At 38.7% G+C, this 144,179-nt stretch overlaps 1 long non-coding RNA gene across 2 annotated transcripts; it reads right to left on the bottom strand.

The window, feature by feature from the left end:
- Positions 1–94,061: 94,061 nt before the first annotated feature.
- LOC139045496 (uncharacterized) lies at positions 94,062–135,818 on the bottom strand. Of its 2 annotated transcripts, XR_011503904.1 has the most exons (8): positions 135,664–135,818; positions 131,430–131,515; positions 130,060–130,292; positions 111,083–111,298; positions 108,093–108,219; positions 97,401–97,476; positions 95,630–95,746; positions 94,063–94,670 (listed from the first exon to the last, which is right to left on the bottom strand). It is a non-coding gene; the product is annotated as an uncharacterized lncRNA (long non-coding RNA). The 2 variants fall into 2 exon arrangements; XR_011503903.1 differs by lacking the exon at positions 135,664–135,818 and having other exon boundaries at positions 94,062–94,670; positions 131,430–131,680.
- Between the last annotated feature and the right edge of the window lie 8,361 nt (positions 135,819–144,179).

Here is a 144,179-nt window from a genome sequence, read left to right as displayed (position 1 = left end):
AGAATTTGGAGACCAGTCTAAGACACAGACAAATGAAGATCACTTTTTCAAAATTCTATGCCATTTAAACTGAAATGCTTTTCACCTGGGAAATTTTCAAAACTGGCATCACCAGTAACCCATAAAACAATAAAATAATAATCTAAATAAATATCATGGGAGGCAGAAAGCAGAGTAGTCAGGAGCATAAGCACAGAACTCATTTGCTATATCAAATACATCAATTTCTAATTTAATTACCTGGAGAAAACGGTCTAATTTTATGTATCCAAGTCTTCCTATCTTTGAAATAATCATAACATTTATAAGCTTTTTACGTATATTAAATTATTTAATCTCCACAATAAGCCTATGAGGTAAATGCTATTTTACAAATGGGGAGACTGAAACACAAAGAAGTTAAGTGTCTTGGCCATGGCTACAAAGGTGATGGTAGGGTCAGGATTCAGTCCAGGCAGTGAGACTCCAGAGGGTTTGCTGTGAATCATTACATTCTCTGTCTTTAAGCAATAATGATCGCATAACAATATTCATCTTTTAGGGTTACTCTGAGCATTAAATCAAATAAGGTAGGCATAATAAGGGCAGTACTGGTGTCTAAGAAAGTAGAAGTTATAGTTATCTTATAGTTATCTCATTGTAAGACATATAACTTTCCAAGGAACTCTCCAAACTATATTGGTTTCAAACTGTAGGGACCAATAACTGAATGATTTTATTTGTTAGTCCAGAAATAAAACCATGTGTTTATGGTCAACTGATTTTTGATAATGATGCCAAGATCATTCAATGGGAAAAGAATAGTCTTTTGAACAAATGGTGCTAGGACAACTGGATGGCCATGTGCAAAATAATGAAGTAGGACCTTCCCCTTCAGGTAATTTGCAAAATTAACTCAAAATGGATCAAAGACTTAAATGTAAGAGTTAAACTATAAAACTCTTAGAAAAAAGAAAACGTAGGGGTAAATCTTCATATCCTTAGTTTGGCGATGGTTTCCTAAATATGACACCAAAAGACCAAAAAATAAAAGAAAAAATAGAGACATTTGTACTTCATCAAAATTAAAAACTTCCATGCTTCAAAGGACACTATCCTATTCTATTCCACTGGATCATCTATTTCTCACTCTTTTAAATATTTTGGCATTTTAATAAAGCTTTATACTTGTTAATGCAGACGCCTCACCCTCTTAAATACTTGGGATTTTAATAAATCGGCATAACTGAAAAGGGAAGCACCACCTTTTTATTTTCTTCTTCAAAATTGTCTTTGATGGTCTTGGTCTTTTTTCTTTCCCAAGAAAATTTGAGAATCTCCTTTTCAAGTTCCATGAAAAATTTTGCTGGGATTTTTATTCTAATTGTTTTTAGTTCATAGATCAATTAATGGAGAATAGATATCTTGACAATAGAAAAATCACCCCTTTCATATATAATATATATTTCCAATCACTTAGGTCTTGTTTAGTGGTTTTGAAATAAAATTAGTTGAAAGGAAATTTTCTGAGGAACAAGATATTTGCATAGTCTTAAAGTACCTCCTCAAAAACTATTTATTGATTACAAGGGGGGAAATTAACTTTACAGTCAAAAAACCTGGCAGACACTATCTTACACAGTGGTCAAAGGTTAACTAACACTCCCAGTATTAGACGAATTTATATATATATGAATATATATTCACTTAGTTGTTTCTTTTTAATTCAACTGTTATCCTTCTCCTGGATTAAATTCATATAGTCTATTTTTAATCTATTAATAATTAGAATTTCCTTTAAATGTTCACAATGTACTTAACATAAAAATGCTTACTATCGCAAACTCTTTTTCAAGGTATAAAAGTAATTTAGAATGTTCTACAGTCAAACAACTTCCATATCTCAAAAGTTACTTTTGTCCTTTATTCTAGTGTCTACATGTCTCCAACCAATCCCTACCTTCATGTCCTCCTCCTGTTGCTTTGGTTTGTAGATTATTTGGTCTATCTATCATCTATCTATCTACTGACTTATATAGAAATTTGTTTTCTCCAGTAATTGAGGGTATTACTTTATTATATTCTCATTTCCAATGTTTTGGTTGAGAATCTGCTGTCAAAAGCAATCAATATTTTCTCTGAGGCTTGTTTTAAAATGTTTATTTTCTATTTATTAGGGATATGATACCCCCCACATACACTAGTACTAGCTTGTAAGCTACGTTCACATTTCCTGAACCCTTTTCAACTGTTTGGTCCGATACGTTAATTTCTGTAAAGATATGTTAGAATACTCCAGTATGGTTATATATTTATCTGTTTTTTCTTGTAATTGCAATTGTGTCAAGTTGCTTTGCATATTTTGATTTAAAAATATGTATTATAAATATAATATTGTATTATAAATTATATGTTATATAATATAGATATTAATTTTTCCCTCCTCGCCCTTCACTTTAGTCTTTTCCTTTTCTCATTGTTCTGAGTAGCACTGTGGGTGTTAAGACAGAGGTAGCACATTTCAGGGGCAGAGAAAAGTCAGAGGCAGAGAGGTCCAGATCAGACAAAGTTATAAGTGAATTGCTTAATATGAATCTTGCTAAGAAATTGAAAAAAAAAATCAGTATCTCTTGACTAGACCAGCTTGTCAAGTGACAATAGATGTATGAATTCATGACAAAGCAAGACAAAAGCCTTTCTCAGGAAAATTAGTGCACATGGATGGATCAGTAGGTATGCTGCAGCTTTTTTGTGGGGGAGAGGAATGAAGAGTAAGGGGAAAAAAGAAGCAAAAGCAGACTATGAATCTTCCTGCTACCACCCACTCCACACCAGAAGGAAGCACAGAATCAGGCTACCTGCCTCCTCACGGTCACATGTGGTAGCCATTTGACTCAGGAGGAAATATGTATGATTACCATGAATTTTGGCAAACAAATTCAGATGTTCCTCTGCCCTAGTGTTCAGCAAACTGTGACACCCAGCTGTTAACTGATAGCTCAGAATCTATGACAGAAATGTCCATAGCAAAGAGATGTCCACGTAGCTTAGCCAAAAGGAGTCAAATACTGTAGTTATTCAGAGCCCACGCTTTAGAATCAGGCATATCTGAGATGGAAGCCTGGCTGTGCGACTTACCAGCATGTACTTTTGAGCAAGTCACTAAATTTCTTTGAAACAAAATATTCTCATTCATAAAAGGTGTAATAACATGTATTTTCAATTGCTTTTGTGAAAATTGTTAATTTATATGGGATTCTTTCTACAATGCTTGGCACAAAGTAAGGAGTCAAGGAATAAAAAAAATAAATAAATATACTCCTGTTTAAAAATGAACAAACACTGGATTCTAGGTAAGGATCAAACACTAACATAGCTCAACTGCAGCAAGCATGAGATTTCCTGCAATAGAAGTTAGTAAATATCTTGATCTATTGACTTTCTTAATCTCAGCACCCTGTTTGCTTATTCTCTGTATCTGTAACTTCCTTTCCCTTCCAACTCAGTTTTTAGTGTCAGCAATAACAACTCAAGAAAATAACACTAACAGGCCTAGTGGAGGGCACTATCCAAAGTTGTTAACAATATATTATTTAAAATTTCCACTCCCTAACAAAAAATTATGAGACATGCAAAGACACCAGAATGTATGACCTATACACCAGAAAAAAAGCAGGCAACAGCAACTGTGTGAGAGAAACCAGATGTCAGATTAAACAGAAAATGACTTTGAAATAATCATTATAAATGTGTTCAAAGGAAACTATGATTAAAGAAGTAAAAAAAGTTCTGATGACACTGTCACAACAAATAGAGAATATCTAATAAAGATAGAATTTTTTAAAAAAATGTATATTTTCAGGTTAAAAAGAACAATAACTGAAATGAAAAACACACTAGATGCATGTCAAATAACAGAGAGAATAAAGAATGAAGAAAAATGCTCAGCTTCAGAGACGTGTAGAACACCATTACAGACACCAACATACGTATAATGGAAATTCTAGAAGGAATAGAAAGAGAGAAAGAGCAGAAGCAATTACTTGAAGAAATAATGGCTGAAAACTCCCAAAATTTGTTGAAAAACAATCATCTACACACTCAGGAAGCTCAATGAACTCCAAGTAAGTTAAATGCAAAGAGATGGACAAATGGACACATTGTACTAAAATGCTGAAAGCCAAGGACAAAGAAAATGTCTTTGAGATTAACAGCTGACTTCTCAGTAGAAATAATAGTGTCCAGATGGCAGAGGGATAACATATCAAAGGTGATCGAAGAAAAATGTCAACTATGAATTGTGTATCTATCAAAGATATCTTTCAGAAATGAAGAGGAAATACAGGCATTTCCAGAATTAAAAAAAAAAAACTGAGAGAATTTGATGACAGCAGACTTCCTACAGGATATACTAGAGCAAATTCATCAGGCTGAAAGATAGTAACCGCAGATGGCAATTCCAGCACACACACATACATGCACACACACATGAAGAAGGGGACATAGAGGTAATTACACGTCAACAAGAATAAAGTACTTAGGAATAAATTTAACAAAAGAAGTACAAAACTAATACTCTGAAAACTATAAAACATTTTTGAAAGAAATTAAAGATGAATGAAAACATTGAGTGGATAACATCCCATGTTCATGGATCAGAGGCTTATATTGCTAAGAAGGGTATACACCTCAAACTTAACTGCAGATTCAATGCGATCCCTATCAAAATGGCAGATGACTTCTTTATAGAAATTGACAAGCAGATTCTAAAATTCCTATAAAATTGCACACTACCCGTAATAGTCAATACAATCTTGTAGAGGAAGAACAAAATAGGAGGACTCACATTTACCTATTTCCAAACTTGGTACAAAGTTATGTTAATCAAAACAATGTGGTGATGACATATGTATAGACATATATAGTAATGCAATAGGACTGAGAGTCCAGAAATAAAACCATACAGCTATGGTCTTATTGATTTTCAACAAGGGTTTCAAAGCCACCCAATGGTGAAAGAATAGTATCTTCAACAAGTGGCTCTGGGACAACTGAGTAGCTCTAGGCAAAAGGAAAAAGCTGGACTCTTACAATATGTAAAAATTAACTCTAAATAGATCAACGACCTAATATAAGAGCTAAAATTAAAATAACTCTAGACCTTGGGGAAAAGAATTATTAAACAAATCTCAAAAAGTGTTCACTCTAAAAGAAAAGACTGATACATTTAAAATATATTTATACTATATGTATAGTATAATATATTATATACAATATAATATAATATAGAATAATATATAGTATAGTATACTTATACTATATTAAAATTAAGAAATTTGTTTTTATCCAAAATACCATAAAGAAAAATGACAGTTAAAACTTGGGAAAACATTTATGCAATCATATAATTTACTAAATAATTAGAGATTATATTTTTTAAAAAACAACTTACAAAAAATAATAAGAAAAGCAAAAACAACCCAATAGAAAAATTGACCAAATAACACAGATAGGAATCTCATGGAATAGCAAGTACATAGGACTAAGAAATCTATGCAGAAATGTTTAATACTGTAACTGATACAGTAAATTTGAATTAAGACCACAATATGCTACAATTGTATACTCATTTAACTGGCAAAAATTTTAAAGCAATAATAACAAGTATTATAATAACAAATAATAACAAAATTTCTCAGACCTTGCTGGTGGAGGGTAAATTCTAGCAAGAATTTTAGAAAATAGGTTGACATTATCTCCTAAAGCTGAAAATTCACATACCTTTTAATTCACTGATTCCACTCCCACTCTTGCACATATTCACCAAAACTTGTGTACCAGAATGTTCACAGAAGCTCTGTTCATAATCACAAAAGTGGAAAAAATCCATGTATCTATCAACACAGGGCAGATGAAGCAACTGCACTATATTCACATACAGAAATATTACACAGTGTGCAAATGTGTAAAACAGTGACATATAACAATATGAATATATCTTAACAATTAATATTGAGTGAGAAAAGTGAGTCCCAAAAGACATGCCTGTATGTGTCAGTGAGTGTGTGTGTGTGTGTATATATATATATAGAGAGAGAGAGAGAAAGAGAGAAAATACATAAAGCTGTGCTATAAAACTAAATAAAGAAGAAAGGAATGATGAGCACAAGATTAGGGTGATGAGTCCCCAGGTGGGAAGTATGTATAATTAAATGCAGTTTTTGTCAAAGTCCTAGGGTTCTTACAAAATGGCGCATTTCTGAGTTGCATCTTCAAAATACGTTGCACTTAATTGTGAAAAATAACTAAATGCAAAAGGGTTATTAATGGACAAATGATGAGATTGGGATTATAATTAATCCAATTCTGTGCATTTGAGATCCACTTTAAATTCATTTTCTTGTCCATTTTTAAAAAATATTGGGACACCCTTCTTTTTTCTCTTGTTTTCAGTGCCCAGGTTATGCAATAAATAAATGCTCAGTTGTGTCAAGCCATGCACTAGACTTGTTTTTGGGGTCTAGTGTTATAGGTGACTATCTAAATAGCCGTGAGGAACTAACACCTCAAAGACAACTTTTATTTTAGCTTCAAAGACTTTTCTTTCCAAATTCTTTTAATGTTTGCGATGGTATCTAATGGTACATAATAGACATAGCATACATGGAGCCAAAATACTTTCCTGCTGCCAATTTTCAGTCAATAATTTATTAATCAGCTATTCATTTTATATGGTCAAAAAAGTACAGTACATAGAGATCCTTTAGAAGTTGCCTTATTTGAAAACAACCAATACTAGAGAGGCAACCCAAAGGTATGTATTTGTCATTTGGGCAAGAACCTAAACAGGCAACAATTATACATGGCAATTCCTGACCTGCATAAACTAAGTGATCATATATACCCAGCCTTGCCTCCCATCTCTAGCACCTCAAAAAACACACTTCTCCAATAAATGATTTTTGAAACCTACCTCCTCCACAAAGTTTACACTAAGCGAAAGTTGTACAGAAATGTGGGCGTGTGTGTGTGCATATATATATACATACACATATATTTGTGTACTACTCCTATTCTTATTTTCAGCATATTTAGCATTTTTAGTATTCAGTAATCTAAATACGCTTTAGTTTCAAGAACTGTAAAATGAAATGAGAGGACAAGAGAAGGAGAATGGAACAAAAAGTGTTATACTTTTGCTTCCACCTGATTGCTTCCCGCTGGGTACGAGTTATAACTGTGCCTTTCCTGTGTGACTCTGTGTGTGGTTGCTTAATTGCCAGTAATTCAAATAAAAAATCTCTTCACCTCTGCTGACTCTTGCCAATGGAGATTAATTTTTCTCCAAGAGAAATATTGTTCTGAGTCAGTCATTTGTGGGCTTCTGAACAAAGAAGTGGGAAGGGAGGCCAAGGGCAGGAAAAAACAGGCATTCTAAAGAGCAGTCACATGATTGGACTTTGAGTTTCAAATGACTGAAAATATATTTAATGTCCAGCAGTCGAAAACTTATAGTAAAATTAACTGAGAAGTTCAGAACTGGCAAAGAGAAAATTTCGTAATGGAGAAGCAAATATAAGACAGTTTCTGTAGAGATGAGGGACATTTTCTCCCCACTTCAAGAAGAATCACAGCCACTATCTCATGTTTGAAAGTCCATCAAATGAGACAGGAGGGCTCTGAATTGAAGGTCTGGTAAATTATGTGATTATTTTCTCCTGGTGCTCCAAGGAAGAACAAGCATTAATTTTAGATCAATGTAAATTTACCAAGGGTCTCAGCAGGTAGAAATTTCCAAAATGCGGATATTGCTTGTGAGTGGAGCCTTGCTGGAATTCAGAGTTGAGGATCTCCATCCTTAGAGAGCATTAGATACCACAGCCACAGGGATGGCCTTCAAGGGGTACTATATGAGAGTGGTAAAGGCTGCCATGTTGGACGACATTGGCCCTCACTGATGGAAATGGTTCAGCAAAACCTGAGACCTGTAGGAAAAGTGGGTTATTGCAATATGACCCCATTTGTACCACAGACTGGTAACATACAGGTAATGTAAGTCACATAAACTCTTTCTGCAACTACCAAGACTGGGAAAGCCCCTTTTCTCACTATCTCTGAAGTTTCTTCTAAAGAAGGATGCTTAAAATCATAATAACAACAACAGCAAGAGAAACCACAGCAGCAGCATCCAGCACTTCTGGTTTATTGATCTGATTCAACAAAAGTTTCATAAACATTCACTAGACACACTTCATATTCATTACTGGGTCTGAGTCTCTCCATCTTTGATGACTTAAGTCCTTGGGTGTGGGAAGTAAAGGTCCAGTTCTTCTCCCATTCTCTCCCTGGTATATACTTCCTACTGCTATCTTGCCCCAGCTCACTTTTCAAACCACCTCAGTCTCACCTCCTCCACAAATATGCCCCCCAGCCACAAGGGTCCATCTTTTCTCTGAACAACTTAGTTCTTTCTTTTAACACACATTTGAAGGGATTAAAACATTCTATTTTTTACACTAGCTAATTAATCTTTGTCCACAAGGCATATTTGAAAACATCTCAATACCTGAAACCCATTTTCCTTAACATAACATCTAGCAAAGTCACATAACGGTGAATCAATGAATGCAGATTGACTCGATTGCTCAAAAAAAAGAAATCTTTGCCTTCCTTTATGCGTTCAAGTTCTATTAGCAATTGTAGTTTAACTTAATGGTGCAATCCACACAGGAAAATCCATACTTGAAGAATATTCACGATCTAATTAGAATGCCTCCTCACTACAACCAGTGGCATAAATGTCATATTTTTATATTTAATATCCCTATTTATTTTCTATGTGTGCACATACATAATTTTTTCTAATAAATTTGATATATCTCATGATGCAAAGTGTAACTATTTCTAATTAGTTTGATCAAAGATATCATAGTCAGTGCTGAGTAATGGAAATTATGCTAATAAAAATTCTATTGCTTCTGACAGGAGGAAAAATGATCATATGTTGATTCAGCCCTCCCAGCCTTCCAGAAAAATATTTACATGTGACGTATTTACAAGGGCACGTAAATGTATATATAGTCATAGTTTGCAATATTCCTAAAGGCCCTGCGGCAGAAGCAGCAGGACAGCAGGCTATTGCCGCTGACTCTTTTATTATCTGTGCAATTTTCTACTCTGGTCTATTGTGACTTTAACTTTTACACACTCTGTGAGGTTGGATGGGGCAAACAAAGAAATGGACTGACAATAAAGAGATCAAGTATTGCTCTCGTGTCATCCTTTCATTCCAGAGACTTTGATGTCAGAAGCTAATAGGATGTCCTTACTAAAATAATGATTCATATGAGTATTTATGGAGGAAAAGAAGTAAATTAATATTTATGAAGTATATAAAAAGTGTGGAGAGGTCAGTGAATGAGCTGAAGCCAAGTGTCTGGGAACAGATCTGGAAATGACTGATTTCTCCAGAGTACTGGCGGTCAGGAACCAAAAAACTTTAGAAGAGACCACAGCAGTTAAGGAGAAGAAATACAGAATAGTTATTAGAGAAGATGTCCCTTGGAGACCCATAATAGGAGACGGTCTAAAGAAACAGGTTCTAGGAGGAATTGAGGCTTCCACCAGCCTTGGAGGTTATCTTTGCAGCCGGAACTATGTGAGTTCAAATCTCCCCTCTTCTACTAGGTGTTGTATAATCTTAAACAAGTTTATAAGATGTGCTGAATCTGAGTTTCTTTATGTAGACAATGTATCAGCCGAAGTGCCAGGGACATGGTGGATGCTCTATAAATGAAAGATTCTACTTTTTTTTCTCATATTTATTCACTCCTTTGTTCATTCAATGAATAATTGTTGAGGACAAACTTAGGAGACGGGAATACAGGAGTCAACAATTCCAATGTCATCCCTTCTTATATGAAGCTTATAGTCTGATGAATAAGTTAGAAATTGATAATATAATAAGCAAGTAAATATTAAGTAAGTATTCTTATATGCTATATTAAAGGAACTAAAGGGTGCTATACAAGGGGCCTATGCCTGAGTTTATATGGAAAACTTCCTTGCGGAAATAACACTTAACGCAAGATAAGAAACATGAATAAGACCAAGCAAGGAAAAAACATTCCAAGACAGAAAGAAAAGTTTATGTGAAAGCTCTGGATCCTGTAGGACTCTAGTAGGTCTTAGGAACCAATCAAAAGTCAGGATGGAAATAGATTAGAGAGTGAAGGTGTGAGCAGAAGGAGATGAGGCAAAAATGGTAGGGAGATTATGAGTGTAAAAATTACATGACTTTTAATAATTACATGTAAAACTACTAGATTTTATCCTTAGTATAACTAAAGACTCCAAAAACAACTAAGTGAAAGAATGATATAATCATACTTTTATTTAAAAGCTGATGATTCTGGCTATTTTGTAGATATTGGCAAAAGTGCAAATGTGCATGTGGGGAAAATTTTCAGAACGCTTTTCTTATAATTGAGATGAGAATTGATGATAGCTTGAAATAAAATGGTAGTGGAGGAGGTAAAACATGAGCAGTTTGGATATATATTCAGGAGAGAAACTTGAGAGGATTTGCATTTGGTTCACTATTGGAGCTACCATGGGGAGGACATGGAGATAACAGCCATAGACAACTTTAAAAAAGTCTTTACTATGAAGGGAGCCAAGAAATGGATCACAGTTTTGAGGAAATGTTGGATTCAAGGATTCTTGTTGTTATTGATTTAGTTATTGTTTGTAAGGTGGAAGCGTTGATGTATCTCCCCAGGCTGATGGATACAGAAGCATACATTCAAGATGAAGAAGAGAAAAGGCCTAATTTCAAGAACATAGTCCTTGAAAAAGCCAGAAGGGATGGGATTCCAAACACAAGTGGAGGTTCAAGTTTATTCATTGGAACAGAAAGGGGACTAGACAGAAAGGGTGAAGATGAAGATCAGGTAGGGTATTTAGTTGCGTGAAGATGAGAAGACTCCTGAATTAGCTGAGAGTGGAGGGCAAAAGGAAGAGGTTTAAGCAGTTGAAAGAGTGAAGAGAAAATGCGAGTGCATAGTTTAAGGTGATAGATAAACAAACATCCTAGAGAAGTGAAATGATATCTCCAAGCAATGTTGAGCTACCATGTTAAATTTTTGTTGATGAATTTAAAGTGAGACCAGTCTCTATGGGTTTAACCAGAGTTGGAATTTTCCAGAAGGTTTTTTCAGGGATTAAGGGTTTTGCAATGAGATAGTAATTATGGCGAATCATGGAATCTAAACAAGGTAAAGTAGGTAGTGAAGACATGTGAGAAATAAGAGAAAAAATGTTTTAATTAGTAAAGACTATGGTTCTCAATGAGGTAAGTAGTTCAAGTGAGATATATGCAGTAATATGCTGTGAGAATAGGAGATAAGGATCAGATTTCAGACATTATATATTTCCTGGTGATGACATAGTCAAAAATGTGACTATGAGAATGAGATAGAGAAAATATTGAAATGAGAAGGTCATGCAATTGGAAGGCCAAGGTGTAAAGAAAATGCACATATGAAGAACAAATGAAACCTAAAAGGTTTTCACAGTGTCAGGAATAGAAGACATCAATTTCAGATAAATCTATAGAAAAGATATGGAATGGTCATTTAACTTGACCTAGAAAGAATGGTGCCCTGATACACTGCCCAAGGCTATTGATATACGTCTATACCACAGATACTTGAATTGATCAATCTATAAAAAACTGCAAGTTACTCATGGGCTCATTGCTTCTTAGAAACCATCCATCTTAATCTACTTCGTGTTCTGATGGAAAGATTGATTCACAAAGAAATAAAATGTTTCCCAGAACAACATGTTAAATTTATAGGAAAATTAGACCTAAAACTCAGCCTACCCTTCTTTCCATACCATCAAATTAGGGCAGTATTTCCCAAATAACCTCATAGTGTAAATGTCTGGAGTCTTCAAGCAGACTAAGAACTATTGCTTCTTTTTCTTACTCGAGTTCTGAATAAGTTGGTAAAAAGAACAGCGATGTGCAGATAGAAAGCAAAACTCACTTGATTACTTATAAACTCTAAATTCAGTATGATAGCAAAATGGATCAGTTAAATGAAATCCACAATAATGGATGATTACTGATGTAGTCATAAGCAGTGCTTGGGGGCCCTTCCCGGGTTGGAAGTATGATATAGAGGAGTAGACAATAGCTGCTTCCTAAGGCAGCTCATGCCCAAAAGTTGAGTATGCTCAGTGTATTTATCCCAGATTCACCGACCTGATAAATCACTCACCTGAAATGAAGTGGGTGATGGAGCAGAGACAAGCCAGGAGTGTTGAATAATTAACATCCTTTGACATGCAAGGTTCTTGGAAAGTAATGTCTCTCAAATAACAAAGAAACCATTATGAGCAATGGGGAAACACAAAGAGGCAACTCTACAAATTCATAAGTAAGATAAATAGTATTGGCATTTATACACAAATACCAGAATATGAATAATAAAGAGATGCTTTAAAGAGGTGGAAATAGCTTCCAGAATCATAACGCAGTCGAAGAGTACACCAGCATGAGGGTGATGAACTACAGGCTTTGGAAGCCTGGGAGGCGGGGGAAGAATCAGAGATGCCCAATGGTAGTGCCACATCGGTATTGTTTAGAAGACTGAATATGTTAGACAAAACTTTTAAGTATTCCAGTCATAATTTTGAGAATATCCTTTTGACAAGATGCATGCCACCTTTGATCTCGGGCATGGCCTAATTTATCCATCCCTTCAATTTTATGCTCATCATACACGATTGTGCATCTCATGCAGATCTGATTGTAAGGACAAATTGCGCAGGATTTGTTGGCTTGAGAATTCCAATCTTCAACGTTCTTTTATTTCCCATATGAAATTAATAAAGGAGCACTTTAGTTAAGCACATTCCTTTATGGGCTTGGTTAATGTAAGTCAACTCGTAACTTTCACTAAACTCTCAAAAATTATATTTCTGCCTAAAAACTAAAGCCCCAAGGTAGCCTTTCTGGCCATACTCAGATGCCACATGTTTCTATTTTGAATGTCATCATGAAATGAAATATTCATTTCTGCATGGTATTGTGTTGAAAGTACAGACCATCTGCTTGAAGCATGGAGCAACTGAATGCAGAGAGTGAATATTCAGGGGCTCTGAGATCCTGATCTTACTATTGCAGATTAAAAATAAAATTATTGATATATAATTGCCATATAACATTGATTTAGTTTTATGTGTACAAGGTAGTTATTTGCTATGTGTATATATTATGAAATGATTATCACAGTAAGCTAATTTAACATCACTATCGTAGTTTTAACTCCAACTCCCCACTTCTTAATGGGAAAAACCTACTTTGGAATCCCTTTTGCCCTTTCTCATACCCTCATTCTCTGAAAATCCTGCCTTGTCTCAAAATCTGTTCCATTCTTCCACTCCCAACACCAAAATATAGCATGCAAACTGAGTGAGGGAGGTATTTTCAGAGATTGTGAGAAGTTCTGTTAGTCTATTTTTACACCCCCCATAATGAGAGAAAACAGGAGTAAAATTATCTCGACAAAATTTCTCTGGCTGGTACTGATACAGAATAGTTGCATTTTTGGCTGGGTGTGATTTGTTTGCATTTCCACATGAACGAAGTTTAAATTGAAACAATGTGTTTATTTATGGATAAATATCAGTCATAAACAAGCTGCATTTAAGCTCTAAGGAAAGCATAAGACAAGACTATACCCATATTGCTTTGCTTGATGCTAAAATGTTTATGAACAGGTTAAACCTTCACTAGCTTCTGGTCATTCTACGTACTTTTGTCCCATCGGACACATCTAGGAATTTAAAGGAAGTTCTAAAATTATCAGAAGCTTTGACCTTCTGAAGTGGAAAACCAAAGCCCCGTACGTACTGTTGAAAAGTCCCACAAGATTAATGATCTGGGGAGGCATCCAAGATGCATGCATAGGTTGCAGAGCAGAGATGAGAGTAACATGAAAAGAATAAAGGTCCACAGGTGATCAGGGTCTGAGGAATCAGGACATGCCATTTACCCTTGCCATGTAATAGATTGTGTCCTCCAGAAACACATGGCTAGCTCAGATGCCATGTAGCCAAGTGGAAAGCAGTACTGAGGATTTATGGTTTAAGTAAATCACTTCCAGAAGCCATGTTTCCAAGCTATTAGTGTGGAACAAATAGTCTGAAAAATCTGAAGACAGAACACTTATTTCTGTAAGCAAGTGAGTGAGATGAATGACAGTGTAGCAACTTCACTCCTTAAAATCACTTTTATGCATCTGTTCTATTACACTGGATTAAAAATACTGTGCTCAACAGATTAACAATTAGATTAATAAACATGCCCAAGCAAAAAGCATCGCCCATCATATGTTTTGTTTTTCTTACCAGAGAAGACATTTATTTATCAGTAAAAGTTTGGTCAATTATAATTCAGAGCATAAAAAAACACCTTTGTTTTTCTCTAAATCAAATTAAATCTTAGAGTCACCATTAAAGTAAATGAAAAGTCTAAACTGGGTCATTGTCGGGGAACGGAATCTTTTATGGACTGTATCAGCCAGGAGAGGCTAGGTAACAACTCCAATTACTTAGAGAAACCTAAATTAAGAACTCCAAACTCTCAGTAGCTGAAAATAATAGTTTCATTTCTATCTCACACCACATGTTCAATGAAGTAGGCCAGAGAAATATGATCATTGGGGTCATTCTAGGACACAGGCTAACGGATGCTCAATCAGACTGTGCCATCACTATTTTAACACGTGCTTCCTTGATCACTGTCACTGTGTCAGCAGAAGGAAGAGCACTGGCCCAGCAAAGGTTCTAGTTTGAAAAATACACCCACCACTTCTACTCACCTTTTCTTGGCTAACCTCCTGGCAATGTCTATCTTTAAGTATGCGGGAATTGTAATTCTTCATGCACCCGGAAGTAAGAATGAGATATTGGGGCTGGCCCGGTGGTGTAGTGGTTAAGTTCATGTGCTCTGCTTTGGTGGCCTGGGTTTCCCAGGTTCAGATCCTGGATGTGGACCTACACACTGCTCATTAAGCCATGCCATCACCGCTCATCAAGCCATGCTGTGGCAGCAACCCACATACAAAACAGAGGAGGATTGACACAGATGTCAGCTCAGGGTCGATCTTCCTCACTGAAAAAAAAATCAAATATTAATGATTAACATTAGTGGGTACAAGTGTTGTGAGAGAAAAATACTTCACATTCCTTTGAGTACAGTGAAATAAAAAAATAAATTATTATTTTAGTAGATTATTCTACCACACTCCTAGCAGTGGAAAAGAATATGGATTTTGAGGTCCAATTAGACCCGTGCTCTAACGGTGGCTCTTACACTAGTTTCAAGCACACTACATTTTGAGCGCAAATTTTTTTTTTAAGTCTCTGAACTTTAATCTCCTCAGTTACAAAATTTTTAAAAAATGCAGTAAATATTTCAAACGTGTTTTGTGAGTTAACTGAAAACATGCAGTTAAATAATTGGCAGAATTATAATAAGTGGTTTACAGTTTTTATTTCCCACTAAAACTAAGACAGATCTTAGGAAATAATATTTTAGTACTGAAGATTTTGATCTCAGGTTATCAATCTGATTTTGTCTAAAATACAAAGCAATAAAAATTACTAAAACTTGGTTAACTTTATGTTAGTGTTAATGTTCTTACTTCCTTCTTCTTTTTTCTTTCTTATTCCCTTCTGGTAAAAGATTCCAAGTAAGCCTGGAATATTCCCTAGGATTTTTCTGTTCTGCCACTGCTAAACAGCTGATGAAAAAGGAAACAAAAATTTACGGACATACATATTTGTAATCACCTGTCATAATGATGTTTTATATTTGTATAACTTCTTAGCATATGATCTCATCTGATTTTCACAACATCTCTGAGCACCAACACAGCAACGAGAAAACTATAGATCACTTGAATGAAGTGGTGATTCCAAGATATAGATGATATGCATCAGATTCAGGACAAACTCAAGTTTTTCTAGACTTAAAATATAGAGGTTAGTTTTTCATTGTTTTTGTTTTGTTTATTTTCTGTTTGTTTTTAACCGTGAAAAATGCAGTGTTCAGCCCCAGTGGAAAGGAAAAAATATGTAATAAAATAAAAGCCTCACCATTTTTCCTTGAGAAACTCAACATCAATCTAGAGAGGGAAGATAAACACCTCTTAAAATTTTTTTAAAGAAGTATGAACTTACATGATCTGTGAGTAAATGCAGAAGAGCTGTAGGACTTGAAGGAGTCAGAAAGATCTGTGACATACATGTGTGGCAGAAAGTGATAAAATTAAGATAAGATATCCAGTCTTCACAGTACCATTCATCCAGAAATGTAACAACATTTAGACATCCAGGGCTTCCACTCTTTACTCTCAAGTCTACCATCTCTGGTGGGGAAGGGTCTGCTATGCCCAGGCACTGATTCCAGGAGGCCCCTTCTCCTCCACAGCCAGGCCAGGAAAAGATTAATCCCTGGGGAGCCTAGGGCTGGTGCAGGTACCACTCTCCCAGGTGAAAGGTTTGTGTGGTGGTGGTTGCTTTGTTTTTTAATAATACGATTGCACTTATCTAAAAAAAGAAAATTACAAAGTTGCTTATATACTCATAAAAATTTTCTGAAAATTACAAAAGAAACTGTTAACAGAGTTTACCTCTGGGGAATAGAACCAGGGGTGAGATGTAGACAAAGGAAGCAACGGATGAGTATATTCAATTACTTTTTGGTGGACACAACCTTAGTGAGGTGACATTCATTTTAGCTCTTTTACAGTAAGAGAAATTGATGAAATGAATGCACAATGGCCATGACCGTAGACACCACTTTATAGTTTGGATCTCATGTCCTAAAAGTCTCACAGAGAAAACCAGCTTTGCCTTAACTGCAGCCCTTTGTATATCCAAGCCCCGTTCCTCAGAGGAACGGAGGCAATTTTTTATTCTATTATGTTTCTTCTCTTATTTACTTCCAAATTTTATTTCCAAATTATACCATTACACTGTTATTTGATTTGTTAATTTTAAGCATTCTATTGACTTCTGGTTATGTTCATGAGGATTTAACTTACTCTACCTGCTTCCCCACCTCTGCCTACGTGGTTATGTCACCATTCAAGGTTAAATCACTTATCAGGGGTTATCTTATTATTAATAAGTATCATTTACGACTGAGCCAAAATGTGCTATGCTTACGTGGCCTTTCCTTTTTTTCCTGGAGTTATTTCTCATTTTTTATTTATCTAGTTTTATATGTACCTATCACTTTCCACAAATGTCCCAATATATCTGTCAAGCATATAGCAATAATTTTTCCAAGGCTCAAGCACATTGAATAATGTATCAGTATTTTTTTCCATCCTCTTCTCCCATACACCATGCCCAGGGGTATTCTTCTCCCGGCGCCCTGTCCCACACTAGTCTGGTTTGCTCTACATTAGTTTCGTTATTCTTTCGGCCTCTTGAGCAACGGTTGCCCAAAGACCACCCCTGCCACTCTTCTGTGTTGATCCACTGATATCTTCTTCTTCCCCTTTCTTGGTCTTGAATTATAGTCCTCTTGACTTGGTGTGAAAGTCTAAGTTAAAAATCATTTTTTCGGGACCGGCCCGGTGGTGCAGCCGGTTATGTGTGCAAGTTCAGCTTCGGCGGCCCAGGGTTCACTGGTTCAGATCCTGGGTGCAGACATAGCACTGCTTGGCACGCCATGCTGTGGTAGCTGTCCTACAAATGAAGTAGAGAAAGATGGTCATGGATGTTAGCTCAGGGCCAGTTTTCCTCAGCAAAAAGAAGAGGATTGGTAGCAGATGTTAGCTCAGGGCTAATCTTCCTCAAATAATAATAATAATAAAAAAATTAAAAAAAATTTTCTCAGAATTTGGAAAGCATTGTGCCATCTGTCCTCCATTCCCTCGGAATGCCTTTTATATATTTATATATAATTTAAGCTAGCACGTTGTTCATTTTTAAAACCTATGTATTATTTATGATTATTCCTGTTTTCTAGCGTCCTTTTTAAAAATAGATACAGTATCTTCTTTGATCTCTCTGAGGATGTGGATTGTAGGATATTTTAAGTTTCCCTTTTCCCTTCTTGTTTGTTTTTTCATGTATCTACCCTTCATGTTGGCGGATTTCTTAAAATGTCAGTCATCCTTGATTCTCCAATCATATTTAGAAGGCTGATAGGAGGTTGTGTGGGTATGGAAATCCCAATCATCTTTTGGGCTTCACTGTGGGAATATCAGTCAGGAAGCCAAATGTTGGTTGTGTTACGCACAATTGCCAGTTTCTACAGAGGAAGCCTCCAGTGTTCCGCCCGGAGAATTTTCACCTGTCCACCAGAAGCAGGAGAGCAGGATGGAAAATGTGGCTGGAGTTCTCAATACTCAGTATGCAGCTTTTGCTTGACGCCCCATTTTCATTCCCACGTCTCACCCTCAACTTCTCCTGTGCCTGATCGACTACAGACTGCAGCCTTCTGGGTTTGACGTCACAGAGTATACCACTGGTCCTCTCCTGAGAGAGAGGTAGTCATTTGACTGTGCTTGGGTAAACTTACACAACCCACCTGTTATTCCCACTTTAATCAGCATCACTTTCTCCGGTACTTGGAGCCTCCCATTTCTGATCCTAGAAGGCAGTTATGCATCTTGCTTTCCATTGCTATTCTGTGCCATTTGTTCCCTCTCTTTTCCTAATCCCCCATCATTTTCCATCTTCCAATACTGTGCTGATATATCCTGTTCGTCATCGTTCTTCCCTTCCATTCTTTTTAATCTTGTAAATTTATGGATTTTAGATTTGCCATCATTTTCTAAGTTTAGTCAGAAATCTAGATTAGTGAGTTAATCTTTTTTTCTAACCCAACACACTGGAGAACGTAATTCTATCACTCACAGTGGCACAGTTATGGAGAGATTTTCAAAATAGAATAGAGCCAAGGTCATATCAGAATCTCTGAGGGGTAGGGAGAGAACACGTGTAGTTGACCTTCTCTCCAGATTAGGTTTGCATACCATGGAGTCCAGCCCAAGGCTAAAAACCTATTGATAACTTTTAGGCCCCACCATAAGCAATAACAAAGCTTTACTTGGCAGGCCTCACAGGAGAAGGCCAGCCTCCCCATTCCAGACTTGGTGAACAGCCAGTGCATTACAGTCTTTAAGAGGAGAAGCGGTCAAGGACTCAGACTGCTTTATCTCAGGCTTTATGGGGTAGGGAGGAGGAGGAGAACTCGAAGATGCCTATCTCCACTCTGACACACTTCTCAGTACTTTTCCAGTCCTAGCTCTTCCCTTTGTCCTCCCAGCTCCAGAGACCATAAAACTATTGTTTGAGACTTCTTCAACAGTGAGACAAACTCTACATCTGTGCTGATCCACCAGCCCCTCAACTACTGTGCTGTTCCATGGGGGAAACTGGAACAGGGAGGAGTTAGCACTCTCTATGGTTTAGCTTCTTGCTTATAACATCACAGTAAGTGATTAAAGCCTTGACTGTTACTTTGGCTTGTTGCTTTAATTGGTTATTCCAACATCTGGCAGCTCAGCTCTCTCCAGCTCAGCTGAGCTCCTGACACATAGTCTTCCTTCCCCAGATTGTCCACATACCAGCACACATACCAACACAAAGCACAGAGCTTTGTGGCTTTGTGAAAATTATTTAACTTCCTTGAGCCTCAGATTTCTCCTCTTAAAGTAGGAATAATAATAGTATTCACGTCTTTCAGCTTTGGGAGGATTCAATGAGATGGCACAGGAATGTGTCTTGGGGGTGTTTGTCACATAGGAAATGCTGAGTCAACACTAATGATGAAATTGAAGATGATGCTAATGATGATTTAAATTGTTCGACACCAGGTCCCTTTAAAACCTACACATTTTTCTCCATAGAGGAGTTGGAGGCAAGTGTCTAATTCATTTTCTCTCACTAAAAAATTAAACACCAATGTTTAAATAATGATGAGCAGGGAGTTCCAGAAGAATAAGTAATTTGAGCCTTGGGTCCTCAATTGAAATTTTATTTGAATTCTGGTGAAAAGATGCACTGGCTCAGATTGTAAACCAAGTCCTCAACCTTGAAATTCATCTCAGGCCTCCGTTTCAGCCTCAGTGTTCTATTAATTTATATTTTATGAAATGTTTTCAAGCTCTCTTATTTACATTATGGATTTTTGTTAAGGCTTATGGTGTCCAAAAAGGTGGTCTTTATTTTCCTCCTTTTTGGCCAAAACCATATTTTATAATTCCAACCAAACATGGTCATGTCAAGAGGGTAGGATAGAAACATTTGAGAGAGAGATCCTGACAGCTGGAAATCATTCCCTCTCCTGGCTCTCCCTTGTCAGCCTTCTCAGAGCACGCTGGTCCAACTGCTAGTATTTTTTCAAAATGGATTTGTCCCAATACATTATCATGAATAGATGCAAATATTTCCATGATGCATCTGGGTGTGCAGGCATTGTAACCAACTAATTCAGTAAACAGAGAAGAGATGTATGCTCTTTACAACTCTGCAGAGAAACAAGGACATTTATAGAGATTAGATTATGTAGCAACCCTTCTTGATTTAGAAGCAGCAAGGTTTCTTGATATTCACTCATTCATCTATTCACCCATTTATACAATAGTCATTGTGTGTTTTCTACATGAAAGACAGCTCCCAGCTAGATAATTACCATGGAACATCTTTGGAAAGAGAAATGGCCAACTTACCTCCAGCTGAACCTTTGGGTGAATACTTTTATCTGCATTGATCATCATTTCTCTTCTACAATGTGATCCATAGCATACAAGAGCTTTTACTTTGTGTTTGTTCATTTCATTGAATTGATTCCTTCTTTGGGCAAACGCATAGTTATTTTGGCCATTGTGAAAACATAACCACAAACAAATAACTAGTTAAATTTATATGAGAATAGACAACTGTAAGTTATTTTTGTGATAATATAAGAAAATAATTTGCCAAATTCTCTTAGTACCTCATACTTGTGAAGGCTCCTTGTGGATATTTATTAAATTATTGAAGCACCCACAAAAAGGTAATTAGCATCATGTTGCCATTTACAGGAAGTGGTTTTGTGCTTTGATAGGTTCAGGGAAACAAGAAAATCATACAACAAATGAATAATAATATTAACCTAATTTGGGACTTTATTTCATGTTCCATAAGATGTGACCACTGAAGATGAAAATACATGTGCATTTTAGGATGCGTTAATAGGAATATTGGGTGCAATTATGTTGACTCATTTGGTGAAGAAAGACTAGAAGTATTCTCCTAGGAAACAATTCCAAGAACTATCAGTATAGATCTGGTGAAAATTAGCAGAATGGAAGGAAAGTACTTGAATATTTTTTAATAATTAAATAAATTATTTTATTCATGTGTGAAGTGTTTGAAGCATTTCTAGGCAAATCAGATGGGAAAGATTGAGCTACAAATAGGAGCTAAATTTCATTTTGTTCATTAATAAGAAAAATTGGAAAATAAAGTTAATTGTGGAAAGTGGACAGATATATATTAAAATTAGACTTTATAAGACATGAAAAATACCTGTATTTCTTCAAGATGCTTAGCTCCAATTACAAATAGTACAATTCAATTCTGCATTAAAGAAAAGTATGCTCAAAAATGACAACTGATGTGAGGAAGGATCCAAGATGGCGGTGTGAGTAGTCCTCTTAAAGTCTCTCCCCCTTCGAATCCACGACAAATTGGACATTCATCGCTTAACAAAGGATATCCATACAGCATCTCGGGATGCCTGAGAGACCCACGCGGCTATACATAGTAAGGCGGACGGACTTCCCTCGGGGAGGAGGTGGAGATAGGGGAAAATTCTCCGACCCCAACCAAACAGCCTAGTACCTGCAAGCGGCTTTCTTCCAGCGGATGCCCCCAGAGCATCAGCACACACCTAGGGCAGGAGTGCACACCAGAGGAGCGACGGTGGAAACAGGTGACCAGAGCCCTACCTAAGCCCCCTGCAATTACACCTAAACCCAGAGGGAAGCTTCAGAGTTGCACACCTGAGTCCACAGGGAGAGCCTCTGCCCACCATTGGCAGGGAGGCCCCGCCTGGCGTCCACAGTGCCCAGAGGGTCCCGGAGAGAATACCAAGCAGTGCGGCAGCCCTCCAGCTGCTGCTGCCCGTCCCACTGTCTGCTGGGTGGGGCATGGGATTGCCAGAGATCCCCTCGGAGAGGACTGGGGCTGGGTGGAGCTCCAGTGGCCAGCTCTGCGGCCCAGGGGTAAGCTCTGGAGTTCTGCCTGGGCATCAGACAAAAGACTCTGTCTGCCATTAGCGGAGAGGCTCCTCCCAGCATTCACAACGCCAGGAGGGTCCCGGAGAGAATCCCAAATGGCGCAGTGGCCTTCCAGCTGCTGCTGCCTGCCCCACTGACTGCCGGGCGGGGCTCGGGACTGCCGGAGATCTCCTGGGAGAGGACTGGGGCTGGGTGGTCCTCCAGTGACCGGCTCCATGAACTGGGGGGGATACTTCAGAGTTCCGCCCTGGTAGCAGGCAAAGTCCCTACCTGCCATTAGCAGGGGGGCCCCATCCCAGCATCCACAACACCAGGAGGGTCCCAGAGAGGAAAATACCAGGCAGGGCAGCAGACGGCCAGCTGCCACTGAAATCAAGGTCTCCAGCTATCCCCAAGACAGGGCAAAGGGCTCCCCGAGATCCTGGGGGAGAGGACTGGGGCTGGGTGGAGCTCCAGCGTCCTGGCTCCGTAGCCTAGGGGGAAAGCCTACAGTCTCACAGCAGCCTCAGCAAAAGCCTCTGCACACCACTAATAGAGAGCACCCATCTGGCAGCCACAAGTCTAGAAGACCTCGGGACAAAAGTAGCATAGCTAGGTCAGCTAACCACAGACTGCAGAAGATTCCAATAGCTCTGCTGTAACCCATAGTGGACAAGTGAGATTTTGTGGGTGCCGACAGTGACAGAGCTGCAAATATAAGTGATCCTGCCCCTGGCCGCTGGAAAATCCCATAACACCATGGCAGACCCCAAGGAGGGAGCATGTCTAGGTGGTCTGCAACAGTAGGCACTAGCAGCCTGAAGCCCCCCCGTGACGGCCCCCACAGCTGAAGAGGGAACCCACAGGACCACTGTGACTACGAGGAGGGGCCCAGGCCCAGTTAGCAACAGCTGATAGGGTTCCTGGTTGGTGCAGTATAAACAGCTGCTCCCCCATCACACCAGTAGAAACAAGTGGAAGGAGTAACTAAACTCTATCTCTATGCGGAGGCACAAATCTACAGCATCAAGCAATATGAAAAATATATTAAATCTCCAGAACAGAAGGAAAATAACAAATACACAGAAAACAATCCCAAAGAAAGTGAAATATGTAACCTAAATGACGATGACTTCAAAACAGCCATCATTAAAAAACTCAATGAGTTAAAAGAGAATTCAGATAGACAACTCAACGAGTTCAGGAGCTATGTCACAAAAGAGTTTGATACTATAATAAGAACCAAACAGAAATACTGGAAATGAAGAACACAATAGAGGAGATTAAGAAAAATCTAGACGCACTGAACAGTAGGGCCGATAATATGGAGGAAAGAATTACCAATTTGGAAGATAGGAATATAGAAATGCTGCAGGCAGAGGAGGAGAGAGAAATAAGACTAAAAAGAAATGAAGAAACTCTCTGAGAATTATCAGACGCAATTAGGAGATGCAACATAAGGATTATAGGTATACCTGAGGGAGAAGAGAGGGAGAAGGGGGCAGAAAGCCTATTCAAAGAAATAATGGCTGAGAACTTCCCAAACCTGGTGAGAGAGATGGAACTTCATGTGACAGAAGCCAATAGATCTCCAGACTTTGTCAATGCAAGAAGACCAACCCCACAGCATATAGTAGTGAAGCTAGCAAAAGTCAACGACAAGGAGAAAATACTAAGGGCAGCCAGGCAGAAGAAATTAACCTACAAAGGAACCCCCATCAGGCTATCAGCAGATTTCTCAGCAGAAACTATACAGGCTAGAAGAGAGTGGAATGATATATTCAAAAATCTGAAAGACAAAACCCTACAGCCAAGAATTCTCTACCCAGTGAAAATATCCTTCAAATATGATGGAGAAATAGAAACTTTCCCAGATAAACAAAAATTAAGGGAGTTCATTGCCACAAAACCTCCTCTTCAGGAAATGCTCAGGAAAACCCTCATTCCTGAAAAATCCAAAAAAGGAAAGGGGCTACAAAACCAAGAGCAAAGGAGATAAGTAGAAGGACAACAACAGAGAGTAGCAGCTCTCCATCAGACCAGATTAAACCATGGGACGAGAAACAAAGGAAATTGAAGAAAACTGGAAAACAAGACATAAAATGGCAGCGGTAGGCCCCCACATGTCAATAATCACTCTAAATGTAAATGGACTGAACTCCCCATCAAAAGACACAGAGTGGCAGGATGGATCAAAGAACAAGACCCAACAATATGCTGCCTCCAGGAAACACACCTCAGCCCCAAAGACAAACACAGACTCAGAGTGAAGGGATGGAGAACAATACTCCAAGCTAATAATGAACAAAAGAAAGCAGGTGTCGCTATACTAATATCAGACAAAGTAGACTTCAAAGCAAAACAGATAAAGAAAGACAAAGAGGGACAGAATATAATGATAAAAGGTACTCTCCACCAAGAAGACATAACACTTATAAATATATACGCACCCAACACAGGAGCACCAAAATATGTAAAGCAACTCTTAACAGAACTAAAAGAAGACATCAACAACAATACAATAATAGTAGGGGACCTCAACACACCATTAACACCAATGGACAGAACATCCAGACAGAAAATCAACAAGGAAATTATAGAATTAAATGAAAAATTAGAACAGATGGACTTAATAGATATATATAGAACACTTCATCCAAAAACAGCAGGTTACACATTCTTCTCAAGTGCGCGTGGAACATTCTCAAGGATAGACCATATTTTGGGAAACAAAGCAAGCATCAATAAATACAAGAGAGTTGAAATAATATCAAGCATCTTTTCTGATCATAATGCTATGAAACTAGAAATCAACTACAAGAACAAAGCAGAGAAAGGTGCAAAAATGTGGAGACTAAACAACACGCTTCTGAACAAACATGGATTATTGAAGAAATTAAAGAAGAAATCAAGCATTATCTGGAGACAAATGAAAATGAGAACACGACATACCAAATCATTTGGGATGCAGCAAAAGCAGTCCTAAGAGGGAAATTCATTGCAATACAGGCTCACCTCACTAAACAAGAAAAAGCTCACATAAGCAACCTCAAACGACACCTAACAGAATTAGAAAAAGAAGAACAAACAAAGCCCAGAGTCAGCAGAAGGAGGGAAATAATAAAAATAAGAGCAGAAATAAATGATATTGAAACAAAAAAGACAGTAGAAAGGATCAATGAAACAGAGTTGGTTCTTCGAAAAAATTAACAAAATCGACAAACCCTTAGCCAGACTCACCAAGAAAAGAAGAGAGAAATCTTCTCACATAAATAAAATTAGGAATGAGAGAGGAGAAATCACAACAGATACCAATGAAATACAAGGGATCATAAGAGAATACTATGAAAAACTATATGCCAACAAATTGAACAACCTAGAAGAAATGGACAAATTCCTAGACTCCTACAACCTCCCCAAACTGAATCAGGAAGAAATGGAGAATCTGAATAGGCCAATCATAAGTAAAGAAATAGAAACAGTAATCAAAAACCTCCCCAAAAATAAGAGTCCAGGACCAGACGGCTTCTCTGGAGAATTCTACCAAACATTCAAAGAAGATTTAATACCTATCCTCTCAAACTATTCCAGAAAATTGAGGAAGATGGAGTACTCCCTAACACATTCTATGAAGCCAACATCACTCTGATCCCCAAACCTGGCAAGGACAACACAAAGAAGGAGAACTACAGACCGATATCACTGATGAACATAGATGCAAAAATCCTCAACAAAATTCTGGCAAACCAAATACAGCAATACATCAAAAAGATTATACACCATGATCAAGTGGGATTTATACCAGGGACACAGGGATGGTTCAACATCCGCAAGTCAATCAACGTGATACACTACATTAACAAATTGAGAAACAAAAACCACATGATCATTTCAATAGATGCAGAGAAAGCATTTGACAAGATCCAACATCCACTTATGATACAAACCCTCAATATAATGAATATAGAAGGAAAGTACCTCAACATAATAAAGACCATATATGACAAACCCACTGCCAACATCATACTCAATGGACAAAAACTGAAAGCCATCCCTTTGAGGACAGGAACAAGACAAGGGTGCCCACTTTCACCACTCCTATTCAACATAGTACTGGAGGTGTTGGCCAGAGCAATTTGGCAGGAAAAAGAAATGAAAGGAATCCAAATAGGTAATGAAGAAGTAAAACTCTCGCTGTTTGCAGATGACATGATCTTATATATAGAAAACCCCAAAGAATCCACAGAAAAACTATTAGAAACAATCAACAACTACAGCAAAGTAGCAGGGTATAAAATCAACATACATAAATCAGTAGCATTTCTATACACTAACAATGAACTAACAGAAAAAGAACTCAAGAACTCAATCCCATTCACAATCGCAACGAAAAGAATAAAATACCTTGGGATAAATTTAACCAAGGAAGTGAAGGATTTATACAATGAAAACTACAAGACTTTCTTGAAATAAATTGACGACGACATAAAGAGATGGAAAGACATTCCATGCACATGGATTGGAAGAATAAACATAGTTAAAATGTCCATACTACCTAAAGCAATCTACAGATTCAACGCTATCCCAATCAGAATCCCAAGGACATTCTTTACAGAAATTGAACAAAGAATCCTAAAATTCATATGGGGCAACAAAAGACCACAAATTGCTAAAGCAATCCTGAGTAATAAAAACAAAGCCGGAGGAATCACAATCCCCGATTTCAAAACATACTACAAAGCTACAGTGATCAAAACAGCATGGTCCTGGTACAAAAACAGGTCCACAGATCAATGGAACAGAATTGAAAGCCCAGAGATAAAACCACACATCTATGGACAGCTAATCTTTGACAAAGGAGCGGAGGGCCTTCATTGGAGAAAAGAAAGTCTCCTCAACAAATGGTGCTGGGAAAACTGGACAGCCACATGTAAAACATTGAAAATTGACCATTCTTTTTCATCACACACCAAAATAAACTCAAAATGGATCAAAGACCTAAAGATTAGGCCTGAAACAATAAGTCTTCTAGAAGAAAATATAGGCAGTACACTCTTTGACATCAGTTTCAAAGAATCTTTTCGGACACTGTAACTCCTCAGTTGAGGGAAACAATGGAAGAATAAACAAATGGGATTTCATCAGACTAAAGAGCTTCTTCAAGGCAAGGGAAAACAGGATTGAAACAAAAAAAACAGCCCACTAATTGGGAAAAAATATTTACAAGCCACTTATCTGACAAAGGGTTAATCTCCATAATATACAAAGAACTCACACAGCTTAACAACAAAAAAACAAACAACCCGATCAAAAAATGGGCAGAGGACATGAACAGACATTTCTCCAAAGAAGATATAAGTATGGCCAATAGACACATGAAAAGATGTTCATCATTGCTAATCATCAGGGAAATGCAAATCAAAACTACACTAAGGTATCACCTTACACCCGTTAGATTGGCAAATCATCCAAAACCAAGAGTGACAAATGTTGGAGAGGTTGTGGAGAAAAAGGAACCCTCATACACTGTTGGTGGGAATGCAAACTAGTGCAGCCACTATGGAAAACAGTATGGAGATTTCTCAAAAAGTTAAAAATGGAAATACCTTATGACCCAGCCTTCCCACTACTGGGTATCTATCCTAAGAACCTGAAATCAGAAATCCAAAGAGTCCTTTGCACCCCTATGTTCATCGTAGCATTATTTGCAATAGCCAAGACGTGGAACCAACCTAAATGCCCAGAAAGTGATGATTGGATAAAGAAGATATGGTATATATACACAATGGAATACTACTCAGCCATAAAAAAGGACAAAATTGGTCCATTCGCAGCAACATGGATGGACCTCGAGGGTATTATGTTAAGCGAAATAAGCCAGACAGAGAAAGACGAACTCTATATGACTCCACTCATAGGTGGAAGATAACATATAGACAAGGAGAACTGATCGGTGGTTACCAGGGAAAAGGCGGGGGTGGGGGGAGGGCACAAAGGGGGAAGTGATGTACCCACAACAAGACTAACAATAATGTACAACTGAAATCTCACAAGGCTGTAATCTATCATAACATTAATAAAAAAAAAATGACAACTCATGTAAATGCCTTATGTTGGTGAATCAGCTGGGAACCACAAAAATAATCACAACTCTTTTTTCATTGAAAAGATTTTAGCAGATGTCCTTGGTTGAGATATTGAAACCCAAAATACCATTTGTAGCACCAGATAGATTTTGTGAGTGAAATGTCTTACCCTTTGGACTGAAGAATTCACATGCCTCTTTCTAAAGATGGGTGAATGATTTATTAATGGGTTAGGGTCACTCAACACTAATGACATACAGGCTATGCAGCCAAATTGTTTCCAGTGAATATCTGGAACCTCTCAGCTTGCTATTAACTTTAGGCATAAAGCAGATCTTATGCTCAAGTTTGTTATAAGACAATGTGGACATTCAGAGGTGTGTTATTTGTGACACAAAGCAGGAAATGGGAATATAATAGTGGAATAGATTAATAGAGAGAGACTTGTAAAATCTTAAACAAAGAAACAAATTAGGAAAAAATCACTCAACAATATTTATTAAGCTCCTAATCTGTATCAGAAACAGTGCTAGTGGATTAGCATGGTCAGTTTGTTCCCATCAGACTTGATCCATCATGTAATTTCCAACGGAATGGGAAACTTGAAAAAGGAATATATCCTTTGTGATAGCAGGTAGATTTAGATGGGAAACTATACTACTTTTCCAGGTTTTCTGATGATCTGCATGGTCACAGGACTGTTATCTTGCTCTGGCCATTAAATCAGCATTCTCAAACCCTGCCCAACTACCAAATAACAAATTACCACTTGCTTTACCCTGCAGTGTCAATGTACTCTGGAACAAATGCCTGCTATCCGCTAAACACTCTAAGCTCCTGACAATTTCCCCCAGTACAGCAGTAACATCTATCATCCAGGAACTGCTCTTCATCATTTTGTAAGGGCCTAGCATTGTGAGAACTGTCATAAGCTGCACACTGCCTCTAAGAAAGCCCATGATAAAAGTTGCTCTATCCACAAACAAACCAGTAAAATCCAGTCCAAACAAAGCAGTTCACCAAGCAAAACTCTTCCCAGATTATCTGTACCTTTCTTTCCCCCATTATACATTGTAACACAGTTTTTTCTTTTTTTTTTTCTGTAATGTCAGATTCATCCTGGATTTCTCCATAGTTATCAGCCTCTTAACACAAAACTCCAAATTCTATAGATTTTATCTCTTTAATATTTTCTCTCCTCTTATTTTCCACAGCAATTGCTTTCCTTTATAACATACTATTATTTCTGGAAAAATATGTGTCTGGTTGTACTAAGTCAAGCTTCACATAGCTCTTTCCTAAGGCCAAAGACTAAAGGAACTTGTGTGGAACCTAGTAGGTACTCAACAAATGAAAACTATTTTATTCTGACCTTTAAATTTGGGTAAATTTTATTCTGACCTTTAAATTTGGGTAAATTTTGTCACCCACAATTTTGTCTGTTTTCCTAATCATTGATTCACCCATCACCATCAGTTTCAGCTTTTCTTGGTTCCATGTGTCATATTTCAGCATTGAACAGTTAAATTAAGTGCCACCAAGATGAGACCAGAAGGAATCATATTTTCTGCCCAGGTGATGTTGAATGCAAAACCATTTCCAAATCATACTTCTTCAAAAGATAATGAAGAGAATATATAAGGTAAAACTTTTAAATGTTCAGTTCAGTAGCAATAATTATGAAAAGTTTTGGAATCTGTTAATCTATTGCTTAGTGTCTCAAATCTTCTTTTCTATTCTTCGAGCATGAGGGCAGAGATTCAGTTCCCTTCCTCTTTGCTTACTCCATAGCACCTGCCCAGGTGTTTTCACATCATGAGTGCCCAAAGAAAGCTTAGTGACTCAGTTATCAATAGATACGAAACTGTTGCTCCTGCTTCAGGGTTAGGCAATTCTCATATCTACATTCTTGAAGAAGAGAACATGAGCTAATGTCAATAAATCTATAAATAATTTGAAAAATGCATTGTCGTTGCTTGAGGAAATAGTCATCTTTACCAATTCCACATGTCCACACACATGTTTGTAGCTCCCCTGCTCATCTGAACATCATCTTTTATATTTACGTGTGGCTCCAGGCATGTAAACAGAATTGGTTCAGTCAGTGATCCCCTTCGCCCAATAACATGACTTCAAAAGCACATCCCTCTCCCTTCGTCTTCTGCAAATTCTGTGTCCTTCCAGAAGCCCTCTCCCCAAGAAGTAGCTGTCACTCCCCCCAATTCCTTTGTTTTCAGAATCACTTGAGGAACTCTACTATAACTATGGAAGGACTCATCTCCCTTGAACAGAGGAGTTCAATGAGATGTTTCTTGAAATGAACAAAGGTAATTTCAGCATCAAAGAGAAATAGTGACTAGACTCTGCACATAAGAAAAGTGGCAGGAAAGATGCTGAGAAATGAATCCTCATGGTGGGGGGAGGGAGAAAGCGAGAGGGACGAGGAGAGAAAGAATATTACAGACTGAAGTGGACAAGGAGTATGAGTGCTCACAATGAAACAGAAATGTCCAAGTGGCCACAGTGGCACTACATAGGGACCGGGGGCCAAAGGAAGTAAAGAGAATAGGAAAGCGATGAATTCATGAACTTTAATAACGTAAGCCATGCTACCCAGAACACAACTTTTCCCCTGGCAACCAGAAACTGATGTATGAAATTCTTAATGTTCAACATGAGTAGATGAAATTCCATAAGGGGACAAAATTCTCAATATAAAAAAAAGCAAAGGTCATGAGCAGGCAATTCATCTTCCAAGGGGGGAATGACCAACTAACACATGAAAATATATTTAAAAGGTACTAGAAATCAAAGACATAAAACTAAAATGATATACTATTCTTCATTCATGGCATTATTTGGAAAAAAGAGAATTTATTAAAATATTTTTCATTCATCTTTTATATCCAGTTGGAGGTTGTATTTAAAAATCAAAATCTACTCTCAGTGAAAGATAATTCCTTAATATTAAGGCTTTTAAGTGGATTTTCATCAATGGGTCTGAAAGTAATTCTAGATGACATAATTCACTTTTTGTAGGAATGTGCCTTTAAATGAGTTGTATAATATCGTCATGCTATCCCCAGCTTTCTGTCTCCTATCTTGGTCACACCTCCCTTGTCCTTCAGTTTGCCCTGTCTTTGGTGATATTGGAAACTGGATGCTGGATGACAATTTTAGTCTTTTTAGTCTAATTCTACCTCTATCACCTGCTTCCTATCTCTTCCCTAAGCAGGAGAACATCTAATCTGATATATCACAACCTAGGAACTCACTGTATGGTCAAGATAACTGTTCCTTAAAGGCACATTCTCTTTGGTTCTTTTCCTTTTAAAATAAATGTGCCAATAATGATAGACAAGGATTTTCTAGTGCTACCCTGCACCAGGCATGTTCTAAATGGTATACATGTAACAACTTGATTAATCAGCACAAAAACTTTATAGGGTGGTATTATTCTCATCCCGTTTTAGAGGTTAGGGGTACAAGTCTTAGAGAGGCTAAGTAACTTGGTCAGTGTCATCCCGTTCGTATGTGTCAGAGCCTGGTCTAGACCAGGCATGCTTGCTCAGAGACCCATATTCTTTAGTACTGGGCCTCGTGTTTCTCTTAGATAATCAAGGGTCAGAATAAGGAGGGCCTTTTAAAGAATTTACATATTTGGATCATTATTGTTCCACTTTATTCGAAGTCTCATCCTGGGATTAGGTTGCAAGATATATAGCATCCTTAATATAAGGTGGTAAAGAGAATTGAGAGTGCAATTTCAGCCTAGTGAATAGTTTGGCCTTAAAGTTAACTTAATGTTTGTTCTGGTCAGTTTCCAAGACAACCATTTCAGTCATTCTCAGGGGATTAAAAAGGAACAAAGGAAAGTATTGGGAAAGCAGTCTCGCAGAGATGGGTCAAGACAGCCATATCTTTGCTTGATTTTATGCTAAGCTCTTTATTGAGTCAAGAGAAAACAAAAACAGAGCATGGTCAGATGAGGAAAACTTCCAGCTCTCCTCCTATTCTAGAACCGAAGCTATTAATGCCCCGTCCCAACACTGGCCTCAACAGAGATGATAACTCGACTGGTTACATCCCAGGACATGCCTTTCATAAACAGAGTCCAGGCGACAGTCTTCAATTCATGTTTTGCCAAACAGCACTGCATTAGAGATCGTTAGATACTGGTCAATATATTTCTAATCAATGTATTCCCATTCTCTTTGTTCTTTTTTTTCCCTTTATGCACTTAGATTTCTCTGAACTTGATGAGAGGGGATGGGGTGATTGATAGAGCAGCATGCAGGCATTCTAAAGACCCTGACTACAGTTCCATCAAAACACCACCCTTGTTCTTATCAAGGGATTCAAGAAAAAATTATGCACCTTATTAAGAAATCTGTTTCTGACCATGTCCCCAACTAGCTGAATATTCCTAGGGTAGGTCCCATAGCTAATCCCCTGCCTTTCCCTGTTTCTTGACCCTTGGGCCTAATGAGTCAGCATACAGTGAACAAGCAAGTTGTAACTAGAGACAGAGGAGATGGGAAAGGCCAGCATTTTTGGAAGGCAGGGTATGCTCAGATGAGAACCTAGAAAGGGAGAAAGCCCACAAATTGAAGAAATTTGGGGGCAGAGGCATATCTTCATCATTTTCCTGAGGGCCGGTGCAGGATAAATCCTGTAACACTTGACCACTCCAAGAAAGTTCCATATTTTAAAATATGTAGCACATCTTAACTGGCTTATGACATCATGTCTGAAACACAGAAGTACATCTGGCCAGGCTGCAGCCCAAATCATCTGAGTGATGATGTCTTTATAGTTTCACATATTTTTCAAACAAGGCATTCAATTAGTGCTCATTATGATGGAAGAGATATCTTGGCAGCGTATCCTCCCTCCCTTTGCTGTCTCCAAGCAGTCACAGAGACTTCTGGAAATCTTCCCTCCGCAAAGTCACACAAGACATGTGTTAGTTACTGAGCCATTACAACCATGCTGGATAAATATAGGGGAAGAAAATATTCTGGTCCCAAAAAACACAAATTACAGATGGTCCTGTCACATGGCTGTGGCCAACTCATCCTTCAGGTCTCCGGAAGACAGAAAGAATAGTGGATAACTGGTCCATAACAGCCAAAAAGAGGCGATTTCCTCCCCTAGAATTTAACTTCCTGCTAGTACAGGGTTTTAGAACGAAGCAATCATAAAGATAGCTACTATATACATAGGATCTAGACAGTGCCAGGCAATGTGCTATATGCTTAACATATTATAGACGTGACAGTTGGTGAAGCTGGCCCCATGCTTTCTTGAGCACTTACTGGGAGGACAGAAAAGGAAACAAAATTGAACTTGTCACAGGGAAATCTGAGTTTGCCATGAGATGCTCCTGACTTTCAGGACAATTAAGTTAAAATGAATTTCAGCAAATAGGCTAAGGCTCTGCTGTGTAAGGTTGTTTTGTAGGAGGCAGTGGTTCCCAGTATCCCTGTAGAGCTTCCCCCACGGCAAATAGATCTTTCCACTGTCATCTCTCTTGGGAAGGTCAGTCCAGTGGCGGAAATGCAGATGGAGAAGGAAGTATTAGAAAGTGGAGGTGTTCCACCGGATCCCCTGATATCTTGGACGATTTTTGTGACACCTCTGCTCCTCCTTGTTTTTGCCTCATACCACCCCCATTTGTGACTCTTTTTGTATGGCTGCCCCTGACTACTGCAACTGGAAGTGCCTGCAAGGTTATGTGGCCCTGGAGGAGCCATTAGCCAACGACTAATTGATATCAGGGTATGATAGCCCAGATCCTTGCCTCGGGTTGATAGGAACTCTGGGGTGTAATTTACACTTCAGGGCTCCCTGTGGATCATCTGATTCTGGAATTTTACCTGTAATTGCATCCTCACTTGACTTCATCCCTTCCTTTTCCTTCACCGTCTTACAAATTTCTCCTGGGAGTAACTCTTTAGCAAATCACTGGCATGTGAATCCTCATCTCAAGGTCTTATTTTAAAGAACTTGGACTAAAATAAGTGATATGAAAGATGAGTGTCTCCCAGTTTTCTTCGAAATCATAGACTTAATTTTGCTCATATTCTGAGGTTTGGAATTATATGTAGTGCTTCTGAATGTGTGTTGAGGTCAACAGGGACCAGGAGGTGAGGTAGGAAAAGATAAAAGCTGCTCTTAAACCCCTGGAGAGGACTAAAAGGAAGAGAGAGAATTAACCCAGGGCAGATTGTATGAATCTATCTTGGCTTATAAAGGAGTTTAAGGTACTCTATTGTGTTTACTTTTCATTTTATCAGATCTCTCAATAAAGTCTTGTCAAATTTTATTCTAAGTATCTTAGAAACATCATAGTGGTATCAATGCCCTTCAGCCAAAGGCCACTAGGAATATACTTGTAGTTAAACGAGTTGGGTTTATTACTCACTGCAGTCGGAGAGAAGACACACTATGGGAAACCATTGGGTATCTCAGTAAGAGGGTGTGAGAAAGAACCTAGTTTAGGATTTGGATGACTTTAGGATTTTGATTAGATGACTTGTGGGAGAGTCTAAAGAAGGGGGGATTCACTCTAGTTTGGATGCTGTCAGAAAGCAGAGGTTATTCTATGATTAGATATATCAATAAATCTTCTACCACAAAGATAAAACTAATTGGTAAAGAACTAGCAGTCATATATTCTGGCCAAGAAAGGGGTGTTTGGTATTTTGTGGGCGGCACAGTTACCTTGTTTCTTGACTATGCTTAGACAAAATTATGAAGTGGCCTTGTTCTTCCTCATTTTATCATGGTCTCTGAGTAACCTTGTCTGAGGTTGTTGGTATTCTGTGAGATTGTTTATGTTTAATGGGAGAATAATTTGGCTTTGCTGTGAGTTCCAGGTCAGCTTTCAAATGTCAAGGGCTGCTCTTTTTTGTTTTGTTTTTATTTTTTACTCAGAGATGTCTTATTACTCTTAGAATGAAGATGGACTTCCTAAATGGTCTTAAAGCTCTCTGTGGATAGCCTCCTACCAACTCTTCCACTGAGATCTAGGACCACATTCACTCTCACTCACTGTATTCTAACCACGTGGGGAACTTTTCTCAGTCCCTTGTATGCACCGTGCTTCCTTCTACCCCAGGATCTTAGCATGTGCTATTCCAACTCAACCTTCACATCTTAATTCTTGGAGGGTAAGAACTATGATCATATGTCAATTTATACATCATATGTAAATACTTAATAAAAATTGTTGAATACATAAATAAATAAATAAACAAACAAATGAGTGAATTCAGATCTGTGTGACCCAAGATTATGTTCTATCAAGTATATGATGCTGTCTCTCATTGCCTGGTTAACGCCCCACTAAAGGTGGGTGGGACGTTGCCCCCATATTCCTCCTCCTAGAGTTTGCTGGCCTTGGAGGGGAAGTAGAGCTCAATCTGTTCTCTGAGCTAACTGTTCACAAGGGCAAAGGAAATTCAAGGAGAGGAACATGAGTGAGAAAAATAATGAGAATCTTTTAAAATAATTTATATCCATTATTATAGACATTTTAGATGAAGCAAAACATCCTTAATGGCAAAAAGAAAGTAATATCTGACTATAAAGAACAGTTGATTTGTAATTATGACCCAACAGTGAGGAAGAAAATATACATCCCTAGAAAAACAGTGAATATTTTAGTGTATTCTTTTTTCTTTGGATGTGAAAATGTTTGGTTCTTTTTTACAAATGGGTTATGTGGCATGCTATTGTGATTTAAAAGAAGAAATATATATTTGGTCTTCATCCCCATTTCTAGCACAAAGCTCCTAAAACCCTTGGAATTTCACAAGTTAGAGAGTGAGGGCTATCTTTTGTTATGTTAATGAAGCAGCTTTTGAGCTCCACCTAAGGATGGGAGGCTGGTTGCCAAGAGAACCAACCACGTGATTAGAGGATTGGACCTTTCAGTCCCACCCCCAGCTTCCTAGGGAGGAGAAGGGCTGGAGATTAGGTTAATACAGGGTCCAGGGAGCTTCCAGGTTGGTGAAAATGTGGAGATGTGGGAATAGAGCTCCGGGAGGGCATGGAAGCTCCATGTCCATCTCCCCATACCTTGTCCTGTGCATCCCTTCCATCTCAACGTTCCTGAGTTATATCCTTTTATAACAAACTAGCGATCTAGTATGTGAAACATTTCTCTGAGTTCTGTGAACCACTCTAGCAAATTAATCAAACCCAAAAGGAGGTCATGGGAACCTCTGATTTATAGCCAGCCAGTCATAAGTATAGGTACTTGCTACAGGTACTTGCGACAGGTACCTGAAGTCTAACGTGGAGGTCACTGGAACCTCCAAACTGTAATTGGTCGGTCAGAAGTACAGGTAACAACCTGGGCTCGGGACAAGCATCCAAAGTGGAGGGGCGGGGAGGAGTCTTGTAGGACTGAATCCTTAACCTGTGGAACCTGATGCTGTCTCTGGGGAGAAAGCGTCAAGATTGAGTTGAATTGTAGGACACCCAGCTGGTGTCCAGAGAATTGCTTGATGGTGTGTGGGGACCTCCCTCTCTCACACACACGTTGGAATTGGAATCTGGACACTTTTACAAGGGAATTTATTTGTACAAATTTATAAGTAATTTTTTATAGATAATATTAATGTTTTCCTGGTTTCTGATTATAAAAGGAATATATGCTCATTATAGAACATTTGGGAGAAAACAGGAAAATTTTAAAAAATTAAAATGAGTGATTATCATATGTAACATCACTGTTAACATTTGGCTATTTTCTTTCAAGATTTATAGATAAAAATGAATTTAAGTTGGTGAGCATACTGTTCACAAAATTCTGTCATGTATTTTTTTAATTTTTTTAACCCTTGATGCTATCTCTTATGAATGCTATTGTGCCATTAAATGGTCTTTGAGAACATGAGTTTAATAACTGCATAATATTTCTTATTAAATTTGTTATCAATTATTCCTTAACAGATTACCCCAAAACTTAGACAAGTATTGATTAAGTCACAGAGCTTCTGAGTGTCAGGAACTTGGGATAGCCTAGTTGGAGGTTCGGGCTCAGGGTGTCTCATGAGGCTGTGATCGAGCTGTGACGGGGACTGCAGTCTGCAGACTTGACTGGGTCTAGAGGATTCACCTCAAAACTCACCTACCTGGCTGTGGACCGAAGGCTTCAGTTTCTCACTACATGGACTTCTCTGTAGAGTTGTTCCCAACGTGGATTCCCCCAGAGCGGATGAAGAACGAGAAAGAGAAAGAGAAGGAGAGAGAGATTACACCGCCTTTTATGACCTGATCTTCCAGTAATATACTATCATGCCCACCAGGCGTTATTCATTAGAAACAAGTCACTAAGGCCAACACACACTCCAAAGGAGGACATTACACAAATGTATGAATACCAGGAGGTGGGGATCGAGACCATCTAGGAGTCTGACTATCACATTTATCTTACTGTATATAAGTTCTACAACTATATATAATTTTTGTATATTGTATATATTTTATAAAACTGTGTATACAACTTTTTTCTTCAAAACTGAATTAAAAATTTGTTATATGATGCTAACTGAAATGTAACATTCTGTGATTAAAATCTTAGGGTAAAAGTCTTTCCTGTCAGAACCTATGATTATTTCATTACGCTAGAGTCCTAGAAGTGAAAATGTTGAAATAAAATATGTAAATATTTAGGTCTTTTGATGTATACTGCTAATTGCTTTTTGGAAAATGTGTATACACTAATGATCCCAGAAGTAGCAGCATCTTACCATAAAATTAATAGTATTCAATATGAATATTTAATATATGATGATTTCTAAGGTAATAAGTAAAAAATCATATTTTCTTGTTACTTTAATCTGCATGTGCACTATTTGATAAGTAGGGAAGTTGAACACATTCATGTTCATTTTTTATTAGTAAGTTTTCTCCTTGCTTTTTTTAGATCTCTTTATCGGGATATTAACTTTATGTCAGCCATGTTTGCTACAAATATTAGTCTGTTTATAGTAAATCTTTCAGTTTATAGTAAATCTTTATATATATATATTTTGTGTGTATGTGAAGATTGGCCCTGAGCTAACATCTGTTGCCAATCTTCCTATTTTTTTGCTTGAGGAAGATTGGCTCTGAGCTAACATCTGTGCCAATCTTCCTCTATTTTATATGGGATGCTGCCTCAGCATGGCTTGAGGAGCTATGCTAGGTCTGTGCCCTGGATCTGAACCTGCGAGCTCTAGGCCACCTAAGCAGAGCATGAGAACTTAACCACTACACCATCAGCAGGCCCTGTAAATCTTTATATTTTTACAAGTTGTTTGGGATGCAGACATTTTATATTTTTATGCTGTCCAATCCACCGACCTTTGTTTCTTTGGCTTATTGAGTCCTCCATTGTCAGTTAATTTAAATAGTCATCTATATTTTCTTTTATATCACACCATAGCAATAACATTTTGATTAAAAAATCTTACCACTTTAATATACCTGACATGTATTTTGGTTAATTATGTGCAATGAGGACCCAATGCTTTTATTCCAAAATAATTTATTGAGTACTCTTCCACTTCCCTTTAGCTTGTTAGTTTTCTGAAACCCTATTAGGTTCTTATATAAGTTGCATCTCCCTGTTAGTCCTCCTTAAATCTCCATCCTACCCAAACCTGGTGACATAACTCTCTAACTGAAAGTATTCTTGGTTACTCCACAGGGCACTACCCATGCTTTCATAAAAATCTTTTTCCTACGTAAAGATTTTATACATTCACTAGCTAGGGTCTTGCTGGTTACTTTATGATTTTTTTATTTGTTTTATTTTTATTATTTGTTTTATTTTTATATTATTTTTATTTGTTAATGGCTTGTTTTCATTTACAATATAACTTCTAAGAGAAAGCTCTAGATTAATTCCAGATGATAATCCCTCGGTAAGTTTAGTGGTTTTCAGTCGAATTTCTTGGGGTTTCTAGGTATATAATATCATCTGTAAGGGGTCTTACCACAGTAAAATAAAAATTTAAAAAGATACTTATCTTTAACTTTGTAATGATTACAGCTGTTATTTTTTTGTCACGTAGAATGTCTAGAACAAATTTAAAAGTATTAAAATTAATGGGGAACTTACTTTATTTGTAAATTTAATGTGACTCTCTCTAACATTTCACCGCTCAAAATGAGGTTTTAAAAAGCTTGATGTGAAAAATAAAGGAGTAAACGCTGAAGGAAAGCAGAGATGTTTTAGCATTCCCCACATCCCACCCTCCAGGCACTACTACACACTCGATTGTTTCTAAAAAGAAGACACGTTTGCTAGCAGACACCACGCGTAGACTCTGCTTTTGTTTTGTGAATCTGCTTTATTGGTTATCATGCTGAAGTATGTCTAAGAGTTACTGTTCTAGCCTGTGTGGCCTAAACCACATATAACGAACCTTAGATGGACAATCTAAGAGCTATTCTGGATTAATCGTGACTATGATGATTTGCACTTTTTATTCTGACTTTAGAACATAACACAACTCTTTATAAATGTAAATGAACATTGCAAAGCTTATGCTCTTTCACAACCCTTCAGGTAGGTACTGCTTTACATTGATCTTTACTATTATTAAATGATTATTTATTCTCCTACCAGACTCGAAGTTCAATTAGGGCAGGATTCATGCTTCTTTTCATCCCTGTCCCGCCTGTGTTAGTGTTCTATTGTTACTGTAACAAATTACCACACACTCGGGGACATGAAACCACACAGATGTATTATCCAGCAGTTGTGTAGACCAGATGTCTGACACGAGTCACACCGCTGTCACATCAAGGTGTCAGCAAGGGCTGTTCTCCTTTCCGGAAGTGGTAGGTGAGAATTAATTTCCTTGCATTTTCCAGCTTCTAGAGGTCTCACACATTCTTCAGCTTTTGGTCTCCTTATGTTTTTATAGCCAGCAACAGTGGGTTGAGCCCTTCTTACTCTGACCTCTCCTTCTGCTTCACCTATTTACTTTTAAGGACCTTCATGATTAGAATAAACCCACTCAATCCAGGATAATCTCCCAATCTCAAAGCCAGTTGACTAGTAATCTTAATTTCATCCACCCTTTTAATTTCCCCTTATGATATAAAATAACATATTCATAGGTTCCAGGGATTGGGGCATGACCATTTGCGCGGGGTAGGTGACATTATTCTGTTTATCACAATACCCATATCAACTAGTATAACTGGTACTCAATATTTGTGGTATAAATGAATAAATGAATGAAATAAAGTTACAGAGTTGATATATTCTTTAAATGATTAGAAATTTTCCCAATATTTCTCACTTTCTAAAAGCTTTTAACAACAATGGCTGTTGAGGTTTCAATACATTTTAAGTATCCCACCGTATTATCATATTTTTTTTCTCAGGGAGTCTAATAATGAGCTAATAGGTTGGTTCTTAAGCCATCATGCATTCTTGTTTAATCACAGTACCGGTAATTCTGGCTCATCATTTCTTAAGGATGTCTGTATGTTGATGAGACACATGCCACGATGGATTTTAGTGTCAGAGTTTCTTTACTAACATAAAAATGACACAATAGTTTATGTATGATAAGTGTTTACTATCTGCCTCATACTGGGATAAATTGTAAATATTTACAAACTGTTCTCTATCTGTCCTGTGAGGTCTAGTTTATACAAAATTTCATAAGCAATCTTCACAATAACTCTATTTAGTAAGATTTATTTTTGTGTTCATTTTATAGATAAAATGAATTTTAGAGATGCTAAGTATTTGCCTGTGGTTACCCTTGATAATGGTAGATGCAAAACCAACTCTGGTCCTTTTGGGATCATAGTCTATGCTCTTAACTACAAGGTTCCATCAATTGGTGCATTTCCTACAACGCTCTTTGCTCTGGAATAGGCTATCCAGTATCATTTCTTAGAAAATTTGACAGAGTATACCATTAAAGCCTAGATTTATAGGACTTTCTGGGACAAAACTCTATTATAACTTTTTACTGGACTTTTTTTTTTTACCCCTGGGTCAACCTGGTCTCTCTTTATGGCTCCTGTTTCTTATTGGTTCATTAAATCATTCAACAAATTTTATCAGTTACTTTTTTCCAAGAAATCTGTTGGGTGCTATATTGTAACTGTCTTTACAGAGCTATGTCCTATTACAGGAGCCAGAGAATAAAATTAGAACAATTAAATATATAATTAAAAATTATAATTAGTACTGTAAAAGAAATAAATAAATTGTGGAAAGCAACAATAAAAGGGCTAACCTAAACTATATGGAGATCAGGAAGTTCCTCCCACTTCTTCCCCCTTGAGAAGATGACTTTTAAGCTGAGATTAAAAGAATGAGAAAGAACCAACCCAACGAAAAGGAGTTGGCCATGCTTTCCATCCTCTTGAGACTGTACAATGGTTGTCTGAATTTCTCTTTTGGTTGAGGAAGTAAATTAAGTTCACAATTGTGTTCTCTGTCTTAGTCATCTGTGATAAAAATCCATTTCCCTTCTTCTGTAATCTGTTTTCCATAGTCTCCATGTTGGTATTTCTAGTAATTCATTCTGAAATGAGCAAAAGTTTATCTAGATCCAATTTTTACCAAGAGACAGGCTATGTAAATTTGTCTTGGTCTTGCTCTCTACCAGTTCAGGGTTAGGTCATTAGAAGCCCTCACTTGTAATATGAAAACAAGCCTGTGAAAATATAACAAATTTAGGTAAAACTTTTATTCTACCAGTTTGGATATTAGAATATCTTTTTACAGAACAACTCATCATTATGTCCACAATTTCAAACATACAACATATCACAATTTGTCTTCTAACATTAGACTTTAAGAAGACATTTCCCAGAATAATACTGGCTCTTTTGTAGAGATAGTAAAGAATGATGCTACTTAAAAGGACTCCTGTCAGAGTTTAAATAAGAAATCTAAGCCTTTTTTCTTTTGTCAGTTTTTCTTTTCTTTTCTTCTTTTTGATGAGGAAGATTAGCCCTGAGCTAACATCTGTGCCAATCTTTCTCCACTTTATATGTGGGCCGCCACCACAGCATGGCTGACAAGTGATGTAGGTCTGCACCTGGGATGTGAACCTGGGAACCTGGGCCACTGAAGTGGAGCATGCCAAACTTAACTACTATGCCATTGGACCAGCCTTCTTTTCTTTTTTTGAGTCTCATTGAGTGACTAATAAAACCCATCACAGTGAAGCACTTGCACTTAGTCTTAGATGGCAGCTATTGATACAGCCAGCTCAATCAATCCAGGATGTGTTTGGAAAAGTGAACATCATTACACACAGTTCCTGATACATTGAGTTGGTCCTAAACTATCAATATTGGGATAGTATTGGAGGACGGCAAATCAGTAAGAGGAGTAATGAAACAGTATTATAAACATAGCATACCATATTTATCTCAGAAATAAACTACTGAAGTAGGAGTAATAATACTATGTCTTAAAACGTCTAACTTTGGCTAATTTTGGCCAAATTGCAGGAGATTCTATTGTTGTAAGTAAACGACCTACTGTGCTGCCTTTGAACACCGAGCCCAAAATGTGGGGAATGCAAGATAGTCACAGACTAGAAGTCTATTGTGCTAACTAAAAAAATCCCACAGCGGGGAAACCATTTTAAAGAAAATCATAAGCAAGTTGCAAGTACCAAGTGAAGTAATTGCATCTTAATCACCAAACCCTGGATCTTTATAACCAAATTGGACAAGTCCAAAGGGAAACTTCAATGATTTCACATGGAATGTTCACTCATGTCTGTGGCTGAGTTATTTTTCAGAAGTTGAAGGTTCTAAGTAAATAAATGGCAAAATACTATAACACAATCGATTTTGCAAACTAACGGTGGAGGCCAAGGAATAATACAAGATGTGCATGCAACTTACTGGACCTCTCGAGCATCAGTTTCCTTGTTTGCAAAAGGGAAAATGATGTCTATTTCATAGAAATATTATAAGCAGCTAAAATGCAATGATGCAGGTGAAGGCTGTGCAGAAAGCCGGCTCATTGAAAGTGCTCAAGAAATGTGGACCTAGTAAGAAGTTCAAAATCCTCAGCCCGCTATTTAAGTACCTTTACAGAATTTTAAAACTTCTCTGCAAAAGAAACTCTTAAAATGAAACGTAAGTCACAGATGGAGAAAATATTTGCAAAGCAAATATTAGACTACAGTGTGACTGAGAAATACAGTCAGAGAAACCGTTAGAAAAAGGATGAGGAAGCCTTAACCTAGGATGGCATCCGTGGGGCTGGATGTGAGATGATGGATATCATTTAAGTACAAGCTCGATACATCATTGCTTCCCCGCAGTGACCAATGCAGTGTTCTGATGTTGTAGGTACTTATCTGATGTGGACTGCTTAATGTTAGAAAACAAAAAAGTCCTAGAGAACAAAGCCACTCTACTCCAAGTTGATAATTACTGTGAACCACTATTTTTTCCCAAATTAAAAAAAAATGGGTGAAAATATTTGAGATATGTTATGGCACCAAGTAGATGAGTTTTCTCACATAATAGAACACATACTGAACAGCTGAAAAGGAGTATATTTTGCAGTCAGGACATAATCAGTGTTCTACTACATACTACTTGCCATTTCAAAAACTATTCAAAAAGCAGTGCTGAGTGTAGGCGAGAAAATGATCCCTATGAGATTCTCAAGAGTGTGTCTTACTAAAATCTGAATTGGAAAAATCAAAGTTCTACTCATATAGGGAAATAAATAAAGCAATTTTCCCGTCCCCGGTTTATATTACTACATCGAGTTTTAGAAACAAATCATCGACAAACAAATGGCCTTTCATAAAGTCATAGGGCAGTTTATCAGGGAGATCTGGCCAGAGAAAATGCTGAGAAATTGTATTTAAGGGCCCACTTTCTCTCTCTTTCTCACTGCTTTCCTAAAGGTCTGTGAAATAAGTTTGTTTGGAGTTTCTTGAATCATGCTGTGCATGACATACATTGCTCCAAAAAAATGAGCATTTTTCTAGCCACTTTTGTGTTCTGAGACCCTGGAAACCCAAATAGCTTTTCCCCAGGCCTGCCCCTTGTGTACAGTTTCACTACTTATGTTGCTATTTGAAATGAGGAAATATTTCCTGAAGTTCTATGCTGCAGAGGATATTCTTAAAACAACAGAAGATCATGGTGGATGACCACACGGCCTCAGAGTCAAACAAGTGGACGCTGTGGTTGGCAGAATAATGGCCCTCTAAAGAAGTCGATATCATAATCCTCGGAACCTGTGAAAAATATGTTACCTGGTATGGCAGAAGGAATATTGCAGATATGATTCAAGTCAACAATCTTCAAGTACAGAGATTATCTTGGATTATCTGGGTGAGCCCAATTTTATCACCTAAGTTCCCATACAATTGAATATTATCCAGTCCTAAAAAAGAGGGAAATCCTGCAACATGTAACAACATGGACGAAACTTGCACATTACTCAGAGTGAAATAAGTCAGTCACAGAAGGACAAATATTGTATGATTCTACTCATATGAAGTTTCTAAAATAGCCCAACTCATAGAAGCAGAGAGTAGCATAGTGGTTGCCAGGGACTGGGAGAGGGGGAAATGAGGAGCTGCTATTCAATGGGTATAAAGTTTCAGTTACACGAGATGAATAAGTTCTAGAGATATGCTGTACAGTATCGTGCCTATAGTTAACAATACTATATTTTATACTTAAAAACTCAGTAAAAGAGTTTTAACTCACGGTAAGTGTTCTTAAAACAATAGAATAAAACAGTGGAAGAGGATGGCAGAAGAGTGGATGAGAGAGATGGCAGCACGAGAAGAATTTCACACTTTGATGCTGGTTTGATGCCAGTAATGTAGGCAGCAACGTGCAAGGACCAGAGAGAGGCCTTCAGGAAGTAAGGGAGGCACATGGCTGACAGCCAGCAAGGAATTGGAGTCCTATAAAGGCATGGACCTGAATTCTGCTGACACTCAAATGAGCTGGAAACATTTTCTCCCCTGGAGACTCCAGAATGTGAGCATGCGGGTCTGCCCACACTGTGATCTTAGCCCAGTGAGACCCGTGCTGGACTTCTGACCTACAGAACTATAAGATAATAAATGTGTGTTATTGTAAACCATTGCGTTTGTGACAATTCATTACTGCAGCAAAACAAACCTAAAAGGGGCTTAAATCCTCATCTTCCACTCCTTACTCTGCATGCCCTTGTCGAGTCACAGAACCTCTCTGAGCCTCAATTTCTTCATTAATAAAATGGTAATAATAACATTACATATCTCACATGGTGATAAGGGCAAAATTAGAAAACATATAAAATGCATCATGTAGTGTCTAGTACATAGTAAAAGCTTAATGAATATTAATTATGAATGTCATTATGTGGAGCCAACATTCAAAAGCATGGATGAAAAAGCCTCAGTGTTCAATATAGCCAGCAATGATTAACTTCTTTATTGCAGGACTTCTCAGAGCACTTAGTAAACATACATCCTTTTAGAATCTTGAAACACAAACATACAACCTTTTTGAATCTTGAAGAGGACACACGCTCTGCAATGTTTTCCAAAAGTTTAGGCCATAAAACCTTGTTTTGCAAAGAATCATTTTGTGCCTCTAAGAAAGTGCTTTGGAAAACAATGGACTAAATTTGGAGAACCAACATAAATGCAAACATCCTCTGGAAAGGGTAATATATTAAGTTATTATTTACTATTGATGTTGTTGGCATAGGAATATAAAGATTTAATAAGTTATAGGTAATATTTATATTCTAGGTGGATAGAAAAGCTTCACTGGAATTTCCTTCAGAGTTAAAGGGCTAGTAGTGGTGATTATCACAATTTCAATCACTGCTAAATTAAGTGAAAAAATTCTACCTGGGAAGACATCTTGGATGAGGGTAGTCTAGAGATTGCTGTTTGTTCAATTCAGACATAAATGTGGAAGGAAGATTTCATCTCCAAGATTATCTAAGACTCAAGGATACAGATGATGCCAAGAGACATTGGAAAGTGATGACTTGCTGTACAAAATGTTCTCTTTCAAAGCATGTTGATAATATAAACTAGGTTACACAGATTCGGAAGCAGCTAACGAGATTGTTAGCTCTTCATTGGCAAAAGTCAGTATTCTGGACCCACCAAGTGAATGCTAGTCACACATTCCTTGCCAGTTTTCAGACTTTTTTCCTGCCTGATTCTTCCTCTTTGCACAATGGACTATTAGTCTTGGGAGATCATGGACAATTTAACATGCAGGTGAAAACCACAAACCTTTTTGCTAGCAATAAAGTGTACATGGTCCTTGTGATGGTTAATATTGTGTGTAAACTTGGCTGGGCTATGGGGGTGCCCAGACATTTGTTCAAACATTATTCTGGGGATGTTTGTGAGAGTGTTTCTGGATGAGATTACCATTTGAATGGGTAGACTGAGTAAAGCAGATTGTTCTCCCAAATGTGGATGGGCTTCCTCCGATCAATTGAAGACCTGAACAGGACAAAAGGCTGAGAATTGAGAACTCCTTTTGCCTTACTGTTTGAACTGAGACATCAGTCTTCCCCTGCTTTCAGACTTGACTTGAAACATGCTCTTCTTGGATCTTAAGCCTGCCAGCTTTTGAACTAGAACTTAAGCCAAGAGCTTTCCTGGTTCTCAGGCCTTTGGACTCAGGCTGAAGCTACACCATCAGCTCTCCTGGGTCTCGAGCTCGCCAACTGCAGAACTTGAGACTTCTCAGACTCTGTAATTGCATATGCCAATTCTTTATAATAATTCTCTCTATAGATAGATAGAGAGATACACACACACATACATATCTGTATATTCAAGAATATATATGTCTTTGGAAAGACCCTGGGTAATACAGATTTTAGCACTGAGAGTGGTTCTATAGGAAGAGAATTTTAAGGATGAGGTTTCAAATTGATTCTTGGGCCTCTGGAATTGACTTTGATCAGACTGAAAAATGCTAGTGATTCTATTTCCAGTAGTAAAGAGAGCATTGATAGTCTATGGACTGATCCGACTATAGAGACATGCAAAATATCACCACTGGATACTCCTACTCAAACACTTATAAGAGGCAAGAAGCTGAAGGACTGTGTATGCGAATGTTTTTGGCAAACTAACAAATATAATAAGTTGATTCTTTGCCCCCCTCCTTGTCACTGGACAAAGTGGGAAAGAAAAAGGATGAGCTTGGGGATTTGAATTCCCAGCTTAAGCACTGTATAAATGCAACCCCAAAACATTCCATTGTCATCCACATTTCCTGCTTTTTCTGCTTTATTTTACTCAAAAACACCATCTCTTGCCAACATTCTTTGAAGACTGTTGATTGTTATTATGTGATCTTCCCACAGTGCAAGATCAAAGCCTTTTCTCTTAAACAAGCAAATATATAGATTTGGAATCTCTCCAGTTCCTAGCAGTGTCACATATTAACTATGTGACCTTAAGAAAATTATTAATATCACTCAGCCTCAATTTATTGATGTATAAAATGGAGAAATATAACATTTTGTAGAGTTCTAGTAAAGATTAAATGAGAGGCATGTGGTACACATGGTACTGGGCTGATGGAAGAACATTTGTCATGGTTCAAATATTAAAATACTAAAAAACTAAAATAACAATGGAAGTTCAACATATATAGCTAAATTAGAAACCTGTAACTATAAATTCCTACATGACAAAAATAAAAACTCCAAGTGAAAGCAGTAAAACGGGTGCTGACTCTGAAAAGCCCATGATTGTACAGGAGCCAAAAGATAAGCTTTAACATCTGGACAGTGAGCTTCTTATGACTGTTTAAGAATAGGGCACGTTATGTCAGAAAAGGTGCTACATTCAAAATAACTGTATCAGGACAAAATGACAAACAGGTGCCTCTCTGTGAAGTCCACCCACTACCCTGGGAAGAGGCAAAGAAGTTTAATAAGCTTACAAGGCAACTTACAAAGGGTTGTGAGGGAGAAAGGAGCAATTGAGGGAGATCAGAATCCCATACCTGTTCCACGCAGGGGAATGGGAGCCACATTCACACCATCCAGCTGGATACTGAGAAATTAACAGAATTGGATTTGTGAAAACTGGAAGGCTGGAACCCAGCAACTACTCTATGACTGGACTTCTTGCTTTGATTAGGGCAAGTGGTATTAGCATAGAAAACAAACCCATAGAAAATTGACCTTAAAAATAAACAATATATATGAGGAAATAACTCGGAGTGATGGGGCATTAGCCAAATCGATCGTCCTCAGAAGTTACACCTCAAGAAAGAGAGATAACAAAACAGTCAGAAAGAGGGTTTTAAATATCTATGTTGACAATCTTCGTGATACAAAAGAAAGGAGGGGAAACAAGAACAACATAAGAAGGGAGAATTAGATTTAAAAATACATGAATAGAAATATTTGTTGTTTTAATGCCAAAGAGTCAATTCCAGCTCCTAGCAACCCTGTGTACAGCAGAGAGAAATCCTGCCCAGTTCTTTTGTGCCATTCTCTCATCTTCCCAGGCTACTTCAGACAATGCTCTGAGCTATTCACAGGATTTTCATGGCCAAATTTTTTTGGAAATGGGTGGCCAGATCCCACTTTCTAGTCTGCCTTAGACTGGAAGCTCTGCTGAAACCTGTTCACGATGAGTGACCCTGCTGGTATTTCAAATACCAGTGGCATAGCTTTCAGCATCACAGTAACACGCAGCCGCCACGGTGTGACAACTGATAAATTGGTGGTGTGGTTCCCTGACCAGGAAACAAACTCAGGCCACATTGGTGAGAGCAGTGAATCTTAAGCACTAGACTGCCAAATAGAAATAGAAAATATATATTTGCTTAAAATGTACAAAACCAACCCTCTACTGATGGATAGTTTAAACAGTCCACTACACAAAGTTGAACGCAAACAAAGAATAAGAGAACAGATATCAAGAATCACACAGATTGCAGGATTCAATGATGGAAAGTATGAAAGAGAAGTTAAGTCTTATGAAAATATACTAAAAGCTCCAATATACAACTGAAAACACAGATAGAATGAGAGAGAGAATTTCTGAAGAGATAATGATGATAAATTTTCCAGAATGAGATGAGATACTTAGCAAGAAGAGTCTCTATGAATAGAAAAGAGCAGAAAGTGCTTTCATAAGGAAATGTTTAGAATATTGCTGGAGTGCGATAACATTTGTTAAAACTGGAGAGGTAAATTTGAGCGACATAAGTTTCAAGAGTCAGGCTAAGAAGATGCTTGGATAACTAATCAGGTAAATAAAATTTATAAAAGATTGTTTAGCAGGAAACTAACATAATCAGACTTGGGATTTTGAAAAGTAATGCTATAAGTTTCTACAGTGAGGTGATGGTGGAGAGGGTAGTAAAGTGGCAGAGACCAGGAAGTGGCAGCGATCTAAGAACCATATATTGAAAACCTGATCGTGTGCATCGGCAGTGGGGGTTAAATGGATGGAGGAGAGTTGAAAGTGGTCACACAGATATTAAGTAGCAATATTCTAAAAGAGAATAGCAGTAATCCAGCAACTATGGAAATGGAATTGTTGAACATAATTCAGAGATTCATATTCTGGGTCATTTGGAAAATGAAGATTGCAATCAAAGAAACATTGAAGTCAGGAGCGGAAACAGGATTATGTCTGATTTTCTTTTGCTTTTTTGATGGAAAATAGGGTATAAGGAGAGGAGGAGGGGAGAGGAGAAACAATTATTTCAAATTTTTGTATACTGAATTTGAGTTACACGTCAGGTAGTCAATATCCGACTGTGAATAATGACAAGAGGTTTAAGGCAAAGGAACGAGTTTAGGCCAGGTAAAAGATATATGAAAAATATTGTCAAGAAGTTATTTATGTAGTATTTATGATCATAAAATACAGCCGAGGACAGACATTGGGGAAATCTATAATTAACCTTTGTGTGCTCCCACAGCATGGAACACTCTGTCTTGGACATAGGCAGCCCTCAGTAAGCGTTGTTTTATTGATCTGAAAGATATATACAACACAAAGAGACAAGGGAACACAATTGTGGAGGACACCTTCTAGTATCCTCTGTACTTATCTCAGAATCATTCCATTAACCTCAAGCCAGATCACCGAATTCTTTTCTTTTGGGTAGTGTCAGACATATATATTTTTTTATATTATATTCTCTAATAAAAGGCACTGTTTAAGACACAAGATCTCGTAATTACTATATTAAAGTGCACCTCATAATTAGGTGTTAGGATGTGATTTAGTATTTCCATATGGACTTTTATTAAGAAAATTAAATTTAATAAGCTCGGACAATATGACTTTTTATGAAATTGAAAATTGATTGCTAGATTTTCAGTAGAGGAATAAAAACCTATGTAAACCTTGTTACCACAGGTCCACTGGATCCCCAGAAGGAGAGGCAATGGGCATGCTATGGTTACAGGGAAATTTTTAAAGCAAGTGGTGTCATCCAGGAAGGAAATAAAGGCTAGATCTTGGCACAAACTCAGCTGCAACATTAAAACATAATCAGGAAAACATTTAGACTAATAAAGATAAACATTAACTAATGTTCAATTTAGCCACAGAAGAAAAATATGAACCAAACCTACATCCTTTTAATTGATTGGTACATAGAAGCATTTAAAGCAGGATGATATAAACGTGAAAACATTTAGATCTCTATTTTCTCATCTGTTTAATTTCTTTAAGAATGTTTATTAGAGCATATTCTGTGTTGTCCAAAATGCCTCTTTGAGCATGTGGCCTAGTTAAAGGGAACTGCTTCCACTGTAAGTAGGGTCCCTAAGAACATTGACTCTTTACCACGTGAGTCACCAGGGAAGTGATAACTCTCTTTATCTGAAAAGGGAAATAACTCAAAATACAATCTCATTTACAGACAAATGTGTGCACATGCTCACACACACACACACATTATACATGCCAATGGTATTTTTATTGAATTCTACAAATTTGAGCTTTGGTAGCAGGTGCAGGAGCTGGGTCAAGATGAAATATGTGTTTAAAGATGATCATACATACATCTCAATTGTCTCTCTTATGCAAGTAAAAAAAAGTAGAATATGAAATTTAAGGCACCAAAAATCATATTACATTCCAAAGAATAAATCTAAGTAAGACCTCTATATCAAGAACTACGGGGCATTTTTGGGTGAAATTAAACAAGATCTAACAAAATGAAAAGCTATGCCAAGTTTCATGGATTAGAAGATTGAATATTGCAAAGCTGTCTGATTTACCCAAATTGATCTATAGACTTAACGTGATCCCAATAAAAACCTCAGCAAGCTTCCATGTACGCATAAATTGGCAAATCGATTTAAAATTTATATAGAAAAGCGAAGGGCCAAGTATAGTCAGGAAAGTCTCAAAGAAGAAGAACAAAATGAGGGAATTTGTACTACCAGATATCAAGATATATTCTAAATAAATTTATAGTAGTTAAATGAATGTGGTTTTGGCTAAGAATAAAAAATGTGTAATTTACCTATTAAACATAATAAAGAATCAAGAAACACTGGGAAAGAATGGTCTTGTCAGTAAACAGTGCTCAGTCAATTGGCTATATATATGGAAAAAGTACTCTTTCCTCATACCAAACACAAAAATCAATTTCATACGGATTAAAGACCTAAATATAAAATGTAAAACAATAATGTTGTAGAATAAAACGTGAGACTATCATTAACATATGACAATCAGGTGATGTGCGAGAAAAAATAACTAAAACAAGGTACTAGAAATAATCCAGAGATGTAAATACATTTTAAAGGTAGAATCTAGGTTAATGGTCCTTAAGCTTTTGTGAGTCTGAAACTCCTTTGAGACTTGTAGACAATTCAGGTTCTGGCCTTGGAAAAAATTAGACACACACACTATTGCAGAGCATAAAACCATCCTTAGGTTGGTTCCCCCAAATTAATTAGTCAGAAGAGTATACGGATAAAGCACTAGAAAAATAGAAACCCAGAGCTCATGTGGCTATCTAATATACACAAATGTCTGACTGAACTGAACACAGTCTTCAGATGCCAAACGATGCTCTCACATTCTGCATTAAAGATGACCTGGAATAGCCCAATTCACACGTCTTTGTCAATAGTTAACTTCATCATCCGGAAAAGATACACTCTCTAAAAAAGACAGAAGGAGAAGAAGCATCTCTGAGTTCAACAAAATTTGCAAAAAAATATATACAGTATGATATCAAAACAGTAATTCAATGGTGTGCTCTTCTACATAATATATATCACACAGATAGAAGGAAAGGCATACAGGATATAGTCTTTAGCTTTATCTACAATGTATGACTATACATACACATACATAAGTGTGTATAATGTGTATTTTCCAAGATAATATATGTGCTTACTAATTTTGTATTTGAAATTTGCTCAAATGTATATTAAATAAAAGTAGTTTATGCAATGATCAGTGCTTTGTATATTAATTGATAACATCTCTGTAACCAAATCCAATTGAAACTCACATATCCCGGGGCAATGGAAAGAATCATTTTCAGATATCACAGATGTGTCACTCTATATTCTTTTCCCTAAAATTAGTTACATGATCCACTTCACATTTTAATATCATGCTATGCCAATCTACTGAATTCTTTTTTATTGCCAAGCAATATTTCATTATTTTACAACTTCCGTTTACCATTCATCAGTTGGTGGATATTTGGGTTCTTTCCACTTTTTAGCTGTTATGAATAATGCTGCTATAAACATTCATGTACAAGTTTTCACATGGGTATATGTTTTCATTTCTCTTGACTATGTACCTAGGAGTGGAATTGCTGTACTATAACTCCCCTATATTTTGAGGAACTGTCAAATTATTTTTCAGAGTGTCTGCACCATCTTACACCAGTAACGTATGAGGGTCCCAATTTCTCCAGATCCTTGCCATCCAAGTAATTGCGAAGTAGTTATCTCATCATGATTTTAACTTGCATCTCCCTAAAGACTAAAGATATTAAGTATTTTTCATATGTTTGTCATCTATTTGCATATTTTTGTAAGAAAATGCTATTCAAATTGCTTGCCCTTTAAAATTATTTGTTTATTTCTAGTTAAGTTGTAAGAATTCTTTACATATTCTGCATATACGTTCTACGAATATTTTACCCCATTATGTGGGCTCTCTTTTCACTTTCTTGATGATGTCCTTTGATGTGTAAGAGATTAAATTTGGTGAAGTCCAGTTTATTTGTTTTTCTTTTGTTGCTCATGCTTTTGGTGTGAGAAACCATTGCCTAATACAAGGTCATGGAGATTTGCTGTTATGTATTCTTCTGGGAGTTTTATAATTTTAGCCCTTACATTTAGAGCTATGATCAACTTTGAGTTAATTACATATATGATTTAAAGTAAGTGGTCCAAAGTCATCCTTTTGCATGAGGGTATCCAGTTTCCTCAGTGAATTGTCTTGCAACATCTGTTGAAAATCAATTGAAAGTATAAATGTTTATTCTGAACTATCAATTCTATTCCATATATATGTGTGTATATATATATATACATATTTCAAATATATATATATACATATTTCAAATATATATATATATATATATATATATTTCAAAACTACCAAAAACTATCATTATCAAGACACTGTGCTTACACCAGTATCACATTGTCTGTGGTAGTTTTTAGTAGTTTTGAAATTCAGTGTGTGAATTTTCCAACATTGTTCTTCTTTTTCAAGGTTATTTTAGCATTCTGGGTCCTTTGTTATTCCATGTAAATTTTAGAATCAGTCTATCATTTTTTGAAAAAAAAAACCACAAAAAACTTAGCTAAGATTTTGATAGGAATTGTGTTAAATATGCAGATCAATTATTTTGGGATTATTGCCATCTTAGCAATGTTAAGTCTTCTCATCCATAAACACTGAATATATTTCCATTTATTTCAATTTCTTTCAACAATGTGTTGTAGTTTTCAGTGTACAAGATTCACACTTCACTTGTTAAATTTAATCCTAGTATATTTTATTCTTTTGCTGCTATTACAAGTGGAAAGTTTTTCTTAATTTTATCTTTAGATTGTTCACACTAGTGTATAGAAATACAATAGACTTTTGTATATGGATCTTACATCCTGCTGAATTCATTTGTTAGCTCAAACAGGCTTTTCTCAGTGGATTTCCTATGCTTTTCTTTAGACAGGATTATGTTCATCTGCAAGTAGAGAGAGTTTTACTTCTTCCTTTCCAATCTGGATCCTTTTCATCTCTTTTTCCTGTCCAATTGCCTTGGCAGAAATCTTCAGTGCACAATAAATAGAAGTGGTGAGAGCAGATATCCTTGTCTTGTTCCTAATTTTAGAGAAAAGCATTCAATTAAGCATGATGTCTAGTGAGGAATTTTTGCAGATATTCTTTCTTTGGCAGAGAAGCTCCATTATATTCCTAGTGATGAGGATTATTTGGGGCTGGTTACTTTTAAAAACTGCAGACAGGAAAGAAACTCTGAAAGGTAGAATTTACTTACCCTTTGTTAAGAGATATTTACATTTGTAAAGGAACTCTCCATCTGTAAAGGTGTCTCCGTCTCTGCACAGGAAGAAGGGGAGATGACCTTATCTCTAGAAACTCTTAATGGGGAAGCTTAGGACATACTGACTTAATGCGATCTGATTCTTATCTAAAGTTATAGGATCACCCAATAACCAGACCCCACCTGCACTGATACCATTTTAATGACTTTTTTCACATATTCTTTCCTTTGTCTTGTAAAGAGATAACTCACATACCTATGCCTTAAATTTAGCCCTACCCTCAACCCATGTTTGCAGCTCTTACTGCCCATGGGTCCTGTCCCCATGCTATTCCATGCTATTCTCTGAATAACAGATCGCTACTGCCAGACCTTGAGAGTCCAAGAAATCTTTCTTTCAACTCCTTGACTCACCAAGCCTGCATCACTAGTATGTTGAGTGTGCTTATTATGAAACAATGATGGATTTTTTTCAAATGCTTTTGCTGTGTTTATTGAGATGATTATGTGTTTTTTTGTCCTTTATTCTATTTATATGGTGTATCAATTCCCTGGTGGTATTGTAATATGCCTAAAAATGTGGAAATGGCTTTGGAATTGGGTAAAGGGGAGAGGCTGGAAGAATTTTGAAAAACATGATAGAAAAAAGCTAGATTGACAGTAGAAATACGGATGTTAAAGACTGTGCCCACAAGAGCTCAGAAAGAAGTGAGAAGCACTGCACAGAAAATATATATCATCTTAGAGAATATTTAAATTGTAAACAAACTGTTAGTAAAAACATAGATGTCAAACATGCTGCTGGTAAGGGTTCAGAAGGAAATGAGGAAAATATTATTGGAAACTAGAGGAACAAGGATCCTTGTTATATAGTGGCAGAAAATTTAGCTGAATTTTGCCCTATATTTATGTAGAAAGCAAAACATAATAAATGAAGTTAGATATTTAGCTGAGATTTGCCAGCAAACTGGTGAAGGTGTGGCCTGGTTTTCTTCTTGCTTCTTGTGGTAAAATTCAAGTGGAAAGAGACAGGTTGAGGGAAGACCTGTTAAGCAAAAAAAAATCAGGCCTTGATGAATTAAAAAATTCTCCGCTTATTTGGATTGCAAAAGATGATCAAATTAGGTGCGTCACTGTCAAGAATGAATGTTCTGTAGAAAAATGTGTCTGAACAATCTTTTGCTAGTTCCTTCGAAGGATCAAAAGGTCAGAGTAGTCAGTCACAAAAAGGGCTCCTTGAAGAGATTAGATATTTGACTCATAGACACCCTCAGTCTTCTCAGCTGAAACCAAGAATAGAGATGAGGTTGCCCAGGAGAGATCTGTGGAGGAGCCTTTTGTCTAATTGAGTGAGTCCTTGTGCCTTGCGTGAAAGAGCCACAGGTATTTGAGAATGTTATACCAGTAGAAACACGGCAAGCTTAGAAAGAAAAGGACAAAGAGAGGATGAAATAAAAGAAGCCTTCAGACACCCAAAATTCTACAGGCAAGAAATAGACTGATAACATCACTCAGGTGCTAACAGACGCTGCCCTTCATGAAAAAGGAAAGATGACTCAGAGAACAGATCCTTGAGCCACAGATGATTATACCCAGGCCTTAAACTGAATGGAATTTCAAAATTGTTTTAGATTCTTCCTTCTATTTTCATCCTTTTTGAAATGTGAATGTCCATAACTTACCATATGTCTGCCTCACCACCGTATTTCAAGAGCAGGTAATCTCCTGTCTAGTTTCACAGGTTCACAGTGGAGAGGAATTTTGCCCTGGAATGGACCAATCCAGAATCTTATTTCTATCTGATTATTTAGACAATGAGATTCTGGGCTATGGAGCTGATATTTAAATAAGGTTTTGGACTTTGAGTGGATGCTGTAATGGTTTGAGACCATCGGGGATGGAGTGAATGTATTTTGAATATCAGATGGACATAAATCTTTGAAGATCAGAAAGCATACTGTGATGGACAGAATAATTGCCACCCAAATATGTCCAGACCCTGTGAATATGTCCTAATCCCCAGACCCTGTGAATATGTTACCTCATACGATACAAGTGACTTTGCAGATGTGATTAAGTTAAGGATGTTGAGATGCGGAGGTTACCCTGGGTTTTCTAGATAAGCCCAATGTAATCAAAAGGGTCTTTATAGTAGGGAAGCAAGAATGTCAAAGATAATAGAAGGTGATGTGACAGTGGAAACAGAAGCAGAAAAGGTAGTGTGGTACAGGACCACGAGCCAAGGGATGAAGACAGCCTTTGGAAACTGGGAAAGGCAAGGAGAAAGGTTTTCCCCTAGAGCCTCCAGCAGAAAACACCTTGGCCAGTTTCACTTCAGACTTCTGACCTCCAGAACTATAGATAATAAATCTGTGTTGTTTTAACCCACTAAGTTTTCTGTAACTTGTTACAGAGGCAATGGGAAATCAATATATATGCTGTGTCATCTTGATTGATTTTTGGATATTAAATCAACATACATTCCTCTGATAAATCTCCATAGATGGTGGTGCATAAGTCTTTTTATATGTTGCTGGATTCAGTATACTAGCATTTTGTTGAGGTCTTCTGTATCTATATTCATGAAAGATTTTTTTTAGTCTAAGTTTTTTGTCCTGTCTTTTTTCTGTTTTTATATCAAAGGAATACTGATCTCATAGAATGAGTTGGGAAGTGTTCTCTCCTTTTATATGTTTTGGAGAAGTTTATGAAGGATTGGTATTAATTATTCTTTAAATATTTGGTAGAATTTACCAGTAATTCATCTAGGCTTGGTTTTTCTTTCTTGGAAGTTTTTTTCTTTTTTTTAATATTTCAACCTTTGCTTTTATAGGTCTATTTAAATTTATATATTTTTTCTTCAGTCAGTTTCAATAGATTGTGTCTTTCTACGAATTTGCCCATTTTACCTAAGTCATTTAATTTGTTGGTATACAGTAGTTGATATTTCTTTATTATCCACTTTATTTCCATAAGATCAGTAGTAATGTTTCCTCTTTCATTCCTGATTTTAGTATTTGGAAACTTCTCTCTTCTTTTCTTAGTCAACATAGCTAAATTTGTGGATTTTTTACATCTTTTCAAAGAACTACCTTTGGTTTCATTGATTTTCTCTATTGTTTTCCTATTTTATGTTTCATTCATTTCTGCTCTAATCTTTATTTTTTCCTTCCTTCTGCTTTCTTTAGCTTTAGTTTGCTCTTCTTTCTCTAGATTCTTAAGGTGGAAGTTCAGGTTATTGAATTTATATCTTTCTTCTTCTTTTTAATATGATTATTTACAGGTATAAATTTTCCCTGAAAATCTACTACTATTGCAACGTTCCATAAGTCTTGATATGTTGTGTATGTTTTCATTTTTTTAAGTGCTTTCTTTGTGAGTTCTTCTTTGGTGCATTGATTATTTAGAGAAGGGTTACTTTGCATATGTTTGTGAATTTCTCAAATTTTCTGCTGTTATTGATATGTAATTTAATTCCCTTGTCATTAAAGAACACACTTGGTGTTTCAATCCTTTTAAAACTATTGAAGTTTATTTTATGGCCTTACATAAGGCTTATCCTGGAGAATGTTCCATGTAAGCTTGAGAGGAATGTGTATCCTGCTGTTGGGTGGAGTACTCTATAGATTGTCATGTCTACTTAGCTTATAGTGTTGTTCCCATCTTCTATTTCTTTGTTGATCTGCTTCCTAATTGTTCTATCCATTATTGAAAGAAATGTATTGAAGTTCCCAACTATTATTGTTGAATTATCTATTTCTCACTTTATATCAGTTTTTGCTTCTTGTGTCTTAGGGCTCTGTTGATAGGTGTGTATGTGTTTATAATTGTTATATCTTCCTCAGGGGTTGACTCACTTATCATGATAAAATGTCTTTCTTTTGTTTTAGTAGTGATTTTGGCCCAAGGGTCTATTTTTTTCTGATTTTAGCATAGCTACATCAGCTCTCTTTTGAATACTACTTGTGTGTAAATGTTTCCATCCTTTTCAATCAATTCATGTCTTTCAATCTGAAGTACACCTCCTGTAGACAGCATATCCACTCTGCCAACATCTGTCTTTTGACTGAGGTGTTTAACCCACTTACATTTAATGTAATTGCTGATAAGGCAGGATTTATATCTGTCCTTTTAGTATTTGTTTCCCTTATGTTTTGTGCATTTTTTCTCTATACCTTGATTCTTGCCTTTTGTTTGTGTTAAATATATATTTTCTAGTTCATCCTTTAAATTTCCCTGTTGTTTGTTTCACTACATTTATTTAAGTTGCTTTTGTAGCAGTTGCTCTGGAAATTACAATTAGCATCTTAATTTAAAACAATCTAAATGATTAATGCTAATGTAATTTCAATAATATGCAAAACCTCCTCTCTCAAATGTTCCCATTCCCTCTCCCTCCTTTGTACAAATGTACATCTGTTACAAGCCCATTAAGACAATTTTATATTTATTGTTATGCAGTTGTCTCTTAAAATGGATTGGAGAGGAGAATAATTACAAACAAAAATACATTTATACTGCCTTTCATAATACCTGTGGAGTTACTATTACCAGTATCATTTTCACGCTTTCCTTTAATTCTCTATGCATAGTTTCCTATAGTTCCTTGAAATATTTCTAATGGCTTATTTAAAGTTTTTGTCTACTAAGTCCAAAATCTGGTTCCCCTCAGGGGCATTTTCCATTGGCTGCTTTTTTTCTCCATGTATGTGAACAAACTTTCTTCTTTCTTCCCATGACTTTTGTTTTTACTTTGTTGCAAATAAAGTTCTTTGTAATAATTCTGGTATTGGATACCTCCACCTTCCACTGAGCTAAGTTCTGAGTCATTCAAAAAACCCCCTAAGCATAGAAATTTCCCAGGGAGCTGAACATTCAGACAAAATATTGACTCTGCACTGGGGATGATGTTTTTAATGGAGCTCTAAAAGTGTTCTGATCTTTCCATTCTCCACAATCTTGCTGGCTTTTGCCTACTACACCATTAAGCTGGGGAAGAAGTGAGAGGAGATGGGAATAGCCCTAAGTTCAAACATCACACATCCTGCTGTCTTACTAAAGTTCAATAGTTTCTCTTGTAAAAAAAAATTTTAGTTCATTCTGTGGCTTGGTTAATTGCCAGAATTCTGAAATGATTGATTTTAGTTGTTTTGCTTGTATTTTTGTTGTTTTAGAAAGAGAATGAGTTCATCAAGGTCCTCATTCTGCTGTTCTAGAAGTTTATCTTCCCCTGGTTAACGTCTATTATAAAGTATATATCTATAAGCATATTACCAGTCATGGTGCAATCTCTGAAAGCTAGAAAACACAGTTAAATCTGATACTGACATTCTTAAAAAGCCTGAGATTATTTAGAAGAAAGAAAATTTGCACAGCTAAGCAATGTACTTAACAATGAAGAAGCAAAGATACATGGATAGAATTTCCTCTGTTTTATTGGTATTCAGTTAAATTCCATAAAAAAGAAATGAAAGAGGTCTTAAAAGGGATATTACCTACTAATCCCAAATAAAATTTATCAGATGGAAGAGCCAGCAGCCACTTTTGTATCTTAACTCACTTTCCAATTTTATAATTCATAAAATACTCACCAAGGCATGACACAAGTTTGGAGTTCAAGCACAGTGCACTTTATGTTGCAAGATCCATTAAAAGCAATAATTTGTAAGATACTCAATAAGAAAGTGTGCATTTTTTCAAGGAATACTTCAAAGAGGGAAGCAGGACTCCTTAATCCAATTTTATGTGAAAAGTAATCTCCTTCTCATCTGTGGCCACTTCTCTTCTGTGATTACGGTTGAAGTTGGAGGACTAAGAACAGAATGAACAGCATCACCTCGTGTCAGTAGTTTTTTGCCACAAGTAGAAAATAACGATCTGGCTTTCCTTGGGGAGACGGCAGTAAATCTCACATTCTCGGCAGGAATGGCAGAGGTTTTGATCATGAACTCATTCATCTTTGCATCACCTTTCTCTGCCTATTTCTATTTTGTAGCTGCCTGAAGTCCAGAATATGAACATGGCTAGTAGACAAGATTCACATACTTTGCATCACTAGCCTCCTGACTTTCCTTCTGTGAAAGCAGAATTCTAATGTAAAAAGGCAGAGCCAGAGGGATGGATCTGGAAATGGCCCAGCTCTGCCCTTTACCGGGTCTTTACTCTTCCGAAGCCTCACTGTGCTCATCTATAAACTGGACGTCACTGCTTCTTTCACCTGATTTTTATTAGATTATCAAAAGAAGAAATGTATGCTTAAAAGCACCATTAAAGACAATACTCAGTACAGATATAAGATATTTTGACAGCTGATAGGATTAACACAATTCCATTAGACAGATCTTGAAATAAAGAACTCAGTCTTAACATTTAACATTTAATACACTGTATAGCATTTATTCCAGACAATAAGGCTTTCTATAAGTAATGATGAATCTTTAACCTCTTATTCATCATTTTTGACTCATTTATTTACTCTTTGTTTAAGACATTAAAACAAAATTACAGTGAAACATTCAAAACTGCTTTGTAGGAATTCCAATGTAAGATCAACATAAGAGTTTCACAGTCAGGCTGGCTTGTATAAGACCTATGGAAGCAGGAAGCTTGACTAGATCCATCTCTCCACAGTTTCTTATGGGAGAAGAGACACATAGAAAGTTGACATTTGACACAGAGGAACTTTATCCACAATTCTTTTAAGAAAAATTAAAAGATTATCTCAGTGCTGTAGTTTGTAAATCAATGATAAGTAGACAAAGAACCAATTGAAAACAAACAATTGAGAAAAAAATTGAAAGAAAAATACTATGACCTATACATATCACTTCTTTATGTGATTCCGCCATCTGTTTGGTGAGATGTTAAGTCATCCATTTTGAGGGAAGATGCCTACGTCATAAGATTCTTATGTCCTAGGGTTAGTATCTAAGTCCTCAAACACATATTGAGCTTCTACGAAGTTCCATACACCCTTCAAGGTGCTGGTGATATAACGTTGAGCAAAACGGATGAGTCCTACAAGAGTGTCAACGTGAGAAATAAAGGGATAGGTTCTCAGTGCCATGTTTCCCTTTCCTTTATGTTCTGTTGTTCTCAAACATAAAACTGCCTATGCTACGTATGCTTAATTCTTTTAATATCTGGGAAAGTTAGGGATATTTGAAATAAACCTGCAAAATTCTTAACATAGTACAGATATCCTTCAGTCTTCCTCCTCCACGAAGGTTCCCTGCTTTTCCACTCTTCCCACCCCATCTTGCCCAGCTCTCTATCCAGAAATTATATCTCACCTCCCCTGTCTGTCTTTATTTTTCTATCTTATGTCTCTAATGATCCTTACCCTGGTCCTTTACATTCTGTTAAAATTATTTGTGTGTATGCTTTGTCCTCCTTGGTTTCTTGTAATCTCCTGGAGGGCAGGGTCCATCCCTGATTCAATTCATTCAAGCCAATGACATCTGATATACACCTGATGCATTATATACCTGCATAATTCTTCATCCCGTGACACTTGGAACCTTGCCTGGAGCATAATAGGTGCTCAATAAATATTAAATACAATGAATAATGGCATGACATCAGGCTAAATTGAAGGACAGTACAGATATAAACGTAAGATGTACTTTTTACTACACTTGGCAGTTTTGAAGACTGGAATAATGACTTGGACCTTTTAAAACATCTATTTTTTTTCCAGACAAGAGACAAGAGAGAAATTTGTACGGTGCTTCTCGGGCTCCAGATGCAAAGCAAATATGCAAAAGCATCCAAGAAACCCATAACTGAAGTGATAAGATATTTGAAAAATCAATGCCTTCAGCAGAGGGTTAGTTCCACTTGTAAAATTTGAATCTATGGACAAAATCTGAGGTCTGATAGTTCTTATGTATGTCCTGGTGTTAGGTAAAGTAGGAGAAATTAGAGAGTTAGATGAAAACATGACTGGGCCCCAAAGACAATCAAGAGCAGAACCCAGTTGAATGCAGTGTTCTTTTTCACAGGTGCTTTCAGAGAGAATGAAAGCTTCTCAGTTCAGTACACCCTCGGCACTAGATTCTACTTTTTCAATTTTGAATGTTTTACAATGACTGTGAAGTTCCAAGAAATTAGGTCATTGTGTTCTTGATTGAGTAGCTTTAGCTCCATGAGGCTGGTATGTTAGAGACAAATCATAGTTCCTAATGGAGACTTTCCTACTCAAATTTGTTTTCTTCTATTGATCATTCAATTAGCAATTGTCTATAATTGTCATGAGTCCTTCACTGAATCTCTTTGTTGCTGTTGTTGGAGAGAGGAGGAAGCATTTTATTTATTTATGTATTTCATTTTTATTTTTATTAAACAGAAGACATTGAGTTAGGTTTTATTTGTGTTATTATTTCTTTTCTAATTTTAGACTCAGGTACACCCTCCTCACACAGCTTTATAAAGGTATGATTGACAAATAAAAATTTATGCATATTTAAGGTGTATAAGACAACGTTTTGATACAAATATACTTTGGGTAGTGATTACCACAATCAGGCTAATTAAGTGATATCCATCACTTCATATAGTTACCATTGTGTGTGTGTGTATGTTGAGAACACTAAGATCTACCCTCTTAGTGAATATCAAGTATACAATAAAATATTATTAATTATAGTCATCATGCTGTACATTAGATTTCCAGAAGTTTTTTATCTTATAACGGAAAGTTTGTACCCTTTGACCAACATCCTATTTCTGCCGCTCCTCAGCCCCTGGCAACCACCATTCTACTCCGTTTCTCTAAGTTAGGTTTTTTTAGATTCCTCGCATAAGTGATAGCATACAATTTTTGTGTTTCTGTATCTGGTTTATTTCACTTAAAATAATGTCATCCAAGTTCGTCTACATTGTCACAAATGGCAGAATTTCCTTTTCTTTTAAGGTTGAGATAGATAGATATCACAATTTCTCCATTCGTTCATCCATCAACAGATACCTAGGTTGTTTCCATATCTTGGCTATCGTGAATAATGCTGCAATGAAAATAGTGTCTCTTAAGAAGCGTGTTTTTTTATTGTTGTTATTGTTTTATTTATTTATTTTTGCCTCACAGATATCTTCTTAGTGTCTAGCCTTTGCTAAGGTGAAATGTCTTCTGTACATGGCTACCAAAAGCCAAACTGACCAACATCAACTCCCCAATGAGGCCCAGGTCACCCAATTTAGAACCTAGATCTACTCAAGTTCATGGTGGATAATGGATTCAATTACATACCACAAACAATGTGGAAATTAATTTATAACTCCTGTGATTTGTTTTAATCTTTCTTAACAGTATCTCATCCTTGTCACCAGGAACTACATATCTGAAGGCAACAATAGGACACAGCAGGGCCTAGCAGAGAACTTGACAGAGCTGAGAGCTACACAGTTGACTCTACATCCTATAGAACACAAATATGGTGATACAGAAGTACAGGTACTGGAGATCGGCGTCCAAACACTCATATGCCTGTTCGGGTTGAGTAAATATACAAAGTAAGCTGGGTACGGACGGTGGGCAAGAGGAGTAAGCTTGCTTTATCTAAAGAAGACAGTCATTCTTCAGCTCCAATCATCAGTGCCATGAGAAGAGCTACCAGAGCTACCAATCTTTCTGAAGTTCACAAAAAGCTGAAAGTGGGAATTTTTGCATGAAATCTTCCAGTTGTTAAACGTGAGCAATAAATACTCACTGAACTTAGCAAAACCATTTAAGGGGCAGATTCAGCCCAGGAGATGTCTGTTTCTAATCTCTGTCCTTGAAGGACAACAAATTCAAAGCCTATGGTTTTAAAGTATAGCCCATAACCTCATACACCCCCCCCCCCACATATACACATTCCAAATTATCCTTACTCTGTTCTCATTTTTCTTTTTCCGTAGTACTTTGCATCTTTTGAAATACAATATAATATGCCCAGTTTTATATCTTTTTTTTTTGTCAGAGTCCCCCTACTAGGATATAAATTCCATGATGGCAGAGGTCTGGTTACGTTTGTCCAGCACCTTGAACTTTTACCTGAATAATTTATTGAATGAATAAATAAAATTACTCTGGTCAGAATATAAGTACCTGAGAAACTTAGACCTCCAACTTTATCATGGTCAGGGCCCAAGCAGGCTGTGGAGGGCAACCTTGAGGGAGGGGAATCTGGCATGCAACATCAGTGTCTGAGCAGGGAAAGGAAGATTTCCATGTAGAAAGGTGCAGAGTCTAAGACAGGCAAGAAGGGGGTCCATATGTGGGGATGGTCTAGGGTGAGGCATCAGGGCAAGAGAGCAAGTGGCAACAGTGATAGGAGACTGGTTACACATAGGGGGTTTGGTCAAGTCAGTATATAAACCAAGGAAAATTAGAGCTGGGTTTCTCATGTTGGAGAATGGAGTTGCACATATGGAAAGAGAGAAAATTAGAATGATTCCTGTGATCTTAAATTGGAATTAGAGTTAGGAATGGTGACAGGCTAATAGCAATAAATATATCTGGTACCCAGATTCCGGCTTCTGAATGCCAACCTTTGCTTAAAAGGACTCAAGGATCTTTGGAGAAATGGCTGATTCTAAGGCTGGGAAGGGAGGTATAAGATGAGCCTGGGACATCTTGCTGTGCCACAGAGTAAGAAAGTGCTCAAAGATAGTAACATAATGTAATCCATTGGATCACATGGGAAACCATATGTTTATTTTGGAACAATCCCATACTTAGACAAAACTTACAAGTACAATACAAAGAATGTACACTTATATCACAGATAGAACTAAATGAATGAATAACTAAATCAAAGTTTGATGAGAAACAGATGGTTACATACTTTCAAGTACCTCCCCACAAAATATTTCCTAACTACAAAGAGGGAAAAATACTCACTTCACAATGGAGAAGTGTGGAAGACTCCACCTTAATCAAATGATCAAAGTGAACATTATCAGTAATAGCACAAATTAAAATGATGCACTTCCTGATAGGATGTAATGCAATGTCACGTTTGCAACATTTTTGTCTAAGATGTATAAATTGAATCTTATTGCGAGGAAACAGACAAACCCAATTTGGGAAACACTGTACAAATTAATTTTTCCATCTTCTTCAAAAGGGTCAAGGTCTTGAAAGTCAAAGAAAACAGGAACTTTTCCAGAATGAAGAATAAAGAGAAGTGGTTCAGAAATGAATCTTTTGCCCAAAATTACGTTATTGGGACACTTGTAGAGACTTGAATAAGGTCTGAGGAATAGATAGTATAATGAATCACTGTTAACTTCTGGTTTTGATTGTTGTACCATGGCCATGTAGGAAAACATACTTATTTGTAAGAAACACGTTAACGAATTTAGTTCTTTGTATTGTACTTGCAACTATTCTGTTAGTGTGGGGCTGCTCCAAAACAAAACAAAATAAAAATCCAACTGAATGCTCATATCCTTTAAGCAATCCCACGTTTAGAAATCTATGGAGATACTCAAGCAAGAGTATTGAGGTATTTTTATAAATATATTCATGGTAACATTGTTTATAATATGGAACAACTGGAGATAGTCTAAGGTTCAACAACAAAGAGAGTGTTAAATTATGGTAAGTTCATGGCAAACAATGTCATAGTGCTGTCAGAAAAAGATTGACCTGTATGTGTAGGCACAGAAATTGTTAGGATTTACTATTGAGTGAAAAAATGAAAGATTCAGAACAAAATATACAGTATGATCAGATTTTCATTAAAAACAATTCCAAAACAGCCAAAATTAAATGTATACTGTTCAAAGGCTCAGGATCAAATTAAGCTGCAAGAGGTATAAGGTATATATATCCATGTATACATTAGCAATCCTGGGTCATTCTTCTGTTTTATTTATATCCCAACTTATTTCATAAGCAGATTAAAATGAAAGGTTACTCAGCAAAAACAATCTCAGGTTTTGACTGACCATTTTGACTAAAATTTGCAAATCAAATCACCTTTTCACAACAACATAAGCAGCAAATAATACTTTGTCTTCAATCCAAAAACAAAAGCATCATTACCTTTCTTATAATCAGGGTTTTCTTAGGAGAAACACATCCATCTCATTTCAGTCTAATAATTTTATAACATTGGGGAAAGGATGAATTCTGCAACCTAGGAACGTCCATTTTTTTCTTCGTTTTGTCTTCACACAATATGTGCCTTTTTGAGAGGAGATGCCCAGAAAAATTTTACTCTTGGCATTTCTCTTTTTGCCCAGAAGCATAACCTGGAAACTGCCAAACTGTTCTATTAATTTCAAAGCTCAGTACCTTAGCCGAGAATCTATAACCTTTTATGAAAACAAAAACGGTCCTCCTAGAATTTTACACAGAGATATTTGCTAAGACTTTTCAAGCTCAGAAGATAATACCCAACTCAACTGTTCTAAATGCACATCTTAAGGCAATTTCAGATGGAGCATCACATCAGCTACTCCCTCCTAGAGGACAAATTCTCATGATGCTTGGAAAAGGATTTGGCTGCACTGTTGGTTTTCACTGGGTTTCCAAGTTGGCCTGGCTTCCCTTAGCGAGAGACAGGAGGATGTGACTCAAACCCAGTGACACCCCTGTCACGACAAACTGGCCCCCTTACCCTGCTCAACTTATTTTTCTTCTTGTGATTTAGAGTTCCCTCCTTAAGAACTTAATAAATTGACAGGATGCTAAGTGCTTTGAGTGCATGATTTTATCATCACAACACTGCACAAGGGGAAATATTACTCTTCATTTATTACTAATGAAAAAAGAGAGGCTCAATGACAGTATGTAACTTGACAAACATTTGTTCCTGATACCGTCATATTCTTTAATTTCCTTTTTTCTGTCATCTGGGCAGTATTCATTCATTCCACAAATATATATTGAATGTACACATGTTCTAGTTATGGGGATACAGTGAGGATTTAACAGCGAAAGTGGAACACGTGCTAATTCACATTCTAGCCTATTGTTCTTTAGCTCCCTCCTAATACTTGAACTGAAACATTTCCAATAAAGTCCATCTTTATATTTTTATCTTCAAAAAAGATTATATATTGAATTGTTATTATTTATTAAAATATCTGTCACCTCCACTGATCAACAAGTATCCACAAGGGCAGAGAGAGTGAGGATGTCATTTGTTATTAAATTCCTGGTTTCTAACTTATTTGTTATGAAGCCCACTACGTATTTAGTGCATTCTGAATGAACGATCAGGCTCATTTTGATCAGGGATCTTACCACCACAGTGTAGATTTTTCTCTTTGCCAATCAAAATGTCTTCGGTTTAATTATTCTTTGATTCTACCATATGTGTCTCTTTGCCTTTAACAGCCGGGCCGTATTAGGAAACAGTTTGATGCAGTGCCTGAGGGAAGAGAAAAGCCTCACACTCAGGGTCACCATTTCTGTGAAGAATCCACCATTTGACTCTCACATGGCGCTTCAAAGATTGAGTCTAGGGTCCGCTATAGCTTGAGCAGTGTTCCCCTAGAAGAACCACATGATGAGCAGACACAGCAGGGCCTGGAGACAGATATGACCTGGTGTGAGAGACCACTCAGCAGAAACAAGATGGTCCCCCCAAAAAACGGGGGGTTCCTATGAATTCCCAGAAATAATTGAGTGGATTCTTTTTCATAAAGCAGGGATCCTGTGTGAGCCAGGAAGGCCAAACAAACCAGCAACTAACATAATTGTGTGTACTAATGTGATTTCATTTATAAGCACAAGATATAGACACCTGAGGCATTTGGGTCACAGGGAAATTATAGTGTTGAGAACCAGGGAGCTAATACGACAACTTCAGTATTACAGAGAAGGAGAGCATGGACTCAGAACTAGGTCTCCATCCCCGAAGTGCAGCAATCCTGACCATATTTCAATTCAACAGCTTTATTGGCTCATGGTTCCCTACCCTTCATTATCTTCCCCAATGTAAATTCTATGCAGCCTTCAAAGTTCTAACAAAGCTCCTCCTCCATCGTGTTTCATTAGACATCTGTTTGATCACATGATACACCTGAGATGCCTTAAATCTACACATATATTTTGGTAATAAATTATGCCTTTGTCAACACTTCCAACAGACCTAAAAAATGAGAACAGCATCACTCATACATATGAGATATTAGATCAGTATGTATTGACCACCTTGTATATGCCAGAAACAATTCTAGTGCAACTTTACTCACATATAGAGGGAAATAAAAACATGAACTGAGCACCTAATATATACTAGTCAATATTCTAGAACAACACAAATCACAGATAAGTGGAAGGAAACAAGCATGCATTAAGCACCTAATAATGTATGTCAGGTGTTATTCTAATACAACGTTACTCACAGATAGGGCATGGAATGAGAACACGTTGAGCATATTTGACAGGCACAATTTTTATTACATTGCTCCTAAAGAAATGAGCATATGCTGACTGCCTATTGTGTACCAGGGACTGGTCTAGACAACATCACTCACGCGTAGGGGAAGGAAGCACATATTCAGCACATACTATATACCATGCGCTATTCAAATACAACCTTATTCATATAGAGGGAAAGAAAATAAGCATTTATTAAGTCCCTACTATATCACAGATGCTATTCTACTACAAAGTTAGTCACACAGAGGTGAAAAGTAAGACTGTGTATTGAGCACTAAGTATATGCCAGTCCCTATTCTAGTACAACCTCACTCACACATAGGGGAATGAAGTAAGCAGTCATTAAACATCTAGTATCAGCCAGGCACTATTCCAGTACATTACTCACACATCAATGGAGAATAAAGAGCATGCACTGAGTGCCTAGTAAATACCTGATAATAGTCGAGAACGTACATTACTCACAGATAGTAGAGGTGGGAGGAAAATGAGTATGTATAGAGAACTGACTCTCTGGCAGGCACTATTCTGAAATTACACTACCCACACACACTGCTAAGGAGACAAGAAGGCATTGATCACCACCCATTGCCAGGCACTATTTTAGAACAACGTTACTCACATATAGGTGGAAAGAAACAAGCAAGCACTTCATACCACATATAATCCAAGTAATCTCGCCCAACCATTTTCACATTTAGGAAAGGTAATGACACACGGAGCACCTAGTATATGCAGAGCACTAGTCTAATAATGCATTACTAAAATGAAGAAAGCGTTATTTGGGGCCCTTACCCTTGCTCGATTTCCCCGTCACTGTGAAGAAAATAGCATGCATTTCAGTCCACTCCAGTTTGCATAAGTGTGCCTTGTAGATACTCCAAAAATCATATCTGAGTGTGAATCATAAAGGCCTAAAGGCTTTGATCGAGTTACCCCTTTTTGTAATTCAGACATTGTCTTCCATTGCTCAGGCCCATGTTCAAATACAGCCTTCTTTTGGGTAGTTTGATTGATAAGAGCTAGCAATATTCCCAGATGTGAAATACACATTCTCCAAAATTCAAACAATCTGACCAGGTGCTGCGCTTCTTGCTTAGTTCCAAAGGTAGGCAAAGAAAGCAGTTTATTTTTGGTTGCTTGGGGAATGGCTTATTCTGCCCAGTTTATTCTGAAGAATTTCATGGATCAAGCAGGCCGTTGGATCTTGGCTGCATTTATCAACCAGCCTCTAGTGCTCATTTGTATCATCATTGTATTTAAGTCAGTCCTAGCTTATTCTTCAGCTTCTGATATTATCATAATATCATCATTGTAGTGTATTATTTCAGTCGGGATCTACACCAAGCCCAAGTCCCTACCAACCAAATTCTGACGGGAAGCTGATAAATTCAAACAACCCCGTAGTAATACAGGAAACATAACTTAGGATCCTTCCTACATGAAGACTAACTGTGGTTGACTTTTTCTGTGATTGGTATTGGGGGAAAGCATTTGTAAGATCAACGATTGAGTCCCAGACTCCTTCAGTGTTTTAGTTTTGTTTTATCTTGCACTCTTCAAGCCATATCAGAGATTGCTGATGCTATAGCTGGAACTATTTTATTCAATCCTTGACAGTCTACGACTAGTTTCCATGAGCCACCTGCCTTTTTCATCAGCCACCTGGGGCTTTTGTACAGCAAATTTGCTGGTACAGGACTCCAGCTTCTAACGTGTCACTAATTAGAATGGTAGTTTCTTTTTTTCCACCAGTTATTCTATACTGTTTCAAATAACAACCTGTCTAGGTTGTACAGAGCTCAGGCAACTTTATGGGTTCCTACTTATTAGCATGTCTAATTAATACAAGCTGGAGGGGGAACTTACATCTATTCTGTTCTACAATACTAGGTAGGAGACGTGTTCTACCGTTAGACATAATATCCATTTCAATAATATATGCAGGTCGAAGAGACACAACTGTTCTCTTTTTGAACATCTTTTCAAACATTCCAATTTTCTTCCAAATTTTCACCTTGACTGCGTCAAGCATTTCGTCTCCATATCCTCCCAGTCTAACTGGAGTCCCTGTTAGGACTTCACTAAGTTTGGAATCACAATTCATTGGGCTCCCATGTCAAGGAGCCCAGGAAAAGTTTCTTTTCTCCCCTCTGGCATTTTACCTACATGAGTGCACATAGACTTGGTCCCCAGGCAGGGGTCAGGCCAAGGGACCCTAGCCCCTTCGTCAATCCTAATCCTGAATAATTTGCCAGACCATCACCCTTGGCAATTCAGTCAGGTTTCTTATTCCTGTCTTTGCCTTCTCACCTTTTAAAATTCCTCCAAACTGGGGTAAATAGTGCAGATTTGTTTAGGGCCCTTGAATGTTGCGGGACCACCAGGGGCTCCCAGTGGTCTACCCATCCTCTGATTGTGTTTAGTGATATATGTGTGACACAGTCTATTTTGTGGAGTCTTCTGTATGTGCTACCCTGTTTAGATATCTGCGTGAGAAACACTTTTCATAGGTGCCTCGTGTGTTTGCTACTTTGTTAAGCGATATATGAATTTGAAATTGTGTTTAGTGAGGCCAGGTGTGTGTGGTGATCTGTTGTGAGACACTGCATTTAGTTGTTTTTATGCCATCAGGATTAGCGGCTTATGTGTGTGACATTCTGTTGATTCACGTTCTTTTGCTACCGTGTGTAAGGATATATGTGTGAGACACTGTGTTGGTGGTGGCTGATGTGTGGAAAATTACGTTTAGTGATATATCGATGAGACACTGTATTTTGAGATGCCTGCTGTGTGTGTTATTGTGCGTGGGGGGGCATGTGTGTGTGTGCTCTGTTTAGTAATACTGAGTTATTTATTTGCCATGCTGTTAAGTGATACACGAGTGAGATCCTGTGTTTAACTGTGCCTCGTATATTTGCTACTTTGTTTAGTGTTACATGAGTGAGAAACTGCGGTAAAGACAAGTCTGTGTGTGGCACTGTGTCTAGTAGCTTTATGTGTGACACTGTGTTTAGTGTTGCACTGAGGGTGTGCTAATCTGTTTAAAGATTTATGTCTGAATCCTTGGGCTCAGTGGTGCATGTGTGGCTGAGATAGTGACATATGTGTGAGATAATCTGTTCAGGGGTCCTGATGTGGGTGGTAGTCTCTCTAGAGAAATGTGTGCTACTGTGTTTAGTTGCATATGTGTGAGAGATTGTGTTTACTGGTGTGAGTGCTACTTTGCTCAGTCATATATTTGTGAACAGCGTGACTTAGAGTGCCTGTTTGTGTAATACTTTGTTTAGTGATATATTTGTGAGCTACTGTGCTAATAGTGCTTGACGTGTGTGCTGGTGTTTTAGTGATACACGTGTGGGACACTGTGTTTAGTGGTACCTGGTGTGTAGGCTACTGTGTTTGGTTATATAGGAGCAAAACACTGTGTAAATGTGCCTGGTGTTGGCTACTGTGGTTAGTGACGTGTGAGATACCATGTTTAATGGCGCCTGGTGTGCTTGCTGCTTTGTTTAGTGATATATGTGGGAGACACTGCATTCCAGGATTCCAGGGCCAGTTGCTGCTGTGTTTGGTAACATTGTCTGAGATACTGCACTGTGTTTAGTGACGACTCTTGTTTGTGCTGCTCCACGTAGTGAATCGCGTGTGAAGAGTTGGGTTGAGGGGTGTGTGCCCTATTCTGTTCAGTGATTTATGTGTGAGACACTGTGTTCGGTAGTGCCTGGCATGTAGTGTTATTGTGTTGAGAGATGTATGTGCGAGATAGCGTGTTTCATGCTGCTTGTGTCTGTGCTACTTTGTTTAGTGGTATATGTGTGAGAGATTGTGCTTAGTGGGTCTAGCGTGTGTCCTACTATATTTAGTGATGTATGTGTGAGATGCTGTGTTTCCAGGTGAAAGGTCTACGTGTCAATGTATTTAGTGATATTTGTACAAGACACTTTGGTGGTGCCTGGTGTGTGTGCTTCTGTGTTTACTGATCTATGAGCGAGTCATTGTGTTAATACTCCATGGTGCCTTTTTCACTGTATTGAGGGATATATGTGTGCAACACTGTGTTTAATAGTGTGAGGTGTGTGAGGCTGTGTTCAATTATTTTACGTGTGAAATGATTGGTTTGTTTTGTGTGGAGTGTGTGATAATGCAATTAGTGGTGTGCGTGGTAAGAATTTTTATTTAGTAAAGGGTGTGTGAGACATCAAGCTTGAAGCTATGTGGTGTATGTGATAGGTACTGAGTGATGCGTGTTTGAGGAGCATGTTTTCTTCTCATATTGTATGAGTCGATTTGTTTAGAGTCACGTGGTATTTTTGGTACTCTGTGCATTAATATGTGTAAGACAAAGTTTCGTAGGTGCAGTTGTGTGGTACTGATGAGCGATATATTTGTGAGAAGCTCTGATTAGCGATGCCTGGTGTGTTTGCTACGCCATTTACAGGTGTATCTGTGAGAAGCTCTCCTTAGAGGTGTGTCTGCTTTCTACTTTCTCAGTGACATATATGGGAGATACTCTGGTCGTGCCCAGTGAATCACTTACTATGCTTAGTGATACTTGTGAGAGACACTGTTTTTAGTGATGCTGGGTGGTGTGTTACTTTGTTTAGTTATATTGTGTGAGATACGGTGTTTAGCAGCGTGAGACGGCTCTGCTACCCTGTGGAGTAATATGTGTATGGCATTGGGTCCAGCGCTGCGTGTGCTCCTTTGCCTAGTGAGAGATGTGTGAGGCACTGTGTTAGAGATGCCTGGGAGGGGGGTGCTACTGATATGTGTGAGATACCATATTTCTTGGAGTCTGGTGTGTGGACTACTCCATTTAGTGATCTGTGTGTGAGGCACTGCGTTTAATTGTGCTTGGTGTGTGGGCCATTATGTTTAGTGTTGTAGGCAGGAGCTTGTGTTCAGTGATGTCTGGTGTGTGTGCTACCACGCTTAGCGATATAAAGTTGAGTATTGTGTTTAGTGGTACAGGGTGTGTATGGTACAGTAGTTAGTGATATATACGTGTAACACTGTGTTTAGTTGTGTATGATCCTGTGTTTAGTGGTACATGTGTGAAGCACTGGGTTCAGCAGTGCATAGTGTGTGTACATTATCTAGTATTACTTTCGACATATAGTGTTAATAGTGTTAGATGTACAGTGATGTAAGTGTGAAACATCATTCAGTAGTAAGTGGTGAACGTACTTCTCTGTCAGTGGCACATGTTGAAACTGTTTAATAGTGTTAGCTGTATGTATAATAGTGTATGTATGTTTCTTACACAGACACATATGTGTGAACCGCTTAACATAGCAGTGCATGGTACTTACACCTGCTTTAGTGATATATATTGAAATTCTGTTTATTAGTCTTATATGTGTGCATTACTGCACACAATGACATATGTGTGAACAACTCTGTTTAGCAGAACGTGCTGTGTGTGCTTCTTTATTAGCAATATATGCTGAAGGACTGTGTTCAGCCCTGTGTTTGGCAGTGTGTGTTGTGTGTAGTACTTTGTTTAGTGACATATGTTGAAGCACTGTGTTGACTAGAGGTGTGTGTGTGTGTTACTGTATATAGTGATATATACGTGAAACAGTCTCTTTAGCGATACTTTGTGCAGGTGCTACTTTGTTTCATGTTATCTATGTGACCCACTGTATTTATTAGTGCTCGGTGCACGGGTTACTGCGTATAGTCAGATATGTGTGAAAAGCTCGGCTTAGCAATGCGTGGTACGTGTAACAGTTTGTTTAGTGATACATGTTGATACACTGTGTTTAATAGTGTTAGGTGAAAGTTTTACACATACCTGACAAACACTGTGCCTCTCACACACATCACTAAACACATTATCACCACAACAAACGCCACTAACAGTGTGCCTCAGACACACACACATAAGTAAACACAATATCTCACACTTGGTTCGTCAAAATTATTATTACACATATACAATATAACACTAACACAGTGACTAATACACATATCACTTCACATTGTGTCTCACACAAACATCAATGAACATGTTATCACACACAATACACCACCAAGCACGGTGTCTCACACACAAATTGTGAAATTCAATGTCTTAAACACACTTCACAAAACACAGTGCCTCACACATTAGTAAACACATACCCCCCCACACACACACACATCATACCACCAAGAGCAGTGTCTCACACGTACATAACAGAGTGCCTCACATAAACCCCAGTAAACACTATATGTCAAACACACATCACTAAACACAGTATCACAAATACAATACATCACCAAACTCAATGTCTCCACACAGGGTCTTCACAGACCAACACATAGCACAAACCATTCAATACAGAGATACACACACACACCACTTACCACATTATCGCTTAAGACATTTTATTAATGTCTCACACATTACTAAAACAAAACCTCACACATTGTATGTGATAAATGCAAGATCACAGACGTTCATAACTATGTTATTACTCACATCACACATTATTAAAACTACATCTCACACACATTAATAAATACAGTGCTTCACACGCATATGACTAAACCCAGTATCACACATCACACACCACAGAAAAGAAACACAGTCTCTCACATACTGCACTAAACACAGTGACTCCAATTCATCACTAAACAGATCATCACATACACCAAATATTGTTAACTACAATGGCACACACACATTACTAACACAGTACTCTACACACATCACTAAAGACATCACACATCACACAGTGTCTCATAACTACTTTAAAAACAGAGTGACTTGAACTCATTATGAAACACATTATCACGCACCACTAAACACAGGGTCTCCTACGCACATAATTAACACACTGCATTACATACATAATATTAAACTATATCTCACACTATAAACAGCTAACCTCAGTATCTCACAAACATCACTAAATCAGGATTGCTCACACCACCTACCACTAAAAACAGTTTTTCACACAAATCGCTAATCACCGTATCACTCGCAATACGGGCCACTAAATGCAGTGCCTCACAGCCACATCACTTGCTACAGTATCACACCCCTCAAATGCAGTGTTTCAACAAAAACCAACAAACACAGCATCACACACCATCTTGTGACACATTATTGACAGAAACTAGTATCCTTGGAAGCACTTAGTATATGCCAGGCACTATCCCAATGCAATATTCCTCACTCAAGAGGAAGGGAAGCGAGTGTGCATTCAGGTTCAGCACATGTCAGGCTAATTTCTAGGATAATATTATACATACATACACTGAAATAAATGAGCATGAATTAAATGCCTAATAAATTCCAGGTCCTATTCTAGCACAAAATTACATGCAGTGGAAGGAAATAAGCATGAATGGAATGGCTAATACATGTCCAGTGCTACTCTAGTGCAACATTGCTCACACATAGGAAGAAGACAGCATGTATTGATTGTCCAGTATATTCCAGGCACAATTTCTATTTTAACATTACTCACCTGTAGAGGGAAACAAACAAGCATCCATTAAAGCCTTATATGCTCCAGGTATTCTTTTATTACTATGGAAGGAAGCAAGACACGGCGGGGAGGATACACCAGGGACTGTTCTAACGCACCACTACTCCTACACAGAGAAAACTAATAGTGAATGCAGCACGTAGTATGTGCCAGGCACTATTCTAATACGCCTTTACTAACACGTAGGGGAAGAAAATGAGCGTGTGTGGAACACATAGTATATGCCAGTTACTGTTCTAGTAAAAGTTACTTACAGAAAGGAAGGTAACTAACGTACATAAAGCACCTATTACAGGCACAATTCTTGTTTAATGTCATCTATACATAAGGGAAGCAAACAAGGATGGATTAAGCTCCTAATATATTCCAGGCACTATTCTAGTACCTTGTCAGAAGTAGAGATGCAAGCATGCTTTAATTATCTAGTTTATGGCAGGTACAACCTAGTATGGCATTATATAAACATAAGGGAAGGAAGCTAACGTGCTTGAATACCTGGCATATGACAGGTACTAGTCTAATACGTCACTCACATTAGGGCCAAATAGATGTCATGTACTGAGCAGTAATACATGCTAGTTGCTATTATATTACAATACCACAAACATACATAGAAAGACACAAGTATGTACTGAGAGCTTAGTATATGCCAATGACTATTCTAGTATGCTACTCACATACAAGGGGAGGAAAAGGAGTCTGCATGAAGCATCTAGTATATGTCAGCCATTATTTTAGCATAGCATCATTCACACATAGGAAGAAAGATGTAAGCTGCATTAATTGCCTGTTATATGTCAGATATTATTCTATAAAAACTTACACGTGGGGGAAGGAAATGAGCATGCGTTCATAGTCTGGTGCATGCCAGTGCACTATTTTATAATGTTATTCACACATAAAGGAAGGGAATGAACATAAATTGAGAGCTTAGCATAAGCCGCACACTATTCTAGTATTATATTGCTCATAATTAGGAGGCAGAAAACAAGGTTACATTGAGCACCTAAAATATGCAAGGCACGATTCCACCACAATATTACTCGCATGTAGGGCGAAGGAAACAAGCAGGAATTAATCATTCAATACATGGCAGGTACTTTTTAGGACAATTCTTTCCATATGGGGAAGAAAACAGGCATGCATGAAGCACCTAGTAGATGCCAGGAACTGTTGTGGTTTGTCATTACTCACATATAGAAGAAGGAAATGAACACACAGGCAGCACATAGGTTACGCCTCTTTTAGCACAACGTAACTCACATATTGGATAAAGGACTAAGCATGAATTGATGTCAAATGTATAACAAGTACTATTCTAGGAAAATATCATCCTCACATAGGGAAAGAAAAGAGTATGCAATTAGTAACTAGTTTACGCCAGGCACTGTTATAATTCAACATTACTTACATAAAGGGGGAAGGGAAAACAATGCATTCAGTATGTAATGTATACAGAGCTCTATTTTAGGACAAACTTACTTACAGATGGGGAGAAGGAAACAAGGATGCATGAAGCACCTAATACCTGCCAGGCAGTGTTCTAATGAAACATAATTTGGACATAGAGAGAAAGAAACTACCATGCATTAGATGCCTACTATGTACCAAGCGTTATTCTAGTAAAACCTTACTCACACACAAGGGAAGGAAAATAAGATTGCGTTAAGCATCTTGTATGTGCCAGGTACTAGTCTAGGACAATGTTACTCATATACAGGTGGAAGAAAGGAGCAATCTTTGGTCATGTAGTAAATGCAAGGAACCATTCTAGGACAGCACTACTCACACGTAGGGGAAGGAAACTAACCATGAGTGTATGTAACATGCTATTCTCACATAATCTTACTCAAAGGAGAAAGAAATGAGCACACCTGGCACACCTGGTACCACCACTAGAATGCTAATACAACATTACATCTTACTGGAAGAAAAGTAGCAAGCACGCATTGAGTTCCCCACTGATGCCAGCCAGTATTCTAGTATCACTCTACTCTTACTACAAAGCAGGTAACTATGCATTGAGGGTCTAAAATGTATCAAGCACCATTCTAGGACAATGCTGTTCACACACACAGGGAAGGAGACAATATTTCATAGGGTTCCTCAAAAATGCCAGGTACAACATTACTTACAATAGAGTAAAAGAAGCAATCATCATTTATATGTACTTTTTATAAAGCAAGTAGTATTCTTGTACAAGTTTACTCACATACAGGGGAAAGGCAGTCGTGAATGGAGCATGTTATATATCCCTGACACTATTATAATACAACATAACTCACACACATTGGGAAAAGAAAGTAAAAAACACACATTAATTGCCAAAGTATGCCAGGTACTGATCTAATCAAATAACACTCTAACAAAGGGCAAGAGAAACCAGCATATCTGGTGTATCAGGTATAAACCAGGCAATATTTTAGTAAAGTATTACTCACATATAAGAAAAAGAAAGCATTCGGCCACTCACTTCCTAGTGTATGCCAGGTTCTACACTAGTAGAAGGTTATTCAGACATGAAATAAGCATACATTAAGTGCCAAGTGTATGCCAGAAAATATTCTAAGACAACACTCACAAATAAATGGAAGAATACAATTATCCATTGAATGCCTAATATTTTTCAGGCATTATTCTCATACAACACTTCACACATGTAAGAAGGCAAAGAAAATACCTCAAGCACCTGGCGTTACCAGGCATTATTCTAGTAAAACATTACTCTAATATAAGGGAAAGAAACAAGGATACACTGAGCATCTAGTAAAGGCCAGGAAGCATGCCACTACGACTTCACCCACACAAAGAAAGAAGGGGAAAGAATGCATTGAGCATCCAGTATACATCAAGCATTTACCAAAATCGCACATAAGGAATAGGAAGCAAGCATGCATTGAGAGCCTCCTATATGCCAGTTACTATTATAGTACAACATTACTCACACATATCAGAAGGAAATAAGATCACTCTGGGTACTGAATATATGCCAGACACTGTTTTAGTACACTACCCTCGCCTATGCTTATTTCCTGTCTCAACTGGACAGTAAGGATGTACTAGAATAGTACTTGAAATATATCCTAGTAGCCTATTGCTGACACGTAGTAGGAGGGATGTGGTCACACATTGAACCACTTGCATAAGACAGTATTATTCTAGGGGAAAGAAAAATGAATTCAATGTTCTCCTAATATATACCAGGTTCTATTCTATTATGACTTTATTCACACATGAGTAAAAGCGCAAAAACATGAATTGATCACGGAAAATCATCCAGAAAACATTCTGGTACAATATTACTCAGAGACGGGGAAGGAAATGAGCTGGTATATTTTGCCTAGTATAGGCCAGAAATTACTCAAGAATAGCATTGCTCACACCTAGTGGAATTAACGAAGTATTTATTGAGTCCCAGTGTAAGCAATGTGCTATTAATTACACCACGACTCACTCAGAGAATGAAATGAGCATGTAATAGGCACCTGGTAAATGCCAGACCCTATTATGTACAACAATACACATACAAGGGAAGGAAATGAGCATGTATAGAGCAACCAGTATATGAGAGCACTATTCTAGTACAACATTATTCACACAGAGGCAGTAGAAAACAAGTATAAGCGAGCAACTAGTCCATGTGAGGCACAATTCTACTACAACATATCCCATATAAAGAGAAAAACAAATAAACAGGAGTTGAGCACTTAATATATGTCAAGTATTATTGCCGTAAAATACTACTCACATATCATGCGAAGGAAGAAAACATACATTGAGTCACCAGCATATGCAAGATATTTTTTTATTACATCATTACTCATACTACGGGGAGGCAAACATTCATGCAATGAGTATCTAGTATACGCTGGACACTATTCTAATATATCATAATACTGGGAACTCCTAGGAGCATACATTAAGTGAAAATTATATGCCAGGCACTGTTTTAGTACAACATTACATACACATTGGCAAAAAGGAAGGACATATGCATCAATTGGCTATTATACACCGGGAATTATTCTAGTCAAGTGTTGTTCTAGCATAAGTGGAATGAAATAAACATACATGAAGTACCTGGTATATACCAGGCAATATTCTAGTAAAAGTATCACTCGCACATGAGCAGAGGCAGCAAATATCCATGAAGTGCCTAGTATACACACATGCTATACCAGGGCAACATTACTCTCACATAGGGTAAGAAAAAGAGCATGTATGGAATACCTAGTGTATGCCAGATGATTTTCTATTACCTTATGCTCACATCTCAGGGAAGGAATTGAGTATTCTTGGAGCACAAAGTACTGCTAAGCATTCTTCTGCTATGACATTACTCACACATTGGAGAAAGAAGGAATCACTAAATTGCTAGTAATCCCAAGTATTATTTAGGTACAACCTGACTCATACATGGAGAGAGGAAACGAGCATGGATTGAGCCCTTAGTATATGCCAGCCCCTCTTCTACTACAACCTTAGGCAAACATAGAGGAATCCTAGTATTTGACAGGTACAATTCTAGCACAACTTTATTCACACTTACGGCAAGAAAATGAACCTCTATAAAGCACCAAGTATATGCCAGGCAATATTCTAGCTCATCATTACTCACACATATGTGGAAGGAAGGTAGCATATATTTAATATTCAGTAGTATCCCATATATACATACATATATACATATGTATATATATACATATCTTATCGATTATCTTTCTATGGAAAATGCTAACAAAAGTGCATAGCATATACCTGATATTATTTGGCACAACATACTCACACGTAGGGGAAGAAAACAAGCCTGACTGGAGCAATTAGAATATGCCAAACTATATGCTAGAATAATATATACTCTCACAAAGGAGAACTGAGCAAGCATGCATTGAGCACCTAACATACGCCAGACAGTATTCTATACAATGTTACCCATATATCAGTGAAGGACATAAGATTTTTTTTGAGTGCCTGGTACTCAGCAGGTATTTTTGTAGTACAAATTTACTCTCACATAAGTGGAAGAAAATATGCGTGCCTTAAACCTGGTACTATTTACTGCAACACTACCCACACTGATGGGAAGGAATCAAGCATGCATAGAGTATGTAGTATATCTCAAGTACTATTCTAGGACAATTCGCACTCAAACATAGGGACAAGAAGCAAGCTTGCATTGAGTATCTAGTGTGTGTCGAGTCCTATTCTAGAAAGTGTCCCTCAACCATAGGAGAAGGAAGTAAGATTGAATTGAGTACCGAGTATACATCAAGAACAATTCTTGGACAACTTGACTCACTAGTAGGGGAAGGGAACCAGCATACACTGCACACCCATGTCAGCTCCCTTTCCAATACAGACTTACTCACATGTAGGGAAAGGAAGCATAAATGCACTGATTGACTAGGGTATGCCACATAATCTTCTGGTACAAGCTTACACACGTACAGGCATGGATTGAACTCCCGTTGTATGACACATTCTAGGCTACTACAGCCTTACTCACACATAGCAGGGAGGAAACAAATGTGCATTGCAAACTTAGCATATACCACACAACCTTACTCACACATATGAGAAGGAAATGAGCACGACGAAGCAGCTAGTGTCTGCCAGGCATTCTTCTAGTACATTTCTCACGTGAAAGGACAAACGAACAAGCATGCATCGAGTACTGCATATATGCCAGATATCCATCCGACGTTACTCACACAGTGGGAAGGACGCAGTCATGCAGTGAGCCACCAGGATGTTCAAGGGTCTAGTCTAGTACAACTTCATTCACATGGAGGGGGAGGTAATGGCTGCAATGTGCACCTGGTATATGCCAGGTACTACTCTAGGAAATTTTTACTCTCATATTGGGAAAGGAAACGAGTACACATTTAGTGCCAAGTATATACGTCAGCTACTTTTCTAGTGCAACATCACTCACAAATCAATGGAATGATATAAGAATGACTAAGTGCCTGATATGGCCAGAGCCAGTCTGGTGATCTGGCGGTTAAGATTCGGTGCTATCACCACCACGATCCAGGTTTGTTTTCTGGTCAAGGAACAACACCATCCATCTGTTGGTTGTCATACTGGGGGGGCTGGCTGTTGATGTGATGGTGAAAGCTGTGCCACCAGTATTTCAAACACCAGCAGGGTCACCCTTGGTGGACAGTTTTCAGCAGAGCTTCCAGACTAGAACAGACTAGGAGGAAGAAAGAGTTGGCCTACCACTCCTGAAAAAAATGGCCATGAAACCCTATGAATAGTAGTGGAGCATTGTCTGATAAAATAGCACCGGAAGTGCGAGGATGGCACAAAAAGACCGGGTGGGGTTCCACTCAGCTGTACATAAGGTCGCTAAGAGTCAGAAACAACTCGAGGGCGCTAACAACGACATTTATCAGGCACTATTCTAGAATAATTACTCACTCATAGAAGAAGAAAACAGGCATGCAAGGAGCATCTGATCTTGCCAAGCACTATTTTAATACAAGATAACCCACAATTAGTAGAAAGCGAGCATGTATGCATTAAGTGCCTGAGTAAGCTGGGAAGTCATCTTGCAACCTTAGTCTTACATAGAATGAAGACACTATTCATAAATTGCATGCCTAGGTTAAGCCAAGCCAAGCAATGAGCTCCAAGTACATGCCAAACACTAATCTAGTATAACATTACTCTCTCATAGGAGGAGAAAGCATGCACACATTAACATGTAATACGTAACTGATACTACTCAAGTACACACACCCATACATAGAGGAAGGGAAAAGCCTGCATGGAGCGCCTACTATAGGCCAAACTGTATGCTAGAATAGTTTTACGCACCCATAGGGGAATTAAGCAAGCATGCACTGAGCACCTAGTATATGCCAGACCCTATTCTAATGCAACCTCACCCACTCATTAGTGAAAGACATGTTTTTTTTTGAGTGCCTATGTTGGTTTGCAACCTCAGGAGCTTCCTGGGTGAAATTTGAAACTTGCTCCATACACTGAGGGCAAGGTGAGACCAAAGAAAGGGGCAGACCACTCTACATTGGTAGGTGGCAGGTTTAACAGGCAAAGGAATTGGCATATGAGGCTTGTCTTGGATGACTGCACGATGTGTATCTGCCTGCCAGAATCTTAAAGTATATAGAGAGGGCCTAATGGGGTTCCATTACATATACAGCACAGATGGTCTCAACATCTTACTCTCTCAAGGTTGCGTCTTTGAAATGGCTCTGGCTAAGGGAACAGTGGGTGGAATGTATAGTCCAAGGATGAGGAGAGGATAGGCAGCCTCCCTTTGCCTGGATCCAGCTCCTGGGTCAGGCTGCAGTCACGTCCTCTCGATGACCTCCTCCAACACTCCACGCCTCATGACCGGCTCTTACAATCTTACACGCTCCCCTCTTCTGCTATGAGCCCTGAACAGTCAGCAAGGAGTTTCATTAGCATGGAGGTGGCTCGTTTGGTGGCATTCTGGCTACACTGGGGGCAGATGCCACAGCAACAATGCAGGCACATGCAAGAAAAAACCCAGATCAAGATAATGATTCTCAAAATAAGTAACATTCTTTTTCCTCAAAAGCACCATGATCTGAACCATCGATTTATTAAGCCCCCAGGCTGGGGGTCGAATCACCCATGGTGTTCACTTGTGTCTTTATGTGATTTAACAAAGACAATAAATTAGCAAACTTGTCAGGTCTGAACACACAACATTCTTCTTGGATAATAGCACAGGTGCCTCCTTGTGAGGCAATAATAATGCTCAAGTCCATCCTGTTTTAAAGGACAGCTTTTTTTCATTAGATTTTTCAGTGTTCAGTAAAGACAGGCTTTGCTGGCTATCCTTTAAGGCTTGTTGGGTGAACTTACTAAGGGCTTCTGTGTGTGTTAGAATGTCTTCCAGGCCATGGAGGGAACAAAGATGGTGGCCAAATGATTGTATCAGTGGAAAACAGAATGTACCCATCTGGCCTTGAGAAGGGGAGGTTGGCAGCTTTAGGAAGTTGGCCTGGTGTACCATGTTGGCCGGGGAAGGCAGCACTGTCAGGAGGGCGAGATGGACTGGGGGTGGGATAGGCCAAACCAGGACCCACACCTTCTTACATCTGTCAATGGTGTATGTTCCGTTCCAGGTATAGTGCATTTCAAGAGGTCCGGCTTGCAGCAAGACAACAGGATCCCAAAGGAGATTGGAACCAAACCCTATCTGCCTGCAATTCACCTGAACAACAGTGAAAATTATTAACCGAGTATTTTTCACAGATAAAACATATTTCTCTCTAATTTTTCTTATTTCCTATGCTAAAATTGCATGCAATCTTTTATGTCTGATAGCCCTTTAGGATACTTCAATAGCCTCTGCCGTTTAGACGACATTTGTGTTATAAATCCTGATATTCCATTGTGATTTAACCACATCTCTGAGTTAATTTGAATCCTGGATGTTTGCAATGAACTCCCTGTTTCAGCTTCTTTCCCTGTACTTTTCCTGTTCTGGTTTTTAGCTACTCTGACTATTTCTACGTTTTATAAATATTCCTGAGAGATTTATAATACAATATAATGCAATTGTCCTGTTTTTGTTGGCTTCTTCTATACCCTTCATCTTAAATAATATTACTGATATCTTTGCCTCCCCTCATTTTCAAATCTCATCTCTGACGCATGTGTTTCCTGTGAAGCTGGCCTGCCATGCCACCTTTGTTTAGCAGAAGCGAGATGCTCTCAACTATTCTCTTTTGGATCATTTGCCGTTGTTTGATTTTCTGTTCATTCTTATGGCAGCCTGAATCCATCTTCTTTATCTTCCCCATCTATTCCTGAAAGCCTGGTTGACTGTATTACCATTTTTTTTATTGTACCTGGGGATCTAATAATAGCACTTATTTCAACAGGTCATTAGGCTGCCTACCTCCTTTAATTCTGGCATAAACCAGGCAAATTCCTTTCAATTGATCTGATCCAGAAAGAATAGAATGAGACCTCCTTGGGACTGGTTTTACTCAGTCAGAAGGAGTGTGATCTAAAAAGAATTATAACTGATCAAAAATTTTCAAGTTCATCCTGCAGTTTCCAATTTTGAACATTTTGAACCAAAGAAAATCTTTTTATCTTGTTCACCTGATTCAAGTAGTTTCGATAGGTTTAAATAGACCTAGATGAGCCCAAATTAATTTAAACTAATGAGAACAATTTTGAGTAAGCCCAAACTGGTTTAAATTAGAACCTGTGTAACCTATGTAAACGTGTCGAGCCATCTTTATAAAGCTCATGGGCATCTGTGCAAGCTTCTCCCAGTTGCAACCAACCCAAATGATTGAATGGATTTGAACTCTCAGAAAAGTTTAACATTACATTAGAACCATTATTAATTAAACATATGTTTGTTGAGTTCATTTGTTTCTGATAAACTAACCAAAACTGATTTGAGCCTGGCCGAACAGGTCCTGATTTATTTAGCAAATCATCACAAAGTTTTCCTCACAAAGTCCTCCTAACTTTTTGCTCCTTTGTGCTTGATATATATGCCAAAAATATATCTAATTTGTGGGTTGATCTTGAGGTCTTGATCTCAGAAATCTGAATTACAGCAAACACCTTGGTTTCATCCCAAACAAATTCATTTGTCCTGACCTCAAAGTTGCAGTTTCTAAAGTTGAACTCATTTCCTTCAAAGCGAATCTTCTTGGCCTTTAAGGAGAAGATGCTGAGGCAGGCAGCTGATGAAATTCTAGGAAGAAAGTCCTGGAATAATCACTTTACATACACTATCTCATCCATCCCCTCAAGAACTCTGTGAAGTGTCTGCAATGCTGCCTCAGTTTCCAGGAAAATAATCATTCCTAAGAGACACACATCAGAATTATTTTAAACTTTCTTTGGGAGCCTCTTTACTCAGGTGTACAACCCCTAAAAGGGGCTTCTGTGGTCCCACCATTCTGAGTGTGGTTCTGTAGACCTGTGGCCACAGAAATCCCTTTGTAGTGAGTAATTGTTTACCTGGTCCAAGACCGTGGACAACCCTGGTGCTCACCTTCATGTTTTCCTTCACTCCGGGCAATGCTTCTATTCATATAGCTGTACAAACCAGGCTATGTTCCAGAGGACAATACCTAATCTGCACTTTTTTTAAGAGTTTAATTTGGGTTCCAGAGTAACACCATTCTTGCTGAGGTTCACTCGGGCTGTGCTTCCCTGCCTCTGTAAGGATGCGGGGTCTTTCCTTCTCTACCGTTAGAAGTTCCGCAATGAATGTGTTGGTTCACGCTGCATGGTCTCTGGCTGTTGCAAAAGTCCTTCTCTGGCTGACCTTTACTTCTTCTCTGTGTTTTTCAAGACCACCCTCCCTTGTTGTCAACCTCTCCTTGCAGATTCTTCAATGAGTAAACAACACGACATGGTCTAATGGTCAAATGCATTTGGTTTGAAGTCAGGCAGACTGGATGTAAGTTCCAGTTGTGTCACCTGTGTGATCCCGGCAGCTTATCCAAACTTCAGTTTATTCATCTGTAAATGAGGATAATTACAGGACCTTCTTATGGTGGCTACAAGGATTAAATTAAGATCTCTATGTAAAGTACTTGACCTTGCACAGAACGAGGGCCCAATAAAGGTTAGCTAGTGCTACAACTATACAACAATGACTTTATATATAACTATGATTGTTATTATCTTATATTCAAATATATTGCTCTAATTCCAGAAGTAAGTGTAGTTATCCTCTTTTATTAATAAAGAAGCAGATTCAAACAAGTCAAGTAACTTAGCAAAGGTCACCCAACACTACTCGATGTCACTGGCATCAGTACCTGCCTCTGAGTAATCTAAAGTCAGTGCTCTTTCCCCCATTTTTAATACTATATTCTCACTCACTGATATTCCCTAGGTCCTTTCATCTCTTGTTTTCCTCCTTTCCTCTTTTCACTTTGTATTGAAGGCAAACAAAGGGGACCACTTGCTTTTACTTTCCCTTCCCAATCTTCCCTAATTCCTCCCTGCCTCCCTGCCTCTGTTCCTCATTTGTTCCCTAAGGCCTTTCTCTCATTTATAACAGATGGTGATGACTCACTCCACCCCAGCTATGAAAGAGAGAAGTTAAATTCAGAGTTGAGATTTCCTGAATGGTCTGTTTCTCCAACTATGGAATTTCATTTTAATGTTTTCTTTCCCCCTCCAGGTTCTACACTACTCTAGGCTGCACCATATGCTACACCACTTGCTTTTATTGGGCTACCCAGAAATGCCCCTGGAAATTCCTCTTCCTTTCCTTCATTTGAAGTGATCAGCTCTCTATATTCACATCTGCTGTGAACCACTCCCCTCTCACCTCTTCCAAAGTGGAATACTAGAAAATATTTGCTAAAGCTAGAAGATGAACAAATGTCTTGTACTGACATAAAGTGGCCCTAGAAAGCTGAATAGCTGAAATAGTGCTTTGGATAATAATGAAATAATAATGATAATAATAATAATAATAAAATGCCCTCTTCTCCCTAAAGGAACCCCTGGGGAGAGGAACAGTTGGAACTAAAACCTATGAAGTCCTAATAAGCCAAAACCGTTGGATTATGACCCATATCATGAATGTAGCAAGAACCTAGTACTGGGAAGTGGTGGAGAGGAAGGGATCCCATGATGGTTAACATGAAGGCCAAAGTCATCCCTTAGAGGTAGCTGAATCCCCAGTGATCCAGCACTTTCCAAACCAGCGTTCCTTGGAACACTATTATATAGGACATAATGTAGGAGTTGCAATTTTATAAATGTTCTAGATTTAAATAAATCTGAAAATTGTGAGTTAAACAAGTAAATTTTTTTTCTCTGAGGCAGGCATCTGAGAACCTTTAATGTGTTAATACACGTGTATTAAGGAAGGAGAAAAAAAGTATTTCCCAAACAGAGTAATGAAAAGGCATCTATTAGCATCTCCCAGAACTTGTATATTGTGGACTTACATTTGGGAGATGCTGATTTAGATGACTGTTGATAGTTGAACTACCAAACTGGCAAGCAGGTAAAGGCAAGGGCAGGAAGTTCCGGCCCACAGAGATTCTTACAGATAAGTGGATAGCAGTATAACTTCATGGAGTGGTCTATTCACAGCAGGGCTTCAGGAGATGTAGAGAGAACCGGTGAGGAAGAGACTGAGCCCCTGAAAGCAGTGCTCAGTTTTAGCCAGCATTCTAGTCAAATGGGACGTAGGGTTAGAATTCCCAGTCTCTGGAGGAGACCATGAGCTAGTCAAAGAATCCAAGAAAGAGGACAAGAAGTATGCGTGAGCCATCACGTCAGAAGTAGGAAAAGTGATACGACTCCCAAACTATAGTGTCCTGCCCAGCCTACATCTCCGGCCCACCAAGTAGCAGATCTATCTATAGAAGATTAATTACATCTTCTCCACTAAATGGTAGAAGACAAGTAAACAGCGTATATCCTGTCCTGTTATTAATTCAGAAAATGAGGGAAATCTTTCTGTACACATTATATGTACTCATAGATAAAGCTGTGGAAAGCTGGACAAGACTACCCAAGGAGAAGTTAGGAAAGAGTTGATAACTAAAGTTCTTGGTGTGGCCTGGGTTGATGAGGTTCCATAATTTTTAGATGTTCGCATTATGAGTTAGAAAACTCATGAATTTCTCTCTGTTTGATCACGTATTTATTCAAAAGCCATTTGGAGCCATCATGATACTCACTGTGCTGCATCCGGCACTTTAAAATTAAAAAAGAATAATTGATGTGCTTCCAATTCCAAGCTGATACGACCTGTCATCTGCAAAGAATAAACTATAAAGAGTCCCCTTTCAAGCAAAGTAAAGAGGCCAGGAAGGAGAAATGTATAGGATCTTGATGATAAAGAAACTGATGACGGGTACCACCTGCAACTTCGACCCAACATTAGTGCTAATCATCTCGAAATAATAAATTTATGAGAGTGCCCTCCCAAAGCAAAGGTCTTCACTTTTACAGACATCTAAAAAGAATATAAACCCTGCTGATCTCAAAACATTACTCATGTGATTACTGACAGGACATAATGACCAAAGTTCTTAGTGTAAAATCATGGAAAGGCATAGCCAGTGTTTTTCAAGTATTTTTTAATGGCACACTGAGTTCTGAGCATTGGACATGTAAGATGTTGTCCTTGTCTTCAAGGGATTTAGAGTTTAATCAATTAAAAAGAACACTGTTTTGAACCAAAACAGAAGTATATAGATGGGAGCAAGAACCAACAGGCTTGTTGCTTATGACATTTACACAGTTCTGCAGCTGAGCCACAGCGGCCCTGTAGACTGTGCTGGAAGAGACCAACAGCTTTGGCAGTTGCCTACTTTAGTACTTACGTAATTAACGTGTGTTACAGAATTCACTACCGAATTGATAAATAACATTTACCTAACATTAGTTCATTGTTAATAACATTTATAAATCATTTACAACTTCTCAGAAATGGTGCTAAGTACTTTATCTGCCTTACATCATTTAATTTTAAAAACAACATTGTAACTCAGGTACTATTATTATTTTCAACTTATATAAGGGGAAGAAAATAGAGAGGTTAAGGGACTTGCCCAAAATCAGCCAGCTAGGAAGAAGAAAAGCCAGGATTTCAACCTAGGCATTATGAATCCAAATCCCAAGTTATTAACCACTGAAAAGAATCCCAGTGTGCAACAATGAGCCTCAACTGGTATCTAACTGGTAACATCATAGTGACTTAATTTGGGCTGAGAGCATTGCTACTAGACAGAATACAACAGAACTCCTTTTTCTTACCGAAACCTCTAGTATTCCAATGTTCTAAGAAAATGCTGGGCTTCATTCCCAGGCAGGCATAGGCAACACTAATTACACTAATTAGTAGGTTAAAAATGGTACTAATTATCAAATGTACTAATAATAATGATTATACATAACCTTGCTCAGCCAAAAATCTGTAAAATAGCCAACTAAACGAGTCTGCATAATTTGCTCAAAACTTTAGTTTTTGTTCTGTTCTCTGCTTCCTATTTTAGGCCCCTTGATCCTGTGAGTCATCCTCAGGCTTGAACAAGTTCAGCCCTGGAGCCCTTCGCTGCCCTCATTTCTCCTCCCTCTCTTGGCAGGGCTTTCATTCACAGCCTCAGAGAGTCTTAGCTGTAACCTAGGAAAGCCCCCGGCAGAGAAAAAGCTGTTCAACCAAACACACTTAAAAATTAAAACAATGCCCTTCGTTGTGTCTCCATTCCTTCTCCCACAGTTCTGTAAAGAACCAAAAGCTTCACGTTACAGGACTTCAGATGTGACAGAATCTGCAACATGAGCTGAATGTACCAATGATATACTTCCTATGATGTTCCTAAAACCAATTTGGTTCTAAGTCTCACCCTTCAGTGGATGCTGCCTCCTGGCACACAGGAGTGATGGCATTTACTGCTTCATACAATCATAACGAGGATACACATCAAACCTAATTTTCTCAAGGCAAGGAATTATCAGGAAAACAAAATGTTCTCAGTTGAAGTATTGGAGGAGTAAAGGGTGCTTGCTTAGATTCTCCATGAACAGATGCATTGCACAAGTCCAGGAGAAAAATATAAATATGCCCTTTTTCTGCTCGATTTGGTGGCCTACTGGAACTTCCAGACTACACTGTCCAGGAAAATGTTCACTATTAACATTCCAACTTATCTCATATTAACACACACATGCGCTGAGCTTCAGCGTCATAGAGGATTCCCTTTAGCAAAGCACCACTGCTGATATTTCATAGCCAGTTGTTGAGATTTCATGTGAAATTAGTGACTCCATCTTAATACAGCCTGCACAGAAGAGAAATGAATAATATTGAGAATGACAAAGTGAAACCCGTGGGACCCTTGTGGGAATGTTGTTTACTTGTGACTTTGAAAGTAGGTAAACATCACTGGTGGAGAACTATCTGAGCTGTGGTAGAATATTGAGTAAAGATTTATAAAGTGGAGTATTTTGCCAGATTTTTTTAAAAAATCACATATTTGAAAAAAACTACCAATTTGGTATCTCATTTACTCACTGGCAGAATCTCCATTTGGCCCTCAACAGTCTACATCTCAAGCTCTGGCTGTGCCTTTCCTTTCGAATGCCTTGTTCTTGTTCTTGCTCTTACTTCGACTTATTCAGCTTTGAGACCATATCAGGATCTATAAGCTATTCCTGACAGCGGTAGGTATTCAATAATCACTTGTTCAAAAGTTGTTGAATCTTTACCACCTTCCTCAGACAATTTACCTCTTGCTAGCTATTTGCCCACTCTGACCTTCCAAGTTCATGACTTTAATTCTATCTTTCCTGTGATTTGCCCCGTGTCTCCCAAATTCCAACTTCCTGTTTCTCTACCCCCAGTGCTGAGCCGTGGAATGAGGGTGTTGTACATTTCATCACAACAATACAATAGCAGGCCTGGTGGACCACAAGTTTAACCCTAGCAGCCCCAACATGATCTGGCACAAGGCCCAGGGTGTGGCCCATAGTGATGTTGGATGTGCCTGCACAGGCATGGACTTGCTCCTTGAATCTCTGGGTCACTGCCCCTGCCCAGATGTTTCATTATAACCCTAAGATGGCCTCTGACTCTTTCTTGTGTTCACCTCATAGTTACAACCACACATTCTGCGTTTTGAGAATTTCCAGTAAGTTTTCTAAACAAGTTGAGAGAGTGCCATGAATGTTTAGCAAATTTCCAGCTAGAAAAGAATGTGGACTGGAGAGAATGTTCTTTGCTTAAAGTATACAGTAATTGTTCTTGAGTTAACTTAAACCAATGACAGCAACAACAACACTTGTTTTCCCAAGACAGAGGCCATACAAATGAAGTAAACAGAAGAGAAGAATGCTGGAGGAATGCATTTTAATCATCAAGGAGAATTAGATCAAGACAGCCTGCTTTGAAGAAACAAAGCCAAAGAAAACAATAAAACAAGCTATGATAATTCTAACCAGATTCCGGCATTACCTATTGTCTCAAAGGCTGATGGAGTAAATATTTTCTGTATATAAAAGAGCTACTTTTTTTCAACTCTGCAGAAGCCAAACTGCCTTAAGTTGGTAAACCCATCAATGATCATTTGACTTCTTTGCTTTCTTCTTGTTATGGCTTGGGAACATGTGTACAGATTATGAGTGTGAGGAGGAAGACCGATAGATGATTGACTTTTTTCTCCTGTGGAATAAGTGGACCAATGAATTGCCTAAGTTTTTTGAAAATGACCTTAAATGCAGTGCAAGCAAATCTTCCTTCTCCCCACAGCTTCCTGCTGTTCCTCACTTTATCTTGAGTTATTTCAATGCTTCTATCCAATATCATCATGTGGTGTAAAATGTAGTGAATAATTCACATCACAAACAAGGAAATGATTTCGCTGTAAATGATGACAAGCCTGAGGTGAGAAAAACCAATAAGTCTGTTTTACCTTAAAGCCCAATGTTGGAGAATTCTCAGAGTATCTCAATAAGAACTGGCATTGCATCAGAGGACCATAAAGACACTAGAGCTGAAATTAAGAATGTATTCAAAACATAGCAAGGTTTTCCCCCAAAATCGCCCAAATCTTTCCTAACTCTCACTGTTTCCCACATCACTGAATTCCTGTAGTAATTATTAGTCTGAAGCATTGACTATGCTGGTTGTACTATTTCAAGATATGTGTGTGTGTATACACGCTGTCAGTGCCCCAAAAAGAATTTTAATAACTGTGAGAGAAGAAATTATATCTTACACTAAAACCACGTTTTGTAAATAAAGTGCTGAAACTCTCATTCTAACCAATTAACATACTCTTTTCCCACTCATCCCGTTTCCATCACCTCAAACTCTCATGCTACTTACATTTGTGTGTAAATGGGGGAAGGGGGACACGTGGGCTGGTGAACCTGGTTCCAGTAGTAAGCATCCATTATTTATTTGTGCTCTTTTGGGGTAAAGGTGCTCTAAGATAAAGTCTTGATAGTCTACATGGATTCTATAGTCATAAAATGATTTGCTTTTCCTTTTTTCTTTCTGATCCCTTTTACACAGCTTTGAGCACACTGCAATTGCTCAACAAACACCTGTTAAAAGTAAGCTTTGCCTGAGTTGATTGACTGATATTTTAGAAGACAAACGGCATTTAGTACCTGCTCAAGTAAAAATTTTCCACCCTTTTTTAAGATTCAGAATTATGCCTGGGGACATAGATTTTCAGGGCTCAAATGTTATTTTTGAACAATTGTGTCTTTTTTTCCTAAATGGTCCTCTTTTTATTATTTTTTAGCACTCCAGGGATACTTCTCTTTTCTTTTTTTTTTTTTTTTTTGGATAAGGAAGCTTGGCCCTGAGCTAACATCTGTGGCTGATCTTCCTCCTTTTATTTTTTTCTTCCCCAAAGCCCTAGTACATAGTTGTGTATCCTGGTTGTAAGTCCTTCTAGTTCTTCTATGTGGGATGCCTCCACAGCATGGCTTGGTGCGGGGTGTGTAGGCCCACTCCAAGCTTCCGAACTGGCGAACCCCAGGCTGCCGAAGCAGAGTGTGCGAACTTAACCACTATGTTACCGGGCCGGCCCCTGAACACTTGAGTCTTGAAGACATAGACTTAAGGAGACTTGCCCTTGTCTTCCCCTCACCCCTACCACCTGCTCGGCCCACATGTGAGTTGAAACAAAGCCCTGTTTAGACTTCCAGGCAGCGGAGGAGCAGCAAGGTGCTCACCTTCGTGCTTTCATGGCACCTGTTCTTGATGGAAGGTGTTGGCAAAGGCAGTTTGGTGACCTGGCCCCGCCTCACTCTTAAGGAGAGAGTGCCCTCCCCAGTGGTGCAGTAAGGAAGCAAGTGGAGAGAAAGCCCTTTGGAGGGTGGACCCTAACACAGTTACTCTCTCCCCAACACAGGAGGTCAGATCTCTCAATATCCATCTGATTTGTGCCTGCAATAGAACAGGAGAAATAAAAAGTTTAGAAATTGAGAGCACATTTTTTAGTTCAAAAATTAAAAGTTTTGTGGGGCTAGCCCCGTGGCCGAGTGGTTAAGTTCGCATGCTCCGCGGCAGGCGGCCCAGTGTTTCGTTGGTTCGAATCCTGGGCGCGGACATGGCACTGCTCATCAAACCACGCTGAGGCAGCGTCCCACATGCCACAGCTAGAAGGACCCACAACAAAGAATATACAACTACGTACCGGGGGGCTTTGGGGAGAAAAAGGAAAAAAATAAAATCTTTAAAAAAAAAAAATTAAAAGTTTTGACTTCTAATTTATTATTTTATTTGTGTGTCCTTAGCAAGTCTTTTAAATTCTATAAACATAAATGTTTCTTATTTGTTAAAAAGGAATAATAATGCATGTTTTGCCTACTGTTGGTATTACATTAATGATATATTTTAAGGTGCTTTAATAAACTTGAGTGTGCTATGCAACTGACGGGTATTACTCCCATGGGGTAGAGCGGGAGAAGGAGCATGTTAGAAGAAGGGGCGCCTTTTAGGTAAACCTGATAGAGTAATTGTGGTTTAAGTATTTCCATAAAAATCAAAGTCATATTACACATGATCGTCTTTCACTTAATTATAGAGCAGAGACTCAATCATGTTTTTACTTCACATAATATTTAATTAGATTTTACGCTCTTTCTGTAGAGGAATGTTTGGACAAGTGTGACAATATTGTAAAAGATACCATGTGGACTTAAAGTATGTAGTATACAATTAATTCAAAATTATTTAAAGCAATAAAATATTCACCTGATAGGCCATTAAGCTACCGGTAAATTTCATATTGTTTTAATTGTGCTTAATACAAATTAAAAGAAAAAAAGTATTTTTAATATTTTGGCGTTGATGGGTCTTATGGTGGAAGGTCTAGTACATTTAGTCCTGCCACTGTTACTTACATAAGCAATAGGCATGGCAAGAAGGAAGATCCAGAGGCCTTTGGATTCCAGCTGCTAATACCATGCCCGCAACAGTCATTTTCCGATTGTGATCCACGGGGAACCCCAGGATTGCAGCTGGAGGCAGGAGAGAGAAAAGGCAGGGATGAAGTAGGGAGGATTAAGAGCCCCCTCTCCAACTTGGCTTCATCTAAAGCAGCGCTGCTATTTTACGTTGTGTGTACAGGGCTTCTATGTAAAAGTACGTTAGAAATAAGAACTCCTCCGCTTCTAAAGATAGTTTTCATCCCTGTTGTAGGGGAAAGAGCCCAGGATAAGGAATTAGGAAATCTTCATCTCGCCTGTAGTTTTGTGACCCCGGGCAAGTCATTTATCCTCCCTGGGGCATAGGTTTTTGTATCCATAAAAACAAGAAGATTGAATTCAATATGTTTCATTGTAAACTAATTTAAAGGTTTCTGAAATATGAGCTCTTGGGGAAAATATTAGGATGAAGTATCGGGAAGCTAAACATTTCAAACTCCAACTGGAGCTGGCCAATCCACGGAGCGTGAAGAGATCCACCTACCCAGCCACGGGGAGGTATGTGGCCCCCTCTCTAGCTCACTGACAGTCCACGTCCTCCCTCACCATACCACATTCTCCTCTCTTGGAGTCAGCATCTCGGTCAGGCCAGACCTACTTTAACTAGGTTACAGCCACAAAGATGTGTCCATCCTACTGCTCAGGGTTACAGCTAATGCAGAACCTTTCATAGAAATGATCACAAATAATCTAATTATAAATAAATGTACAAATCTGCAGGATAAAGTCATATAAAGTATATAAGTCTCTCTAAATTATCCCACACATGAAGATGAAGAAAGCAGAGTGGCTCTGTTGAAGTGCTGCGGGGACGAAGTGATAGAATGTTGACCCCCACCTTCCATCAACTCTCCCCCACCCACCCTGAGGCATCTCTGGTTACATCAGGGCTCTGAGGAACCCTGCTTGAAAACCACTGCACAACCAGACCCCTTTAACATATTACCACATACTGCAATCATTATTTTACTTTTTCATAATGTCCACCTCATTTTTACTTCAATAATCATGGAATTCAAAACTGGTCCTTTGGGAAGACATCCCTAAAAATCTGCACTTTAAATTACGGCAGGACTTGAAGTCACTTTATACTTGTTAAGAACAAGTTTGATTCGTGCATTCTTGTCTCTCTGTCCTTGTTCCTGTGGAAAGAGGGGATTAGAGCTAGGTTGACGCTTGCTCTCCTACTTCTAAATAGGAAAATCATCCTGCTTTCAAAATCTATCACTGCTGAGGGGCCGGCCTGGTGGCACAGCGATTAAGTTTACACATTTCACTTCGGTGGCCCAGGGTTCGCCAGTATGCACCGCTTGTCAAGCCATGCTGTGGCAGGCATCCCACATATAAAGTAGGGGAAGATGGGCACAGATGTTAGCTCAGGGCCAGTCTTCCTCAGCAAAAAGAGGAGGATTGGTGGTGGATGGTACTCAAGGCTAATCTTCCTCAAAAAACAAAACTCTGTCACTGCTGAGCACCGCTAACTTTACTTGGATGCAATGCAGGGGAAAAAAAAAAATTGCCTTTAGGACATGAGAAAAATTCTCATTGACATCTTTATTCTTTGGTTCCTCACCACATTCTTGCTGCAAGAAATTAAAAGGCTATATAACCTTAGCAAGAAATATAGTTGAACTAGATGCACAAAAATCAAGGCTGCTCCCCTTAGCCATCAGGCAAATAGACTCACCTGAGTGGTGCCAGGAGCAGGGGAGGAGGGAATGGAATACCACCTCTGCCAACAGCCAGCCAAATCGCAGTAGAACCTGCTAAGAAAACCTGAGTGGTCAGGTGAGGTCATTGATGGCCAGATAGAGGTATAACAGGATTAATGCCCAAGAAATGAGAGGGAAAGAAGTTGTGAAGAATTACTGGTGTACCCAATTCTGGGGAACCCAAAATGGCATAAGAGAGACATGAAGTGTCTGGAGATCCATTCTGGAAGCTGGTGGGAGTAAGGGGAAGAGTTCTGAATGTGACACTGAGAAGTTCAACTTATATACTCCTACGTTTTATAGGGACTTTTCCCACATTCCTTAAGAGATGGCAGTATTTGAAAACTGACAGGGCAGGTTACTTTGTGTGTGTGTGTGTGTGTGTGTGTGTGTGTGTGTGAAGGAGATGGGCCCTGAGCTAACATCTGTTGCCAATCTTCCTCTTTTTGCTTGAGGAAGATTGTTGTTGAGCTAACATCCTCCATTTTATGTGGGACGCCACCACAGCATGGCTTGACGAGCAGTGCTGGGTCCACACCTAGGATCCGAGCCTGCGAACCCGGGCCGCCAAAGCAGACTGCACAAACTGAACCACTACGCCACCAGACTGACCCAAGCCAGATTACTTTTAAAGAGACTAAGTAGGAGGCTGGCCCTGTGGCCAAGTGGTTAAGTTCGCACACTCTGCTTAGGCAGCCCAAGGTTCAGAAGTTAAGGTCCTGGGCATGGACCTACATACCACTCATCAAGCCATGCTGTGGCAGCATCCCACATGGAAGATCCAGAATGACCTACAACTATGTACTGGGGCTTTGGGGAGAAAAAAAAAAGAGGAAAATTGGCAACAGATGTTAGCTGAGGGCAAATCTTCTTCACCAAAAAAAAAAAAAAAAACCAGAAAAAAAGAGAGAGACTAAGTAAAGTTCTATAATTACAGGTGAAGGGAGAACCTTCTATCAATTTCAATGAAGCAATGTTGTCTTCTTTCCAGGAAGATGCCAGGTAAATTCCTGGCAGTGGGTACCACCAACACAGCATCAGCTGATCACAGCCACATGATAGGTCCATGAGGGCCAGACACAGTTCCAAACCACCATCTTTCTCTGTCTTTACCAAGTAGCCCCTAATCTCCTTAAGACTCGAAACTCATCTGTGACCTCAAAGCTCAAGCAGTGTGCTCAGATGACATGCCTAGGTCTAGCCTCAGGCTCTTCTTCCTCCATCCCAATATTAGTTGCTTCCTCAGTCCTCCTCCCACCCAAATTCCTAGAATCTATTATCGTATAATTCAGGAGCGCTCAGCATACCTCCGGCTTCTGTATCTGATTAACTAGTCCAAGTAACGCTAGAGGAGAGAAGAGCAAGGCATTTCCAAAAATCTTTTAGAAAAATGAAAGAATTAACTTTTCTCTCTGAGAACAATGGGCACCATCATTAAATAGTCAGGATTGTCAGCCAGAGTCAGGTCCCTCTGGTTCTCCCAACTGGAATCGGGAGAAAGGATGGAGAATACCAAGACTGTCTAACCATCAAAGTAGAAGGATGCTTTGGAAAATGTGTTTATTGTTTTTTAAAATGTCCTGAATGGTCATGCATTTATCTGATATCTTAATCTCCTGACTTTAGCCTCAGACAGTCATGAATTTTCCACCTTTCCTACCTGGACACTACTTCTCAAAGTCCCTCAGAGCTCCCAGGCCCTGTGAGTCTTTATCATATATCACCATCCAAGGTAGACAGGACCAAGTATATGCTCATCACATCAATACCCAAAGCTCTGAATTGCCTTTTCTGTTTAGGATCAGACATATTGAGTCCAAAATCCTCAAGTTCCCCTCTGCCCTCCAAGATTTTGTAAATCTCTGTACCTGCTTTTGAATGACATCACAACCTTGGATACATGTTGGAATCACCTGAGAAGCCTTACAAACTATGGCGAGATCCTGACTTAACTGGTCTTAGTTGGGACTTGGGACTCAGAACTTATTTTTAAAGGCCCCGTCAGGTGATTCTAACATGCAGCTCCAGTTGAGAACCCTTCTAGAGCAGTGGTTCTCCATGGATGGGCTCACTAAATCAGAAACTCGGGATGGGGCCCAGCAATGTGTCTTTCAAAGCCCTTTTAGGGGATTGTGATGGCTGCTTAAGATTAAGAACCACTGTTCTAGAGCATAGCAGCAAATACTATGACATTTATTCTCAAAGAGTGGTCCCCATTATCAGCAGCAGCATCTGGATTATGTGGGAATTTATTAGAAATACAAATTCTTGGGTTCTACCCCGAGACCTTCTGAATCAGGAACTCTGGAGGTGGACCTAGGTAGCTGGGTCTTAACAAGCTCACAGATGGTTGGAAATCACTGCTCTTTGAGAAAAAGAACCCATAAAAATAAAGCTTTTGATATTCAGACATGGGAAGAAGAAGGAAGGAAAGGAAAAAGGAAGAAAGGAAAGCAGGATGGGAAGGTGGGAAAGCAGGCAGGGGCAGGTGGAATATGGTTTGTTTTGCAGTCTTGTACTAGATGGTTCTGATCCTTATACTATAGCCCTGTGGGACAGGTGATGTCCTTCTTTAAAGAATACTGAGGGACAAAGAGAGGGTTGTGCATAGACAAATCAAGGCAACAGAAACGGAATTTGCACCTGTATCTATGGCTCCAGCTGGAGCATTCCCTTTACCAGACTAGGACATCAAGCAGCTACAGACTCTAGGATGGCATCTCTTGGCCCTGTTTTTCATGGTTAGTTATTCTTGTCTTTGCATAGATAAATCTGTACAATGTAGATCATCTGGAAGTTACTAATTACATGAATAAGCATTTATATTTATCGAGTGCTAACTATGCACCAGGCACAATTCTTAGAATGTGTCACATGTTAATTTATTTGGCTCTCCCAAAAATGCTAAGCAGTGGGTGCACTTCTCCCTTTCTGCAAATATAGAAATTCAGAGTTTAAGTCAAGTGCCCAAGGTCACAGCCCCTAGGTGGAGGGGCCTGGGGTAAATCAGTCTAACCGCAGACTCCTACACTTAATCCTTATAATTAACTAGTGGTTCTTGGCCAGGAGCAACTTTGTGCCCCAGGCAACATTTGGCAATCTTTGGAGACATTTTTTGCTGCCACAGTGCTGGGAGGATGCTGCTGGCAACTAGTGGGTAGAGGGCAGGGATGCTGCTAAACATCCTACGATGTTCAGGACAGTCTCCCAAAGCAAAGAATTAGCTGGTCCAAAGTGTCAATAGTGCTGAGGCTGAGAAACTGTCCTACACTGCCCCATCTCTCTCAAGTACAGCAGAGGTCCCAAGAAGAGGCAATTTAATAAGCAAATGATGACTATTTAAATTGTTGCATTTGTTGCATTTTTCTCCCTTTAATCAGGGGTTTCCAAAATTTCCTGAGACTAAGAATGCCTTGGGACCACAGCACAGGTCTAGAGTCTCTCTGGAACTGAAAGCATTCCAGTCTTATGAGTTAAACTTCCCCCAGGTCTGGAAATAGCAAACAACTTTGTATAGAATAAGCATTGCATCCAGAGGTGCCATTGACAAGTCTGGAGTTCACTAAGCAGAGAGCACCAAATATACAGCAACCCCAGGTGATTAAGCATGTGGGCTACTAACTTGGTACTGGCTCAGAATTTTTACCTGGCCTCATCATTATAATTAAGGAAACTAAATTAACCTGCAAACTCCTGCTCCTGGGTGTAATAGGAAGGCTTAGCTGAATTAATTAAAATACTATCAGATTCTTGTGCTGTAAAATTCCACTTACAGGTCTGGCTCCATGAAGGGAGAATTTTCTCAAGGTGTAATGAAACCAAGGAGGTCTCTGTCTGAAAGATCAGCTACTGCTTGATAAATTTGATCAATAGAGATGGCCAAACTGGGTAATACGGGGAGAAAGGCCATTTGAGAATCTGTTTGAGTAAAAACAAGGAGAGACATTGCAGGCGGGCTGAAATGATCTTCGGAGACACAGTCTCATTGGAACTAAACACACTGCCTCCTTCCCTAATCTCTTGCACAATATAATTCATTGTTCAGAAATGACCCTAAGCAGGAAATTGTATGCCTTCTAATTATTTAGGGTTCAGAGCAGTTACTACCTTTACCACCTCTCCTCTCTCTCTCTGTCTCCTTAGCTGTCTCTCTCTCATCTCTCACTGCTGGACAGTCTCAGCACTTGAGCTGTAGCACAGCTAGATCCTTTATCATTTCTACCTTGTGTTTTAGTTATTGATTTATATGTCTTGACTCCTACAGACCCAGAGAGCATGAACAGGGTCTTCCAGTATCTCTGCATCCATGACCATACCATATAAAAGGAGCCTAACAAACAAATGTTTGCTAAATGGATGCACAAAGAAGAAAATCTCTCTCATTCCCATATCTGCTGCCTTCTCCTTTATAGTCACCTCACTCCCCTCTTAGAAAGTCACTCTATTAGAAAGGGGAAAAGAGCACCGTATTTGTCTGTTTTATGTATTTACGACCCAGATTATATTACATTTGAAGACAATAGTCTACTTTAAAAAGAGAAAAAGGCTTAGAAATTGATGTAGTTTAATTTTCTTACTTTATTCATGAAGAAACCGAAGCCCAGGGAGAAAATAACTCCCTACATTCACAAGGCTGAAAAATGCTGAACCAGGACCAAGACTCCTTGACTAGTTTCCAGGCCCCTGTGGACCAGTCTCCAATTCTTTGGGAGCTGCTGTTGTGATAGGGAAGGTGGGGGGGCAGAAGAAAGGCAGCAGCTGGGAGCATCCTCGCCTCAAAGTGTTAACTTAGGACATGAGCCAAGGAAAGGTCCCCAATGTGATGAGATCAGCCTTACAGTTCAGTAGATTGTGTGCTCCACCATGGTGCCTCCAATGCCTGTTACTGCACGTTAAAGCATGTGCACCTCTGAGTTAGCTCCTATTACAAAAGAAATGTATATACCAGGTTAAGCAATGCATTAAGCCACCGTGTTAGTCAACATAGGCTGCCAAACAAAATACCATGGCCTGGTTGGCTTAAACAACAGGAATTTACTGTTCACAGTTCTGGAGTCAGAGAGTCCGAGACCAGGGTCCCAGCGTGGTCTAGTTCTGGTGAGAGCTCTCTTCTAGGCTTGGAGAAGGCCACCTTCTCGCTATGTCCCCACATAGTGGGGGGTGGAGGGTACTCTCTTGTGTCTCCACTTATAAGGGCACTAATCTCATCATGAAAGTCCTACTCTTACAACATCATCTAAATGTCATTAGCTCCCCAAGGCCCCATCTTCAAATACCATCAGATTGGGCATTAGGGTTTCAACATATGAAATTGAGTGGGGGGAATTCAGTCCACAACAGCCACTGTGAGTCATGTGTCCATCCCCTCACTCATTAGAAGTGCAGAGCTGCACAAGGACTCATCCATCACTCCAGGAAATGAAACACAAAGGGAAGAGTGTCGGATGGGGAGAGAGAGTCAGCATGGAAAAGTCTGCATGGTGGCATGAGGGTCTTGGCTGTTGAGGAGAAATGGCTACAAGTGGTCTCAGTACCGTGTCACCATTTGGCAGAAGCCAGTTTATTTGCAGAGGCCCTTAGAGAAGACATGAGAGCTTCAGCAAGGGAAGTTTCAGATTCAGAAATAGGATCCTTGGTTTTGAGTTCCAGCTCCATTTTTCTTAACTTTGTGATTGGGGACAAGACACTTCACTTTTCTGAGTCACTGCATTTTCATCTGAAAGAAAGGGCATAATCCCACCCTATCTTACAGGATGGATATGAGGACAAGGTAGCATATTATAGGTGAAAGTGCTTGATAAGCTTAAGGACTTTAAAGGGTGGCATGTCCCACACTAATGATCATCATAGAATTCAGCAGAGGGAGAAGTAATGTACTTGGCATCTTTTGCAACGAGGCTGCTGGTTTAAGCTTAGTGCCTGAGGAAGGTGCTAACGGGCACAGCTGCCCTCCTGTTGCCGTTCACACTTAAAGGCACAGCAAGCGTATAAATGCCTTTAAGACTAAGCAAAGCAAACCAGGAAAGCAGCCAATACTGCATTGCAGACTATGGCTCCTTTTCCCTACACAAAATGAACATCAAGCCCGCTGCAGAAATTTCAGGGACATTTAATGCTTGGCTTGGGATTTGGGCTTTGTTCCTGGTGTGCGTGTGCATGTGTGCTTGTGTGTGTGTGTGTGTGTGTGTTCCTCTTTTTCTTTTGATTCGTTGGCTTTTAAGTGGACTCAGCTAGGCTGCTATTTGTGATGTGACAAAATAATGATTGGGTGCACAGAACGGGGGTGTCCTGGCAGCAATTTGCAGGGGAAATAAATACAGGGGCAATCACAAGTGCTGTCATCCCAGCCAGCATGATGTGATAAACAACAGAGAATTTCACTGCAGGAAGGAAGTGTGCCTCTAGAGTGGGGAAGTGAGATTTTTGCTACTTTCCAGATAGAAACTTTGTGAACAGGCTTCCAAAGGTTGGATGCCCTGCTTTCAGAAAACAACCTCTGGTCTCCCCAAATTTCAGTGGGTAGGTGCTCTGATGGAACCAAGCAGTGCCTTTTTTTTCCTTTTCACTCTTTGGAACATGGGTGAACAGTCTTCATAGCTAGATAATTTTAATTGCCTCCCCCAGCGCCCCTTCCTGCTTACTGAATCACTTTGCTGTGTCTTGATTTTGCAAAATGAGTCCACAGAAATCAGACTGTTAATATAGTGAATAGTATGTGGCTAGGCACCTAAACCGGGGCAAATGCATGTTGGCTTTTCCTCACTTCATGTCACAGAGAAAGTACTGAAAACAAACAAATGTATTAATTGTTCTGTGTGCCATGTACTGTGCTAAATACTTTAAAAATATTTTCTTAGGTGCCGGCTCTGTGGCCAAGTGGTTAAAGTTCCGTGTGCTCCACTTCGGTGGCCTGGGTTTGCCGGTTCATATCCTGAGCATGGACCTACTCCACTCATCAGTCACTCTGTGGCAGGTGTCCCACACACAAAATAGAGGAAGATTGGCACAGATGTGATCTCAGGGCTAGTCTCCCTCAAGCGAAAACAGAGGAAGATTGGCAACAGATGTTAGCTCAGGGCAAATCTTCCTCACCAAAAAATTATATATATACTACCTTAAATAATTCTCACATCAGCTCCGGAAAATAAATACTGAACTTTTGCATTTAGAACCAAAGATGATCTTAGAGATGAATGCTAAGACTTCAACAGGAAAGTGTTTTTCCTAGTCCAGATGCCACTTCCACCTCCCACCCCTGCACCTCAGTTGTGGTGGAGAATACGATCTAACGTATTGAATAGCATACCATAAGATGGCATGTGACATCCCTTTTATCCCATTTCACGACGTATTTTCCCTCATCAAACCTGATCTTTGGAAATGGTTTCTGTCAACTCATCTAGGCTAAATAGTACTTTGGACTCACTTGTCCAAATTACTTGCTTTTCCAGATTCATCTTTCCCTAGTAATGGAAATCTATTGTGGGTGCCTAACACATAAAAGAGATTACAATGTAGCTGTTGTGGTTGGAACAAGGATGGGAATCATAGTGATGGCTGGGAAATCTGAAAGGAATTCTTAAGATTCTGTAGAGCACAGTTTAGATCTGGTGATGTGGACTACCATCTTTGTCGTAGCTATAAAGCTGAGAACTGCAGAGATTAAGCAATCTCTATTTGAAGAAAAGAGTTATGAAAGGACTAGGATTGGAGTTCAGTTGTCCTGCCAAACCAGCGCTCTTCCCACTAGACTGCAAAATGGAGTGAAGAGCTAGTGAAAGAGACGGAGAAGGTGAGGATAGAACAAGAAAAATTCCAGGAGGTTATATTTTAGGGAAACCAACAAAAGAATAAATTCCAGGTGGGGAATGTTCAAAATAGCCTAATATGTTGCAGAGAACTCAAAGAGGCCAGGGACTGAAAACTAATCACCTGATTTCGTTATTAGTTTGATTAGTTTAGAAATTGCTGAAAGCTGTTGAGAGGGAAATTTTAGAAAAAAAATTATGGGACATACACCAAAATGGAGAGAGCTGAAAAAGTGCAGGAAACATAATAGGATACTTCCAGCCACTCTAGAAAGAAGAGAAGGAAACATTATCTGATGTTCTAGAATGGATTTTAGGCTGAGAGTGACCTAAGTCTATGTACGAAGAGGGATAAATTGATGATAGAAGAGACCATTGAAGAGCAAGATGTGGGAAAAACAAACGCTGAAATCAAGCCAAAACAATGAAGAGTGAAGATGCAGGAAGACTCTGAGGCGGAAAATAAAAAAAATAGAGGAAATTGTGTGAATTCAGTAAAGTCGGAGCTAAGGCTATCCACTGAGCAGGAGTGGGTAGGAGTGAGGAGGACAAATGGAAACCCCAGACTATCTGTGCTGTGGGGAATGTGAAAGGTGAGGATTCTTAATGGAAATTCTCTCTAACACTTTAAGGAGATGAAGAAGAAAAGGTATAGGAAATTTGGAACGTAATCTGAGCTATTAACGTAGAGTTTTATTTGACTAAGGGATATTGATAGTTGTCATGTCTTTATCAAGATTTTGTGACAACCTAATCTTATATGGTAAAAGTCTAGGCTGGTTAGTTACATTATATAATGCCTAGGGCAAGCTCTGAAATGCTTCCAGTAATACTCTGGTGTGAAACCCTTCAATCTTTCCTGGAAAGGGCAGAGTATGATACTTACACGAACACACACACGTACACACTGAATGATCACTGCTTTAAGTAAATGGTGTAGGAATGGGAAGAGACAGTAAAGATGCAAGGCACAAGATCCGTTTCTGATAGACTTAGAGTCTTCTTGGGCAGGCGGAGTCAGCCCTCGTGGGAAATAACTTGAGCATTCAGGGCAAGTCATATGTCAACCATGTGCCAAAGAAAATGGAACGAATGAAATGTCTAAGAGCTGAGCATTTGCACATAATTAGCTATCACGGGCTGGCAGTAATCACAGAGGCTTCCTGGAGTTTGGGTATGAACAAAGAAGTATTTAAGTTTCCACAATTAAGTATTAATGTTCTTTTCAGCTAGAACAAATAATTTAATTTTTTTTTTCAATTCTCTGGAGAAATATAGATAGGAAAGTCTGCAATCTGACACCCGAGGAGTCTTTTGAGGTTAATTTATTATAGATGAAGCTTGTATTTTTTAAGTATAAATGCACTTGTTTATTACATTTACCTCTTGCCAAATCACGCATTGGTGTATTTCTTAAAATTACGGGTCCTTTTACTGTGCATTGTTAACAGGCCTATACCTCGGTAATTATTGCAGATTTTCTCTCTCTATTTAATTAGGTGATTTTATTTGTTCTTTATATAATTACAGTATTTGTCTCCCCCTTTGTTTGAGGCAAAGTTGTAATCACTAGTTCTACCACCTGAGGCTGCTAAATGAGTATTTACTAAAATAAAAAAATAAGCCACTGAAAAAAGTATAATTGTATCTGAACCAGAAAATTTCCATCTCACATCCCTCATCTTAACCTCACTGCGGCTGCTGAACTCAAAATGAAAAGGTACCAAAGCCCCAGGGGAATACAGAACAGTAACATCACTACATCTTTACAGAAAATAAGTTCCTAAGAACTCGGTGCAAACAGCATCCTCTCCCTTCTACATAGTCAGTCGACACCTTCTAGTTCGGTTACAATCAAGATCGGAAAGTAGGGAGAACGACATTGACTAAGAAAAAACAAAACTGGAGTGAGAACAAGGACAGAAAAGGCTGTTGTAAGAAGTCTCAATGAGATATATTCCTCTGAAAACAAAATCTCAAAAAAATTTCTTTTAGTTAAATTCTGATTAGCTTTCTTACCGGGTGTGATGAGTAACTTTTTCTTTTGTGTTAAATTGGCTGGACCATAGTACCCAGCTTTTTTATTCTGAATCTTTCTGTGAAGGTGCTTTTTGGAGGAGATTAACATTGAAATTGGTGGACTTTGAGACAACTGCTTTACCCTCCATAATGTGAGTGGCCCTCATGCAATCAGCTGAAGGTTTAACAGAACGAAGATTGAATTCTACCAGCAGACAGGAGCCTTTGGACTTGGGCCACAACTCTTCCCTGAATCTCCTGCCAGCCAGCCCACCTGCAAGCTTTGGTCTGCAAATCCTCCTCCATGTTGTGAGCAATTCCTTGAAATGAACCATATATACATATGTGTGTGTGTACACACACACACACACACACACACACGTTCTAGCTTCTATTAGTGCTGTTTCTCTGAAGAACCCTGACTAATACACCAGTTCAATATTATTGTCACTGTTCTTATTTTAATCAGAAAATGTTTTCACTTGAATTGTTTTGAGTAAGAAAGTGAGCATGCTATATTCACAGAGACTTGAACTCTGGAAACCTGGTTAAAGTCTATATTCTATGGACCAGAGTCTGCATGTTTCTCTGGAACCTCAGTTTCCTCTTCTGTAAGTTGGTGGGGTAGACAGGGACTATTGTTTCTTGCCAACGTGCTGTTGAATATGTGACACTCTTACAGATGTGTTAGCCACTCCCAGATAGACTAGTTTTTTAGTTATACGCCTCTTTCTTTTTAATAAACAATAGGAATATTTTCCCACCTGGCCTATAGCAAAATATAAGCTTTGTTAACGATTCATTACAGTGTGTGGGGAAAGAAAAGGATACTTGCCAGACCTTATCTTGGTGGGTCTCATGGTAGCATTAGAAATTGCTGTCACTCCTCCTTTGTTGAAGGACTTTTCTTCTCCCTTGATTTCGGCAGCATCATCCCTTCTGTTTCCACTCCAGGTAGAGGCGACAACTGGAAAAATATTTACAAGAAATATGGCAAAATTTTGAATTCCCTAGTAAGTAAGGAATACAGAAAAGCAATAAAAGCTCACTTGGACAGAAAGCAGGGACTGAAAATTGTCAAATAAGGAGATTCAGTGGCTCTTAAATGCTGGATAAATTATTTCACCTCACAATTAAGCAAACAAATAGAAATTATAATAATGTGATGGAGTTTGTCATCCATAAAATTAGCAAAGGTTTCTTTTATTTTAATTCTATACCTGATACAAGGATACAATGCACCCAATGGGGGGGGGGGGGAGATAAATTGGTACAGAACTTTTAGAAAGCAATTTGGCAGTTGCATGAAGAGACTTAAAATGTCCAAACCCCAGAATGCACTTCCAGATACTTTCCTTATGCATTATACATAAATCAGGTATAGGCCATTGTGTGTAAAGAGGGGCTTATTACAGCATCATGAAAAATAAGCAAAAAGGAAAGAATAAATGGTCAATAATAAGGAAATGGATAATTAAATTAAGATACATCCACTTGATAAAAAAATTAAGTCAATCATTGAAAATTATACTTATTGAAAGTTCACAAAAATATAAGAAAACATTTACAGTGTAATGTTAAATGAAAAATAAAACAAGATGCAAAGTTATATTTAGAATAATTTTCCCAAGAAGACATTTGCTCCACTGTCCTACAGGCCACAAAGGACACAAATCTAGTAATAATCCCATGGCTCTTTCTTCATGCAGAAAAGAAAGCAAATTTAAAGATGTTCCAGGAGAGGCTGGTGAATAGAGGGTGACTTTTTGCCGGTTGATTTGAAGCATCACTCACACGGACTAAGCATTATCCTGATGGTAAATTCAACTTCCGCCACTGTCTCTCTAATCTTAGGCTTGTCCCTTAAACATTGTTAGTGTCAACTTTCTCATCCATGAAAGGAGATATTAACAATATATCTCCCACATAAGACAATTATTAGAATTAAATGAAATATCATGGAGATATTAACAATATATCTCCCACATAAGACAATTATTAGAATTAAATGAAATAATTATGTAAATCACATCATAGGCCTGGCACACGGTAAATGCTCAATAATTTCTGGTTAATTTTATGCTGGGAAGGTTTGCCTAATAAAATAAAACATATGTTCCAATGTATTCCATTAATTAATTAAGACTAAGTTAATTAATACTTAATGGAGTTAACACTAAGTGTGAAAACTTAACTACTCCTTAATATATTCCAATGTGTTCCATTTCTGGTAAATTGGCTGTAGTAATGGTCACTGCCTCGTGGGATGTTGGGGAGAGAGAGAACTGAATGACGTAATGCATTTCCTACGCTTACCAGAGTGCTTGGCACATAGTAAAAAATCAATAAAATGTTTGCTTTTAAAAATAGAGAGCATACTCTTCATCTATAATTTCAGTTAAATGAAGACTTCTTCATCAGTCAGTTGACTAACCAACTTGTATTGATTGATGACTATGATCCAGAAACTGTGTCAGTGCAACGCGGATTCACACATCCACGGTTACAGGAGCCGGCAAAGCAGAAGGCCGTGCCAAATGCTCAGGGAAGCCGTTCTCTTTGTGCCTCTGGAATTTTCTCTCTAAATATACCAGAGTTCAGTTTTCTCCCCACTGTTGCTCCAAAAGGGGCTATAAATTCTATCTAAAGGGCTAGAAATAGAGAGTTTGGCAGAATAATGGCAACAACTGAGGGAGTTTAAAAAGGATGAATGTGACTTGGGTAATTTGATGGTGATTTCTTTTCAAATTTGGGAGAAAAGATTAACTAAGAACAGCAGAGTTCTCTAATTTGTATTTCGGTCAAAATGCCACTGTGTGTTTCCCGAAATGTTAATGACAAAATTAGCTCCTTGTGGTGTGAAAAAGAAACCATCCACAGGCTTGCACAGGAAGGCACCACAAATGAAATAGTCCCCAGTGTGTGCTCCAGATTGGGGCAGAGATGTGGTGATCTGGAAGCAAGAATAAAATGCAAAGGATTATAACTGAAAATAGTCGTGTTCGGGAAACATTATCAACCATGTGGTAGAATGGAAAAGCTCAATGCGAAGATTCAAGAAGTGGGAATAAACAATAGCATGCTGTTGCTGTAGCTCTGTAATAACACTGAGCTTCAGCATCTTACTCTCCTCATGTGCACACACGTATATATGGAGAGAGCTCTGTAGGAAGGGAAGATCATGAATTCAAGGGATCTCCAGTCATCGTTAGGACAGAGGAAAAGGAAGTGGTCTGCAGTTTTTAAAATAATTACCAAGGCTGGCCTGATGGTGTGGTGGTGAAGTTTGTGTGCTTTGCTTTGGTGGCCCAGGGTTGAGAAGTTCGGATCCCAGGCGTGCACCTATACACCACACATCAAGCCATGCTGTGGCAGAGTCCCACATACAAAATAGGGGAATATTGCCACATGTGTTAGCTCAGGGCCAATCTTCTTCACCAAAAAAAAACCCCAAAACTAATAATAATAATTACCAACAATTACACTTCTCAAAACATTTTTACAAACATTATGTCATTGATACTCAGCACAGCCATGTATGCTAGAAAGAGGGAACATTAGTGTTTCATTTAAATTAGGAAACAGAAGTACAAGGTAGGGCAGAAAACAGAACTGAGACACAGAACTTAGCCTTTAGAGTGCAAAGCCTGTGGTTTCCTCCCCTATTGCCATAGAAATGAGAGATTTGGGGCAAAAACACCACTTTCTGTGATGGCAAATGCCAATATTACAGAAAATGTATTTTTATTAGCCATGTTGGTGCAGAGTTATTCAATTACATTAATGTCCTTATTTTTGTATTCTATTTGACAGGAAAACAATATGCCTACCAGTTGTTGACCGCAAGATCTTTCCACCAAAATGTAGATAATCATAGCAATTTTGTGGTTTTTTTCTCCAAGAATTTTCCTGGGTCATCAATTTCTGGTGACCTTAGCTGCATGTCCACCATGCTTCTTGAACGTGAATGTGCGTGTGGATCACTGGAGATCTTGCCAAAATGCGGATCATTGTGGTACTTTATGACCTTCCCCCAAATACTGGAACTATATGAAACAAAAGTAAATAACACTAAACACTGACATCGAAATATGTTCAAATAACATCTACTGTTGGAATATGTTCTTGACAAAACCCTTCTACCAAACCACCGATTTTTGACCATGTGAATCCTCAAGAAAATACCCACCTGGGGACTGAAGCCTTTGACAGAGCCGTGTAACACTTAGTCCTTCTTAGGGGAGCTTGGAATCATCCTCCTTTCTGCCTCTCTTAGACTTCCTGAGAAATTAGCTGACTTAGCTGTGTGAGCCCCAGAGCTTTCGTGAATGTGCAAAGGAATCACCTGTTAAAAGGCAGATCCTGACTCGGTCGCTCTGGGGTGGGGACCTGGGTTCTGAGTTTCTAACACACTCTCGGATGCTGCTGCTGCTGCCACCACTCTGTGGACCACACCTTTAGTAGCCAGGAGACAGACGGGCCAGGTTGACTCTCTTTGCATACTTTCCTTCCCGCGCAGGCTTCAGTTGTTCACTGCAGCAGATTTTCTTTTTAGAGCTAGTGATAGTGCTAACATTCGCATCCTTGTGCTTTTGTGCCATCATACCCAGAAAAATATTAAGCTTTCCTCTTCTATTTTAAGGTATTATTTATTCATATGATATTAATAATATAGCAGTAATAACAGCTAGGATTTGAGTTCCTGCTACGTCTCTGCTGGAGACCACCAGCACTCCCCGTCTTGGGCTTGGCTAACCATGGCCGGGTCCCTGGGCTCTGAGACTGGGGAAGGGGGCGGGGCACAGCCCACTTCACCTCTTCCTGCTGGGTCCTGGCGGAGACAATTGGGTGGCCCCGTTACTAGTATGCTCCAGGTGCCATGGCTCTGCCCAGCTGACCCTGCCATCCCTCAGAGTGACAGGACCCCAGGTAGGCGGGATTTGGGGTTTCCTTGCACAGGAAAGGTGGGAAGGAAACAGTGGTGATGACGAATGACATTAACCCAATCACCCTGGAACCACTGGGGACTTTCTGCCTTCTGGGGCCACCTGCTCACACAACCCCAAAAAGGCTGCTTGGACATAGAGGCACATTCTCTGGCTGCCATCAGTGCTCAGCCAGAAAAGGCAGTAGAAGTCCTGAACCTGTTTTTCTTCACTCCCATTTTACAGAAATGGAAACTAAGGCCCAAAGAAGGAAAGTCACTTGCCTAAGAGTTTACTAAATACTCTGTAGACATAATTGGCTTTTTCTTCTCACAGTCTCCAATCTGAGAGCCAGTCCTTCTGGGCCCTTCTGGACCTCACACCCTGGCTAGGAAGCCCTTCACAGCCAATATGGCCAGCATTTACGTGCTTCCCTCAGTCCCTACCTGAGCGAGAGGTTTGGGAGAGTGAGGCTTGAGAACAGCAGCCTCTTGCCCCCCGTGTGACCTGACTTCTCTGAACCTTTCCTGCCTTTTGCATCAAAGGACGGCTAATTATTTCTAACTCAAAGGCCTGTGTGGATGTAACTGGGTTGTTTGTCTTTTTGTCATTGAGTTGTAAAAGTTCTTTATATATTCTAGATACTAGACCCATATCAGGTAGATGATTTGCAAATATTTTCTCCCTTATTCATAGGGTTTTTTGAATATGCTTGATAATGTCCTTTAATGCACAAAAGTTTTTAAATTTGGAGAAATCCAGTTTATCTATTTTATTTTTATTTTTGTGCTTTTGGTGTCATATGTAAAAATCCATTGCCATTGCCAAATTTAAACCACAAAGATTTACGCCTACATTTTCTTCTAAGAGTCTTATGGTTTCAGTTCACCAAAATCTCACCTACTTCATCAAGAAGAAGGAAATTAATTTCTTTTACCTGGCTGTTGTCATCTTCCTTTCTTTTATTCTCCATGGATCAATGAATATTTTCCCCCACCAAAAACATCACTTCCAGCCTTCTCAAGAGTTGGTTTACCTCCAGCCAAGCCATGGTCCCCTTTCCCTGAGATATTTCAATTGTGAATGGCAACTGCTTTTCCTTTTAGAAGTAGGTGTAGAATCGCGTTAATATCATTGTGTGTTTGTGCCATCATGCACAGAGAAATAAGTATTTCTTTGTTTCTTTTCTATTTTTTTCATTATTCAGCAGCTTTATTGAGCTGTTATTGAGCATATCATTTTAAGCAAACAATTCAATTGTTTTTAGTATATTTACAGATATATGCAACTATCACCACACTCAATTTTAGAACATTTTCACGAGCTCAAAAGGAAATCCCAGATGCTCAACATCACTACCCATTAGAGAAATCAAATCAAAACAACGAGATACCAATTTGCACCCATTATGATGGCTATTATTCTTTAAAAATATGGAAAATAACAAGTATTGGTGAGATTCTAGCAAAATTGAAATACTTATACATTGTTGTTGGAAATGTAAAATGGTGGAGCCACTGTAGAAAACAGTTGACAGTTCCTCAAAACCTTAAACATAGAATTACCATATGACACTCCTCTATCGGTAATTGACAGGTCCACCAGGCAGAAAATCAGTAGGGATATTGTTGAACTCAACAGCACCATCAAGCAACTGGATCTAATTGACATCTATAGAAAACACACACCGAATTTTGTAACTTTTGACCCCCTTCAGCCATTTTGCCTATTCCCTGCCTCTAGTAACCACTAATCTCTTCTCTGTATCTATGAGCTTGATTTTTTTTTTAGATTCCACATATAAGAGGGATAATATGGTATTTGTCTTTCTCTGTCTGGCTTATTTAACTTAGTGTGATATCCTCAAGGTCCATCTATGTTGTCACAAATGGTAAGATTTCATTCTTTTTTATGGCTGTATAATATTTCTGTGTGTGTGTGTGTATGTGTGTGTGTATATATATATATACACATACATACATATATATAGCTTATATATCATATCTTCTTTGTCCAGTCATCCATTGTTGGACACATAGGTTGTTTGCATATCTTGGCTATTGTAAATAATGCTGCAGTGAACATGGAGGTGCACATATCTTTTCAAGTTAGTGTTTTTGTTTTCTTAGGGTAAAAACTTGGAAATGGAATTGCTGGATCACATGGTAATTATATTTTTAATTTCTTGAGGAGCCTCCATATTGTTTTCCATAGTGGTTGCATCAATTTACATTCTCACCAACAGTGCACAAGGGTTCCATTTTCTCCACATCCTTGCCAACACTTGTTATTTCTTGTCTTTTTTGAGAGTAGCCATTATAACAGATGTGAGGTGACATTTCATTGTGGTTTAGATTTGCATTTCCCTGATGTTGAGCATCATGTACCTGTTGATCGTCCATATGTCTTCTCACATTGCCTTCCTGTTTCAGCTTTCATACTGTAAACAAGTGGCCTTTCATGGTCTGTTTAGTGTCACACTGTTTGCATTTCTGTGCATTTCCTTGTTGATTTCTCTATTTATAATGACCCTCATGCATAGTGCAGAACTGCTGTCTAGTGCTCTTAAGCGTAAGAAGGCTGCAATGTGCCTTAGGCAGAAAATTTATGTGTTAGATAAGCTTCATTCAGGCATGTGTTTTAGTGCCATTGACCATGAGTTCATTGTTAATGAATCAACAATGCATATTAAACACAGATCTTTAAACAGAAATAGAAAACATGGTTATGTATTGATCATTCGATGAAAATGTTGTGACCACAAGTTCACAGGAACTTAACTTTATTTCTCCTAGAAGAGAGATTGAGTAGTCACTAATTCAATGTTTGTGGTGACTTCATAGAGTATAACTACCATAAATAACAAGAATCAAGGGTAGTTTGATTTATGTCTGCAATTTTACCTTTTGTGTTGTATACGTCTTATGTCTTTTTTGACCCTGTTTCTCCTTTATTGCTTTTGTTTACACTGTGGGGAACTGGAATTGGCCACCCCAAGATATGTCTTTTTGGCATAAGGATTATTTGGGGCTGGTTACTTTTAAAAACTGCAGACAGGAAAGAAACTCTGAAAAGTAGAATTTACTTACCCTTTGTTAAGAGACATTTACATTGCAAAGGAAATCTCCATCTGTAAAGGTGTCTCCCTCTCTGTACCAGGAAGAAAGGGAGATGATCTTATCTCTAGAAATTCTCATCAATGCGGAAGGCAAGGACTTAAATCTGCATAGTAATCTTACTCTTGTTCACTGTACTTGTCTGGTAACCTCCTATAACTGACTCCCCCCACCCCCAACATCCTCCTTTGTCTTAGCTGAAGATGATATTTAAGGTGGTGGCTTCAGCCATTTTAGTGAGTTGCTCAGGTTGCCTGAGCCTCTCCCATGTATACATGTTATAAAGCTTTGTTTAATTTTCTCCTGTTATTCTGTCTCATGTGAATTTAATTCATTTTCCAGCCAGAAGAACCCAAAGCAGGTAGAGGAAATGTCTTCCTCCCCTATACACTAAGTGAATATTTTCTAATGTAGCATTTTAATTTCTTTATTTTTTTTCACTATATTTTTTAGTTATTCTTACAGTGGTTGCTCTAGGGTTTAGTGTATGCATCTTAACTGATCTGAATGAGCTTAGGATTTATACCCAGAGGGGAACCCACACCTCTCAGCCACATTCACCTGGGACTTAGCCTCAGCTTGGGCAGGATGGAAAATACTGACATCCTGCTCATCCCAAGAAGAAAGCCTTCTGCCTGTGTGCTGAGGAGGGTGCGGTGGGGGTAATGGGAGCCTTGTGTTCTTGATTGTAGCAGTCTTGAATGGAGTATTTGCCTTGCTGAACTGAGAGAAAGCAACTCTGATTCAAATACCACAGACTCTTGTCTTTCTTACTGAATTTTCATAGATGTTTTTGAGTAGATGTTTCTTTACTTGCTTTTTGCTGTTAGGACCATTTTACAGAGGCTTTAAGTAATTGGTTTTTATAGTTTTCCCCAGTCTCACTAGGGAGTGGGACAGTGGACATCCCCACACTGTTATACCAGAAGTTGGTCTTCTTTTTATATTTGAATGTCTTAATTATTTATAGAAATAATTATACAATAGTAACAATGGCTAATATTTATTAAATGTCTATTATAGCAAATTTATGAGTCCAGCTCATTAATCACATTATTTATCATCAAAATAATCCTACCAAAACCTTCTGTACAGCAAAGGAAATCATCAGCAAAATGAAAAAGCAACCTAGTAAGTGGGAAAAAGTACTTGGAAATCATATATCTGATAAAGGGTTAATATTCAAAATGTGTAAAAAAATGTATACAACTCAATTTCAAAGACAAGAAACAATCTGATTAAAAAATTGGCAGAAGATCTGAATTGACATTTTTCCAAAGAAGACATACAGATGGCCAACAATAAAAAGATGCTCAACATCGCTAATCATCAAGGAAACACAAATCAAAATCACAATGAGATATCATCTTACACCTGTTAGAATGGCCAGTATCAAAAAGACAAGAAATAACAAGTGTTGGCAAGAATGTGGAAAAAAGAGAATCCTTGTGTGCAGGATGGTGGGAATGTAAATTGATGCAGCCACTATGGAAAGCAATACGGAAGTTCCTCAAAAAGTTAAAAATAGAACTGCCATATGATCCAGCAATATCTATTCCTGGGTAGTTACAGAAAGAAAACAAAAACACTAACTCAAAAAGACAAATGCACCCCCATGTTTATTGCAGCATTATTCACAATAGCCAAGATATGGAAACAACCTAAGTGTTTGTCGAGGGATGAATGGACAGAGAAAATGAGGTAGACACACACACACACACACACACACACACATACACACTGGAATATTGTTCAGCCATAAAAAAACAATAAAATCATGCCATTTGCAAAAACGTGAATGGACCTTGAGGGCATCACACTAAGTAAAATAGGTCAGACAGAGAAAGACAAATGCCATATGATCTCATTTATATGTGGAATCTAAACCAAAGAAAAACCAAGCTCATAAATACAGAGAACAGATTAGTGGTGCCAGATGGGAGGAGAGTTGGGGGTGGGCAAAACGGGTGAAGAGGGTCGAAAGGTACAAACTTCCAGTTGTAAAATAAATAAGTCATGAGGATGTAATGTGTAGCATGGTGACTATAGTTAATAATACTATACTGGATATTTGAAGCTTGCTAAGAGAGTAAATCTTAAAGTTCTCATCAACAAAAAAAAAATTTTGTAACTAGGTATAGTGATAGATGTTAATTAGACTTATTGTGGTGATCATTTCTCAATGTATACAAATATTGAATCATAATGTTGTACACCTGAAATTAATGTAACATATATGTCAACTATACTTCAATTAAAAAATAATCCTACCAAATATTATACATATATACATGCATACTTGTGTATGTATCTGCATGTATACATATATGTGTATATATATTATTATTATCATGATATAATGGTATAGGAATGCATATTTTTTCCAGCTTACTGAGATATAATTGATAAATGACAGAATGCAGATTTTTAAAGAAAAAAACAAAATAAAAATAGAGATGGGCATACAAAGAGACTAATTTCTTCTCTTTTCCAGTTTTGCCAGAAAAATCCTGTTACTGTGTTTAAGTGTCTGTTACTGTGTTCAGTTACTTGAAAGATGGCCTTTTTGTTACGTTATTAATCTTCTTGAAATCCTTGTGGAAGTGACAGTTGCAAAGAAGCATTTCAAAATCCTGAAAATGTCAGCCAAAGTTGTGCTCAACATCCCATCTCTGCCATTAGGATTGTTTTGCCAGCTGCTTATTGCAATCTTTCTTGACATCTAAGTGAATGACTAAGTTTTAAGATCAAAGAACAGTTGGGAATAATTCAAATGCAGTTCAATTTTTCTCTGGGGGCTAAGCAATGATATTCTCGTCATAGCTTCATAGGTGGACTCAGAAAGCACAAATATACAAGCTATTTTTCTGAAGCAAGTGCTTATCTTGAAGCAGTGAAGCCTTGCAACCATCAGCTTGGAGGAAATATTTATCCTGAATATGTTATGTGATCAGAAGGAGGCATTCATTTGGCTTAGTCACTCCCAGCACTTGCTACCTGGGATCCGCTGAACCCTGCAGGATTTAAAGGGTATATGACGACTTGCAAGTACCGGTTGGCCCAGGGAGGGAACTGGGGGCAGTGGAAGCTGGGAATAGAGGCCAGTCAACATTGGACTCCAACAGCATGACTAACTGGAAGCTGAAATCAGATAGTAGGAACAATTGCTCTTAGATTTGTAGAACTGAAGATACAGGAGAGAAAAGGTATAAGAGAAAAAGAGAGGAAGCCAGACCCCAATCAGAACGAGGTCTCCAGCTACAGCTAAACAAAGGGATGAGCAGCAGCCATGCAAAGCCCTGAGAACCAACCACAGGGGAGTCAGTGGTTTGCCAAGGCCTGAAGTCGGTATTGGTGTATTGGAGAGAATGGTCTGAAATAAAGAGAGATGGGCTGTATTTCAGGCCTGGTTTGCAGGTTCCTTTATGTATTCAGTGACTAAATTTTGAGTACCTACTGGGTGCCAACATTCTTGTGAACATTGAAAGATAAATGATGACCAGGACAGGCAGCCCCTACTTTTCATTCTAGGTTGAAGTTGGGGGGAGAAAGAAGAGAACAATATAAATAAGGAAAAAATTCTAGATGGTATTGTGTTATTTTAAAAAGAAAAACAGAAAAAAAGAGATGCAGAATTAGAGTGGAGTTGTAATCAGATGTAAGGGAGGAAGAAATTTTCCTCTATTCTTCTAGGTTCTTCTGACTGGTGTAAGAGTTAAACTGATATGAGACAGAATAACAGGAGTAAATAAAACAAAGTTTAATAACATGTCTGCATGGGAGAAACTCCAGAAAACTGAGTAACTTGCCAAAATGGCCAAAGCCACCACCTTAAATACCACCTTCAGCAAAAGACAATAGAGGATGTTGGGGGTAGTAGTTTGGGACTTCAAAGGGAAGGAAGGCAATTCATATGGAGATGAAAAGCGAATGTTTGGTAAATCAACATTTGCCATACTTTGCAAAGGCAATGAGACAAGCAGAGGACTTTGACCTTAGGTTCCTCCCAGTCCAGTCAAGCTTCCTGACCTTGCCTTGTGAGGTTCCTCCCTGTCTACACACCTAGTTCACATTATACTAGAGTTATCTACAGTGATATCTCCTTCCTGGGACAGACCTTCTATCTTAAGTTATTTTAAGCAGTGAGGGGAAAGGACAAAGTTTCTTCCAGTCTTTTGTTCTTAAAAGTAATCAAGCCAAAGAGACACATTTTAAGGTCCCTCCCACAAGGAGGAATAACATAATCTGATTTGCATTATTGAAAGTCCAGTCTCACTGCTATGTAGGGGGTGGTTTATAAGATGCCGAAGGAGAGCAGTTAAGAGTTTATTGCAGAGACTCAGTGAGAAGCAGTGCTGAGCTGAGTTGTAGTGTGTAGGTGTTGTGTGTAGCATGTGGGGATAGAGTGCATTGTGGAGGTGTAGCTGCAGAAACGGAGAGCAGGCAGCATTTGGGGTCCCTTTGGAGAGAAAAGCCACAGAGCTTAGTTGTATGATTGGATGTGGAGGTAAGGGAAAGAGAGGGAACAAGGAGAGTGACCAGATTTTTTAACCTCTTTAGTTTGGAAGCTGGTGGTGTCATTAATTGGGATAGAAATTCCCAGTTCAATTTATTTCTAAGTCAGTGGTACCTGCTTAAAATGGTAATATTCCTCAACTGGCAGTGTTAACAGATGTAAGGACAATTAAATCATCTCAATCAAGCCCTTTTATTTTATCCTCCAGGAATTAGGAAATGACACTGGTAGACTCCCTCAGGTGGTGCTTCTGAAAATGTCTGTCTTAGCCTGGGCTCTCCGGGGAGCAGAGCATGAGTCAAAGCCTGAGCAGAGCATCGTCACCAGAAGACAAAGACGAGCTGCACAGTTTTACTTGGGTCAGGCGGCTGACAAGGCTGAGAGATCAGTCTGTGGAGTATTCGGAGGTAACGCCAATGCTGAGGCTCCCTGCCACTATCTGCCTTGCCGTATTAAGATGGTCATTACAACCTTGTTACATTATACTCTCCATTTCCCTTCCCCTGACTAATATAATTGCAAATGAAGCTACATTTTCGTAGAATTGCTTTGGATTTCTTTTGGGTCAAATAAGGCAAGTCTCAGCAGCTGAAGTTAGTTTAACTTCCCTTCGCAAGTTAGAGGAGAACTTAATAAAAAAAAAACATGGAGCTTTCTTTCCAATTACGGAAGCATCCTTAATGGTCTAGAGATTAGCTATAGATCAGAAGCATAATCGAGGGAGGAAAAAATGAGATTGCAAGGAATTCTTTCAAAATTAACCTGAGATTACTTTTTAAAAAATGCAAGCTCAAGGTAAACCTCTTAGGGGAGAAAAATAAGCTTCAATTATTAGATAAGAAAAGACGAGGCAATTATGGGTAAATGACCTGAGGAGCAAATAGAGGGAACTCTAAATATGAGTCAGCAACATACGGTGTCAAGTGGAAGCGTGATGCTTAGAGAACGATCTGTAAGGGGAAGTACAGGAACAAGGAACGTTTGTAAGATGAGAACATCCAGCTTGAACCCTGGGAATTTGGAATATGGCGATATTTTAGGAGAAGGGCAGGAGGGCCTTAGCCAAAGGATGCTGAAGTCAAAAGACCTAGTTCTGGCCTAGCTTTGTTACTAGTAAGCTACAAAAACTTGGCCATCCACTTAATTTCTTTAAGCCCTAGCTTGTTCATCTATAACATGAGCATGATTATAATGTTAAATCTATCTCCATTGCTCTAAGGAAAGCTTTTCGCGATAAGTAAAAAGGACTATAAAATATAGTACATTCTTAATAGCTGTTACAGGAAGTATTATTAAAGAAGAAAAATATAAATATGTAGGAAATTAGCAAATGCAATACAACCAGGAAGGCAGAACTGGCTATGTAATTGGTGAGATCCACCGCAAAATCAAATGCGAGGCTCTGTGTTCAAAATATATTGAGAAATTTAAGATAGCAAGAGCAGAGCTTCAAAACAAGCAGGGGACCATCTAGGCATGAGACCAGTGAAACTGTACAAGTTGCATGTCCCCGAAGCTGGTCCTGAAAAGAGGGAAGAGATATATGCTGTTCTATATGTCCGAGTGAGATAGAACCTACGCGTTATTGCTCCAATGGTTGTGTTACAGCATCAAGTGTATGCTACTGTGACTCTTAATTTCAGAGTGGGGTCTTTGACAGGCATAGGAGGATCCAGTAAGGTGCTGGGAGTCCTGATTCCAACTACCAGTGAAGAAAGATCTGAGGGTGTATGTGGCAACTGTCTTAGATATTTGAAAGGCTGCCAGAAGGAAAAGAGATCAGATATTCTTTATTATTATAAAGGATATAACTATGAGCAAATGTACCACAGAATATTTTATAAAGCTCAACATCTGAATGCGCTTTCTAGCAAAGAGAAGTATCTAACACTGCGATATAATCAGCTCTCAGGCACTGGAAGTTTTCAAGAAGAAGTAAGAGACCATTTGCCAGGCTTTTTGCAAAAGGAATAGCTGTAGGGGTGGAAGTTGGAATACCTGACCTCTGACTTTAGTGTTCTATATTTCTAGCCCACCTCAGGTAAGAACCTCTATAGAGCTGAAGAGTAAGAAAGAATATGAAGATTTGGGGAGATGGAGAACCAAAGGAGAGGAAGTTCCTCTGGTGGTTCCTACAAGGGTTCAGGTAAGAGGTGCAAGCAATGTGTTTCTAAATAATATCTAAATTTGGCATAATAATGTGAACTTACTCAAAATATTTCTCCATCTGAATTAGAAATTTAGAACCAGATAAAACCAGATCTAAAAGGAACACCAAAAATCATCCAATGCAAATTGTTAAAATGGAATCCTGATAGAAGTAAGAATAGTGATTTCTCTGCAAGAGGCATAGACTGGGAGGGCATGAGAAACTTCTAGAATGTCGGAAATGCTTTATGTCTTGACCAGGGCAGTGCTCATACAAGAGTATGCACATGTGAAAAGTCAACACGTATACTTATATTAGTTTACTTTGTGTACTTACAGTATGTTATTCTTCAATTTTTGAAAATTTTAGAAATTATCAGAATCTCTAGGATAAGGGAGAGAGTCTACATGTCTCACAAGTTCACCGGGTAATTCTTTTGCCCACTAAATTTTGAACACCACATCAATTTACAGATTAGTAAAGTGAAGCACAGGGAAGTTGATTTATTTTCCCAAGGCCACTCTGCTAATGAACGGAGCTCTTGAAGCCAGGACTTCTGGGAATTAAATTAAATAATCCTCATAACAAACCTTGAGAGCAGGCATCCTCTTTGCTGAGGCTAGTGACTGATCCAAGACCACACAACAGGTTAAGAACAGATTGAGACCAAAGAGAACTGAAAAGCAACATTCATTCCAAACTTTAAGGGCCTAAAAAACCCTATTTTCTGGGTACTTTGAAATTATTAAAGATTTTTAAAGGAATAAAAGTAGGTGAAAAAAGTAGACTGGATTAGATCTCCGAGAGTTCAGGGGAACAGGAAGACCGGTCCTAAATTAGGACAAGAGCAACATGAAGAGAGAGATGAGCAGCTATGAGAAAAAGTTTAGAGGTAGAAGTAGTGGTACTTAGCAATGATAGCAATAATTAGGAATATTTACTGTGCATTTACTGATTGTCAGATGCATTCATTTTATAATTTGACTCTATCAACAATTCCATGAAATGAGGACTGTTATTATCTCATGTTTTGCCTATGAGGAAACGAAAGTAAAGCAAAAGGTTAAATAACATGTCAAGGTCACAAATAGTACGCGGCAAACCTAGATTTTGAACCCAGATCTGTTTGGCTCCGACTGCTATATTGTAATAAAGAGACAGGAAGGAAGAAAGTCAAAGACAGCACAGTTTGTAACACTGGGTGACAGTTAACTGGTATTATTAAAAGACATAGGATGTACTAAAGAAAGAACAGATCTGATGGCAAATAAGATGACTTCAAATCTATTCACTTTGACTATGAGGGTCATTAATTTCTAATATCCTCTTCCATTAGCATGTGTTCCAATATTACTGAACAGAGGAGAAAGGGGCAAAGCAGTGCTTTAGAAACTTTGATATTTTAAAACCAACTTTCACAATGCTTTTGCAAATATCTAGGCTTATAAAAGTATATCTAGCTACAAAATTCTGCTAGAAACGTAACGTACGTTCTACAAAGAAGTTATAGGTATTATCATATGCTTCTATTTCTTTTCCACATTTCACACCCTTGTTCACCTCAGAGAGACCTACTAAACTACTCCCATTTGTAATGTGGACTTGAGAATGTGATGCTAGCACATATAACATGTTGGTTACATATACCAAGTCAGTGCACCTGACCAAGGTTGGTAAGCTATTAGTGCTATGGGTTGAATTGTGTCCTCAAAATTCATGTGTTGAAGTCCTCACCCCCAGTACCTCAGAATGTGACTATTTGAAGATAGGGTCTTTAAAGAAGTAAAGTTAAAATGAGGTCAAAAGCGTGGGCCTCAATCAATATGACTGGTGTCCTTATAATAAGAGAAAATTAGGACACAGGCAGACACAGAGAAAGGACGATGTGAAGACACAGGGAGAAGATGGCTATCAGCCAACCAAGGAGAGAGGCCCCAGAAAAAAAAAAAAAAAAAACCCTGCTGACACCTTGATTTTGGACTTCTAGCCTCCAGAACTGTAAGAAAATAAATTTCTGTTATTTAATCCAACCAGTCTATAGTACTTAGTCATGGCAGTCCTAGCAAACTAATACACTGTACATTCACATTATATTCATATTACTGTGTATTCATATTACCATCTAGGTCCCATAATTACAGTTGGCTAAAGTTGTAAGTGATTTGTGTGGCATTGCTGTGAAATGACTGGTTTGTGTGAATAGACCTTAGCCAAATTACCCTTAGGATCTTACTTATTGAATTAGCCAACTATTAATTTCACCATCATTGTATACCCATCGTCTCCATCAAAGTGGCTGCTTGTACAGAATGAGCACAGCTGTGAGTCTGGGAAGCACCATTCATACTCTGGTCTTATAATGCTGCCTGAGGTAGTGTTCTGCTGGTGCACAGCCTCAGCTTATCTGTCCTCCACGTCACAGTGGCGGGGATCTCCTAAATTCCTCCATACTGGCTTCCTTTCATCTCCTTTTGTAGATTATCAGAGTAGAAGAAAGTTTTAGTGGTTGATGAAATCTCATCCTAAAAGAGTAGGGTTAAGGAACATACGATGTGGAACTGGGAAAATCAATGGGAAACTGGGAAAGCACCTGATTCTATGACTTGACCAAGAAAATATCAGAATGGATCTGGATTTATCATATTATTGCCAGAAAAGAGGAATACTTTCCAAAATGTCAAGGATGATGCCCAAAGCACAAAGTTTAATGAATTTAGCATTAATCAAAGTACAAATAGAGAGATTTCTTCCCCACACATTCAGACTCTCAGACATTAATGGGAAAAAATTGGCATACAGATAATGACTTATAAACCAGACTTTTAGAAAAGAAAGAGTCATTTCTGCACCATAATGTTCACAAAATTATAGAGGGATGAAGCAATGAAGAAAAAGCCAAGCTAAGAATGCAAAATCAGCAGATCTGAGCTTTTCTCTAGCTTATATAGGCACATATACTGAGATTTTTATTACTGAAATCAGAAATGCCATATCACAGGGTTCTCCATTGAAAAGTAGCTGCTGAAAAAAGCATCTACTGTTCATTTACTTGAAGCTTAATATATATTTTAAGTACTTTTTATCATGTTCCACTGAAAACAATTTATTATTTAATTCAAAGATAGGGAAGCAGTTATATAAGAACCAAAATACAATCTCTCACAATGGCCACTTTAATTTTTTACTCAATGGTATATATTTTAACTTTCTAATTAAAATATAATATAGATATAAAAATGCACAAATCACAAGGGCACAGCTTGAAGAATAACACAGAGTAAACTCAGTTGTGTAACCACCCAAGTCAAGAAATGTAACGTACGCAGCACCCACCAAGTCCTTCTCAACACTGAAACTTCCCTACACTTCAAAAGTAATTTTCTATGGCTAGAATTTCCAGTGCTATGTTAAATAACAGTGGTTAAAGTGGACCTCCTTGTCTGGTTCCTGATCTTAGGTGGAAAGCTTTCATTTTTTTCAGTTCCTAAGTACATTAGCCGTGGATTTTTCACAAATGCCCAGTCATCCATTTGACTGGTGACTTTTCTGGTCTACTTTTGCAAAGGCTATATTCTTTTTCATGTGTGATCACTAAAAGCTGTTCCTTTAGCCTGTGTTTTGCTAGCATTTTGAAAGAGATTGCCTTGAATACTAGAAGCTTAAAAAAATATCTCCCAGTCTTTGCAGATTGTCTTCATCCTGAGGCACTCCTTCAACGCTACTTAGCAGACGATTATAACTCTGCCTTAGCCTTAAATTCCTGCTTGCACTGAGCCAAGAGATCAGCTGAAGATGACAACTTATGTTTTCTCAGATCTTTTCTGAACATGTATCCAGTCTTGGGCATGTGTGTGGCTTTATCAATTCTCAAGTATATGGGAGGATTTAAATGCCCTAATTTCTGAAAGAAACACTCTCCCCAGATTTGACTCCCAGGCTTTGGGCTGTCTATTGTATGTCTCAACTGTAATCTACTGTCCCAAGTGGCTGCAGGTTTTCCAGTTGCCTTTAATATTTTGGGCAATGTCCACTGCTTTTCTGGTGAATTCCAAGTTAGGCAAAATAGAAACAAATCCTTTGTGCAAATTCTTAAGGCAGCCCCCAGACGGCTTAGAACAAACAAAGACAATCACTTGCATCACTCTCCTCTAAATTATTTCTAAAAAGCCATAGAAACATCTTATTCAAGAATCTCAGACAGTCAATACCAATATCTGATCCATCTCCCCTAATATGATAGCAGAAGCCATTCATCACACAGCTAAAATATGACTGTATTTAGTTATATGTTTTCATGTTCTAAAAGCCCACTCCACTTCATGCATCCATATGCACCCAGTGATGTCCCCTATACTATGTTCTATAATTGTACTAATTCCATGCTCATGCTCTTGTTCCTTTTCTCACAACACAGCACAAGAATTCGGTACATCTTACCTTCAATAAAATGCAATCATGACTTTATTTGCATCTTATCCCATCCCATTTCTATAGGTCTTTACAGAGAGGGCAATTCTTATTTTCAAAACTAATGAATAAGGATGTCTCCTAAAAGAAAACAAAGTTTCTATCTATGCAGCTCTTCCTTTAAGCATTTTCTCACTGTAATTTGGAGAAATATATCCCCAGAGCAAGGTGGATCTAGATTTCTCATCTTGGTCTCCAGCCTCCCTTTGTGATTCCCTACTTTGGCACCTTTCCAAAGATCACACTGAGACATTTTACCTGGTTTATGATGTGTTTATAGCTTTATTTTTTAACGAGCTTAGCCATGGGGGCCTCCTAGAGAATGAAGATCTCATCTAGGGGATAAATTGCTCCCTGCTTTAAGGACTCAAGAGAAAACTTCCCTTCTGCCAGTTTTCTCCTCACTTCACTTCACCTAATTTGTTCAGCAAAAGTTTATGTGCAAATACTATGTCCAACTCACCATAGGGGTGGGGCAGTACACAGTCTAGGAATAATAGAAAATTAATCTAATTGTTGAAGTATTAAAGCAGCCATAACCACCTAAGGCGAGAGAATTGGTTTCTGTAACTACGGTGACTAGAGATCAAGTGACTAATAACTTCACGAAAGAGAAAAAAGTACCATCAATTTATTTCTGCTGCATCAGTGCAGCAAAAAGAAATAGCACAAAATGAAGTACATACATCTTAACCTCAGTAGTTTGGTACACCTAAGATGAGTATATAAGCCCAAGCACCATAACAGTTTTGAGGGACTGGAGGTTCCATATTTCTAGTGAGTTCTGAGTCAAAGTCTAATGTCATTAAATTTCTATTTACTGCTCATATCTCTCTGATTATACCTATGCACACAGGTGTGACCTAGCAGATTGGTTAGACAAGAGTGAAAACAAGCTCAGTACAACTTCCACCCATTGGTTTCAATTCCACTTTTGGAGCTTCCACGTTGAAAACTATAATCCCTAGATCAAACGTCAGCCCCTAAAACGTTTCAAGTCAGGTCTTCATGTCTCAGCCGCCTATTTTTCCTCTCATCAAAATAAAGGAAGTCCTGTGTGTCATGAGAGAAATAATTGGGAGTCATGGAGGATAAAGGCAGTCTGAATTCCTGGCTGTCAGCTGCATCAAACACGTAGATGTGAAGCGCCAGCATGCTTCTATAGTGACTCTGGATGGAGTTCAGACTTTGCCCCAGGAAGGGCGAATTGCCCCAAAGCCATGCTCCCTCCCAGCCTTCAGAGGAAAGTGCAGAAGACAGAGAAGAGAAACTGCTTTCCAGTTACACCAGCAGCCTGAGCTTTTTCCTCACGCGTGCCCTCTTCGCTGCCTTGGTGACCCTGTAAAGGATGTGGTTTATAACATGCTTAATGCCTTAGGTAATTGTCATTTTGATTAAGCTATAAACCTACCCACTTGTGAGAAGGAAATAGGCAGCCTTTCAAATCCTGTGGAGACAAGAGACCACAGGGCAGGCCAATTTAGTTTAAATAATTTAAAGATACCCAGTGAGAAGATTACCCCCCTAAATATTTAAGACCCTGAAGGAACGAGTCATTCCCAGTTGTTCAATGTTTTCTCTCTGGGAGACTGGCCCTCAGGGTAACTGCTGACTCATCTGTGGTTTTATTTTAAGCCCTTGAGTCTCAGAACTTGGACTCTGGGCACAATCACAGGATTGGAAAGCAAGATAACCAGGATCCTTTCTTGTCTCTTGTCTATAAGACAGATCTCCTGCCTAGAGATAACTGTGCGTCCTGTGAAATGTAGCATTCTAGTATGTAAAGCATGAAAGTATCTAGCACACTATCTCAATGAGAGCTTGAAAAGTATCCAATACAGTACAATTATTAGTTGGTTAGTTAAAATATTTTCAAGGAAGGTTAGGTTATGCGACATATAGTGAGATACAAAGAATTGCAAGATGTTGTCATGACGAATAAAAATGGCAAGTAATAGGATATATTGGAGCATGTGAGGAAGCCATTTGGTGTAAACCTAATTCAGTCTGACTTTGTTTTTCCAAAAGGGCCTGATGTGGCCATTGAGCATGCATTGTACATCTGCTTTAAGCATTTCCTGGGTCCCAAAGATGAGAACAAATGGCCTTAAGATACAGGTGCAACTTCCTCCACACTGGCATTCCTTTAAAAACAAGCATCTTTCTATAGGCTAGGAACTGATTGCTGTGCTCACCTGTGACCAACAGCTTGAGACAACAGACCTGCTGCTCTGCTGTGTCCATCAATCACCGTGCCAACAGAGCAGTCTTGTGACTAATGTAAAAGGGACATTTCAATCATATGTGAAACATGCTCTTTGAGGGCATATAACAACTCTGTACACCCCACTTCTTTAGTGCACTTCCTTCCTTAGGGACGGAAGGCCCTGGGCTATATAGTCCTCACATTTGGCTCAGAATAAACTCACCGCAATTTTCTTTTTTTTTTTTTCTTTTTTTTTTAAGATTGGCACCTGGGCTAACAACTGTTGCCAATCTTCCTTTTTTTTTTTTTTCAAAGATTGGCACATGGGCTAACAACTGTTGCCAGTCTTTTTTATTTTTTTTTCTGCTTTATCTCCCCACACTCCCCCTGTACACAGTTGCATATCTTAGTTGCACGTCCTTCTAGTTGTGGGATGTGGGACGCTGCCTCAACGTGGCCTGACGAGTGGTGCCATGTCTGCACCCAGGATCCGAACCCTGGGCCACCGCAGCGGAGCGCGTGAACTTAACCCCTCAGCCATGGAGCCGGCCCCCCAATTTTCATTTATAGATTAGTTATGGATTATTTTCATCAACAGTCACTACTTTCAAAAGTATGCTATCAAGTCAGTGAACCACACAGATGAATAACTTAAAATATGTGTAGCTGAGATGAATAAATCGGAATTTAAGTTGATCCTTGAGTGAGGTTAAGAGTTGGAACAAATTGATGAAGAAAGAAGACTTTCCATGGTAGGAAATATTAGGGCTAAGAATTGTCACGGCCCCCTCCTCCTTTCCAGAGTCCTAACACATGGAGTATAAGCACAGAGCAACAGACTAATAAGAAAAAAATTAATACACTTGAGCAAGTATGCTGTGCCCCCAAATGAAGAGTTTTGGGGTTAAATATGTTCAATCCTGGTGCCAAGGTGGGCTTCCTACCTCTCAAATTAGAGACAACCAGGTCTTGGGTACAGACCTGGCCTCACTTCCCATTTAGTCAGAATGGAGAGTAACGGATTCTTTTGGCAACCACAAGAACACACACCATGCTTGGGTACAAGAAATAAAAGAGACAGCACAAAGTCAGGTTCCTGACTGTGGGCAGAGTAGCTACACCCATTAATAAAATATCATTTCTCCCATGGAGAGAGGACAGCAAGAGTATATTGGAATCAGAATTCAATTAACATTGTGAATTAACATAATATTCAAAAATATTGAAGTGATGGCTATTTTTGTTTCTCATTGTCTTTCTGTCTATTCTCTCACCATTAAGGTAATATCATGAAATTCCTTGTGCCAGAGAAGAAGAAGGTCCTTACAGAAGGTCACTAGACAGATTTGAATCTCCAAGCTGACATCCTTGCAACCATAATTTGAAAAGCAGAAATCTTAAAAATTTGAATCTTAAAAACTTGACAACCTCATGAAAGAGAAAAGACCAGCATCCGTACAGCAGAAATAAACACCACGGTGGGACAGGCACTTCTTAGACAGGGGAACTTGGTCCAGCTGAGATGACAGCACAGGTCAGCCTGAGAATAATTTTAAAAACTTTGAGGGACTGGAGGTTCCATCATTTTCCTAGTGAGTTCTGGAGTCAAAGCTTAATGTCATTACAAGTTTTCCTTGCTGCTCATATCCCTTCGATTGTACCTGTGGAGAGAATAAATAGTATATTTGATTGTTTATACTTATGTAGGGAGAGCTCAGAATATGAGAAAAGTGACCTCCCAAAGGAAATGGAAACAGGATCCCTTTGGCTAAGAAAATTAACATCAGGGGAGACAAAGGAAGGACAGAGAAGGGAATAGTTATACCCTGCTCCCCACTCTAAGTTGAAACCCCAGGGGGAGGAATGCTGGTGGGGGTTTTAGAAATAAGCAAACAGATTAGGGGCCCCCAGAGCATTGGTACCCACTTCTCAGTTTGTCTGGTAAACTGGAGAATTTTCTAATTCTCTTAGACAATCTCTGTGACTAGCATGACTTCATGTATATGGTGGAAGAGAAATAAAGGGAGAGACTACACAGGGAGAGGGTCATAGATATTGCCCCCCGAGTTTCCCTCAGCTCCTGGGATTAGGGGTCAGGAAGTCCCTGCTTGCACCTATCAGTACTTGGGAACTGCAGGCCTGTTGTAGGGAAGACATTGTGGGGGCCCAGCATGAACCAAGAGCCAAGTGGACCACGTGGCTGAGACATAGAGATTGTAGCCCCAGCAAGAGCTGAGGTGAGGCAATCAGCTGATGGGGAAGGGAGACAGGGACTTGAAAGTACCAAGAATGCAGACTGCATAAATCACCAAGTAGATTTCAGCGGCTGCTAGCAGGACACTGAGTACTGTGCAGCACAAAGGCCATGAGGCCAGAAACCAGCCAGGCCCTGGGGCAGAACGAATTTTGCGTGTAGACTAGTCACCCCTCCACTCATTGTGAAAAAGACATGTAGAGTTTCCCCTACAGCCAGACATCACTGTGGCATGTGAAATGAGAAGGGAGTGACCCCTAGTCTCTGGGGTGTGCTCCAGTTAGTACATATAAGCTCAGGGGAGCCAACCGTGCACAGCACTTCCAAACCCCATCTTCAGTGCAATCATATTGATAGCTTGAAATAAACTATAATGGGATTATTTACACCATGGAAATTGGCAAATGCTAAAAATCAGGACCTTGTTTCTCCAAAGAGAGCTGATTGTTAACCTTCTACCAGCACACCACTGCCTAGTCTTCACGCCTCCTCTTCCCAACCTCAAGGTAGAAATGTGAGAAGTGAGGAATTTCCTTCCTCTTACCTGGACATGGAAGAATGGCTGCTCAGAGAGTACTTGGTAAAGAAGAGGAGACAAGCTTAGTCTATGTAGGATGCAGGAGAATTATCCTGGAAGACAAGGAAGAGTTAGATTTCAGAGAACTTTCAAGGCCATGTCTAGGAGGCTGGCCTTTGTCCCTTAATTGTTAAGAAAACTTGAAGGTTTATGTGGAGAAGAATAGCACAAGGAAATTGATAGGGAAATGTTAGCTTTTAGGATATATCAGATTGGATAAGGTAGTGGTCAAAAAGAATATTTTCAGAAACTCCAGTAGTAGAGTCTGTTAAATGGTCCAAGAGTGAATTGATAAAGGAGTGAACGATGATATGGAAACTAAGCAGAGAGACAAAAACGGATGAAAAAAAGTGTAGAGTTATCCTAATCAAGCTTTAATAACGAGCTTTACTTACATATCTGCCGTATACCCCTATTTTCCTACTGAGATCACTTCTCCTAGGTAGATTTCAGATGAGAGCTGCTTCAAAGCCAGCGCTTCAAGCAGATGATCAATTTCCATCAGTCACCTGGGTGGTTGTTATAATGTGGATTCCGAGGTTCTCCTCCAGACCTACTGAATCAAAATCTCTAGAGATGGGGCCTAGGGGTCTGTTTGAACTGTCACTCTTGAGTGATTTTCATGCACAGTAAATTTGAGATCAGCTTTCTCAATTTAGTCATTGTGTGGTCTAGTAATTTAAATGTACTCTGATGTTCAGCTGAGATTTGCTGGAGTGGGAGGGCGCTGTGGGTATAACTGCATAATACATATGGTTAATGTAAGTTTAAAGTATGAGGTTTCACCTTATTAACTTCATTGGCTACAGATGGCAAGCTTAAAACTGTCTCTTTCGGGGAGTTCCTCGATTTTTCCTCTTTCCAGTTCATAGAATTCTTCCTTCAGGCTTTGGGTGTATGAATCAGTTTTTCTGAATTGTCTGAGTTATTGCCACTCCAAGCCTGTGCTGACTGCTTTCTGCTTATCCCTTCACCCAGGATGAGGTGGGAAAGTCACCCTCTCTGGGCCCTAGGAGGAAGACGCTTGGTACAGCTGGCTCCAGATGCAGAGCAAGCTGAGTTGGAGTCAGGCTCTGATACTTCGTAGTTTTGTAACCCTATGATAGTAAATTTGGAACTTCAGTTTCCTTATGTAGGAAATGGAAGGGAAACAATTCTTTAAGAGGATTAAAATAAGACTACTATGTTTAAGTGCCTGATACAGTATCTGATTGAGAAACTCTAGCTCCTATTTTTCTCATTTTCTTTGGCTCCAGATCCAAAGTTCTGTGCTGCCAGTCATCCTACTAACAAGGCAAAGAGTCCACTTGTCATTTTCCAGGGGATGTATTGAGTCCACTGAGCTCAGGCAGCCATTTCATCAGCAAGCCGTCCATTCCCCTCTCTTTACGCTTAGGGTCTGTGGGAAGAGGCTGTCCTCACAGCCCTTCTCTCCGTATCTCAACCTCCCTTTCTTCAAAGGGCCTCTTACTCTCTTGTTTGTTCTCCTTCCTCTTTTCAAATCCTGGCACCATCGGCATATCTGACCTGGCCCAGATGTGGCTTGTTTCCAGAAGGGTGTTCACATTCTGACAGCCACCATCTGGATTCAGAGATGCTCTAGCGTTGACATCTCTCACAAATCTGACTACACCTTGCGCCTTACTTTCCCACATTTTCACTCTTGCTTGAGGCCACAAGAACTCTCCGGGGAAGGAATTTTGTTTCCTTTTATTTGGTTTCCCCATAGTAGCCTTCTTGATAGCATCCCCCCTACCCCATTCCCCAGGACCCACTGTCTCCACCCTGTCCCTAATCCCCTGGGACACTCTATTGCAGTGATTCACAAGGGTTTTCCTCTGAGACAGGACCCACATTGCGCTCTTCTGTTTCTCTGATTAGAAAAAATTAGCACCTCGGGCCTTTGCTTTTTGCTCTATTCGTTTCTCTCAGGTGGGAATATTCATATTAGTTTCACAGCATCCTCCATCTGGTGTATTCATTATACCCTTGGAAATACCTGAAAGAAGCCAGTGGAGGAACGTGGCACATTTTCTGGAACACTGATTTTATCTGAAGATTCAGGAAATAGGAATATATGAGAAAGTAATAAAGCAATGTAACAAGAAAATAATTTTTAAAACATTTTAATTTTAATATACCTGATTATGTTTTGATTTATATGTCAGTCAAGATCCAGGCAGGAAACAAATGGCACGATTAAGTGATGAAGCTGGGTAGAGTTTCACAAAGGACTACTTACAGATATGTGGGCAGAATGAAGGGAAACCAACAAGGGGGAGTGACTCATCCTAAAAGCAGGGGTCCATTCCCACCCCTGGACCTGATGGAGCCTGGGCTAATCTGCAGCTGTAAGAACCACCCAGCTGGAGCTGTGACATTTAGTAAAGGGATGCACTGGAGTAGTAGCCCAGCAGGCAGAGAGCCGAGTCAATAAGTAACCCGACCTCTCCATCCCTCTGCACTCTGACACATCATTACCCGTTGGCCAAATCCAACTATAAGCCAGAGGGCAAGGGTGACCTATGAATGCCATCTGTAGAGCATGGCTACGGGGGCCCCGAGCAAGGAGGAGGAGGGTAGCAACTGAATCTGGAGGAGCAAACAGACAATGTCCAGCCCAGGGCAGAAAACAAAAGGCATGCCAATTTTCAAGCTTAAATGATGAGATTTGAAATAAAATGTAAGCTTGAGACAAACCCACTTGGCTCATCACTATGTTCAGAAAGAAAATCTAGGGTCTGCTGCTTATTGGAGACCTGAGAAAGTGTTGAAAATCAAGACTTTAAATAAAATGTTTTTCAGTGCTTAAACAAAATCAGTGATTTTGATAGTGAGAGCTCCATACTCTTCACAGGCTTGTCAGAGAATTCTAGGCTTTTCAGTGCCCTGAACTTATACATAAAGTGCCCACTGATCTGCCCTGCCATGTTAACTTACGTCCATCACCATTTGCGAAGCTATGACAAAAGGAGGCGGCTCCCAGATGTTCTGTGGAGTCTGTTGCAGAGAGTTGTGCCATCCATTCAAATGGGATTCTAAGCCAAATTCATTTGGGAAACCTTAACTATCATATTTCTGGTTTGCAGAATCATAAAGCAGATCAGAATTCTAAAGGTTCTTAGAACTTCGGCAGAGGCAAAAAACTGTTTTAGGTTCTGGAGCCAGATCTTTTCAGCCTAGGCTCTACTTCACTGGCTGTGCGACCTTACCTTCTTGAAGCTTAGTTTCTCCACACATGAAATAGAGACACTTATTGTACTTTCCTCATAGAATCGTGGTGAAAAATAAATGAGAACATTTCTCGTGTATCTTAATATAAGTCTTCAAACATGGCAGCTGGTAGCAGTAGTAGTAATGTGCTATTTCCATCAGTATCATTGCCTGCTTAATTTAACCCAGAGATTCCCAAACGAGCCTGAGCACTTCGACCTCAGACTCTAGCGCACATTAAGGTCAAACAGAATTGGTAGACTATGCTGAGACGTGATGCCTAGGAAATTCCGACCCGAATTTTCTCTCACATGTAAGGCAATGGGTCTCCAGGGCAGTTTCTCCAGACCTGATCACCTGAGAATCTTGTTAAAATGCTGATTCTGATTCAGTCAGTCTGAGGTGGAGCCCAAACGACTGCATTTTTTACAGATTCCCAGGTGGCCCTTCTGCTGTTGGTCCCTGCATCTAATAAGTGGCAAAGCCTGAGATATGCTTGCTCCACTCATGATTAGAACAATGGACTTTTTTTTTTTACTACTCTTGTCCCTACAAAATTGAACCTCTGACTCTGGGAATTGGAGTCAGGGACAGTGTTTGCTGTACAGATTCAACCCAATGGAGTAAGCCACTTGAGCTATTTCATGAAGGAATAGGATTCCAAGAGGTGGGACAGAAAGAGATGCCCCAGTGACAAACTTTGCCCAATGGATCACTTTGCTCGGCCAGCGTTCAATTTAGGAAAGAACCCCACATGCCCCCAACACTCACCACACAGATCCCACACATCACCCTTCCCTTTGTGCAGCTTTATCACAATATTTTTTTTAAACAGTATCCATCTTGCAAAAGTTTAAAAAGCAGTAAAAATCATGCATTCTCTGCATTATGCTGAGAATCACTCTAAAGAAATAATGGATGATTTCACAGAAACTGAGATCCGTCCCTTCAACATTCAAAAGAAAAAGTCTATTAGCATTGTCCTTACCTCACATCCTGATGGCTTTTTCCACAGGCAAATGGAAAGGGTTGGTCTCCATGTGTGTGTGGGCAGAAATACGAACCCAGACTGCTGTCACTGCAGAGCTTTTAGTAAGGATAGGAAAAGGAACTTGATGGCAGAGTCATTCTGTTCTGCCCAACCTATGAAGCAAAGCAAAGTTGAGTATTTCAGAACGAAGCACCCAGGCTAATGCGTGCTTTGCTCATTGAAACCTGGAGTCAGTGACATTCCTGAAGTGCTCCAATAGCTACCAGGAGTTAGCCCATCCCTCTGCTCCAAAAGTGCCAAGCTGTCTAATGTCTGTCCCTTCAGAACCTGCTAAGGCTTTGATCTTGTCCCTTCTGGAATCCAGTAGAATGCCCTTCACACACGTTCTCTGCCAAACAGTCTGCTTTCATCACTTTCTTCAAGACTTGGAGAGGCTGTAATGCATGGTGATGAGGAGTAAGGGCTCTAGCATTGGACAGAACTGAGTCCGCGGGCTCCTTCCCTAGTTATGTGACTTTGGGCGTGTTAATTTACTTCAGTGAGACTTAATGCCCTCATCTATAAAGTGACTCTAATAATATAGCCTGCATCTTAGCGTTTCTCTAAGTATGACAAGTTCTCTAGTGAAACAGTGTTTACTGCCTGCGGACAAAACCACTCATTCATCAAGTCAAAAATATATTGACTGAAATGTCACTGTAATGAGATGATATAGGAGAAAGGAGACTCAGTGGAAGCTTCCCAGTGACAGTTATAAAGATTTTTATTAGCTTTTATGTACAGTTCCTGACCATTGCTCCACAATCCAATTTATGTTAAACATGTTTTTGTCTCATCTAAATTGTAGTTGTTCTTAAGGACAAGAACTATACCCTTAGGCTTTTGTAATCTTCACCCGCCATATCCATATAGATTAGTCATTTAACAAATGTTTTTAACTCCAAAATCCAGTCAAAAAAGGGAGGAGGAAGGAAAAAAGGGAGCAAAACCCCAAATTACCCTATTTTGATTTACCCTCACATTTTGGTGAAAAAGATATAAATCTTCTTCTTTCCTTCCTTCTTTCCTACTACCCTCCCTTTCTTCCCTCCTCTCTTTTCTTCTTTTCTTCCTCTGTCCCTCCTTCTTTCTTTCTTTATTTTCTATTTTCATTGAAGAGAACTTTGAGACTAAGAGAGGCAAATGACCCTAGTGGTCACAAAGCTAATAGAACTTAGAGCTAGCAGGTACACACGAGCACGTAAAACTGCAAAGACCATGCTCTGCCCAGCAGCTCACATTGCATACTGAATAAAGAACCAATTATGTATTTCATAGGAATGGTCCAATGGTACTTAAGGGGAAGTCATTTCTACTCCATCTACAAATGTACCAAATTGCCGGGCTTCTGGGGATCAACTTCCTAGTCTAGCAGGAAGTATCCGGGACCACAAAGAAATTCCCTGGACGATCTTCCAGTCTTTATGCAGAGAAGATGCAGTCACCAGACACAATAAAAAGCAAAAATTCTGCATAATAACCAAGGGGTCTAAGGAGTAATCAGAATGGCAGAGTTAGACAGAGAAGTCTTTTGAAAGGAGGTGAATTTCATCCAGAGAATGTACTAATTGCCCTTGGAGTGTGACTGACCAATAACGGCACTTGACTTGAAAAGACCAGAGGTCCTCATCCTTCAAGCCTACAAGAACCTTAACGTGTGTCTTCTTGACAGAATGACACAGCCAATTAACTTTCCACTCTGCTCCATGGAATGTGATTGTATAACCGACAACAAAAGGAAGGAAACTAGTCATTAATCATCTACTCTATTTAAGGTAAGATATGTCACTTACATTGTTTTAGGTAATCCTCGCAACCATGCTATAGAAATAAGTCCTGGTGTTTCCATTTCATAAATAAAACAGACTACAAGATATTGTGATGCGCCCAAAGTTTCACAAGTCACACAGCAAATATTCAAATCCAAATACCTTGAGCTCAGCAGCCATTATCCTTTTCAGTATATCACTGAATCAAATATGAGTTGTGGTCTTTCACACAGAAGTGAGCCACTTTTGAGTTGTGATTTTAAGCCACGTGCCTCCTGATTTTAGAATAGGTGAGCCATCTACCCACACACACTTAATACCCCTTTGGGTAACCAAAGTTTACCATTGTTGGAGAGGTTTAGAGAATAATGTGAATTTGGGGAGAAGAAGTTTTCTCTGGACTAGAGTTCTGAAAAGTCAATTATTCATGAGCCATCTTCATGATTTTTACCATTTCCTCATACCAACCGTACCATTATTTGTATATTTTCCTTACATTAATTTATTTTTAACTCTAATATATTTCAAGAGAGAAAGTTTTATATCACCATCACAAATAGAATACCAGTATCAATTAAATAATTTCATGTTAATTAAAATATGGGTACTCCTTAATATCATCATGTGTGCCATCAGGCAATGCTTACTACGCTTTAGAAAATACTACTGTAGGCAAATCTGACCCACATCAGAAATAAATCACAACCCTTAACTCATTTGCATCTCTCTTTAATGGAGTTACTCAGCTGTCATGTTTCAGTGTTATAGAGTATGCCATTTTTAAATCCCATCCTGGCCTCCTAGGTCATGATGAAGAGCTGTCTTCTTTTTTCTTTTTTGGAACAGTTTTATTGAGATGTAATTCACATCCCATAAAATTTATCCATTTAAAGTGTATAATTCAATGGCATTTTCACACAGTTGTGCAATCATCACCACAATCAATTTTATGTCATTTTCATCACTCCAAAAAGAAACCCCATACTCTTTATTATCACCCCAATTCTCCCCCTCCCTGGCCCTAGGCCCCCACTATATGCTTTCTGACCCTATGGATTTGCCTATTTTGGATATTCCATATAAACAGAATCATACAATATGTGACCTTTTGTGTCTGGCTTTTTACACTTAACACAATGTTTTCAAAACTCATCCGTGTTGTAGAATATATTGTTACTTCATTACTTTTTTGTGTGCATGTGAGGAAGATTCACCCTGAGCTAACATCCATTGCCAGTCCTCCTCTTTCTTCACTTGAGGAAGATTAGCCCTGAGCTAACATATGTACCAGTCTGCCTCTATTTTTTGTAGGTGGGATGCCTCCACAGTGTGGCTGATGAGCAGAGTAGGTCCGCACCCAGGATCCAAGCCCAGAAACCCAGGCCGCCAAAGCAGAGCATGCAAAACTTTAACCACTCTGCCACGGGGCCGGCCCCACTTCATTACTTTTTATTGCTGAATAATATTCCATTGTATAGAAGTAGTACATTTTATTTATCTAATCATCAGTTGGTGGACATTTGGGTTGTTTCCACTTTTTGTCTATTATGAATAATGCCATCAGTATCCATGTGCAAATTTTTATGGTGATGTACATTTTCATTTCTTTTGCATATATGCCCAGGAATGGGATTTCTGGGATGATAAAAGGTCTTAACATTGCTTGAGGTTATGTTCTAAATTACTTTTTGACCTTACTTAAATCATTCAAGCATAATGATATTCTGTCTTAATTCACTCATTGTAAAACTAGACAAACAGGTGCCACTGTACTTACCACAGAGAGGTCTCCCAAGACAGAAGTAATATAGTAAGTGGACAGAGATTAAGGAATCTGGGTTCTGCTACCAACTAGTTAAATGTCCATGAGCAAATAACTTTACTTACTAACCTCCATTGTCCTTATTTGGAAAATGAAGGGATTGGACTTGCCGTTGTCTAACACTCTTACTCACTTTAATACTCTGTAATTTTATTAACATATGTGAAAGCATTTTGACAAGTTAAAGGCAGTTTTAATATATATCTATCATTATCACATATTGCTTCCTTGCTGAGAAATGGCTATGTCCTGTGGCGAAATAACATTAGCATTCAATCTTTAGGAAAAGTATGCCCAAAATAGACCATTTCCTCATGAACAAGACCATATTCTCACGCAATTCTGAGGTGCTTATGGCACCTCTCAAAGGACAGGAAAATGCATTTCTTTTTCTTTATGTAATTCTATTTTCTTAAACAGAGAAAATTCTGTAAGAGGAACCCACGTGTTTTCCCTACACAATATATTTGCAGCACTTCCCTGGTAACATAAATGGCTTTGGAAGGGAATGTTGAGTTATGTCTCTTTGAGTAGCTGGAGTCACAGTGAAGCTGTTCCACAGAGAACTGAGTTGGAGGCTTGGAAAAATGAGCACTCTAGCACAGTTACAGTTACTGTTAACTGTGTGATAAGAACAAAGAATATACTTTTAGCAAAACATATCAGGATGATTAGACTTGGATATCTTCAGGCAGTTTAGTTTCTTTTATATTCCCTGTTCACATAGGAAATGCATTAAGGTATATTATCTATTGCTTTGTGGCACTATCCTTCCATTTAAAACGACAATTTAATATTGTCTCTCAATTCTTTGGATTCACTGGACTCAGTTGAGTGGTCCCTACTGGTATCCCCCATGAGGTTGCACTCAGACATCTGGGGTTGGAATTATCAGAATGTCAGACATCCAAGATGGCTTGAGAAATGGCTACCTGGTTTCTTCTTTAATACTTTCATTTAGGAGAACTTATCTCAGATTCATTTGGCATTTACAAATTTATGTACATCAATACTTTTACACGATTGATCTTCAGGACAGTCCCATTGATACCGAACCTCTTAATTTCAAATTCATGTGCCCAATGCACAGTAAGCCAATCACTTAGACACTGGTGCTTGGAGATGGAGAAAGGTTTATTCAAATTGGCCAAAATGAGGAGGCAGGAGGATAGGTTCTCTCAAATCCCCCTCAACAAGAGAAGAAAGCAGGAAGTTTTATAGAGCAAAGGTGCTTGGCAGGAGTAGTTTTGGAGAAACAAAGGGATAATGCATGTTTCTTTCACTCCACATAAGCTCTTGGGCAATCTCACTTCTGGGGGTCAACAGTAGGTTATCTGGTTATCTGGTTGATCATAATTTCCTTGAAGCCATTCTTTTTCTTCTATAAAACAAGCTCACAAATCCTTGTGACCCTTGAGTTACCCCTCAGGTTAAACAAGATAACAGCAAATTGACAAGATTAAGTTCTTTTCGTCTATGTCTGTGTTGGGAACAAGGTTGACAGGTAATCTTATTGAATATTTACAGTAACCCTCAGGTACCTGGACTGGCTGGCTTCACTGTTAAGTAGACCTAAGATCGAAGATGAGAAAACAGATTCAAAGATGATAATGGTTGCCCAAAACAACATGGCTATGAATGATGGAAAAAATCCCAGGAATTGTCCTATTCCTGGTCCAGTATTCTTTTTATTACAACATATTACTTCTCTAATTCTAAGGGGCTATAGTCCATTATTGAAAACTTTGATAAAAATGCTTTCCCTTTGTGTACCACAACTTGCTTCCCAGTAATGTGTGACAGTTGACCTTTCTATAGCCCTCTAAAATTTAGATTAAGTTTAGATTAAATCTATCCTCTACTTGGAAGCTCTTCAAATACTTGAAAACTCAGTTATCTCCTAAGATATTACCCTCTCCCAGTTCTCAATCATCTGCATAGGTTATTTTTTTCCCTCATTGGCCTGTAAGTATTAGTCAATGTTTTTAATATTTATGTTTATTTTGTCCTAAAATCAAACGTTAGGTTGTTGGATGAAAGACACAGTATTATTACTTTAAAACAACAAATGTCTTGGTTCCCTATGCCCCATTATCTCCCTTCAACATGATATAATGGGAGCCAGATGTAATCCTGCATGCACAGATAATTTATTCCTTGGTATTACAGAAGAATTCTGAAATTATGAATCTGGGAGCTTAAATAGGAACTGCCATATAGCTAACCACTTTCCCCTCTAGAAAGACTGAGATAAACCTTTGCTCCCTAATGTTTTACAACCCTTTGAATCATAAACAGATGGCCCCAGAGATTTTATCCTCCATTGAAATATAAAAGCTTCGCTCCTAGAGATAAATCTCTCTCTCTGATAGGTGAGTTCTCTATTTATTCAATCACTGTTTAACATCCAATGTTTGTCCTTTTACTTAGTTATCTTTGCTCAAAATACCATAATTATGTGAAAATATTTTCTCTAAGTTCCACATTAGTGTGCCCAAGGGTTCGGTCTTCAGTCCACTGGTCATTTCACGCTACAGAATCTGCCTAGTCTTTGTCAAACACCAAATACTACATAGATGCTGTTGAATCCTCAGTCTCTTCTTCAGCACAAAACCGTCCCCTTAGATTCAGATTTTCAATCTAAATTTCCAGTTGACATCTCCATGAAAATGTCTTTGGGCACCTGAAGCCCAGTATGTTCCAAAATAAACCTTCCGCCTTCCTTTCCTAGACCATTCATCCTCATTTTTCGATACTTATATATTGGGACCATAAAGTCAAGGAAGTACAGACCTTAATAATCACTTTTGTCCTCTCCAATTTACAGTTATGTCTTTCCTTCATTTTAACAAATATCTTCTGAGCACCTACTGTCTGCCAGGCACTAAGAATCCAGCAGTGAACAAAGCAATCTACTTCCTTGCTCCCAGGGAGCTTATATTCCAGTAGAGAAAGAGAGATAATAGGCCACTAAGCAAATGATAACCTAATATTGCAGGTGGAAATAAATGCTATGAAGAAAAATAAAGAGATCCAGTTATGTCTATTAACTATGTCACCACACAGGGTCATACTGTAAAACTCAGCTTTGACCTCCAACACAAGCTTGGACTTCTGAAACAGAACAGCTGAGTCAAACAGGAAAAAAAAAAAAATAGAGCATTTCAACCTAGCAGCATTCTTCAAAAATATGGTTCTTGCCCCCAAGATAAACAAGACCGAAATGTCTATGTTTTGAGGCAGCCAGGGCCTGACACCACCTTCTTCCACCCCCTCCCACTGTACATCCTGAGAGGAGCGTAGCCCACTGCATCCTTGAGTGTCAAGGTGGCATAGGAAGCTGAAGAGACAGGAAAAGATGTGAGAACAGAGTAGCTTGGTGCTTACAGATTTTCATGCAATTCCTTTGGAGAAATGAGAATGACCACCAACTTCATAATGTACAGAAAGAAATTCACCATGTTCATGTCAGAGAAGCTCTCCCCTCATTTAAGCTTAGTTTGACCACATATTTCCACTCCACAAGGAATTTAGCTGGGGCTATGCCTAAGAGTGTGTGCCCCATCCCCATACGCACTCATCTTAATATGTGACTGAAAAACTTAGAAAACTGTCCAAGAATCAAGTAAAAACCATGAAATTAGTAAGATAGATCATAAACAAGATAGAAAATGGAGATTAAGCCTATAGATACCTGGTGGTATAGAGAAAGCTGAGTAGGTGGGACAGAAGCAATCATCAAAGGCAAAATGGAAATAGAAATTCTAGAGCTGAAGAATGAGCTAAAACCATAATTGAGAGTTCATTAGGTATCAGATAAAATTCATGAAAGTCTACCAACATCTAGGTCTACTCTGCTTAAAATAGCTATATTTTGAGCATAAAGGAAAAAGTGAATGTTTTTTCCTCCTTACACACATAGACCTTGAATAATAAAATTCTTCCTCTGCACTCTGGTTGCTAACATGTGCTGTTCATATGCAAGCCTAGGAAGAGCCAGTTGATCTGGAAGTGATCCAGGCAGGAATAGATACGTGCAATATTTGGGAGTGGGAGCACAGGGAGGAACAGAAGATAGTTAACACACTACATTAATATAGCAGAAAAGATAAGTACAGGAGGGAAATTGCTTCCAGAGGAACATGGCACCAACCGACAGGTGAGAAGGCTGAGAAATTCTCAGTAATAGGTCTTTTTCCCCTTCTTTTCCTCGTAACCAACAATCTCTCTGAAATAGAACAGAAAAAAGAAAAAAACAAAAAGATGGCTGGAGAAATAAAGGAGAATCATAATCAGAAAATATTTGTAAAAAGATAAAGTTGGATTTTTAACAAGAGAATGTAAAGCTTGTTTTCTAAATTTCTCTTCACTTTTCCTTGACAGGTTTTTATAAGCTGTGGCACTGTAGCCATTTTCCATGTCTCTACTGCTGCTTTTTGCCAGCGAAATCTTAGACAAATCCCTCTAGAAGATGTGGCAGAACTGGATATTATCTGTAATATTCAGACAAATACTACCTCTAAAAAAGTGAAATGCAGTAATGAACACAATTGTCTCATCAAGATTTGGAGAGAAAAATTAGCACCTCAAGTGGACAGTCTCGCACTTTGTCATATTTCTTCATCAAAAACAGGCCATTTTTTCCCATATACTTGCTTTTGTAGCCTTTTCAAATCCTTCATGCTCGGATCTATTTGCTGAATTGAGATTTTTTTGTCGTAGAATCTGAACATCAATAGTTTCTGACATACCCCTTAAGACACTGATGCGTCTTCCAGTCTAATCTCCTTTGCTGAGTCTTGAATATGATTCTGGACTCTGTGAGAACTGCACATGAGATAAGGGGAAGTTTTGGTCAGAAACTCTCTCCATTCATGGCCCAA

Source organism: Equus asinus, chromosome 6, assembly GCF_041296235.1.
Source record: "Equus asinus isolate D_3611 breed Donkey chromosome 6, EquAss-T2T_v2, whole genome shotgun sequence".
Lineage (NCBI taxonomy): Eukaryota > Metazoa > Chordata > Mammalia > Perissodactyla > Equidae > Equus > Equus asinus.
Note: the sequence above shows the minus strand (reverse complement) of the source record. Positions and strands in the feature narration are given on the sequence as shown.